General features: G+C 44.5%; 1 protein-coding gene across 5 annotated transcripts; it reads left to right on the top strand.

Moving 5' to 3' along the window:
* The first annotated feature begins 24346 nt into the window (after positions 1–24346).
* CPNE1 (copine 1) lies at positions 24347–117581 on the top strand. 5 transcript variants are annotated; one of them, XM_065414451.1, is made up of 17 exons: positions 24347–24455; positions 28077–28127; positions 70807–70935; positions 72369–72548; positions 85441–85515; positions 85781–85852; positions 99909–99992; positions 101504–101593; positions 105779–105877; positions 106564–106650; positions 106729–106788; positions 107272–107405; positions 109914–109968; positions 110051–110102; positions 111465–111598; positions 113576–113812; positions 116268–117581. In XM_065414451.1, exons 3-17 carry the CDS (start codon positions 70807–70809, stop codon positions 116382–116384), a joined length of 1605 nt encoding a protein of 534 aa, XP_065270523.1. In that variant the 5' UTR covers positions 24347–24455; positions 28077–28127; the 3' UTR covers positions 116385–117581. The 5 variants fall into 5 exon arrangements, with proteins under 5 accessions (XP_065270523.1, XP_065270522.1, XP_065270524.1 ...); XM_065414450.1 differs by having other exon boundaries at positions 28045–28127; XM_065414452.1 differs by lacking the exon at positions 28077–28127.
* The last annotated feature ends 5456 nt before the right edge of the window (positions 117582–123037 follow it).

Here is a 123037-nt window from a genome sequence, read left to right as displayed (position 1 = left end):
CAGGCTCATTCATATCTGCAGTTAAGAGCCCCTTTCCCAATTGAACAAAAGATTTTTGCCTCTTCCAGTTTGGTTTAGTTTGATTTTTGCAGTTCTACCTTCTTACATTTGTTTCTCTCCTGATCCTCATACAGGCCAATGTGTGTTAACCCAAAGCATTCTTCCACCTTTCCAGAATCTAGGATAGGATGATGCACTTCGCTGTTTGTATCAGTTGTTTCTTTCCATGCAGTCTATTTGCAAGTAAAGAAAGAAAAGTTGTATGTAATAGAATGTATTTCTGGGGGTGGGAGGGGGAAGAGGGAGCAGGATACATTGGCTTCAGTGGAAGTGGAAGCTGTTAGTTTGGCAGGAGTGGTGAGACAGAAAAGACACCAGCTCTAATGCATGGAAATGCTTTAAATACTGTTTGCTCTTTTCTTGGTGATGGAACCTTTCTCCACTACCCATCAAGAATATGACCATGGGCAATAGCATCCTAATTTCTTTATGGGGCCTGTTGCCTTCCCCGTAGTCTAGTCTGCCAAACCAGTTCTGTAGGTAGGAGGTAGGAATAGATGAGCTCTGAGGAGAGTTCTTAACACTCCAGGTTTACACCCTTTTTGTTACTAGAGATGGTCATGGGAACAGCATCCATTCTATTCAGACATTGGGGAAAATGTCCATTAAAATGGGTCTGGCTAAGTTGAATTAAATTTCAGTGTTTGGTTTCTTGCCTTCTTTTAAGTTGTTCAGATAGGGAATTTAACCCTACATGATAAAGTGCCTTTGTCTTACCCAGCTTTGTATGCAGACTACTCCTCAGAAGGTAGCTGGTTCACAGATGAATGCTGTGCTAGCCCCTGGATCCTAGGCATCCTACTGACAATGCATATCTCCTGTTGGGGGCAGCAGAGGGACATCTCCTGGCTACCTCGTGGATGAACCCAGACATGAAAGCGGTCTCCTGGAACCTAAATCTCACTTTGCAAGGTGGCGTGCCTTGCAGAGCCCTGCAAACTCTGATCAGGCAGGCTTGTGTTGTATCAGTTGCACCGAGGAGAATAGATTTGCCCTTTCATAATGAGTGCAGATACTCTTGGATCACTCTCTGTTTGAAGTGGTTGGTGGCTTTAGCAGTTTTAATATTGTTGGGATGGGAAGTTGTAATGACTTCAAAAAATTTTAAAGCCTTGATGTATAAGTGGCTTTCAAAAGAGTTGTAATATATACCTTGTGCATATAGGTCTGAGTAACCATGTAGTAACACTTCCCAGCATGTTATAAAAACATTTCTCTGAAATTGTTCTGCTTCCTGCATTGTAAATATAAATAAGATTTAAACTTGATTGTTTTCAGTTATACATTTGGAGGAAAACCAATATAAAATGGGGTGTTAATTATTCTATAGGCCTGTGTTTGGGATCCAAAATTTTGGATGAACAACTTAAAACCGAGTAAGCCTATTCTGAAAGGGATGTGCTCAGATTTCTCCTCTTGGAAACTCCCTGCAAGTCTCTGAATAATCTGTATTTGTTCCATGAAAGTCACTCTCTGGTGACGGGTGCCGCTCTGCATATGGTATAGACAATGGATATCTGCTGTACTTTGCCCTTAGATTTTGCAGTCAGAAACAGTACCACTCCCAATAAAATTACATACATAAAATAGCCCACATACAATATTGTGAACAGATTATGCAGGTTGAGGACTTATAAAGACACTTAAGTTAGTAAACCACCTCCTACTCTGCCATTAAGGATCTAGAATAATAAAACTCCCAAAGCTTAGTCAAAGGCTTTTGTGAGCTCTGTCTCCTTTCTAGATGTCTTAGAGTTTGATTAGACGTCAAACAGACTCCTCAAACTTAATATACCTGCTCTGATTTAATACCAGATGGTTTGGATCCTTGATCATTTGAAAAGAGCCCTGACGACTTGAACGTGAATAACATCTGAAGTAAGAAGATTGAGACTTTAGTACTGCACAAAATGGTTTGGGCAACAAGAGACCCTCCATTCACGGATGTATGTTTCAAAGTGTTAAATAATGATAATGTTTGCAGTGTTGTTGTAGCCATGTTGGTCCCAGGATATTAGTACTTTACCAATCTTGTCTCTCTATCTTTTATTGGACCAACTCCTGTTTGAGAGAGACAAGCTTTGGAACTTACACAGAGCTCTTCTTCAGGTCCTGAAGGTGGTCCACTAAAAGACAATACATCACCCACCTTGTTGCAAATAATGACAATGTATGAGTCCAGATGGGGAAAAAAAGAAATTATGGTGATCCTTCCAGTCACACAAGTGAAAGAAGGAAGAAAATAAAGTAGTGGAGGTGAGCCATTGGCTGCTCAACTGGGGTGAAGCTGAAAGTTTTGTGGAGCATGGGGCTACAGTCAGATTGGGGGGGGGGCGGGGGAGGTGAATGGTCTGTCCTGCATCTCACAGGTAGATGAGCTAACTTGCTCAGTTGGAGACTAGCTGCAGTAGCTAGGAAGGCATTAAACTAACAAGGGGGGGGGGAAAGGATGCTAAAAAGGTACATGCTCAAACTCCGTGTATTGTGAACAAATTGAACCAATGTGACAAAGTGAAAAAAGGAAAACTATCAATTGCTTATAGTGCTAAGGTGTCTGGGTGCCAAGCAAGAAGAATTAGAAATTCTTACTGGCAAGAAGAAATCTGGTATAATTGGCATTACTGAAATCTAGAGGGATGATTTGCATGTTTAGAATGCTAAAATCACTAGTTATAACCTGTTTAGGAAAAGTAGGGAGCATGGTACTCTACAGTAGACACCGTTACCTGTTTGAGTTATTGATAACTCAGAACCACAAACTCTTGAATGCATATGGATCAATGTACTAATTAACAAAGCCCAGATGGGGGGGTGCTGGCAGGGGTCTGTTACAGATCCCTGAATCAAACCAGAGAACAGGATCAGTTATTCCATAAGCACCTGTCTATAATGTGTGGACTTCAGTTTGGGAGACAAATGCTTAAAGCTCTCTTGCAGCCACTAGTAAATCATCATTAGGGTTTCTAAAAATTATAGATGGTAATTTACCTCACATCAGGAGCAATAATTTTGTTAATTGTTTTGGACATCATTATGACTGATAAAGATGAATTCATCACTGGACTGGAAGCTGATGGGTGCTTAGGGACCAGTGATCATGGCCAAATAAAATACACTCCTAGCAAGTTATGTACTTGGTGCTTCAAAAGGGTTAATTTCCCAACACTGATGAAATTTGAGTATAATTGGTTGGGAGGGAAACCTTAGAAATGTAAATGAAAGTGGGAACCCCTGAAGAAGAGAGTATGTGATGGCCAAAAAGCTACTATCCCAAAATCAAGGAAGAGGACAGGTTTGGTTAAAAGCCCGTCCTGCTTTTGTGGTGAAGTGAAGGCAGCAATTAGAAATAAATAAAAGCAATATACAAGTGAAAAAGGGGTAAGCATATAACTTCACATTTATATCGATTGCTATGAAATGCAGAAAATTTATAAGGGGAAAGAGTTGAAGAGCATGATCTGTTTAGCTTATCAAAGGGAAGATTGAGAGGTGACTATCAGTGTATAAGTATCTTCAGAACATACCAACTACTAAAGGGCTCTTCAGTCTAGCAGAGAAAGGCAGAACAAGAACCAAGGGCTAGAAGCTGAGGCCATACAAATTAAAATTAGAAATAAGGCACATGTGTGTTAACAGTGAGGGTGATCAGCCATTGGAACAAAACACCAAAGGAAGTGATGGGTTCTCCATAGCGCAGTGGGTCTCAAACAGGGGTTCACGAGGGTACCCCAGGAGGTCCTTGAGTCATGTCCGGGGCCACCAGGCCCGCTGATCAACTCCTTCCCCTCCCTCCTAGCACCTTCTGCATGCCACTCAACAACTGTTCCATGGCATGCAGGAGGCACTGGGAAGGAGAGGGAGGAGCGGGGATGGAGGTGGGGCCTTGGGGGAAGGGATAGAGTGAGGGCAGAGCCTGCGGCTGAGCAGGGGTTGAGCACACCCATGGAAAATTAGAAGACAGCTTGGGGGTCCATGAAAATTTTTAAATTAAAATGGGGGTCCTCGAGTTGCTAAAGTTTGAGAACTGCTGCCATAGTGTAATGTCTTCAGATCAAGATGGGGCATCTTTCTGGAAGTTATGCTTTAGCCAAACACAGGCTATTGGGCTCAATTCAGGGGTAATGGTAAAATGTAATCATCTGTGCTATACAGGACGTCATGCTAGGTGATGGAGTGGTCCCTGCTTGGATCATGCAAACAGGAGGAAGATGGCTTTTCAAGAACACACTGCTTGTAATTTTAACTTTGACACTTGTTACTGAAAGAATCAGCTACGAACAATCACCTCCCCACCCACACCAGCCAAATCTTTTGGTCCATGAGCAACTCAGTGTTTTTCTGTTAAGTTCTTCCTTCTCTCAGAACTGGCTGTCTTCTTTGTTTTACTGTAATTTGCCACCAGGTTCCACTGTAAAAATCCTATTTTATGCTTTTTAGCCATCTACCTATAGTTAGTCTTAGAAAATTCATTTGTCCTGAAAATTGCTGGATTTTCTATGAAGGCAAGGAAGAATTTTTCTGCAGTGTTTGAAGAAAATTGGTCAAACTTCTTGTTACAGGTTATTAAAAGTCATCATAGTTTTAAATTTCACTTGACATTTGTTTCATTCTAGTTGTAAAACTGCTTCAGAGTTAACAGTTGAATTTCATACAAAAATATTTGAAGAGAAAACTAAGCTGCAATTAAACAACATTAATAGTGTGTACACAGGAAGTTGACCCTCTGATAAGGGTTCTCTATTCATCTATATTTATTTATTCATTCTAGTGTAATAGTACTTTGGGGCTCCAGCCATGGATGCAAGTTCCATTGTGCTATACACACACATAACAGAGACAATCCTTGCCATTAGTTGCTTATAATCTTTGTATTACATGAGAGACAATAGGTTGAAGCAACAAATAGGCATGGGCTGGTACAAAGAAACCATGAGACAAAACTGGTCAGCAGGGTTAAGAATCGCTACTGTGTGTGTGTAACAGGGCTCCACTCACAAAGCTGGCAGCTCCTGCTGACTGCCTTGGGGATTAGCTCTGCAGCTCATTATGCCTTCTCCTGGTGGTGCCTTGCCCCATCACTTCTGCTCCCAGACCCACGTCACTCCTCTTCATAACCCAGCCCTCCGGCCATGTCACAATCTGTGCTTCCCCCAGCTGGGGTGAGTGCTGCAATCCAACTGTCGCCACTGGGGAAGTGGCAGGACTGCAGCCCCAGCACCCTCTTTACTCTTGCCTCAGCCTGCAAATCCCAGAAGCTAGGCAGGAGTTCTTTCTAGCTCCCTTGGTCCCTGCTAGTAGCACTGTTCTGTCCTGGGAGCTAGCTTTTTTTCTTCCTGCTCCTCCCCTTCCCCCGCATGGCCCTCCCTCCTGCCCTGACCGGACATTGGGCCGTGGTAAGAGCTACACAGGGAGCTCGGGCTGCTGTGAGGAGCCCTGGACCCTCCACCTGTCTGGATGGCACACCCTGTGGGGCAGGGACACGGACCGGGGGCTGCTCTTGAGCACCCCAGCACCTAACCCAGGGCAGGTGGAGGGTCTGGGGCTCCCCACAGCTCTTACTACAGTCTGGGGTGACCATACACCCTGTTTAGGCCAGGACAGTCCTCTTTTTAAGCCCTGCCCCAGACATCCTGACTTTTTTGGCAAAACTTGGCTTTTGTCCATCATCAGTTGGCAAGAGCAAATGGAACAAATGCCCAGTTTTGCCAAAAAGGAACTCACGATGGGGGCAGTTCCGTGCGGGAGGGGAGGCGGGGCAGGTGGAGGGGAGAGGGGCTCAGGGGGTCCCGAGAAAGGAAGGTCTGTTTACAAGTACAAGGAGCAAAGGAGCAGTGTGTATATATTTAAAAGAGGGGGAAAATTTGGCTGTCTAAAAGGCCCATTCAAATAGGGAAGGAAGGAATCTGAGTGAGAGGGGAGAAGATAAAAGCCTAGATAGCTTATAGATAATGTACTGGACTGGCTGGAAAAGTCTTTCTAAAAAAACAGCTCTGGGAGAAAACCAGCTATTTATTGAAGACAACAAAGGAACCGTGTACAGTTGCCAGGGCTGGCCTTACCATGAGGCGAACTGAGGCGGCTGTCTCAGGTGCCAGACGGGGGGGGGCACCACTAGGACCAGAGTAGAAAATTGTGTCTGCTGCTGGTGTATATGTATTCTCTCTGCTATAGATGCACAGAGATGGTGGAGTGCTGTGCTGGAGGAAGGAGGGCACAAGAGACATAGGCAGGCAGGAGAAAAGGTGAGAGGGAATAACAGAAAGCAGCAGGAGCTGCAGGGAGAGAGAGGAGGAGGAGCCTCTTATGTACCTCTCTAGCACCCCCAGGAGCCTGGACTGATTAACACCAGCTTCTCAGGGAGCTTCCTGTTTCCTGCTGCTTCCCTGAACCCACTTGAGGAGAACAGGCAGTCAACTGAAGTAGTAGGAGCCAGTTAGGACCTTAAGACACTGATATCTTCCCTCACTCAGGCCCTGCTACCAGCCTGCTTATTTGTCCACTTCAATTGAGTGTTGAGAGCCACTATAGCTGGCACAGAACAGCAGTCATGAGTGAAAAGAAAACGCCCCTCTGGGGCAGCATTCAGAAAAAGAAAGAACGCAAAGGAAGCTTTTCTATTTAAGCAGGAAGGAGCTCTCCTGAGATACATAGACACAAATGTTCACAGTGAGCCTTCCGGCCCCAGTGAGGATGTGAGTTGTGAGGAGATGCCTGATCTTCCAGTTAGTCAGAGTTCGGGTGACCTGGCAGCTACTGCAGCATCCATATCTCCATCTCAAATGGATGTAACCATGCACATTCCTGAAGAAAAGTGTAGATCAGAGAAGAGTGTGGTGGAGGCGCAAGAAAGCTGCTGCTGAGTTTAGTTCCTTAAGTCTACATGATCCAGGACTGTGGACCCACTTGAGCAGTAGCCTGAGGGACTTCCTTGTACTGCATGGGCCACAGCAAGTGAAAAACCTCATGTTCCCCAAAGACAATGAAAATAGAAGTTTCCATCCAACACATTACTGGCGTGAAATCCCCAATGGTGACAAAGTGGAGAGGCCATGGCTTATGTACTCAAAAACCCAGAATGCTGCATACTGTTTTTGTTGCAAACTCTTCCAGTCTAATGTTTCAGCCACACTGGGTTCTACAGGAACAAAGGACTGGAAAAATCTGGCTAGAAATCTGACATGCCATGAGAAGGCAGCAAATCACCAGAGAGCATTCCATAGGTGGAAAGAGCTTGAGATGAGACTAAGATTAAAGGCCACCATAGATGATCAGCATCAAGAGAAGATTGCATCAGAGTCTCTTTACTGGCAAAATGTTCTGAAAAGGCTCATTGCCACTGTGAGAATGCTTTCTACCCAAAACCTAGCACTGCATGGCACTTCAGATCAGCTGTATGTGCCAAACAATGGAAACTTCCTTAAAATTGTGGAGCGATGGCTGAGTTTGATGCTGTACTACAAGAGCATCTAAGAAGAGTCACCACCGAAGAAATGTACACACACCACTACCTTGGAAAAACAATTCAAAATGAGATCATACCGTTACTGGCAACAAAAGTCAAACAGAAGATTGTGGTAGATCTGAAGTCAGCAAGATATTACTCTGTTATTCCGAACTGCACACCTGACATCAGCCATACGGAACAAATGACTTTAATGGTACGTTTTGTAACAACAACAGAACCTAGTGAAAATGTTCCTGCAATGGTGACTGTTAGAGAGCATTTTCTAGAATTTATTGAGATTGATGATACTACAGGAGCTGGTCTGACAAATGTGCTTCTTAAAAAGCTGGAAGATACAGGAATTGTGATAGCTGACAGAGGTCAGGGCTACAATAATGGTGTCAACATGAGAGGAAAGAACAAAGGAGTGCAGACATGGATCCAAGAGTTAAACCCTCGAGCTTTTTTTGTCCCATGCAGTTCTCATTCATTGAACTTGGTGGTCAATGATGCAGCATCAGCTTCTAGTGAGGCTGCTGAATTTTTTAATGTCATTCAAAGCATCTATGTATTTTTCTCTGCATCAACTCATCGATGGCAAATTTTGAAGCAACATCTGGGAACATTCTCTCTGACACTGAAACCACTGAGTGCCACATGATGGGAAAGTCGAGTGGAGGCGATAAAGCCTATCAAACACCAAATTGGGAAGATAGATGATGCCATAGTTGCCATTATGGAGGACAATGCTATGACAGGAACTGTTTGTGGGAGAACAGTGGCAGAGGGAAATGGAATCACCAGAAACATACATAACTTCAAATTTCTGTGTGGCTTAGTGTTGTGGCATGTCATACTGTTTGAAATAAATGTTGTAAGCAAGAGACTCCAAGGTGTTGACTTTGATATATCTGGAGCAATGGACCAACTGGACAAAGCAAAGTCATACCTACAGTCTTACCGGTCAGATGAAGGATTTCAAAACGTTCTGAAGAATGCACAGAAGTTGGCAGAGGAACTTCACACTGAAGCTATTTTCCCACCCATTCAAGAATACAAGAGTCACCGAAGAAGAAGACATTTTGATAATGAGACACGGGATAATCCCATAAGAGACCCCAAACAACAATTCAAAGTTGAATTCTTTAGCCAGGTGCTAGATTATGCAATACAGTCAGTTGAAGAACGTTTCATGCAGCTCAAGGAACACAGCAGTATATTTGGGATGTTGTATGATGTGTCAACACTGTCTCTAGTGCCATGCATTGCTGGTGTTGGTCTTCTTCAGATATAGTGAGGAGTTTTGGAATATGATGACATGCGCAATATTGATACGAGTGATTAGGTGATGAACTGAAAGCCCTTTCAAGATACATTTCAGCAGGATCAACTCCAAAGGCTGTTCTGGAATATATGTGCACAAATAAGATGACCACCCTCTTTCCAAATGCTTTTGTTGCTCTGCACATACTTCTAACACTTCCTGTAACCGTTGCCAGTGGAGAACGTAGCTTCTCCAAGCTGAAGTTAATAAAAACACATCTATGCTCCACAATGACACAGGAGAGGCTGGTCGGCCTTGCAACCATCTCAATAGAGCATAGCTGGCCCAGACTGTGGACCTTCAGCAGGAAGCAGTTCAAATCTTTGCAACCAAGAAGGCAAGAAAAGCACCACTTTGATTATTCAAACAGATAAAAATGCCAGTGTTTACAATGCAGACAAGAAAAGTTACATTTGCTGTTCAGGCGTTTGAAAATTAAGTGTTATTTACAATTTTTGAACAAGGCATTTTAAGTTGTTAGTTCTCCTTTATTGGGGTAGGTAGCAGAGCAGTACCATGAAAGGAGTAGAACAGGAAGAAGGCAGAATTGAGACCTTTCAAAGGTTTGGCCCAAGCGAGGGGGCATGGGGGCGTAATTTGAGCTCCCTGCCTCAGGTGCCAAAATGTTGTGGGCCGGCCCTGACAGTTGCTGCACTTTATTTTACTGCCTTTATTATTTTAAGTGAGGTAGAACTGCCTATTTTATTGCAACTGGTTTAATAAAGAAAAACACGTAATAATTGAAGTATTTTAAATCATTCCTGTTTAACTGAGATACAAGATGTAAATTTTCCTTTTTAAGTGGTTTGAGAAGCTGAAGTAGACAGAGTATCTGAGCACAGGCTGTGGAGGCAGCAAAATGAGTTCTCTTCCTCGCTAGGTGATCTTTGCTTATTGCATAACTTTGCATTGTCTGAGTTTCCACCTCATAAAATGATGTTTACTTACTTACCTCCCAGCAGGGAGTGAGGATTAAATATTTAGCTTTTATAAAGCAGCTTGAACTTTAAAAACACTAAATATAAGCTACATATTTATTGGAAAAATACCAGATGGTAAGCTGCTCAGGGCAGGAACCTTGTCTCTTTACATGTCAAAGAATCAAACACATATAAAACAGGCAGCATAGAAATAAATGTGAATGAAAATAAATGGCTTGATGCACTAAACATGTGGCTATCTTAAAGTTGTCATCTTGTCGATAAATTGGTTTTGAATTAATAACCCTGCTGATACGTGACAGTAGTTTTGGAGTCTGAGTTTCAGGTGAGTGAGTGTGGACAGCTGCAGCTGTCTGTACACATAATTACAGCATTATGCCAGAGAACTCTGCCTAAGTGCCAAATATTGTAATAGCTGAGACATGAGGTTTGTATTAAAACAGTAGTGTCTATTGGTAAGTGTTGGAGATTGGCAGTCAGGACTCTCGAGTTCTCTAACTAGCAATGATACATGATTCACTTTGTGCTTGACTGTAGGCAATTCACTTAACCTCTGGGTGTTTCACTATACCCATGTGTAAAATGGGGGGCAGGAGAGAGGCTGGGGGGCAGCTCTGCTTGGAAGGGAGGGGGCAGGAGAGGGGCTGGGGGGCAGCTCCGCATGGGAGGGAGGGGGCAGAAGAGGGGCTGCAGGGGGCAGCTCTGAGTGGGAAGGAGGGGGCAGAAGAGGGGCTGCAGGGGGCAGCTTGGTGGGAGGGAGGGGGCAGGAGAGGGGCTGGGGGGCAGCTCTTGGTGGGAGGAAGGGGGCAGGAGTGGGCCTGGGTGCTAGGACAATTTTTATAGTTCGGGTGCTGAGAACCATTGAACCGAACTGTAAACCCGATATATAATGGAAACCACTTCAAGCCAGGGGGTGCGGCAGTACCCCCAGCACCCCTAGTTCCAGTACCTATGGGTGGGGGCTCTGCACGGGGGAATATCCTCAGTGCTCACCTACCTACAGCTCCTGCCAGGGGGCAGGGCCTCCGGGGATAGAGCGGAGGAGCACGGCTGCAGGCTGGGAGAGGAGGAGCGGGGCCTAGCTCCCAGCTGGCTAGGGTAACCAGGTGTCCGGTTTTCGACCAGAACACCCAGTCGAAACGGGATCCTGATGACTCCAGACAGCACCGCTGACCGGGCCGTTGACTGTCCGGTTGGTGGTGCTGTGCAGTGGGGCTGGCAGGCTCCCTGCTAGCCGCTGCACAACTCCCAGGAAGCCGCCGGCATGTCCCCCTTACGGCTCCTAATGTAGGGGCAGCCAGGGGTTCTGCATGCTGCACCGCCCAATGTAGTAAGATGAGGCCCTGAAACATAAGCCCTTATCAGAGGCCCGGTATGAGGCCTAAGGCCTGAACTAAAGTAATGGTCAAGACTTTGCTAACATAAAGCAAAGTTAAGCTGTGAGCCAGAGGCAGGCCCTGCTCACAGAAGCTGGCAAGGAAAGGGGTGATGTTGCAAAAATACACATACCTAAAAGGTACCAGAACACTCGAATACTTGCACATTCCACACAGATAACAAGGAACAGGCTGATCCATCCTAAAGATGGGCAAAAGGGTAATATGGATAGCGTTATTTTGTTCAAACCAACATGTACAAAGTGAGAGGCGGCACCTTACAGCGTAGAGGGGTTGTATCTTGCTACGTAGAGGGGTTGCACCTCAATATGTCAGGAGTGATGTGTAATTTGTTTGTACCTGTGTATAAGAATTCACCCGAGGAGTTGTCTTTGTCCGGCCTAGGGGGCAGTGGAGAGTCCCGCCACTGACTGAGCCGGTCCATTGTCAGGGGCACATATTCGTAGTACATCCTGTAGAGTCTGCTGAAAACTATTACTGTGCTTCCTTTGACAATAATCCTGGCCGGGTGCCTTCGTACCTTATCGGAGTCTGTGGTCATTGGGGGTTCTCTCGGGGTCTGCTGTGCCAGCAATCTTCACAGAGCCGGGGCAGCACATAGAGGGAACACACGCACGCAGCAGACTGTTATCAACAGTGAATAGAGCAGAGCACCACACCGGTGATGTCTGACAACACCCCCCATCCACAGGAGCAGCTCCCATTGGCTGGGGAAGGGCAGGGGACTAACAAGCGGCTAGCAAGCAGCTGTTGAGGGGTCGTGGCACGTGCCTCTCCCGCTGCTGCTGGCCCTCTTCTCGCGCTCTTCCTGTGGCTGGGCTCGAGCTGTGGCATGTGCCCTGTGGCGAACTGCGGTCTGTCGCCCCATCACAGGCACCCAGGAGTTGGAGGTATGTATCCCTGTCTCCGAGTGCTGGGAATGGGGCTGCACCCCTTCCCATTCCCCTCACTGCATCCCTCTCCCATCCCCACCTACCCATAATAATAATTAATGGAGATATCCTATCTCCTAGAACTGGAAGGGACCTTGAAAGGTCATTGAGTCCAGCCCTCTGCCTTCACTAGCAGGACCAAGTACTGATTTTGCCCCAGATCCCTAAGTGGCCCCCTCAAGGATTGAACTCATAACCCTGGGTTTAGCAGGCCAATGCTCAAACCACTGAGCTATCCCGACCCCTCCCATCCTAGCACCCCTTACAGTGCTCTCCCATCCATCCTCTCCGCCTCCCAGAGCCACCACCCCCATGTCCCTCACCCCCCACAGCCCTGCACCCCATTCATCTCCACACACTGCTGCACTCCCATTATGTCCCTATACACCCCTGTGACTGGCGTCCTAGTGGGACCAGCTATGGTCACTCAATTAGGGTGAACTGCAAAGAATGGGGCAGCCAAACCCACAAAAGCTGGTGGATATTCCAATACTTAGATTCACCAAGCCAGCATAAAACAGCTTCTTTATTACCTTACTGGTTACTCAGAAGTCCAAACAACACAGTTCCCTTAAAGTGATCCAGCCTCAGGCCTCCATCCAGGTAACAACGTCAAATATGATGAACATTTTTGTAAATCTTATTTCATCACATAAAAGAAAAGGCTCTACCAATCCCAAAGGATCGGACACATTACCTCCCAGGTTAACGAATGTTTCAGATCTTACCCAAATACACGCTACCACCAATTCTTAACTAACATCTAAAGGTTTATTTATGAAAAGAAAAGAAAGTGTTACCGAAATATCAGGTCCACCTAGCTGAGAGCCAATAACAGCCAGACAGGGATAAGGAAGAGTTGCTTTATTCTGCAGAAGAAAGGAGAGCTTTGCACCTTGGTACAAAAAACTCTGTCTTACACACATTTTACAGATCCGTTATACACATTCAGACAAAGGTCCTTGCCGTGTTAACACTTGATTGGTGGTTGTCAGACCCGTGCTTTTGCTATCTGGTCAGTGAAAACTGGCTTGGGACCAGCTCTAACTACCTTAAGGCCCTGAAAGGGAAGACAGTTGAAAAGTTCAGGCTACTGTGTATTTGAAGTGTCTGCTTCCCCCTAATGGCCACTGGTTGACATAAAGGCTGCTCTGTTAAGGGGGGTCACTGGTAACTTTCACAGTCCCCCCTTCGGGCCTGACAAATTAAAAAATTGTCAGGCCCGTTACGCAATTTGCGATCAAGCTGGAGGGACAGATACTGGGTTTTCTTATGGTCAGCAGAGCTTTTGATCATAGCATTACACAGGCATTTGGCACATTGTATCATTATCCAGATAACACATAGAAAGAAAAGAAAGAAAAAAAATCCATTTAACAATTGTTTGAAAGAGCCCCATAAACCATGACCCAAGGTCTGGAAGGAGGTCCTCAAAACTAAAGGTGTGATCAAGAGATACAGCATGGAAAACAACAGCAGCATTCTTAATGGCTTGTAAATCCTGCTCAATTAAGCCGGAATGATTAACATAGATACAACATTTTCCCCCGATGCGAGCACAAGTCCCCCCCTAACCGGTTCATAAGCTTGGAAGGAGCATTGAGAATGTTTGCACTTCCACCCAGAAAGTTTCCAAGTATGTCTCCATGGCCACAGATCAGATAGTACTCCTAATGTGTCTGTAAGGGCAGTGGGCCAAGCCTGAACATGCTAGATCCCACTGCAATGCCTTCCCAGCCTTAGTGATATTCAATACCATTTCTGTCAGCAACTTCTGGGTCATAGAACTAAGGGCGGAGATAACATTAACTCACCAATTCCAGCCTGTACCAGGGTTAGCTGTGCCCCAAAAATAAGGCTAGTGGCCTTTTCTAATTGCCCCAATTTCTCACCATATTCTTGGCTCTTAAAAATATTCCAAACTGCTGCTGCACTATTGGCCCCATCCCATAGGGATCCGGTCAAGTCACTTTTCTTTCTAGAGGAAATAACCCAAGCCCTCTGTTGTGCTAATCTAATGGCAGCCCCCTGTGAGCAATTTGGGTATGTAGAGGTGATCTGGAAACTGGATAAGGGTAATGAAAATTTAACAGTCCCTAGTGTAGTGTTAATTACAGTTCATTGATATCCTAATACATTTTTCTTTGGTGTAGTACTATACCACATTCCCAAGCATGGGTCCCACAAGTTTCTTCCTGCCAGTGTATAATTCTTTGTTTCTTCACCAGGGTCAGTTCTTAATGTCTCTTGTAGGCAGGAATCCCTGGACTTTGGTGGTTCCAATTAAGCAAGTGTTCCTTCTTCTCTTTTCCTGAAACAGTCATGGTTCAGCATTATACAGGGGAGAGGTTACTAGCACATCACCCTGTAATGGTTTTGCGTCTTCTAAAAAAAATTCAAAGGCACAGTAGGTCTGTCAGTGGACAAGGGAGAGGTTACTAGCACTTCACCTTGTCTTTTTTTCCTTTTTCCTGCTGTCCAGAAGGCACAGCAGAGTTAGAAGGAGAAATAGGCTTATCAGTCGGAGAGTCCTCCCGAGGTGGAGGGGTCTTTTTACAGTGAGAAGCATGGGTCCAGGTAGGCAGTCCTTGGCACTTCACAGCGGTGTTGGTGGTTAACAGGACTTGGAAAGGGCCTTTCCAGCATGGAGCCAAAGCAGTCTTTCGTTGGTGGATCTTTACATAGACTCAGTCTCCTTGTTTCAATGAATGGCAGGGCTGCGAGGGTCTTTGGGTAGCACTTCTTTTATCTGTGAGAAAAGAAACCTAACATATTTCATTAATGTCTGGCAGTGTTTTGCAGATCTCATAGTTGCTTGGGCACATTCAGGCCCCCCTTTTCTTGGCTGTTAGCCAAGTCTTAGCTGTGGGCAGTGTCCTTGGATGGGGCCAGCGTCTTACCTTTGGACTGAGCTTGCTAGCTATATTTTTTTTCCCAGTTAACTCGTTCTGTTCTTTTTCCTTCTCCTTCTTTTTGACTTCTTTTAACCTACAAAGGAAACTTTCACTCTTCACTCAATCACCTTTTCCCAACAATGAACACATACAAATTGCCATTATACAGTACATTAGTCTCATTACTCAATGTATGCCATGTACACCCTTCCAGTAAAATAACTTTATTACAGAGCTTTGGAGCAACAAACCAGGACAAGCACATCCACTTTTGAGGAGTTCACTCGGTACAACCTCTGGTGTCCAATAGCTTTCCTCTCTCCCCAGCCCTCTGGCTAGAAATCTGAGGTAGCCAGAAGGATCCCATGTGCAATATGGGGAGTGGGTTAACCTTCCATGTCCTTGCTTCCAAAGACTGTTGGTATGCAAATTTTAACAACAATTTTGGCCATAGAACACAAAAATAATTCCTATTGTGCCAGTAAATGCATGGTACGTTAAATGCTATTTAGCTGGCATCCGTTTTCTCTGATGATCTGAAAGACAAAAGAACAGAGGTCTACCCCTTCTGGGCAGTCAGTCATTGCTTAAAATATTTCCTTTATATACACATACTTTTGTTGATTTCAGGCAAAACAGAAGAATTACCCATATTTCCTTGTATTTGTTTCATAGGCAGCCCAGGTTTCAGTGGCTTCTACCTTATTAGTTAGAAAATTGCATTAATACAGATGCTTTCTGGCTTGCTTCCAGATCCAAAGTTATCCACAGCTTAAAGATTCTTACTTAAAAAGGGACACAATTAACTTTCCCAGACTTTTGATTGCCTTTTACTTCTAACTTCTGCTTTCAAACACACAGTGATCTGAAAGAGACAACACAACCTATTTTGGTAGGTTTGCATTTCTTTTACCTCTACTACAATATACACTGCACATGTTCTGGGGAAAATGCACATCCTCTTCACAATTCAATTTCCACAACACTAGCCACATCAATTTCTACACAAGGTGTAAGTATTTATTTTTTGAACACTGGGTAAAGGCCATTTACTTAACATATAATCCAAAGGGCTATCCTCAGAGGGTTTTACCAGAGACCCACCCATCTGCCTGCTGACACTCTAACAGAGAATTACACAGAGAACAGAGGGAATTATGGCCTAATAGGATCCTATTACAGGAATTTCTACTAATACTGACCGCTACAGGGGACGGGACAGAAGGATCCCAATTCGACCTCAGAGCTTCATCGCACGCGATGGCTTTTACTCTGAGGAATTACGAATGAGAGGCTCAGTTCCGTCCACACACCTAACGCCCAAATGTATAAGACAGAAATTCATTAACCGGTTAACCAAACCAAAACCAAACCAAACCAGAACCAGATAGTGTCTCCTTATCCTATTCGGACTCACCTTATCGGAGCACGAACCCCAGGGGCTGTGGTGAAGCAGAGAAAAATGGGCGAAACACCCCGTTGGCGCCGTTCCCAGTTCGCCGCAGCCGTCCGGAGTCCAATGTCCGAGCTAGGAGAGTCCCGGCGGAGTCGCCAGAAAGTGTTACCGAAATATCGGGTCCACCTAGCTGAGAGCCAATAACAGCCAGACAGGGATAAGGAAGAGTTGCTTTATTCTGCAGAAGAAAGGAGAGCTTTGCACCTTGGTACAAAAAACTCTGTCTTACACACATTTTACAGATCCTTTATACACATTCAGACAAAGGTCCTTGCCGTGTTAACACTTGATTGGTGGTTGTCAGACCCGTGCTTTTGCTATCTGGTCAGTGAAAACTGGCTTGGGACCAGCTCTAACTACCTTAAGGCCTTGAAAGGGAAGACAGTTGAAAAGTTCAGGCTACTGTGTACTTGAAGTGTCTGCTTCCCCCTAATGGCCCCTGGTTGACATAAAGGCTGCTCTGTTAAGGGGGGTCACTAGTAACTTTCACAAAAGAAAGAAAGGTGAGAGTTAAAATTAGTTAAAGGAATCAGTTACATACAGTAATGGCAAACTTATTGACTCAGGCTTGTAGCGGTGATGGAATAAACTGCTGGCTTAAGTCAAGTCTCTGGAGTACATCCACAGCTTGGATGGGTCATTCAGTCCATTGTTCAGAGCTTCAGTTTGTAGCAAAGTTCCTCCAGAGGTAAGAAGCAGGACTGAAGACAAAATGGAGAAGATGCAGCTGCCATTTATAGTCTTTTGCCATGTGGCCTGTGCTTCCTTTGTTTCAAACAAAAAGCTGCCCAGCACATGGGTTGGAGGCCTTAGAGTTCTGTCAATAGGCATGCCCCTGCATGCCTTGCTGAGTCATAAGGTAGAGGTATCTGCCTTCTCTCAATGGGTCAATTGTATAGCTGATGGTCCTTAATGGGCCATCAAGCAGGCTAGTAGAGCTGATGCCCAAACTGTCTGAGGATGACACCCAGAAGCATAGCAAAACTTCGAAATACAGACATACATACATAGCTATAACTCATCATACAAAGTTGATACAAACACATAAATGAGATTATCATATCTGGCAAGTTATAACATTTTTTCAGATACCTTATATGGCATATCTGGCATAACTCATTACAATTTTACAATATTAATATTCATAATGTCCTCATGTCCCCCAGATTCCATACAGCGTCACACCCCCACATCCTCATGCACCTGTAGCCTTCTGCCTCCTCATCCACCCCACATACCCCCCACGCCTCCTCCTCTCTCCTTCACTGCCCCCTCTCACCCCCACCCTGCTCTTGTCCTTGACCTTTTTCCCTCCCCATCCTCTCTCCTCCACGCCCCCTCCCATCTTTTTCCCTCCAACCCACCCTCCTCCCTTCCCGGCTGGGTGTGTCTGTGTTGGCAAGTGTGTGCATACATGCGTTGTATGTGTGTAAGAGACTGTATGTCTTTGTGTAGGGATGTGTGTGTATTGCTGCATGTGTATATACCTGTGTGAATATACTTTGTAGCCTAACTCTTTGACTTTAATTCCTTTTCGTGGCTTGCACACACAAAAATTGATGACATAAAATATGTGTATTCATTTCATAACAAGTTTTTAAAAGAGAAGGGAACTCTAAGAGAAATGTATTATTTCTTAAAAAGTGGTTGTTGTTGTTGACTAGTAATTGCAGAAGAGCCGACGTATCAGACATTTCTCCCCACCTTTGTCTAGCTACATTATAAACTCTTCCTTGCAGACTCTCTTTTTATGTGTATGTCCAGCACCTATCACCCTGTAGCTCTGATCTTGATTGGGGTCTCTAGGCATTAAACAACAATTGTATTTGGGTTATTGCTGGTTATGTACTCTATGTATCATCTGACTTTTAAAAACTAACTTTATATTTGTGGATAATCTAAGCACTATACCCAGATGTACAGACAGTCTTTCCCAACCTATGTCTTATATATATATATATATAACATTAACTTTAATAAAATTTTAAAATAAATAATATGGAAGTATGTGTGTCAGTGCATGCTAGATGTGTACACATGAATACATATGTGTAGCTGCATGTAGGTGTGGGAGTCAGTTTCTACAGATTTATTTATATAGGGATATGGACAGGTGTGCATTTCTGTGGTTGTGCTCTATGGATTTGTATTTGGACTTCAGGAGTGGGCCTTTAATGGAAAAAATCATGAAAACGTTTGTGAAATTTCATTTTTTTTAATTACCCTTTTTGACTCTTTAGCTGCCAGCTCTAGCATCCTGTAACAAATAAAACCTGAAATTAGCATAATACATCTGTCAAAACAATAAATATGCCTGTTTGGGCCTTGCAGTGAAAATGAGCATGAGAGCAAGGGTGGGGGAGAGCAAGCAACGGAGGGGAGGGGGATGGAGTGAGCGGGGGCCAGGCCTCAGGAAGGGGCGGGGCAGTGGGCAGGGCAAGGGTGTTCGGTTTTCTGGAATTAGAAAGTTGTCAACCCTACAATTGGCCAGGGCTCTTGGGCCCCTAGGATAATCCGTCCCTGCTGGCCCTCCCAGCTGATGTGGTACTAGGGATGTGAACTGAGAGCAAGGGGACTGTCTCCTCCTGTATGCTCAGTGCTTTCACCTGCTGGTATGTGGGCAGTGAAGAGAAGGATCAGGAGAAAGCAGTCTGATTCAAAGGCAGCGATGAAGAGCTGGGTCTTCTGGGGGGGTGACAAGTGTGGAGACTTGGCCAAGGGGAGGTAGCAAGGGGGAAGAGTAGAACAATACTTTGGAGTAGATGGGGGTGACTGAGACAAAGATAGACAGTAGGGCATAGGAGCAGAAAGGATCAGACTTGGGGGGAATGGGTAGAAGGGTCTGTAACCATTAGAGTACAGTTCCCTCAACACCTACAATAGAATCAGGATTCCTGAGTTTCAACATCTCTCTGCTGTCAGCAAATGGCTGTGAAACCCACTGGCAAAGTGAATACTTTCTCTCTCTCTAGTGGCTGATGCACAGAGGATGACAACCTACTACTGCTATCAGTTATTCTGTTAGACCAGTGGTTCCCAAACTTTAACAGCCCACGAACCCCTTTCACTAAATTGTGAAATCTCGTGAACCCTCTCCTAAAAATGAATATTTTCAGGGATTTAAGTTTAAATTTCCTCAGTGTGAAGGATGCCCCAACTGCCGGGCCCGGAATCTATGAACCTCTGAAAAATATTTTTAATTTAAACTTTTTTTAACAAACATAGAAAAAGCAGAAACCAAAAATGTTTCGTAAAATGTTTTTTTGGCTTTTGTTTTAAAAAAAAATGGTTTCGAATAAAAATAAATTCATTTTTGGTTTTCAAAAATCAGAAAATGTTTCATGAAAACAGTTTTTGAAAATGGACCATTTTTCCGTTTCAGTTTTTTGTAAATTTTTCTTGGGGAATTTTGAAAAATGTGAAAAAAATTCAAAACTGTCTGTGAAAAATGCTTGGTATTTTTCACCCACCTCTAGTTTCAGGTGAGGTTGTGGCTGGTGGTAACAAGGAGGGCTGTGGTTCTGGCTTTAGATGAGATTTGGCAAATTCCTGGGGCTCGGGCTGGGGTTTGGGCTGCCGGCTCCCCCGCTGACGGGGGCGGGGCTCGGGCTGTCAGCCCCTACTGCCCGGCCCCGCTCTCCCTGGGGCTCAGGCTGCCAGCCCTGCGCGGAGCGCTGTGGTTCGGGCTGCCGGCTCCCCCACTGACCGCCGGGACTCGGGCTGCCTGCCCCAACTGCCCGGCCCCGCTCTCCCTGGGGCTCGGGCTGCCGGCTCCCCCGCTGACAGGGGAGGGCTCGGGCTGCTGGATCAAACTGCCCGGCCCCGCTCTCCCTGGGGCTCGGGCTGCCGGCTCCCCCGCTGACAGGGGAGGGCTGGGGCTGCTGATTCAAACTGCCCGCTCTCCCCAAGGCTCGGGCTGCTGGCTCCCCCGCTGACAGGGGAGGGGCTCGGGCTGCCGGCTCAAACTGCCCGCTCTCCACGAGGCTTGGGCTGCCAGCTCCTTGGCTGACAGGGGAGGGCTCGGGCCAGGGCCGGCTCCAGGCACCAGCCCACCAAGCATGTGCTTGGGCGGCGCCTGGAGGGGGGCGGCGCGGCGGGGCGCTCCGGCCCGAGAGCGGGGCCGCGACTGGGCTCGCCGCCCTCCCCGCGGCGCTCTGGCCGCTGGGGAGAGCGGAGAGCCCCAGCCGGGCTCTCCGCCCTGCTCCCAGCACTCTGGCCGCCGGGGAGAGCGGAGAGCCCCGGCTGGGCTCGCCGCCCTCCCCCCGGCGCTCCGGCCGGTCGGGGATTGCGGGCCCGCGGCCGGGCTCGGCGCCCTCCCCTGCCGCGCTGCGGGGGGGGGGAAGAGGGCGGGTGGCTTTTTTGCCTAGGGCGGCAAAAAAGCCAGAGCCGGCCCTGGCTCGGGCTGCCGGCTCCCCCGCTGACAGGGGAGGGCTCAGGCTGCCTGCTCAAACTACCTGGCCCTGCTCTCCCTGGGGCTCGGGCTGTCTGCCCTGCAACTGGGTCCCAGCAGAGTCCTCTAGCCGCCATTAATGAAATTTTTTCTTTCGAACCCCCTGAAACGTTCTGCGAACCCCCAGGGGTTCGCAAACCCCACTTTGGGAACCACTGTGTTAGACCAAGAGGCAGAGTTCTGTGCTGTGGATCTAATGGTTCTACCCCGGTGCTGAACCATGTGGGGTTTAATATAGTTTCATTTGAGGGAATCTCTGCTTTCAGTGTGCTTTTTTAGAAACCTAGGAAATTACTTATGAAAATATATTAAAAGAAAGTTAAGGTGGCAAAGTTAAGCACTTAAAAGTTAAGAAATGCCAGAACTAACATTGCCTGTACAACCTAAATTCAGCCCCCTTGTACATATGTATTTTGATATAGTCTTTAATCACATGATCACATACTATTTTTTCCACAGGACCCCGCCTCACTCCGTATCCCACACAATTTTATATTATTCCTCTCCATATACTGTCACTGACCACTGCGATAGATATAAGTGTTGTGATGTAGCAGTTAGTTGCAGCAAGTTATCAGATCTTCCACCGCGATCGGAGGACAGGTGCAACTGCAGCTAGAGGGTGCTGGTCTGAGCAGATGATCCAAAGGGCCTGTCTTGGCTCTAAAATAGAGGAATGTTTGAATGAGTTGTAAAACCTACTGCAGAGTTTCAGGGCCATTAGAATATCTGCAACCGCCCTCTGTAGCAGCTGATACTCCACTAGGTATGTCAGGAAACGGGAACAGAAGAGTGCTCCCCTCCATTCTATGATTCTGACACTCTGCTGCACGCTGTCAGTGCCCTCCTGAACGCCACTTCTGCCCTGGCATTCACACAGTGCCATGCGGCCTCCCTGCTCTGTGTGTTGCACTGTTGCCCTGGAAAGTTCTAGCAGGCTGTTGGCATACACCACCATGCATCACAAGGCTCAGTCGGAGCCGCCAAAGGGGATGTCGTAGAGGGAATGAACAGGATAAGGATGAGCAGGCACTAACAGCTGCAAAGTCTGGAAAAGGTGACATAGTTAAGTGTATGTTAGGCTAAATAGCTTGTGTTTGCCAAGCTCGGGCTAATGTTGTCTTTTATTGTAATCAAGAGAAGGCCTAAGTTTATCTGGCACTCCTGTAGGAGCTGGGTTTTATAATGTACTATGATAATTAATGTATGGTTTGATTTCATCTTGTCAGCCACCCTTTTTGAATAGCAGAAAGGAATGACAGACCAGAACAATCCTTATGACTAATTATGGTCATCCTTTTGTTTTAGAATAAGTTATAAAGCTACTATGGTTTCCTATATGTATACAAATTAGGAAGTAAGAGACAGGATTCTCTATTGTATCTATGTTAAGAAGATTAGAGGAATGTTGAGAGCCTGAAGCCCCAATGTGAATTGTTTTAGTTATAAGATTTAGCAAGGCTTGATTTACAATGTATTCTGCTGAATATACAATACTGCTGTCTGTATACCTTTGAAGGTTTCTGTAAGAGATTGTTTGTGTGAATGAGGAATGCATGCATCAGGAAAAGATAAGGTGGGAAAGCCATCACAAATGTCCAGATGGTCAAGAAGAAGTGAGAGACTTGGAAAGACCAGGAGACAATCAGAAAACATCCATTGTATCCAATGTTAAACATGTTAGCAGCATTGACGACCTCAGAGGTGAGGCAGGCACCCCCGAAGGCGAGACAACAAATAGAAAATAACGATGGGAATCGGGACAATAACCATCAAATAATAACACCACTTAAGGACTAATGATTACAGGATGACATTGCAAAATGCATGGACTCAAATGAGAATTTACAACTATAAAGCTGGGGTGTTTTGCCATGGAACTCTGGGTTCAGTCCTGCAAAGCCTCGGATCGCGACTGACAGAACCCAGCTCCACACTCGTGCTCAATCTAACTGGCCATTAGATTGACTCGAGCTACAACAGACTGGTAACTATGAACATCACTGGCAGGACTACGTGTGTATGTGTGTCTAAAAAGCATATGCTAACTGTGGTATTCTCAATAAATGCTGTGTATTTACCTTCCTCTATAAAAATCCCGCGTGCTTTAACACTCCTGTGCACCTAACCCACTGCTCTGCACTTAGGGTTGCCAACTTTCTACTGGAACAAAACCGAACACCCTTGCCCTGCCCACTGCTCACTCCATCCCCTCCTCCCTTTGTCGCTCACTCTCCCCACCCTCACTCACTCATTTTCACCAGGCTGGCTCAGGGGGCTGGGGTGCAGGAGAGGGCTCTGGCCTGGGGGGTAGAACCGAGTTGTTCAGAGTATGGGAGAGCCCTCCAGGCTGAGGCAGGAGGTTGGGGTGTGGGAGGAGGTGCAGGCTCTGGGCTGCGGGTTCCGGGGTGGGGCCAGAAATGAGGTGGTCAGGGTGCAGGAGGGGGCTCTGGGCTGAGGCAGGGGGTTGGGGGGGTGTGAGAGCTCTGGCTGGGGGTGCAGACTCTGGGGTGGGGCTGAGGGGTTTGGGGTACAGGAGGATGTTTCAGGCTGGGACCAAGGGGTTCAGAGGCCAGGAGGGGGATCAGGGCTGGGGTAGGGGTAGGGGCATGGGGGGGCTCAGGTGTGCAGGCTCCAGGCAGCACTTACCTCAAGCAGCTCCTGGAAGCAGCAGCATGTCCCCCCCAGCTCCTACACAGAGGTACAGCCAGGCAGCTCTGCACACTGCCCCATCCACAGGTGCTGCCCCCACAGTTCCCATTGGCCGCAGTTCCCAGCCAATGGGAGCTGCAGGGTTGGCACTTGGGGCAGCATGTGGAGCCCCTGGCTACCCCTACACATAGAAGCCAGAGGGGGGACATGTCACTGCTTCCTGGGAGCTACACGGCACCGGCAACTGGTCAGTGGCCCAGTCAGCCGTGCTGACCAGAGCCGCCAGGGTCCCTTTTCCAGCAGGTAGTCTGGTTGAAAACTGGACACCTGGTCACACTATCTGCACCAGCCCGTGCTCTTCTCTCGCAGGGCTGCACAGCACAGCTGGCAGGTGGAGTTTTGGGGCGCCAGGCTCTGCGCTCCCTGACAGAGGGCTGCAGGGCGTTCCGCCAGGCGCGGCTGGCGGGGGGGGGCGGGAAGTCCAGGCCAGGCGGAAATGCCGGGAGGGGATATTCGCTACGACGCCCGAGCTGCAGGTACAGGGCAGAGGCAGCAGCAAGGCGCGCTACGAACAGCCGTGCCAGCGCCCCGCCCCGAGCGCTGCTGCAGGGCAGCAGGTTCCCTGAGGCCGAGGAGGAGTCGGCGGCGCCGCGCACAATATAGACCCGCCCACTCTACAGCAGGGCAGAGGCGGTGAGCGCGACAGGGCGTCACCAATGCTCCGCCCCTTCCCCTCTGCTAGGCCCCGCCCATCTCCTGAAGCCCCGCCCCTCCCTCGCGGCGGCGCCTCAGCTGCGGCGGCCATTTTGTGGCGCTGCTCGGTCGGTGGCGCTGGGCTCGCGCGGGGAGCGGGGCCCGGGCGGCGATTAGCTCCTTTCTAACCCTTTTTCCGTACAGATTCCTCGGTAAGAAACCGGCAGCGTCCGGGCCTGGCCCGGCTGTGGCCCGGCCCCGCCCCTCAGCGGTCCCCTCCCTGCGCGGCCGGGCCCTGTCTTGGGGGGCTGGGCCAGGCCCGGCACGGAGCGTGTCCTCCCAGCTGCACAAAGGGGGGAGGGACTGGTCTGAGGAGGCCCCGGGACTTGGGCGGCTCCTGCCCCGGGCCCCAGCGTACCCGTGTCTCCGCCCGCGTTCGCAGGGCTCCGTTGTCGCCTGGGGCCGTAGATGCGGGCGCCGCTCACGGCCCGGCTGCGGCCTGGAGCGCACTGCTGCGCCCGCTCCCCGGGGGCAGAGCCTGGCCCCTGCGCGGCTCGTGCGAGTTGCGCGGCCTCTGCGCGGAGTAGGCAGCGCGCTCGGGTGGGCGTGGAGTGCCCGTGGTCGCGGAGCCGTGTTTTCTTCTCGCAGACAGCCTGGCGGCTTCCGCCCCTTTGTGCTCTGCGCTGTTGAATGTGAGTCCCGGCGCGGGGTTTTGGCTCCAGGGGCCTCGGAGCGGAGGATGGGAAACAGGAGTGAGCGGGATACTGACTCGCCTTTAACGTGCCAGCGTCTCGGGGCGCTTTGCGGACATGAGTGATGGCTCCCTCGGTGCGTGCAACGAGTGTTCTGCTGCGACAGTGACAAATTAACGTCAAGCTTGTATGCCTTTGGGAGGGGGCAGAAATAAAAGCAATGGCACTATTAGGTTGTGATGTTGATGTTTGTACCCTCATAGGCCCGCTGGATACAAGGTGTAAGCACAACACTTCTTACTTGGTGAGCTGACTACAGCATTTGTGGCAATCAAATTCTCCTTTTGTGGTTCACATTGTTTCACCAGTCGGTGTGTGTCAGAGGATCCTGGCATGCCTTCCCTCTAATTCCTTCTGGTTTGACTAGACCCACTGCTCAATAATAGGAAATACAACTAATCATTACAGCCTCTCTTAGAGAGACAGTTGGGTTATCCACTGTTGATAGTGGACAGGAACAATTGTTGGCATCTTTCAGTGAGAGGGCCTGGAGGCCTCTTTGCTCTTAGCTTTACAAGAAGCCTTTTGCTCTTTTCCAAAGTGAATATGCGGCCATGATGAAAAAGGAAGCTGTGCCTGGAAAGCACGTAGGGAGGAGGAGTTGGCAAAAGTGAAGTTTAAATAGGATAAAATGCCCTTATCACTAACATAAGGAATGTAACTGTATGACAGATGTTATGTAAACTGGTGTTACTTTAATCATAACTGCAGATTGGTGATACGTTCAGTACTGTAGCTTTTTCTTAGGTGCTGTAGACTATAGGAAAATGTGCTTCAAAATGGGTCCTAAGAAGAATGCATCTAGATTCAGTGTTAATACAGGAGGTTGAACTAGATAATCTCAATGGTCCCTTCTGCTGTTGGAATCTGTGAAACATGAGTCTCTGAATTTTCCTCTTTCTTGGGAGGAGAAAATATCTTGGTTCTTGCTGTATTATCTTGTGTCCTTAGACTTGTGTATCGCTTCAAGCTTCCCTTCCCAACTCTCACTGCTGGGGTTAGGCAAGTAGATCAGTGCATCTTTTTCCACCTTTAGAGAACCTCATTGCTTATTTTCACTTGTGACCTAAATTGGGTCTCATCCTAGTCTCTAGTGGATATTTGTCTACAGTGCAAAACCAATGGGGAATGTGGCAGAATTGAATTTTTTTTCAAGAAAGGCATAAATCTAGAATTATGAGGGTGATTCAGATCACAATTGTCAGTTCTGTATGGAAAAGCAGTACCTGCTTCTTACTTCATTTGGCTGTGTATGTAGGTAACACCCTTGTGAGCACCAAATTCACATGAAAGAATGTCTCTATGTGACAGTGTAATGTGGTCTTTTAAATGTTCTGATTCAAGATCTAGAAAATAACTTAGATTTGTCTAAACAAATCATGATGTTGGCTAATGGTAAATGAATTATGCTGGATGGGTACAATGGAAAGTTCAAACATGGTAGACTATTTGAAGAACGCTATTGGGTTTTGCATACTATAATGTGGTTTTTTTGTAGGATAATGTATCTTTAGCACAGTATTACTTTAGCCAATTTTTATTAGTTTTAGGTTTCTAGATAAGTGTACACAACTGGAATGTTTTTTGGTCTGTATAGTGGAAACGTTCTGAATTATCTGGAATTTCTTGGTAAAATGTTGCTTCTGCATGAAAGATCTATTCCAAATCCATACTTAAATAGATAAACATTTGTGTGAAAGCTGTCCTTCAGGTTATGTTATATCTTTTTGAATTGGAAATTACTTTTTGAAACTGGCTACTCTTTGGAGCAAATAGCAGATTCCTAATTTGGGGTTGTCTGGTCTTGAATCCTCCTTTTTTAAATAAAAAAGCATGGCTCTGTTTTGGAGATGAGTATATTTGTCATTTTAATCAAAAGTCTAACTTGTGGGACTTCAGTTTACATATTTTTCTCACTTGTAATTTTGCTGTTGGTGTCCTGTTTCCTGAAAGGTTTTTGAATGTGACTGTTTATTTTAATCTTTTGATAGTGAATTCTTTTAGATTATATGCAGTACATTTAACTCCAGTTTGTGGATGCATGTCAATACTAAATGTTTACAGCAGATGCCCCCGGTGGTCCAACTTCATGAGAAAAGGGCAACTAATTCATACTTTTTCTAATGACATGTTTCTCAATTTTTTCTTAATATATTTTTCTATAGGTACCTTCCAGAGAGCCAAGAGTATAGTGTGAGGTGGTCTATTAGGTAATGGAATAGTTAATAAGTGATTTTTTTTTTTCAGATGTAGACTCAAGCATTCCCAGTAAAACCATATAGCTATTTTGCTCACTCTTGTGATCCCTTGAATAGAAATTTAATAATCTTGAGTACAAAGAATGACTGGGTTCTGACTCTTGTATTGCATGTTAGATTAGGGCTGTAGACTGCAAACAAAAAGGAATGGGTTCCCATAGTACAGTATGTGAAAGCGCGCGTTTTCCAAAGATGAGACTTTGACATGTGTCTTAGCTCAAAAGTTTTTGCTGGTTCTTGGAAGGATGTTGATATGTGTAGTTAAGTATTTCTCAGCAGCAGCATAAGGTACTATTTTGCTTAGGTGGGGATAGGAAGGTGCAGAATTAAAAAGCAATTGACTTAATAGTGTTAGTAACAAATGGTTTGGGAAAGGTTTTATTATTCAGTATCAGGATTTGATTCTGCATTGTGAGTTTTGGGGGTCAAGGGTGTGACCCTTGCCTTCTAAAGATACATTGACTAATTCGGGTGTCTGGAAAGCGGAAAAAAAAACCCAACAACCATTGGAGATGTTAAATACTGTGTAATGAGTGTCTTCTGGCTTTTAATTTGTATGTATTCTTATGAGTTAAAATTTGGTAACAAAGTATAATTAAGCAAGTGCAATTATCAAAATGTAAGAGATTAACAAGTTTAAATTTTTTGCACTTAGTCTTGTGGTTGCTATATGATGCAGTGCTTTGTGGTGGTCTCAGACCTGAACTTTCTTAATATACAGTTCATTGTGGACTGTTACTGCTGTTGTGTTGCCTGAATTGATTTTTGCCTCCATTTATTCTTTATTGCAGTCTAAAAGTTGGTTTTAATTGGTTGCCCACAGGATTGGCTTGGCTTCTGCTACTTATTAAGAAAAAAACATCAGTCTCTGCAGGTAAGAGATTTTTGACATGAAGATTTCTTTTTATGCTTATTGACTACATGTTAAGAAATATTCTTAACAATTATGTGGAAGATATGAATTGGTATCAAAATATTTTGGTCAGTAAAAATTGCGCGCGCACACACAGAGTTTGGCTTTTTAGCTCTGATTCCCATTGGTAATCATTTTTATGGCAATGTTGTCCTTGTAAATGACTTTTCTGCCAAATTCTGAAGTAGTGCTATTTTATCAGCATATGGTAGTTTTTAATACTCTCTCCAACAATTCTCCACTGTTTGTAAATGTAGGTATTTGCTGCAGGCAATAGTTCTGCATGTTCCTAAAAGCTATAGATATCAATGAGTAAAATATATACTATTTGGGTTCTTATAACTAGGATTTGCAGTATTTAGAGAGCTCGGATATATTTATTTCTGAGAAGGTCATTAGGCTTTCTTAATTTAACAGGTGAATGCTAGTCCTTGCAAAAAAGTCTGCCACCTGCCCAGTTCTAGCTATTATTAGTCCTGTAACACATCTCGGGCTAGATACCTTCAATCCTTCCTTCAGCATCAATGCTATTCTGCCTTCTAGACTCTGTCCAAGGATTGCCAAACATGTGCATGTGTTGGTGATGGTATTGTAGAATAACACTCAGCAGGGACTAGGTTGAGCCTTCCAAACTTGTGTTTATACCTGTGAACTATATGTAAATTCAGAGGTTAGTCCAGTACCTTCTCTGTTCAACACTTTTTACATATGGCCTTAAATTACTTATTATCTTCTGTCTACGTACCCAGTTTCTGTTAATCTTCCTGAAAGTTACACATTGTGAGTGTATAACACTGACAAATATTGTCCTCTTATGTATTGCACACTTATGATAATAGCAATTATTTTTGAATCTGGAAATACAAGTAATTGTCTATCAAGATAAACATAAGCTTTTAATTGAAATGATTTCTTAATTTTAATTTAAATTAGATTTTTATTTGCATGTGGATAGTTATTCACTTTCCATTTTTAGTCATAAATTGCTAAAGTGGATTTTATACTTTTTAAATCTAGTAGAATTTCAGATTTTACATAGATTCTTCATACTTAAAATGCCCATCTGTACTGCAAAAGTCAAGATGAGGGGCTGGGCTCATTGTCAGCCTTACAGTGAGAACAACATAACCCTGAACACAATTGATAAGCCCACACTATATTTGCAACCATCACCTTCCAGTATTGAACTGGAAAGTAGAAATGCTTTAACCAGGCCGTGCTGCTCCATCATGTTTTGTAGTTTGAATCAATGGGATTTATGTATCTAAATCACTTAGGTGCTTTTGAAAATCCCACTCGTAAGAGCGTAAGTATAGGCTCCTATTTTTTGTGAATTTGGGCCTGAGGGTGGTTTTAGGAGTTCATAATTTTGTTAGTGAAATTCTAAAATGTTTATATTAACGTTGAAGCCGTTTTGTTTTGAAATGACAGATGTTATGCAACTAATAAGCTTTTATCAAAAAATACAGTTTTAACCCCTGATGTTGCAAGCACTTATGGACATGCTTTACTTCAAGCACGAGTAGTCTCGTTGGGTCAAAGCATCTAGCCATTTAAGTAAAATTAGATCACCTGTTAAGTGTTTGTATGATCAGGACCTTAATTTTCAATATTTTAATTTTGTACCTGTAGCAGTTTTGTAAAATTCAAATAAGATATCCTACCAGGAGTGATTTAAAAAAAATTCTACTGCATTTATGATTGTTAATTTTAAATTACAGAAAGAGTTTATTCTCTGTAATACATAAGTCTTACTTTTCATCCTTAGGTTTCACAGCTGCCTAAGGGGTTGGAATACCTGAATCCCATTAAAATTAATGGGAACTGGGAATCTGAATCCCAGTCCCACTAAATAGGTGACTTTGAAAATATCAAGCTAAAGTAAAACTTGTTAAATTAACAGATTATTAGGCAATTAGACAAATTCTAGCCTGTGGGCCAGATTCAGGATACTAAATGTAATTGTCTGGCATCCATAAAACATTGGGTCTTCAGAATGGAAACCATAATTTAAAAAAAAAAAAAAAAGCTTCAGGCTTATAGTTGCAGTGATAAGCTTCCAAATGTGATACAGCACTGTCTTAACTTGAAATGACAGTTCTAAGAGGTCTGAACTCCTCAGTCATCTCAATGACATGCTATCTCTGAAACCTACCAATGATTACTTAAGGACCAGATTATAAACTAGGTATGCAAAAGTGGAGCATTTGAAACAAATTTTTAATTTTCTGATTCAGTTACTGCATTTGAACATGCAACTAGAGTAACTGCATGCACACATGAGAAAATAGAGACCCCTGCAAGTGTGATATATATTTTTTAATGATCTGATGTCAATTGTAGTTCTATGAATTACAGGTAGTTATAGCCATAATGATGTGGCCCCTGGTGTAATAAAAATGCTCTCTCCCAACAGAATGAGTTTGACACTCTTGTGCTCTTTTTTAAATATCTGGTGAGATATTTAGCTTGGATTCTAAATACATCCTTAAATCTCCTGCTGTTTTGGAGAAGTTAAAATATATATTGCACCAAAAATATGTAATTACTAACCACTTAAAGTTGTATAAGTAGAAAATCCATCCAAACCACCTCTTTTTGTAAACATCTTTATTTGTCAACAGTTAATGCTCTTATATGTTATTGTGACACTCCTGGTGTATGCTTGAGGAAGTCATTATGAAAAAGTCAATGTTTTTCATTTGACAAAAGATAAAATAAGTAGTGGAAAAACGTGTGATTTTTGAGGGTATATGTGTAAAAATAATACAAATATCTAAGTTTAATCTCTTTACGTAGCAGATAATGCTGAGGACTTATGTCTCTTAATATTTAACATTTAGAAGTTGGAGTTCCTGAATACCTTAGTTGGCTGTATTACATGATTTTCAAAACTAATCAGTGCTGTAACATGGACACTCTTGGGCCCCTAGCTTTTTAAAAATAGTTTCCTGTTAAATATTTGTAATTTTGGCACGTATTTAAGTATCAGGTCCCTCTAATATGAATATTATCCTGTGATGTGACACACAAATTCCCTGTTTTATAACAGTTCAGTAATGCTGCTTTCCTTAAATTTGTAAGGATTTTCATTATAAATCACTAGTTTTGGAGATTTGTAGCCTTATTTAAGGATTGGTCAAATTTATGTTTCCTTAAAATTATGTAAATAACACTTCTCTTTTTAAAACAGAACAAAAATGTTTTAAATGCTAACATACTATTGTAGAAATCATAGCAGTTTTGGAGTAATACAGGGTTTGACAAATGGTTTACTTCTATGATGTAAACACTTCTGCTGTTCAGAAGAAAATTACACCATTACATTTGAAAAATGGTTGAGAAAACAAATTTAATTTTCAGATTTTTTACTATAAACTTAAAAACATATATTGCAAGACTTCTAGAAAGTATTGAAATGAGACCAGAATGGCCAAACTAAACACATTCCAAAACTTTTTAAAATATATTTTACCAAAAGACTGGAAAGAGACATACTTTTAAAAAATACTCGAAAGATGCTGAATATACCTTCCTTTACAATTACACTTCGTATTTCTGTGGAAGAAAGTGTTCTCTTATTGGTAAAATACCAATATGTTTTCATGTATTCCACTTTATTTAGATCACATTTTCTGTTGCCTTAGCAGATTCAGTCCCTTCAATCTAGGAAATTCTGGTAGCAAAATGTAACCAAAGCTAGAGCAGCAGCACAGCAGATAGTGTTCCAGTATAGTAGCTAGGGCACTGTTTGTTGCAGGTAATTGATATCTCTGCTGTTGCCTTTAAGGAGACAGGAAGCAGAGGGGGCAGCCACACGTCTAATGCCTACTAGGAATGGGCCAAAGCCTACATAATGTTAAAACCCATTGTTGATGGTGATTAGGGGAGGAAAAGGGCAGACTGCAGAATGCTTCAAAGGGTAGAAATGTTCCTTTTCCAGTTAGAGTGAAACACAGACTGCTAGAGAGCATAAAGTTAGATGCCTTTGATCTGTTGGCCATAATGCATGGGACTGCTCATTTCCCCAAAAATGGTGGTAGCCGCCTGTTTTGCCTGAATATTTAGTTCAACCAGGTGTCAGTGTGGATAATCTTTGAATTTTCTGTAACCGTGCACAGCAATATTACTCAACAGTTCAGAACAGGAATTGGAGAATAAGGTCTTCATCAAAACTGCTGGGGGAACTTAGGGAAGCAAATGTAACTGAGTTTTGAATTTTACTTGTACACTGAGAAATAATGCTTTTAGTGTGGCAGAAAGTGCTGTGGGATCTTATGATCACAATTGGTCAGGACTTTAGTTTTACATCCAACTTTGGTAGCACATTGCCTCCTAATGATGCAGTAGCCCATCTGGTTTGTAATTAATTCCCTTGTGAATATCTAAAACCATTTACTGTGGCATATAGGAGTTTGCAGAGGTCTTCATTCAAGTATTGAACAGGCTTTCATTGCTTAATGAGGGAGGTAATGGGATTCTAGGGGAGGAGAGGATCAGGTGAAGGGTGATGCTGGTAACTACCCAGGACAAGAAACTGGCTTCTGAATCAGAATTGGACTAGGCTTGGCAAATCTAAAGCACTGAAACCTTATCCTCCTGCTAAGTGTGTGTTTAGGTTAGGAAAGAACCTGAGGAAAACTAAGGTGTTTGAGATTAGCTAATTCTGACCTAAACTTTTTCCTGGTGTATACACAGGTTAACTCCTTTTATCTAGAGTTAGCAGGCTGAGGTCAAACCTAAACTTCCTCTGTGGTTGACCTCAACTAGTTAAATTGAGGTTAGCATATTTTACTTATGGCCTTGGTCTGGAGATTTAAGGTAAAAATGTAAGCATGTCCTAGCTAATATGCTAACTATCATTCTAAGTCTAGTTTAGACAAGACACTCTGCCTTTTACACTTGCAAAACTGGGTAAAGACAAGGGAACCTAGCTATAATGCATGTTAACATCACACCTTTATATCCTAGGGCCTTTTGTCTATAGTAGCAAAATAGTTGGGGTTAACTAATAAGCATTAGCCAACTCCAGCCTAACCTTGATCTCTCTTCCTAATCAAGTTAAAAACCATAGCACAGGGTTACATTTCACTGTGTAGCTTGTACCACCCTCAGTGGGGAGGGAAGGGTGACCACTTCTAAGGAGTGATGACAGTTCAGACTGTCCCTCACTATTAGTATGGTTCACAACCTGCACTGTGGCCCCATCCTTCTCCAGCTGGTATATGAGTTATGGCCCACAGTGAGAGGTAGAACTCTGTTTTTCTTTGCCACTGTCACAGACCTTTAGCTCTAAGGTCCAGAATAGATTAGGAAAATGTTTTTAAAACATTCATACTGTTTTTAAATACCATTTATCTTGTGTAGGTTAGGAGGTGAACTTAGAGTTGATCTCAACCAGCCAACGCATATTTAAAGGTCTTAATTCCTGTCTACGCTAGATGCTTAGGCACTATTTTAAAATGCTGGTATTTCCCTAGTCTGGACGGGCCTAAAGGGAGAAGGAAGGATGGAAATGGCTATAGATTTAGGCCAAGTTTATTAACAAATGAGTTAGGCCTCTAAATCCAGAGTTAGGCACCTAATTAAATGGCCTAATTTTTAAAAAGTGGCGAGCACGCAATATTGCTATTGAAGTCATTGGAAACTATTGAAAACTTAGAAAATGTAAAGCCATTGAGTTAGTGGGTCTAACTTAGGCACTCATTTTTGAGAATCTTGGCCCTAAGGTTTACATAATTACAGTCACCTGGGATACCATATAGCTGTGCCCATGCCCTGGTTCTGATCCACAGATCATTAGGCCTTGCTCAGGCTTTGCCTTTAGGCAGCAAGTGAAAGTTGGGAAAATATTGTTTAGAACTAGTTTTAAATATTGGAGTTTGCAATTCTGGGGCATGTTCCATTAATAAAGTGTATCTGGAAGCATATTGTTCATACTGGGGTAATGCTCAAAGGTCCTGTTAGGATTGGGATCCTATTTTGGTAGGTACTGCATTAACACAGAGGAAGATAGTCCTTATCCCAAAGAACTTAACCTCCCCCTCCCCTCTTGTTTTTGGGTTAGGGGGCGGTAAATGTGCTGTAAAGAAACACAGTAAAAAGAAATTGAAAACTGTGATTAAAAATTTGACCAAGCTAAATTTAAGGCTATGATTAATTCCAACTAATTTCCTTTCCCCCTCTGTTTGTAAAGATTTTGTATTTAAGATCTGTGCAAAAGAGAAGGTCTTAAACTTTATGCAAAGTATTGCGCTTTTTCTGTTCAGTCAGAGCACGAGTCTTTTAAGTATACAAAAGTGTCTTATTGTTTCAGTTTTCTTCCAAGATTCAAGGTGTGCGGTATGTTTTTTGCATGTGACTACTGAAGTTCAATTGCTTAGCTGAAACATTAAGTTTTTTGTACATTCCACTAAATATTGAACCATCTGAAGTAATAGTTCTGATTTAACCTCACTCTTGGTTTTTGTATTGACACTTGTTTGGGTCTCAGGCTGAGTTTTCTTTAAAATCTTGATTTAACAGATTATTTTGGATTTTTTGGTGCAAACCTTGAGTTAATCTTGTGTTGTAAATGTTTAATATTTTATTTGAATAAAAGTCTAGAACTTAATATGCTTTAATTTTCAAGATGTCTTTAGGAGTGTGTAAACAATGTAGTAGATGGTGTCTGTAGGTAAATACGTGGTATCATAAACAGTAGTCTGACATAGCCGTTGCCTTTTCTCATCTGCAGGTGTGTGTTGTTTCAGCGCAGCATGGCTGTGGTCATCCGCTTGCAAGGTCTCCCGATTGTGGCGGGGACCATGGACATTCGCCACTTCTTCTCTGGATTGACCATTCCTGATGGGGGCGTGCATATTGTAGGGGGTGAACTGGGTGAGGCTTTCATCGTTTTTGCCACTGATGAAGATGCAAGGCTTGGTATGATGCGCACAGGTGGTACCATTAAAGGGTCAAAAGTAACGCTGTTGCTGAGCAGTAAAACTGAAATGCAAAACATGATAGAACTTAGTCGTAGGCGTTTTGAAACTGCCAATTTAGACATGCCACCAGCAAACGCTAGCAGGTCTGGACCACCGCCTAGTTCTGGAATGAGTGGTAGGGTAAATTTACCTACTACAGTACCTAATTTTAACAATCCTTCTCCTAGTGTAGTAACTGCAGCTACTTCTGTGCATGAAAGCAACAAAAACATACCCACGTTCTCAACCGCCAGTATGGGAACTGCACCTCCAAATCTTGGAGCTACCTTTGGTAGCCCAACGTTTAGCTCAACTATACCTAGCACAGCATCCCCTATGAACACAGTACCACCCCCACCAATTCCTCCTATCCCATCTATGCCATCTTTGCCACCAATGCCTTCTATTCCCCCCATACCTGTCCCGCCTCCTGTACCTACGCTGCCCCCTGTTCCCCCTGTACCACCAATACCCCCTGTTCCTCCTGTACCACCAATGACACCTATGCCTCCTATGTCAGGAATGCCTCCTATGAATCCTCCACCTATAGCACCTTTACCTACTGGAATGAATGGGTCTGGAACAGCAATGAGTATGAACAGTGGCTTGAATCCATTGTTTATGGGTCCTATGAATCCTGTAAATCCTATTCAGATGAATTCTCAAAGTGGTGTGAAACCCCATTCTATCAACCCAGATGACTTGTATGTCAGTGTTCATGGAATGCCCTTTTCTGCAACAGAATCTGATGTGAAAGACTTTTTCCATGGACTCCGTGTGGATGCAGTACATATGCTGAAGGATCACTTAGGCCGAAATAATGGAAATGGACTAGTTAAGTTTTTCTCTCCTCAAGATACTTTTGAAGCACTGAAGCGAAACAGAATGCTGATGATTCAGCGCTATGTTGAAGTTAGTCCTGCAACAGAGAGACAGTGGGTGTCTGCTGGAGGCCATATAACTTTCAAGCAAACCATGGGTCCTACTGGACAAACCCATCCTCCGCAGACGCTTTCTAGGTCCAAATCTCCTAGTGGACAGAAAAGGTCACGGTCAAGATCTCCTCATGAGCAGGGTTTCTGTGTTTATTTGAAAGGTCTTCCATTTGAATCAGAGAACAAACATGTGATAGATTTCTTTAAAAAGTTAGATATTGTTGAAGACAGTATTTATATAGCTTATGGACCCAATGGGAAAGCAATTGGTGAAGGCTTTGTTGAGTTCAGGAATGAAGCTGACTACAAGGCAGCTTTGTGTCATCATAAACAGTACATAGGGAACCGTTTTATTCAAGTTCATCCCATAACCAAAAAGGGTATGTTAGAAAAGATAGACATGATTCGGAAAAGATTGCAGAATTTCAGCTATGATCAGAGAGAGGTCATGATGAATACTGAGGGAGAAACAGGCCCGCCAAAGTTGTGTGCACATATATCAAATATTCCATACAATATTACAAAAATGGAAATCCTTCAGTTTCTAGAGGGACTGTCAGTGGAAGAAAACTCTGTACAAATTCTTGTTGATAACAACGGGCAAGGTTTAGGACAAGCACTGGTTCAGTTCAAAACAGAAGATGATGCTCGTAAGTCAGAGCGCCTCCACCGTAAAAAGCTGAATGGAAGAGATGTTATTTTACGTGTAATCACCCTAGAAGAAATGAGAGAAATTGAGAGAAATCCACCATCCCAAGGGAAAAAGTTGCTGAAAATGCCAATGCAAGGGAATGCGGCAATGCCAGGAGTGCAAAATGCTGGTGGGGATGAGCATTCCTTTATGGGTGGTAACTCAAAAGATGCAAATAATGGCCCTCCATTTAATTTTCCCAGTAATTTTAGTGGGTCTAACACATTTGGTCCCCCTCTTCCACCGCCAGGAATGGGTGGCTTTGGTGATTCTAGACCAGGAATGCCTTCAGTTGGAAGTAGTGGTTTACCTGGTGCTGGTATTGATGTCCCAGGTTTTGGGAGTGGTCCTAGTAATCTGAGTGGACCATCAGGTTTTGGAGGGGGACCTCAAAACTTTGGGAATGGGCCTGGTAATTTAGGTGGGCCTCCTAGCTTTGGTAGTGGCCCTCCTGGTATTGCAGGTGGTCTTGGACATTTAAGTGGACCTCCAGGGTTTGGACCTGGACCAGGAAACTTACATATTAGCGGACCCCCTGGTTTTGGAACAGGTTCTGGAAAGCCAGGCCCAACTGTCATTAAAGTGCAAAACATGCCTTTTACGGTATCAGTGGATGAAATTTTGGATTTCTTTTATGGTTACCAAGTGATCCCAGGTTCCGTGTGTTTAAAATACAATGAAAAGGGTATGCCCACAGGAGAAGCAATGGTTGCATTTGAGTCTCGTGATGAAGCAATGGCAGCTGTTGTTGATCTAAATGACAGACCTATAGGTTCGAGAAAAGTCAAACTTGTTTTAGGGTAGCCGTTCATATAAAATGTTTGTAGAATAGATATTCATAGTGCTGTGATTAATTCATCCAGATTGTTTTTATAGTATTTCCAGGGTAGAACCTGTGGATTGTTTAAATTGCAAACAAATTTTGTTTTGAGAAGGCAGAGCACTGGTTTAACCATTTACAGAAGAATCACTGCAAGGATAAGTGTGCAGTGAATTTCCCAGTACGGCTGTGTGGAGAAGAAAGACAGATTCTTATTCACCAATAGAAAAAGTTTGCTAAAGCTAAATTGGCCACATAATGCTTATCAAGGAATCTAGATTGGTTTTATGTAGTTTTGGATTAGGGAAGTAGTTATGTATTAAGATGAAGTCAGTGAGTGTGTGCTATTGCAAGCCACTGTAAAACAAGATAGCTATTCCTAGATTTGGTTAAAAGCTGGCTGAATTTGCTTTGTTACAGGTCAAAGCTTTGTTTAAAGTCCTAAATTTACTTTGCAACTGAATGAATTCTCAGTGTACACAGATTAACTGTTTTGTGTATGTACCATTATTGTTTTTCAAAGGTTCTTGCTGTATGTGAACAGTCAATTATGCACATTGCTGATGTGTCTACCAAACTAATTCCTATGCATATGAGCAGAACTGTTCTGTAAAATTCAAGCTGTTCTTTGTGGAATAACCTTTAGTTATTTTTATTGTTGCATTTAAAACTGTGCAGAATAAGACTTTTGCCACATAAGTGTAGGTATAACCTCAAATATATTGAGTTGACTGTTTACTTAAAATTGAATTATAAAGTTGATGCCATACAAGCAACAACTAGAAAACACTCATCATTGTTTAAGTAGCTTGATTTGTTAGGATTACATAAATCAGTTGGGATAGGATCGTCAGCACTAGTTTGGATATTTAATGTAGTTCTCACATCTTTGGAACTACTTACATGGAATGTCGCATTTAAGAGAACCAAAGGGATTAATATTACTAGAATATTGGAGTCCAGTTAAAGTTTTAAGAATAGTGTAAAACATATTAAAGACATTTTTGAAATTACCAGCGACTCTGAATATTGCTATGAGACACTTCAGAGACTAAATTTTATGTTCCCCAAAAAACTTGAATCTACTTTCATTGAGTTATTGCGTATTTTTTCAATAAAGTTATGTTTAATTCCAATTCTGTAAAGAATTGCCATTTTCTTTACTGTGCAGTAAAGCCTTTAATGGAGAATAGAGAATCAGAAAGCAATTTTACAAAAGAGTGAAAAGTAGAACTCGCAGTTTGTCTACACTTATAAAAAAATTCAGACTCTTCTCTTGGTCTGAAAATCCCACTATTCCCTGCAAATCATTGTACTTAAACACAGCAGTCTATAAACTATTCTGTTTGTTGGTTGAAGAAAAATGGTGCCTTTTAGTGTTGCATATCATGGAACACTGAAGTATGTAGCCTGGCATAATTTAGAGGTGCAAGTGGCAACAGTTTTATTCATGTGGTGTATAGGAGAGATTTGAAAGCCTGTGCAACACTACATCCTGAGAGGATTTCACAGTACAGGAATTTTTGGAAGGATTGTATAAAGGTGTACTACAATAAAGAGGCAGTTGCATTACACAGATGCTTTTGTAATTCATGAGTATAAATTTTTTTTGACAGATTACTAGGTGGTGCTCTGACTTTGGAAAAGTGATGTGATTGTATATACTGTTTAAAATTAAGCCTACTGTTAATAAAACTGTCTCTGAAAATTCATGTTATGCATTTTAACAGTCTTTGGGGATATTGTTTCAACAGCAGATTTTTTTTTCCTCTTTGAAAGGCTGAAAGTTCTGTTACTGATGTCAGAAAGATGGGATATTTGAATAGGAGACAAAATAAGTCTTTCAGTTTATTTTTTTAAAATTTTGCTCTGTTCTTAAAACAGTACATTTTTATTAAAATTTCATATTATATTGCAGTTATTATTTGGGTGCTGTTTCTTCATATTTCATACTAGAATAAAAATATTGAAAAGGAAAACCTGCCTTCATTGTTCACAGAATTAATTGAATTAAGAATTTATTAGTATGTGGCTTGCAGAAACTGGTGGTAACTGTATTTCAAGCTTGAATGAATCACAACAAAGCATTTCTTGTTGTGAAATGTAATTAAACTACCGCTATCTGGAATTTGATTCCTTGTGTATCTAAGATTTAATACAGTGCTGTGCATCTTGCTCCTCTTGGTATTCGGGTGTGGGATTTTTGGTATACCTTTCAAAATACTCTAGATATTGCTTTCACTGTGAAACATGCTTGTACACATGTTCCTTCAGACTTTCTAACAAGTTGCAGGTTTGTGTTGGAAATCTTTCATTTTCTGATTATTTTTAATTTTCTGTATGGTCTAAAAGATTTGTAAAGCTGTTTCATAAGTTGTGCATTTGTAAATGCTTTAATTCTGTTTTCAAAAATTTATGTAAATGTGCTGTATTTGGAAGAGGAACTTTCTAATGAAGGGTTTGAGTTTTCTTTTCTGCATCTTGCCAAACAGCTGATACACTCATTGTCCTTTAGTGTAATGGATTAGTAAATATATCTCTGTAAAATATATACTTGTAAGTATTTCTGTGGATTTCTCCATAAATATTAAGAAATCCTATTTGCCTAGAGAGTTTTGAGGTATATTTTGTAGAAACACTGTAGTTGTGCACTTTTACAATAGTTAAATATATTAATTTCTTAAAGCTAGTGTAAAGTATGCATTGTGCTTGAATTAGTTGAAAACATCAGTCATACACCAAGTTGCCACAGCAACTTTTTCATGTTAGACAAACTGTCCTAAACTGTTAAAATCAAAGTAATGAAAATTTAGGATACCATTTATCCATAACTTAAACTTCATACAGAAAAAATTCCGAGCTTACAGGTGTCGGGTAGCTAGCAACAGTAAGACGTTAATAGATGGTGGTGGCAGCCTAGCAGATGTTGGTTATTAAAAGTAGGTGCTGCTTGTCAGTTACCTTGGCTAATTTGAAATGGTAAAAACAGAAGTTATTAGTCTGAAGGGTCTAAATATCTGTGGCCCTTCAACTTGTAAAATTATCACTCAGAAAAATTTATCGTGTAAAAATATGGCAAATATGAATCTTGGGCTTATTAGTAAACAAGTTCAACAGTGTGTATAATTATATTTTTATTAACACCTTATTTAAAAAGAGGCTTATAATTGACAGGGAAGAATTGTTACTATCAGGTGCCACCATGATATTAAATCTAAGTATTTTTTCATGTTAAAAAAATAAAGCTGCTACTTTTAATACTCCAAGAAAGAATGTTTCCTTGCACAACAAATCATATTTTGGGAAAGCTAAGACTTTATTAATAAAGGAATACTGTCATTTTAAAAATCTAAATATTAGTGATTGGGGTTCTGTTGGTTTAGAAAATTGAAGGTTATGTCCTTTACAGTAAAATAAGAGCAAGAGTATCCTTTTCATAATAAGTTTACACACACAAATGTCCATCCTCAGAGTTTATTTGGAGCAGGAAGGGATATGGATAAACCAACAAGAGTTCATGGCAGATTACACTGAGCTCTTGAGAGAATTCCACAAATAGACCGAGTTTTGCTTGATTTTGGCTGCAGTTTAGAACTCACATGTGTTCTCCTAAGAACATGTGAAAAAAATAAATCTTGTCAATAGCTGTTATGTATATTTCTGTAGGATTTTTTTTGTAGAATAGGGAATGGAGTTCTTAACAAAGGACGAGCTCATCTCAGTTACCATAATAAACACTTTTATTAATTCCATATCAATTCTGATTCATTTGGTTTTAAGTTGTGTGTTGGAGTTTCCTCTCTGATTTCTTAAAGTAAATGATTGTAGCACATGTCAGATCCCAGAATCAAAGGACTTCACTTTTTTTATACAAATCTGGAATTTAGTGTAGGTGGAAGTCTGCAGTCTATATGTCCTCTGCAGTAAGATTGCTTGATTCTAGTTAATTATTTTTAGTGAGATTCAGTAGCTGGACTAACATCTGGGAAACATTTATATTTAAACTCAAAAGATGCTGTCAAACTGAGGATTTTTTTTTAAATTGACTTTTCTAAAGTATTTGCTTACCCTTTAGATAATATGTACATGATTTAAAAACGGGTTTTCTGCTCTCCTGCTTGTTTATTGGGGCAGAGCTTTCAGAAAGGGAAAGTGTGTAAGTCTGAGAACAAGGCCCTCTTTCTCCCCCACCCCCTTGCAGGCTCTTGCCTGCTGCCTCTTCAGTTTGTTTAGCTGCTACTGGAAAACACTCTTGCAGGGCCTTGAAGAGTAGTGATGGGGACCTCATGCACAGAGCAGTGCTTGATGTCACACTAGTGCATGAAAAGGGAGTACAACTAGCCATCAGCAAAACAGGGAAAGTGACTGTACGCTGGTGTCATGCACAAACTGAAACTTGAAAACTTTTTTCTAATTATTTCTAGTTATAAGACTTTTCCATTTTAGGTAGGCACAAAATTGTAAAATAGTTTTCAAGTTATTTTCCTTTAAAGATTTTGCCTCAAAATGAAAAATCTTTATCAGTTGCTAGTATTCTCTCCATAATTGAGTTTTGTAGCTCTTCTCCTGCACTGTTCCTGGTGTCTGCTCTTGTGAGTGTGCTGTAGCTCCTTTCCATAGAAATGATTTTCCTGACTCAGTAGGTCTCAAGGGTTTATTTTTTTCCCAAATGGAAAAGGGCCTGAAATTTCTATGTTCTGGGGAATACTTCCCACCCGCTGCGTCTGGATGTTCTTGGCTCAGGTCTTCCGTCATTTTGAGTCTGAATGTTGAATTGTCTGGTAATGATAGTTTTATAAGCTTGCCTCTCCTTTGTTTTAATGCACTTCTCTCTCTCACTGCTCCAGTGTGTCTCAACATATGGTTCATGTGCGTCAAAATGGATGGTTTAGCCTACACCCTTTATTTTCTACATTTGCAAATAAGTTGTCTGTGCAGGTTCCTGTATGTGGTAACCCTCAATTTTTTTTTTTAATGGGCACAGTCCCAGTGGGACAACGTTGTGTATGTTTTTTTTTCTTTTTTTCTTTTGCAGGAGGGAGGGGAATGAAACAAGGTAGCTGCTTCTAGGGACCTTACAGCATCATAGATCTGAACTTAAATTTGCTTGTTTTCTCTGCTTTCAAATTGTGGCATGTCCTCATGTTGTATATGAAATGGTCCTTAAGTGCAATTGTAGTTCCCAGATGTTTCCCAAATATACTAAAATAAGCTTTGGAGCCTGGTAAAGAAGATTGACTTGCACCAACTCAATTTTTATAACCCTCCAGTTGAATACCCACTTGAAAGTGAAAAGATGGTTTTATGTTTCCCCCTTTGGAAACTTATTTTCCTCATTTCTTATTACCTATAAACTACTGTGGCCTTTCCTCACTTCATCATTTGTATATTAGTTCACTACAGAGTTACTACAGCTCTGGGAATAGGGTTTAATGAGTGTTCTCCTGGCTGACTCCAAGGCTGTGCAGCACAGAACTGTGCAATGAAGACAATGGATGAAAAGTACAATTTCTTTGTAGTCTCTACAATGGGAGATGTGTAGGATCTGTCATATAATGCAGGAATCTTCTTCTACCAAAGTACTCTTGCTTTTCACACTTTGCCTTTTGGACCTATCACTATAGAATATATATAAATGGTGACTTGAAAACTTCATGAAACAGCTGTTCTCCACATCAGTAGAAACCCAATATTCAACCAAAATTGAAGGCAGGTTTGGGTGGAAACTGAAAGTACAATCTAAGTCTATACTAGTTGAAACAAAAACCAGACAAACAAAACTTCTTTGGCTAATTGAGTGAAATTTTGAACTGTTACTCTTTCCCTCTCCCCCCCCCCCCCCCCCCAAAAATCAAGAATTCATAGTTTTTTGTCTAGTTTTCAGGTACTTATAAGGCTCTCATTGCTATAATATCTGCTACTTGGTCTTTTAACTTTTAATCAGGACTGTTCCATAGTTGCTGAAATTTGCTCCAGAATTTAAGCTTTTATTTCAGAAATGTTTCTAGCTCTTGTGGATAGTTTAACTAAAGCAATGTTCCCTGCTTTGAAACAATACATATGAAGGGTGTGCAGTGCCCATATTCATTTCAGTGGGAGGTTTAACTGAAATACCTACACTCTCTTCATTATTTCACTGATTATTTTGGCAGAAACCTCCAGGTATTCTCATGATACCAGTGTGTTCCATTCTATACATTTGAGGTAGGCAAAAGCCACAACTGTGCCCCCTTCTGACAATTGCTACAGTGATATGCACTGGCAATTAAAAAAAATCTGCTGCTGTACAATGAAAGCTGAATGTCGTGATGGGACAGCATTCATGTTTTTTAAAAGCTGCTATTTAGTTTATTTTCATAACTAATTCAATAAAATCTCCATTTTAAAATATAAATAAAGCTGGCCTAGCATTTCCAGACTACCATTCCAGCAGAACTTAGGTTCAGTCTGCCATGGAATAAGCAGAGCCTTGCTCATAACACTGTACATTTACTTAGAGCTTTTCATTTGAGGCTCTTAATGTTTTACTGAGGTTGGGTAAGTACAGTAACTCCTCACTTAACGTCGTAGTGATGTTCCTGAAAAATGTGACTTTAAGCGAAACAATGTTAAGCGAATCCAATTTCCTCATAAGAATTAATGTAAATAGTGGGGGTTAGGTTCCAGAGAAAAAAGTTTCGCCAGACAAAAGACATATGCGGTTTGACTCACAGCTGTGACTAGGTAAGTGAATATTCTCTGGCCCCAGAGCTCTGGTGAGGGTGTGGGCCAACAACACCCCCGCTCTTAGGCCTGCAGAGTCCTCCCCATGCAAGCTCTGCGGGTTTGGGCTCAACATGAGAGCCAGGCAGAGCAGGCAAGCTGCAGCACATAGGAAATGACGCTGTGCTGCATCCTTCCCCAGCACCCGATGGGGATGTCTGCTAGCCTCTGAGCAGCAGATCACACAAATGCCTGCTCCAGTTAGTTACTGAACCACCCCCCTCCCCTCCCCGGGGTGCTGGGGAGACCAGTCGTCTCCTAAGGGAACCAATCTGCCAGGTTGCATGGTACGCTTGGGACACACAACGCAGAGGTACTGGGCCTCTAGATCCCTGCACAGCTGGAGACAACCATAGGCTTCTGGGGCCACAAGTGCTGACTTTTCAAACTGCCGGGGGGTGCTTGACCCCCGGCTCTGCCCCCGGCCTCACCCCACCCCTTCCCCCAAGGCTCTGCCCCCACCTCTTCTTGCTCAGTTCTGCCCCTGAGCATGCCACGTCCTTGCTCCTCACCCCTCCCTCCCAGCCTCCCTGCACGCCACGAAACAGCTGATTGCAGGAGGCGCGGAGGGGGAGAGGGGAGGCACTGATCTCTGGGGCTCGCTGGCAGGCGTTGGGAGTGGTGGTGGAGGGCGCAACTTTAAACTAGCATCTTCTCTAATAGAACAGCGACTTAATAATGAAACAACTTTAACCAGGACGACTTTAAGTGAGGAATTACTGTATTATGAGTCTGCTTCAAAAATAAACCCAGGTGGAGGAGGGCGTGACCTGAACTATTGACACTTTCTCAAGTCAGTGGCAGATTAGGGTATTGAATGCTTTTGTCTTCAAGTTGATGGCATTGGTTAAAGGGACACTGGTCAAGTTTAGTCCAACATTTAGGCTTTCTTCATATGAGCTTTAACAAGATTAGTAGAGATGTTAATATATTTTTGAAAAACAATGGAATTTTCTTTAAATGTAAACATAGCCCTGCAGTTTATACAATCTAAATATTGCAGCATTGAGCAAGTGAATGAGAACTAGAAAGCAAAACAAAAGTGAAAGGCAAGTTAAAATGGGTGCTATTTAACATAGTAATCCAAAATGTAAAAGGGTAAGTAAGCTCTGAAAATCCCATATGGTCTATTTTTCATGAGAGTTCATGGGCCTAAATCTGCTTCCATTAAGTAAAGGATAAAATATATTTACTTCAGGGGGAGCAGTTAAGTCAATGCTGAGCACTTATGAAAATCCTGCCCTAGATGTTGTTTGTTCTTAAAGATTAACACAATTTGATATATAATTTTTTTTTATAAAGAATAGTCAGCATCATTTCCTCCCCCTTCTATTTTGTCCCAGGTCAAACACAGTTTGGGTATAAAAAATATTTTAGGTCAGGGGTCGGCAACCTTTCAGAAGTGGTGTGCCGAGTCTTCATTTATTCACTCTAATTTAAGGTTTCGCGTGCCAGTAATACATTTTAACGTTTTTAGAAGGTCTCTTTCTATAAGTCTATAATATATAATTAAACTATTGTTGTATGTAAAGTAAATAAGGTTTTTAAAATGTTTAAGAAGCTTCATTTAAAATTAAATTAAAATGCAGAGCCCCCCGGACCGGTGGCCAGGACCCGGGCAGTGTGAGTGCCACTGAAAATCAGCTCGCATGCCACATTTGGCACGCGTGCCATAGGTTGCCTACCCCTGTTTTAGGTAAACTGGCCACATTGACTAGTATTATATTTAAATAAAAAGACTTTAAAGCATATACCTAAAAGTGTACCTTCAGGAGTTCGTAGAAATGTCCTATTTTTTTTTTTTTTTTTTAAGTTTAATACCTGAAATTTGGTCCTAATTCTCTTCTCTTTGCTGGAGAACATTGGCACGATCTCTGGCAGATTTGAATGTCACACAAATGTTTAAACTGAGGAGCAATTCTCTTTACTCACAACTGAGGCAGGTGGGCATACTCATTCTTAAGGAGGGAGAGAGACTTTGTGACATCACTCTTCGTTCCCCTAACAAAGAGGCTGGTTTTTGGAGACTGGGTACTTTTTTGTTAGCTGTCCTTTTTTTGCTCTAAGGCCAGAATTTTCATTTTAGAATAATTTAAGTCTGTAGTCCTTATGGCTGCAAAGACCACTTCAAACTGAACCGAGAGTAGAATTATGTCATTACTAGAAAAGTGCATCTGTTTAACTCGATTGAATTAAACTGATGCAGAAACTGACTTAAATTTATTTAACCTTTGTTTATACAAAGTCAGTAATGTACTGATTTGCAGGCAATGTGAGAGAGCTCCAAAAGATGTGAACTGCCCCATTTATCTCAGTGGGGTGATTAATTTTGAAAGTAAGGATAACTTAAGTTTCAACAGTAATTCTTTCCCTGGTGGTCAGAGTGCATGAAAGGAGTAGGGTGATTGTATCAGGAAGTCCTGCACAGACCACTGAGTGGTATCTCAGTTTAGTGTCCTGAAGGGGTGTAACTTGGGAGAGTATGACTTTGTCTCCCTCCTATTCGGTTCATGAAAGCGAAATGAGGACCGGATATTTCAAACAATAAAAAAATCTATTCCAAATCTTGATGCTCCTGTATAATGGAAGAATACAGATATGAGGGGCATACTGGTGGAGAAAAGGCATGGGCATAAGCAGTAATTGCTGTTAAAATACAGTACCTGCCCAGTGTTTTGGCCTGGCTTTATGACGTGGTGTGGCATCTCCTTCCCGGTACCAATAATTTTCATTAATGTCTAGTCCAATGGGTGTCTCTGATCCTTGTTAGTTGCTACTATAATACCAGTAATAAGCCAAATATTTTCTACTGTGCAACAAATATATCTTTTGTACCTTTATAAATATTAAACTTTACTCACCCAAACTTAGCTTGATTTTTCTTCCTCAGTGAACACCAAATGAAAAGAAATATGTTCACCGTCTTGGAGTTATCAGTCTAATGAATTAAACATTTTATATTGGGATATTTCACCTTATTCTGAGACTAGCTAGTATTACTCTAAGTAGATGCAGTGACACGTACTGTTTGTTAGGGCCAAAGGGAGCTAAGACCCATCAATAATGTCATAACTAAGTATTATGGTGGCTGTACTGCAGGGTGCAGTACCTGCCACTACTGGGGGACTCCTATCCCTGCAAAACACCTCCAGTTGAAGTGGAAGGAATTCATTTGAAAATACAGGTTTTCTGTGACAATATGCTGCGGAGTATTGGGGCTGTCTGCAGCCATATGCACCCCCTGGAGTCCTTGCAGCATGTGGGCAGTAAGTAGAGGAGGGAGTAGTTAGAGCAGGGAGCACAAGCCTTTGGGCTAGCCTGATTCTGAGACAGCAGGGGAGTGGGTTGTGGTGGCAGATTGTGTGTGTGTGTGTGTGGTGAATGAGGTGGTAGGTTTACTGGTGTATGGGGGGAGGAGAGGTAGACTGGTCAGGGAGAGATTGGGACTAGAAGAGAACAGCAAAGGGGGGACACAAAGGTAAATACTGTGTTCTCCCATCTTGCCCTTTACTATAAAGTGTCCCTTTTGTTCATTGTGAATGGGGGAAAAGGAAGAGACAACTTCCCGATAACCTTTTGTTCTCCATCAAAATTCTTCCCCGTGACCCTTTTCCCCTCCATAGTGTCAGCTTTTCACTTTGAAAATATGATCAACCTGCAAGGAGTATGTAGATGGCTATTAGTGAGACAACCTCACTAATTCCACGACTGGGCAGTCGTCAGAGAAGTCCAGAATATCTCAAAATATTCTAAAGGAATTGATTCTGGACCTCTAAAGTCGCCTATCTCAATCATTTTTAGTACAGTGCAGGACAAAAGAAGCATGTGGCCAGGATATCACATCACAGTTAGGGCTTAATAGCGTTATATCACTGATGTTATTGCTAAGCTTAATCCCGCAGTTGATCGTCTTAATTGGCATCACTACAAATCTTTTGCAGACTGGGTGCTGCTGATGGACCTCCTATGAAAGACTTTGTCTTGCGTAAGAAGTCACTAAAATGGTATTCATGCTGTTTATACAGCATACCCCACTATGAAACAGTTCCCATAAGTTCCTGCCCTGAAGTACGTACAGTATAAAGCCATGAATATGGACAATGCAGAACAAACACAGAATGATGTATGATCAACTGGAATGTTTCATTAAAAGGATGGCTTTTTTTTTTAAGGGTTTATTAAAGAGATGGGCTGTGTTTGGCATACATTTATTTGAGGCTGTTCCAGGCACAAAGGATGGCATGAAAAACCTGACTTTGGGAATTGTGGGCAGAGAGAATATGGTAAGGGGAGGGGGAGAATAGTAGGAGTAGAGTTCTTGAAGTGCTTTGTAAATGAAGTGAAGATTCAGTTCCATATGGAAGGAGGGGAAGCCAAACCAGATATTTTAGAAAAGTGGGGATGGGAATAGGGAAGATTTGTGTGCAAATAAAGGAAGAGCTGCATTTGGGAAGAGAGGAAGTTGCAGTGGGTAAGGCAGGAAATTGCCAGAGGAGGATTATTATGGCCAAAAAGACGAAGGAAGAACACTGGAAATGTAGAACCACCACCAATGGGATTTGTCATGGGTATGAATGTGATTGGAGAAAAATCAAGATTATGAACTTGGGTGACTGTAAGGTTGATATTAATAGAGAATGGGGAGAAGAAAGAATATCTGATTCCAACATTGAGCTTAAAGTGGCAGTGATGCTTTCCAGGAGAAGGTATTGGAGATGCACCTATAGGTGCAGGACTGCACAGAAGGTGAGCAGCTGTGATGGAACAGTGTATTTGTAGATAGCATCAAGGTAATAGTTGAACTCATGGCAGTAGATGAAATCACCTAGACTATAGAAGGAGAAGAAGACAGAACACACTATTCTCCTTTCCTGTTATGAGAGTATAAGAAAGGAAAATAGAGCCTTTGGAAAGAAAAGTGAGAGTAGTCAGAAATATGAGTGCCAAGATGCATTTTCTCAGAAGAGCATGGAGATGTGTAGAGGACGAGCCAGTAACCTTTGTTAAAGGCAGTAAATGATTCCAGAAGAATGAGGACAGAGAAGAGCTGTTAGACTTGACCAGGTGGAGGTCAGAAGTAACTTTAGCGACCGTGATTTCAGAAGAATGAATTGGGTGAAAGGCAGACTGCAGAGATGACTAGAGAGAGAAATGTGAAGAGTGGCCTCATTCCATGTTTGCTCAAGCTGTCATAATTAAACCACCCCCAACGAGCGGCGGTAGCTATATCGGCGGGAGAACGTCTCCTGCTGACATCGTGCTGTCCACACTGGCGCTTTTGTCGGTGAAACTCCTGTCGGTCAGTTGGTTTTTTTCCCCCCACACCCCTGACCAACAAAAGTTTTACCAACAGAAGTGCTAGTGTAGACATAGCCTAATTTTCTCGTCTGTGAAATGGGGATAATACTTCCTTTTCCTCCCCCTTTGTCTGTTTTGTCTATTTAGATTGCAACTCTTTGGGGAAGCGACTGTCCCTTACTACATGCCTAGAACAGTGGTGCTACTGTAATACAAATAATAAGGGCTAACCTTCTCTGGGTCTTTGTTCACTTAGCTGCAGAAAAATTAAATGTATAGGCTTAAAGCTGCCCTTGATCACATGGATGCCAGATTCCCCAGGTTACACCAATTACAATTCATGTGGTTTCAATGCTTTTACTCCTAGTTACTAAAAAGAATAGGTCCATTATGGCAACATGCAAACTACAGGTATTCAAAATACAGGGGATTCTGCTTGATAACCCAGATAACTTTTGGTTAATAAAAACATTTTGCATGGAACAGATACTGTCCAATTGACTATAATGTTAATTGATCTGGATATGAGCAACAGGCATGCTGGCTACTAACTTGTTTTATGGAAAGCCTGGGCTGCAGGTAGATTTGGGGGGTTGGGCTGAGCGTCAGCTGCAGCCTGGTTTGCGGGGCTGCAGACAGGGAAGCGCTGGGGGGGTGCATGGTACCTTTCCCTGCACTCTCCAGGCTGAGAGCCAGGGCTCAGCACATCCATCACTGCCTTTTCTGTCTAGTCCTGTAAACCTGCCTGTGGCTGTGGCTTTCTATGAGGAACAGGGCTGCTGGGACATGCAGAGCCTGGTGTCATGGTGTCAGAGTAGGATGCAACCCAGAGAGCACAGGGAGAGGTATGGTACAGCTCTGTATTCCCTCAGTCCCCCCCACCCCCCCGTGGAAAGCCCCAACATCTGGGTAGTGGCCCCCTCCCTGCCACTGCCCACAGCGTACCTTGGGGCCCAGTATGGGCACATCCTAGCACTTCCATCCCTGGCTGCAGTCTGGCAAACCTGCCTTTAGCTTATTGGCAACTGTCAGATAATGGCAACTTTTTTCTGTCCACCAAGAGGACTGTCTGGGAATTGGTCTTGCTCTGAGCAGGGGGTTGGACTAGATGACCTGCTGAGGTCCCTTCCAACCCTGATTCTATGAATCTACTGGACTATCAAAATTTAACTGCATGCACATATAAGCTTTTAACCATCAGGCCACTCTGACCATCAGGATCTATTACTGTAGGTGAAAATACTGTTGTGCAGGGCTGCGCTAATAAAATGAAGGTTTTCCACAATGAGCTTAGTCAAAGTAAGTCTGCTATATGCAGCAAATCATAAGCTAGGGCTTGCTATAGATACCAATGAATGGCCCAAGTGCAGATATTGCTCATCCTTAAAAAGCTATTCTCTGTTGGCTTGAAGGATTGGGTAATGACCAGGAACAAAACAGTTTACGGATACCCACTGCGACTGTATGTCTACACTGCTATTAGACAACTGCAAGTGACATGTGCCAGAATACTCTGGCTTGTGGGGCTTGGGCTAAGGGGCTGTGGTGTAGACATTCAGGCTGGGGCCTTTATTCTAGGAGCCTGCAAGGTCTGAGGGTCCCAGAGCTTGGGCTGCAGCCCAAGCTTGAACCTCTACACCAGGGGTTCTCAAACTGGGGGTTGGGACCCCTCAGTGGGTCACGAGGTTATTACATGGGGGGGGGGGGGTCGCGAGCTGTCAGCCTCCACTCCAAACCCCGCTTTGCCTCCAGCATTTATAATGGTGTTAAATATGTAAAAAAGTGTTTTTAATTTATAATGGGGGGTCACACACAGGCTTGCTATGTGAAAGGGGTCACCAGTACAAAAGTTTGAGAACCACTGCTCTACATCACAATTAAACAACCGCTTAGCCTGAGATCCATGAGCCAGTCAGCTGGCACGAGCCAGCCATGAGTGTCTTAATGCAGCGTAGAGATACCCAGTGAGTGCTCAATAGCAGACCGTGCTAGTGGAGGACTAGACTAGTGCTAATCTGCGTGATCAGATGTGGATTTCAAACCAGCTGGTCATTATCCATATTATTTAGGTATTAGAATCTTTACTTGAATTTGAAATTTTGCAGTTTTGTTTTGACTGATGGCAGAGACATTTTAATTTATATAAAAGCAAGGCCAAGACAAAACATATAAAATGAAGTGAGTCAGACACACACACTAAAAAATAAAAAGGCGAAACTCTGACAAAAATGGTCCAAAACCAGTCTTTAGACAGTCATAACAGGAACATCTTTAATTTAATTGAGATAATAAAACCGAATCCTGAAAATTGGGACAGCCATGTTTTAGAATAACCAAATTTTGGAGACTTTAGCTGCCTGTGAACAAGTAATTTCTAGCTGGTATGATTGTGAAAAGTACTTTCAAAACATGAAAGAAGTGTAACTGAACCAATGAAGTCCGCCTGAGTCAGAAGAGAACCTGAACCAATATCTGAGTTGCAAACTGCTCCATTCATTTCAATGGATGTTAACTCGGATGCGAATGATGAAACTTTAAATGTCAACATGTTACTTCTTAAATGAGCAGTAAAATAATTATCCTATATTGAAGGGCTACACCAGCCATTCTCAAACATTTGGGGTGTAATTACTGTGGGTGTCTAAAGGACTAGTGTGGGTGTTGCAGATGTATAAATTGAGTAGGCCTTTAACAACATATGGTGGCATTGGAGAAGGGTCAGAGGTAGCTATTAGTTTTCTTTTTCTGAAGTGGGACTCTTCTTTCATGAACTTGGGAAATGCTGGACTAAAAGAAAGGAAGAAGGAACAATTGAAGGCTTGCTAATGTTTTTACTGACTGAGATGAGTGGGACAGTTCAAATCTCTCAGAGCTCCAGGCTCTCTGCAGACACAGGCGGGCAACACTTGATTGGTTTACACTTTAAGACATCAAGTTTCTTTTCATAACTATAAGGGCTAGAAGAATATTTTTTTTAAAAATGAAAGCTAGGATTTGGTAGCAAGGAGCAGTTGCAGAATTATGAAATAGTGTGGGGCCCTGGATATATTATACAAATTAACTTCACCCATAAAATTGATTGAACTTAAGTTTCAGTATCAGAGTTGCAGTGGTATAAATGAAGTGTCCCTTTTATATCAAGGAGATCAATTTCTTTTGCATAGAAACCTCTACACAAATAGTGTTGAAGAATCCAGAATCTTCTGGAATGCTGTATCAAACTCAAAATGCATTAGACAACTCTTCAAAGCAGTGCGTAAGCAATGCATGTTCAAGGGTTGTTTCTCTGTACTTTTCCAAAAACATTTTGAGGGTTTGTTTTTTATAAAACTTGATTGCCAAGTCATCTCAATTGGAATGTTTCCAAGTTACTGGTTGTGGCAATCGTTTGGCATGCTTGAGTTGGCTTGGATCTATGAACTGAGACTAAGCTTGTGCACTGTAGCCCCACTCTTGGAATCGGATATCTTCCTTCCAAGGGAGGATGGCATCGGGGGAAATGATCACAGATAAATTAATGCATTCTTCGAGTGGTTGCACATGTGTATTCCACTCTTGGTGTCTGTGCACCCAGCATATAGCCGCCGGAAACATTTTCCCTCAGAGGTACCTGTTGGGCAGCTTGAGCTCTCCCTGCTTCCACATGCCACTGTATGCAGGTCTGAGCGCAGAGCTGTCCCTAGTCCCCCTCACTTCCTTCTTACTGTGACAGTTGTTGGAACTCTCTTCTATACAAGAACAGTTTGTTTCTCAGCCTTTGTGTGAACATAGTGTGTGTGTGTATATAGTTAGTCTAGTTCTTAGTCTTGTTAGGATAGTAAGTTTTAGTTCTGTTAATTTAAAAAAAAGTTTTTTTGGACGTTTCCCCATTTGGAGTTTTTTCTAGATACGGTACTGAGTTATGCCCTAGTCACTGAGTTTCAAGCTGTAGGCTTCTTGCTCCTGGCCTATGCCAGTGAGTAACCCACATAATAGCTGCTTGAAGTGCTTGGGAGAGACACATGTGAAGGACCAGTGCCCGATTTGCAGGGAATTCAAGCCTAGGACAAAGAAGGCTAGGCTGATGAAGGCAGTGCTCAGGCCACTGTCGGCGCTCTCTTGAGGCTCTCCCGATCTAACTTGGTGCTGAGTGCTGCAGCTTCAGTGTGCTCCCTCTGGAGTTAACAGAAGCCCAGCACTGTTCTCTCTTGCCTGTACCCAGGAAAAAATACAAACCTTCCAGAGAAGGTCTCCTCCAATTCTAAATTTGGGAAGAGGGTCAAGAAGCCATCAAGTGGAGTGCACTAGAAACCTGAGCACTCCTCCTCCAAATCTGTGCGTAAGTTGGCCCTGGTGCTGTAGGGGACTCTGAGCCTGGTGCCAGAAGTGGCAGGGTCAACTTCTTCTGCACCACAAGAGACTATCTTGGTGTGACTACCCCAGAGGCATTTGCAGCAGCAAGAAACCTGCTTTGCCTATCAGTGCACGGTGTCGCCATCCTTACAAGAGTCCAGTCCCCCCCACACCACTGCCAGAGATTCAATCTCCAGCACTGCCGTTGCCTGCTTCCCAGGGGAAGCCTGCCACAATGGCGTTACTCTGCGCATCACCTGGCTCCCAGCACTCATCCCCGGCACCAATGGGATCAGCTCCACCATAGTCAGAAGAATGGATATCCTCCTAGTTGGATTGGAGGTGGGGTCGTATGTATCTCAAACACAAAGCAGCACCTCCTGGTCTCTGCTTAGATCCTCTCTTCCTGCTGACCACTGTGATGCTTCAGTGGGAACTCCCATGGGAATGTGACCAGGATAGTGGGGCCCTGCTCTGTATCAGTGGCCCTTTTGTAACCCTGAGGGGTTTCCCCCACTTCCAGATCTTCTCCCACACCGTGTGTATCAGTGCCCTTGTCTAGAAGAGCGAGTCTATGTACTGAATGGCTCAAATCCCAGAGTGTGGTACTGGGCCTGGTACAGTATCAGGCGGAGGTGCCAGAGCAACAGGCAGTAGAGAAGGTTATACCACCTCCAGTCTTGGCTTCCTCTTTGCCCTCACCAGATGAAGCCATTTCATCTAGTACACTTCTCCTCCTCCTGATGATTTTAAAGTTTTAATCAGGAATTGCTCAAGAGAGTGGCTGCAGAATTAGGTTTACAGTTCAAAGAGGTCAGAGAGTCTTCACATCATCAGGTTGATATTTTATCAATGGTGGGTCCCTGCAGGGTAGCTCTGCCAATTAATGAGGCAATACGAGAGCCTATAAAGGCTCGGTAGCAGACTCCATCTTCACTGCCTCCCACCTTAAAAAGGGCAGAAAGAAAATATTATGTACCCTCCCAAGGTTTTGAATACCTCTATACTCACCCACCACCAGGCTCTTTAGTTGTGACCATGACTAATTAGAACAAGCATCAAGGGCACAAGACTGCCACTCTAAATCAAAGGATGCTAAAAGGCTGGACTTATTTGGCAGAAAGATTTATTTGGTGTATCACTAACCAACAGGCTTTGCTGGGGCAGTATGATTTTAATTTATGGGGCTCAATGGAAAAGTTCAGAGAGCTGCTTCCAGGTTCAGAGAAAAGTTCAGAGAACGCTAGACAAGAGTTCGGTTCCCTAGTCAATGAGGGTAGATTAGTCAGGAGAACACCACTGCAGACAGGGCTGGATGTAGCAGACTCAGCAACTTGAACCCTGGCTTCCGCAGTGGCCATGTGTAGATCATCCTGGTTGCAGTCTTCTGGTCTCCCCTGACATACCGAGCACTTCCAGGACTTGCCATTCAAGGGTCCTTCTTTATTCTCAGACCAAATGGACAGCAGGCTTCATGGACTTAAGGAGTCTAGAGCCACTCTAAAGTCCTTAGGTTGGTACATGCCTGCAGGAGACAGGAAGCACTGTCGTCCACAGTAGACACCCTGATTTTCCATTACTTTTCCTCAGCAGGACCTATCAAAAAAGAGGTTCAGGGGTTATAGGTGTAGGTCTCCTGCTATTTGGGCTCTGGGCCACTCAAGACACCTGGGAACTCCGAAGAGGCAGTTTTGATGGACCACTCAAGGTCAACATATCTCCAGACCCAACCCCCTGACCTTTGCAAACCATCTGTCTCATTTCCACAGTTCTTGATCTCAGATTACTTTTGGACCAGTGGGTCTTGAGTACTGTGTAAGTGGGATAGACTCTCCCGTTTGCTTTTACCCCTCCCTCCGTGCCCCTCTTTACAGACCACTCTCACAAGAAACTCCTTATCCCGGAAGTCAATTACTCTTTCACTTGGGAGCCATAGAGGAGGTTCCATGTGATTTCAGAGGGAAGGGGTTTTATTCCCAGTATTTCCCAATTCCAAAAGCAAAGGGGTAAGGGGATCTCGGATCAATTTTAGACCTGCATCAACACAACAGATTTTTAAAAAGGATAAAGTTTTGCATGGTCACGCTAGCTTCTGTCATCTGTTCCCTGGATCTTGGGGACCAGTACACTGACCTCAACTTGAAAGATGCCTACTTCCATGTGGCAATCAATCAAGCTCACAGGAAGTACCTCTGATTTCTGGTAAATCAAAATCATTACCAGTTCACTATACTACTTTTTGGCCTGTCAGCAGCTTCCAGGGTCTTTACAAAGGTCATGGCAGTAGTAGCTGCATTCTTCTGAAGATCAGGAGTGCAGGTTTACCCTTACCTAGACAACTGGCTTGTCAAGGGCCAGACCAAACAGCAAGTACAGAGCAGTGTTGCCATGATCCAGTCAATGTTCAATGCTCTGGGACTGATAATCAACACAGAAAAATCTGTCCTCACCCCAGTCCAGAGGATAGAATTTATTGGGGCTGTACTGGACTCCTTTCAAGCCAATGCCTTTCTTTCAGTGTCAGGTTTCAGGCAATTCAATTTTCATAGGTTTGAAGGCTTGCCCAGTCACAATAGCACAAAATTGTTTGAGGGTTCTGGGTCACCTATGTGGTTCAGTACGCCAGACTACAACTCAGAACTCTGCAGGACTGGCTGGCATCAGTTGGACTCTGTGGTAAGAGTGCCCTCACTTCCCTAGATCGGTCGACAGATCCAGCTGGTGTACGTTCAGGTGTTCTGTTTGTGGATTACTTATTATACCTGAAGCACCAAGGTTTGATGTGTAGTTCCATCAAAGTACATCTAGCTGCTATTTCAGTGTTCCATCCTAAAGTGAACAATCACTCTATTTTCTCCAATGACATGTCCATAAGGTTGTTTAAGGGCTTAGTCAAATTATAATCTCAAGTGCCAGACTCTGTTCCCCTATGGGAGCTAAACTTTGTATTGTCAAGACCTGTTTGCTGTTGCTTCGGTCAATGAAGGTGGCATTTCCGGTGGTCATTCCATTGGCCAGAAAGTAGGAGAGCTGCAGGCATTAATTTCAGAACCTCCATATATGATCCTTTTTTTAAGGACAAGGTTTGCCTGCACCCTCATCCAAAGTTCCTCCCTAAGATGGTTTCCTCTTTCACATCAACCAGGCAATTTATTTGCCTGTTTTCTGCCTGAGGCCATGTACAAAGAGAGGTCAGAAGAGCCTTGACATTTTACCTAGATAGAACCAGACACTTTTTTAATCTTCCCAGTTGTTCATAGTAGTGGCTGACAGAGTAAGAAGTCAATCAATCTCCACCCAAATAATTTTTTCCTGGATTGTGTCCTATATAAGCATGTTATGATTTGGCTAATGTTGCACCACCCAACAGTCACAGCTCGTTCAACAAGGTCACAATTGATTTCGGCCTTTCTGGCACAAATTCCAATTGTAGACATTTGTAGAGTGGCAACCTGGACCTCAGTTCACATTTGCCTCCCACTATGCTGTGCCTCAGGACTCCAGAGACGATGCTAGAGTGGATCAAGTTGTTCTATAATCTTTATTGAAATAGACTCTGATCCCACCTCCTGTTCTACAGCTAGTGAGTCACCAAGAACAGAATCCATATGTACAATCACTTGAAGAGAAAAACAGTTACTAACCTGTTCCATAACGGCTGTTCTTTGAGATTTGTTGCATGTGTCCATTCCATGACCCACCCTCCTACCCTTCTACATCAGAGTTCTGGTCAGAAAGGGGGGTTGGGGGCGGCTCTACCCTTTAAACCTGCATGCAGTAGCGCCAGCAGCAGGGGAGCTTGAGCCCTCAATGGGTACAACTGAGGGGAAAGGTTTCTGACGGCTGTGTGCTGAACACACAGACACCAGGAGTGGAATAGAAATGTGGTGAACAACAGTTATGGAACAGGTTAGTAACTTTTTTTAATTTTGGGGAGTGATCCAGCAATAATTCCAGTAGCGTACAACCTTTGTGGCACTATAAAAGCAGCATTGTAACTTATCAGAAGTCTGAGAGTTACATTTAGTTTGCATATATGTGCAATTTTTGAAGCACACTAATACTTTGAAGAGTTCAGGTGATTGAGGATCAGTGGGAATGTGGCCCTCCTTAACCAAAAGGTAACTTATTGATTACTTTATTTCTGAGATGGCCATGTACATTATGCTAATGAAATGTAGGCTTGAGTTTGCAAGGTGACTGAAGTGTCTTGGTTTGTTACTAAATAAATGTGTACTTTAAAAAGAAAAGAGGAAGGCTACACAAAAAATGGAAAGCCCCTTTTAGTTTAAGTATATAAGGCTTGATACTCATCCTAGGATCACCACATTCCTGCCTCTTCACCCGTGGCCTGGAAGTTCAGACTTCCCTTTGCATACGAATCATAGAGACTAAAGCCTTTATTTCGTAGTACCTGCCCTTTTTAAAGGGCATCCGAGTGAAACTAAGTAATCCTGCAATATTCTAGTGTTTGACTAGTGCTGATGGTGAAGCACTGTGGTCTTGGGAGTATTCTGTCTGACTCCTTTGTCAAAGGGCAGTTTTGGGGGAGCAGAAACAATGAAAACTGAAAGAGGGTTGTGTGGGACAACAGGAAGAGATGTGCAAAACCACCACATGTTTTTAAAAATGGGTGGATGTGTTAGATGAAAGCATAGTGACAAATAAAATGCTGATCCTTGAGGAACTGGAGGCCTTCAGGATTCCTTCACTGGCCTCTTAAGGATATTGAGAGAAAGCTTTATGGAAGAGAGAAAAAAGAACTGAAGGGATTGCTATATTGAGATATTCTATCAGTCCATTGCTTATCATGACAAAAGCTCAAGATACAAGTAATACAGTAACTAACTTATACTTTACTGTTTTACCAAGAAGAATGGGAGAGTAGATCCCAAAAACATATGGCTTAGGGAGGTAAAGCAAATGCTAAAGGAAACCACATTGCTCCCCCAAAATGAACCCTATTATTAAAACAAGTGAAGACTTAAGAATTCTAGGACTTATTGTGGGCTACTCTAGAATTCTGAATGAAGTAGCAAAAGAGCAAGTGGGGTATCTAGCAGAACTATATTTTATACGTCTGTTTGGAATGAATATACCTTTGTCAGACCTTGAGCCCTCGCCCTCTATTCACATACAGGCAGCAGAAGTATAAGCTTCCTCAAACTACTCCAGCCATGTGCTTCCAATCTGACCCATACGGCCCTCTATTCTCAATAGACCGTGCAACCTTTGGTCTTTCTGCTGGAACTGATAATTAGGTTGCAAGTTATGATGGTGATTTTCTGATAGACATGTTCAAGAATTCGACTGATATCATCTTACTTAATACAGTGCACTGAATAGCTATGAGATGTAGATGGATTTTGGTCACTGCCAAAATGAACGTAGCAGATGAGGAAACTAGCATGAGAGCTCTGGGGATTTAGTCTGGGCAGCAACAAATAAACACGTGTTGAGCCTCAAGGTTTGTCAATTTAGATAAGTGTGGATGTTTTTCTGAACCTATGAAGGGGTTACCCTTCCTCTAGTTGGTCCTCTTGTATGCTGCCTCCAGAGGCAATAAAATCTTTCCCCTTACTACTAAGATGACAGTTGTTTCAGAAAGAATACAGTCTTCAAGGGAAGGCTCCTCTCTACTTTCCTCAGGAGCAGCTGGACTCGGTATGAAGCCTTGCTGTCTCTCCACTAGGCCCTGTTTGCTTAACATTACATTTGGTAATCTCCTTTGATTAGACCCAGAAGATGATGTTCTTATGGGAAAAGCCACTTACTCTCTGAAAAGAGAGATCTCTTCTGCTTTGGAATTCCCAGATAAAAATGGTTCAATCTGAGATACTTTTCAAGGCAAATCTTCACACTGTAGCTAAAACTGAGCAACAGCTGGGCCCGGTGGAGACTTCGGGTGCTGCCACATCCTATTATGATAACATTTTTAAGTGCCCATCACTGTGGCATCTGAGCTCACATGGTTTAAATTAAGATATTGGTGATTTTAATGAGAGAAAGTAGGAAGGAAGATGAGGGATCATTTGGGAGGTAGGGCTGAGTTTTTCCCTTTTTTTCTTTAAAGATTCAAATAAGGCTTCATTTTGTGAGATGGGGCAGTTTAATATTTGCTTGTCCGCTTTTAATACAAATTTGAAATGTGCATTTATGTATTTGATTTGTACTGTGTGCAAACACAAATCAAGGAGTGATGACTGTCTTCCTGCAAAGGATGTCTGTTACTTGGAGATACTGAAGCCTAAACAGAGATGGTTCTGTTTGCTGAGCAGCCCCTCCTTCGACTTCCTTAGGCTCTATTTTGTCCTGTATCTCTGAGTGCACTAATGGGGCTGAAGGTGGAAATTACTCTTTTTCGGTATTTCCTTTTTTCTGTGCAATTTTTACAGCTGGCAATATGTAAAGTTTAAGAATCCTGGCTAAGAAGCCTGGGCTAACTGACCTTTTTACCCTTCTCTCTTTCCTAATGATAGACATTGTACAAAGTTGTACTGACGCTCTGGGGAATTGGAGCAAATATATTAGGGCTCCAAAGAACTACATAGACTTGAGATTAAATTTGTTCTATATTCTATGCTGGGCTGGGGAGGAACAGTATGTAGGTGGATTTGGAAAAAGGATCTTGAGTTCTGTTGTTAGCCTGACTTGAGAGAAACTGATTAGTTTGTCAGAGGTAATGGTAGACTTTTGAGGCTGTGTGCACAGCCCGTTTGTGGTTGAATGCTGCCAAAGAATGTGACACGGAAGGTCAATAGTACCAATATGGGATAGTAGCTTACTCACATGTGGGAATGGAACTAGGGTGTCTTGTCCACTTTTCCTAAAGCTTCACTACATTCTACTCTACATCAGTTTTTATACCCTCTCAGCACTGTAGGGTCTGAGTGCTGTACAGTACTGTATCAAGCAACGCGACTAATATCCGTCACATGTGGGTTAAATGATGTTCAGTCTTGAGTGATTGGCCAAATAACTGTATTAAATTATAAAACACACTTAAAAGGGAAATTAATTTTTTGTTAAAATCACTTGCTACAACAATGAGTTGAATAAGATGACTAATGATTAAATACCTGTGGCTTTATATGTGTACCGACTCAGTCCTCAGAAAGATTAAATAGACCCTCCCCAATTCTGATAATGCTAAATATATATACGAGCGAGAGTGTTTATCCTTTATATATACATGTATTGTTATAGCACTCATTGTAGTAACCTCATTTACAAATATTGTACTTTTGGTTTACTACAGTTTGCAATAACTTTTTGCAACCTGTTAAGAATATTTTTTATTAAATCTTAGTGAGATTTACAACGCTCAGTTGGGTTACTGGCGTGCATCTCTTTATAATTCTTCTGGGTACAGAACAGCAATGGCAAGAAGGACTATGTCACTTCCAAAACTGATCTCTGTCAGAGATACAGTGATCACCTGCCAACGGTTATTCATCCCCCAAAGGATTACAGACAGAAGTCATTCTTTCAGCATAATTCTAAGGCTTTTACTCTTCGCTGTGTGTCTCGGCACTGGTTCTGCCTCACCCTCCATATGATTGCTTGGATAGACAAGTTTAGGTATTCCATGTCTTTGGCCTGGTCCACACTACCCCCCCACTTCGGACTAAGGTACGCAAATTCAGCTACGTTAATAACGTAGCTGAATTCGAAGTACCTTAGTCCGAACTTACCGCGGGTCCAGACGCTGCAGGCAGGCTCCCCCGTCGATGCCGCGTACTCCTCTCGCCGAGCTGGAGTACCGGCGTCGACGGCGAGCACTTCCGGGATCGATCCGGGATCGATTTATCGCGTCTAAACCAGATGCGATAAATCGATCGCAGAAGATCGATCGCTTACATCCGGACCAGGAAGTAAGTATAGACGTACCCTTGGAGTGACAAGAGGTTAAAGATAGCTTTCAGCGATTTCCCTGTAAGCCTTATTTATCTCATGGCATGTAATAAGGTAGTCAGACACCTTTTGCTCTGCCTTGGAAGCATATATACAGACCAAATAGCATCAAAGGACTCTGAAGACAAACTGTTTGGCAGCTGTTTTGTCCGGGGGATTCCCCAAAGTAGCTGTGAAGCCCAAGAAATGTGTGCTATCCTCCATTCCTCATAGATGGGACTTTCATTCTTCCTTTTGCAACAGGACAGATTTCTAGACCAAGCCTCCTTGATACCAGCAGAGAGATTTCTACTGCAGAAGTAAGTGGAATAATTTAGAAGATGGAAGAAAATCACCTTAGACAAGTGGGTCTAAGAACAGTTCACAAGGAACACTTGTGTGAGCTGCTGAATATTAAAACAAATGTTCAAGCTTTGTCTACAGTGGGAAACTGAATCGTTGCTGACACTTTTCAGCAATGTTTCTCCCTGAAGTAGCAAGGACAACTGCTTAAGTGCTAGTGTAGACGTAACTCCTCTCTGTCTACTTAAAAGTTCCCTGAGAAGGATGGCCTTGAGATTAAAGGCCTGGAGTTGGAAGCAGTAGTGCCAAGTAAGATTCCTGGCTCTGCCACAGACTTCCTGTGTGAACTTGGGCAAGTCACCAACTTTTCTACTTCAGTTCCTCATCTGTAAAACAATGATAATACCTCACAGGAGTGTTGGACTTGTGTATTTTCTCATGCTCAGATAATGTAGTGATGAACACCACAGAAGAAGCTAAGAATAAATAAATTTAAATAGAAATACCACAAGAGTGGCACACCTTGGATATACAAAGGCACTGCAGGATATGTTTGACTCAAAGAAGCAATCAAATACTATTAGAGACCTGTCACCCAAGAAAGAAGGACAAGAAAGCTTGAAAATCTTCTGAGTTGGACCGGAGCACGCTGAAGTTCTAACTTCGCTAAGGGTTTATTGGCTAATCTGTGTGAGGATTAATCACATCACCGGCAGAAAGCTCTTATGCTTCTGATGATATAACCTACAAGGCAGCCATGTGGTGGTAGTGGTATTTGCAAGGAGTGTGCCACAACCTGCACTGCCTCAGTAATCTCTTAAAATCTGTCTACATTCAGCATCCTAGTGGCTCTTTTTATTATGTAATTATCCTCTCTCTTTTAGGTGCTTATTTCACATCCCTTCATAAATTTTGTTGGCTGTGAAGGGGCTCTAGAATGGAAAACTTCTTGCTTACCTGATCATTTTCTTTTTTGTATATTTCATACCCAGCAATCTGACCCACAATGGAGGATTAAGATTTTAACTAATTTCTTCAAATTGAAAGACGGTCAGGAAAGGGAGAAAACTGCTTAAAGTACCATGACGTATTTGTTGTGGTTAATATTTCAGAGGTCTACTCTAGCATTAAGCACTGTAGAGAACTCTGTATGGCCAAGCAGTTTCAGAACATGTATATTTAGTTTTCAGGCACAATCCTCAAATTTAGTGGGGGTTCAGCAGGAGGGATTTTCTATTCCCTTGGAGACAACTCTGCTAGTCTGAGCCTATTTTCTTATCTGTACTTGAGGGCTGAAGAAAGGAAATGAGAAAACTTCCCTCTCCCAAAACCAGCTTTGTAAGAAAACTTCATTTAAGATTTCACTTCAACTAGATTTTTCTGCAGTAGTTGACATCACAAGCACTTAAAGAGCTCTAGTAAATGCTTTGTTCATCCAGGGCTATATTTGTAAGGAGGACTGCATGGCTTCTGGACAACTCTGACACCATCAACACCATCCTCCCTAAATACCTGGGTTCCCAGAACACTCATTAGCTTAATTCGAGCCCTAGGATCAGTTTAGCCTCTGATTTGTCTTTGTCTCTGTCTGAGGGATTGGAAACACCTACAAGATCTCTATCAAGCGTTCTTAAAACTACACTACCTACTTGCTGAAGTGAAGAAACAGACTGACAGAGCCATAAGAATACCCAGAAGTCACCTACTCCAGGACAGGCCCAACAAAGAAAGTAACAGAACGCCACTAGCCGTCACCTTCAGCCCCCAACCAAAACCTCTCAAGTGCATCATCAAGGATCTACAACCTATCCTGAAGGACGATCCCTCACTCTCACAGATCTTGGGAGACAGGCCAGTCCTCACTTACAGACAGCCCCCCCAACCTGAAGCAAATACTCACCAGCAACCACACAACAAAAACACTAACCCAGGAACCTATCCTTGCAATAAAGCCCGTTGCCAACTCTGTCCACATATCTATTCAAGAGACACCATCAGAGGACCTAATCACATCAACCACACCCTCAGAGGCTCGTTCATCTGCACATCTACCAATGTGATATATGCCAGCATTGCCCCTCTGCCATGTACATTGGCCAAACCGGACAGTCGCCAGGCAAAAGAATAAATGGACACAAATCAGATGTCAAGAATTATAACATTCAAAAACCAGTCGGAGAACACTTCAACCTCCCTGGTCACTCAATTACAGACCTAAAAGTTGCAATACTCCAACAAAAAAACTTCAAAAACAGACTCCAACGAGAAACTGCAGAACTGGAATTAATTTGCAAACTGGACACCATTAAATTAGGCTTGAATAAAGACTGGGAATGGATAGGTCATTACACAAAGTAAAAACGATTTCCCCATGCTAAATTTTCCCCTACTGTTACTCACACCTTCTTGTCAACTGTTTGAAATGGGCCATCCTGATTATCACTAGGAAAGTTTTTTTTTTCTCCTGATAATAGCCCACCTTAATTGATTAGTCTCCTTAGAGTTGGTATGGCAACACCCATTTTTTCATGTTCTCTGTGTATATTTTCCTACTGTATTTTGCACTCCATGCATCTGATGAAGTGGGTTTTAGCCCACGAAAGCTTATGCCCAAATAAATGTGTTAGTCTCTAAGGTGCCACATGTAGTCCTCCCTCTTTTTCCTCCAACTAGTGTTTATCTAAGTCAAACTGGTCAGTCAGCTCACGGCATGCAGCGAACAAACAGGCGCAGCTCGCTCATTGTCACCAATGGAAGCTGCAACCTCAGCGTTTTCCCTGGCTTCTGCTCTCAGACCCCGCATAATCCTGCCACTGTTCCTCTTCGCTGTTACCGGGATCCCTGTCCCCTCTTCAGCCGCTACCCCGACTGCGCTTCCCAATAGCCTGCCCCTTCCCGTCGCTGTTGGGAGCTGCCCAAGGAGCTGGCAGTGCCCCTCGCCGGGGCTGGAGGAAGTTTCCTGCTGCAGGCAGAACAGACTCTGGAGTTCGTGGCCCCTCGCCGAGCAGCTGCTGGGGCGGAGAGAGCCCGGCGCTGGCGGCGATCCGGGCTGGGGCGCGTTCTCCTCCCGCCTCCTGGCGCAGCGTCCCCGCCCCGGGGAGGAGCTGGGAGATCAGGATGCCAGAGCCGCGCTGGCCCGCCCAGACCCCACACCTTGCCCGCTGCTGCGCTGGGTGCGGATCGCGCGGGAAGAGCAGAGGTGGGTCGGGCCGGGGTGCCCCACAGCCCGCGGGGTGTTGGGGTCTGACGGGCGGCGGGCTAGGTCTGCCTCCCCTGCTGCCCCGGCGAGAGCGGAGTGCGGGCTGGGGCCGGGGCCGCGGGCACTGCTCCCCGCTGCATGCCGGCAGGGCAAGGGACCCTTGCGCGGTGTCGGGCGGGGGCCGGCCTGCAGGGCCCTTCCCTCCCGGGGCTGGCCGCCATAGCTGCAGTTGGTTGTGGCTCCGTGTCGGTGCGCTAGGGCGCAGGAGGGGGTGAGAGCCACCCAGCCAGCCTCCCTTTCTGCTCCGCTCCTCTCCGCCTCCCGGAGCGCGGCGTTGGCTGGGCCTGAGCATCCCGCGAGCACAGGCCGCCTTATGTAACCTGGCTGTGTGCACGGCAGGCCCTGGGGGCTCCCGGAGCGCCGCGGTTCATTGTTTGCAGAAGTGGATCTCATCGAGCAGGATGTTTGCCTAGTAGAGGCTGGTGTTCTTGCGCTCAGATTCATAGTGGTGGTTAAATTTGTGCTAGTCTTCAGGTTGCACGGGATTTTCCATCAGCTTATTTGTACTTCAGACCTTTCGTGCACCAGGAGGGCTCAGCCTCTGCCAGCTGAAGCTTTGTTTTCCAGTGTCATAAAAGGAGTACTTGGCAGGCTGGACAGTTGGCATAGGTCACCCTCGGACTGAAACAACAAAATACTGCAGGGAGAGCAAACTAGGAATTAGATAACTGATTATATTCTACAAAGGGTTCTCTAGCTCCTAAAAGAGAGATCTGGAACCCTATAAAATGCAATATAAAACCGTACACACATAGTCAGGTTAGCCTGCAACCCTGTTTTTACATTATGGCTATCAGTTCAATATTCCAAATAGTTTCAAGCAAGAATAAGACCCCGAAGACTTGTTGCACAAGGACACAATCTCATTCACTGATTTGTAGAAACTTGAATCACACACACAAAATTTGATATATAAAGGGAAAATATTAGCTTTGACTAAATTAAACTTGTCCACACACACACATCTGAAAGCTCTTAGTAACAGAGCAACATCAGAAAAAATGTGAACTCTGGGGTGGAAAAAGATTCAGAAGCGTCCATACGTAGAGGATTGTCTTTCTCCTTTTTTTTTCTCAGGAGGAACGTGAATAAGCCTGGTACGTGAATTTAAAATAAATAATCTCAGACAAGGGGATATTTGCTTTTAAATTATATTTATTCCTTTACTTTAAACATTGTATTGTCTATAGATTTTCTTTATCAGTGACAGTATAAGAGATTTTAAAAAGATTGCTAGCAGAATTTTGGTTGTAAACTTTTAAGATTAGCTGTAGATCACTTTGTCTTTAGACTGTATTTACAAGACATGAAATTGTCAAATTTAAAAAAATCTGCCTGTGTTAATCCTAGCTAGCCATTGCATTCAATGTTTTTGTTTGTTTACAAAGTAATATTTTGTTGAATAAAATATTGAGACATTTCTATTTTAGTGCTTGTGGTGAAAATATATTTAGTAACCTGTAGTTTTACTGTGATACACCAAGTTTTTCTCTTGAAGATTTAGGTCTGATTGATAAAGTTGCTTTTATTTTCTTAGAGAATGCAGTGGTTGTCTGCAGGATCTGTTACTGGATCCAAACCGAGTTATCAATTAATACAAATTATATTTACTGTCATTTTTAAAGTAAGGAAACTCTTGTTCTGAAATTTGTATATTAAAATATTCTGTTGCAACGCCACTCCGTTGGTCCGTTCACTACCTTGTTAATTTTCATTCCTGCCAAATTAATAGATTAGAGAGACAAGGGGGGTGAGGTAATTTTTTTTTATTGGGCCATCTTCTGTTGGTGAAAGAGGCAAGCTTACATAGAGCTCTTTGGGTCTAGGAGAGGTACTACATGTGGGCATGTCTACACTACAGAATTAAGTTAGGTTGACATACAGCTACTGCAGTAATTAAATTGGCTCTTTGTGTCCACACTACGCTCTTTCTGTCAGTGGTGCGCATCCTCACCAGGAGTGCTTGTACCCATTGAAGTAGGACACTAGCAGCCGGAGCCCCTGAGCAGTGGGGCTCCGGGCGGTAACAAGCAATGTAAGTAACGCAGTGTCTACACACACCCTAACTACATCGACTTAAGCGCTACACTGCTCACAGAGGTGGAGTTATTAAGTCAGTATAGTGGGTGAGTTACGTCGGTGGAAGGGACGTTTTAGTGTAGATGCTTACACAGTTTGGTCGACGTAAGGCAGCTTACGTGTAGTGTAGACAAGGCCTCAGTGTCACATCTAAATACTAGGATGGAACAGAAAAGGAGTTAACACATGTTGCAAGAAATGATTCATGTGAAGTGTGCAATTAACATCTCTAGAGTCATAGGACAAAGGAGGGTTAGTGGGTTACAGGTAGTTGTACAGAGCCATAAATCCAATGTCTTAAGTTCATGGTTTTTGGTGTCTAGCTGAGTTATGAATACAAGTTCAGCTTTTGAAGGTGTTATGCAGGTTTCCTTTGAGGCTAAGGACTGAGAGGTCAGGTATGGAGTGATTGTTTTATGAAAAATGTTCACACTTGGGTGATAATGGTGTTTATGTCTCATCATTTTTCTGCGTGAATTCATTTGAGAGCATAGTGACTGTCTCATTTCACTCACATGGTGGTTGTTGGGGCATTTAGTGTACTGAAAGAGGTACGCCACTGACAAAATGGGAATTTTCTTAATGTTTTGAATGAATGTTGTGGTGCCTCAGTTTCCCTTGTGTGTTGCACAAGTATCTAGGTAGTGGGACAACGGTGTGTGATCATTGCAGAGACCCCTAGAGAGCAGGTGTGACTGCACTCTAACTGCCTGGGCCCAGACAATGACCAGACAGTCTGTGTCCTGGCAACTGATGGCCAGGGCTGATCCTCTGCAAGAAGCCAGCCGGCTGCAATGCATGGGAAAACAAAGAGAGAGGTGGAGGCCAGGTGACCAGTTTGCTGGGAAAGAGACAAAGGATGGAGGTGGGGCAACTGGGCATGACTGAGGCGCTGCTAGATGCTGATCAGTCTCCTGTTTGGGACTCGGGACGGGAGGAGCCTAGGGGTCTGGGTCTCCACAAGATGGACTTTGCTGAATCTTTCTGCGCTAACAAGATCTGTTCTGCGCTGTATTCCAGACAACTAATAAACCTTCTGGTTTACAACACTGGCTGAGAGTCACTGCTGACTGTGGAAGTTGAGGGTGCATGGCCTCTTTGGAGGCACGTAAGGCTTCCCCAGGTCTCCTGTTCAGGTGGGCTCACTGTGGGGAGCTCACAGCATCAGGTCAGACCCAGAAGGCGCTGAAGCCAAGGAGGCTTGCCCTAGTGAGAGTGTACCCTGAGGCGTCGTCTCATTACAAGAGGGTCCTGTCTGAACATCATTCAGAGTTAGGGTTGCCAGGTTTTCGACCAGAACGCCCGGTCAAAAAGAGAGCTTGACAGCTCCGGTCAGCACTGCTGACTGGGCCGTTAAAAGTCTGGTTGGCAGTACAGCAGGACTAAGGCAGGCTCCCTGCCTGCCCTGGCTCTGTGCACTCCCCGGAAGCGGCCGGCATGTGCGGTCCCTAGGCGCAAAAGCGATCAGGGAAGCTCCATGTAGCGCTGGCTCCACAGCTCCCATTGCTCAGGAACTGCAGCCAATTGGAGCTACGGGAGTGGCACCTGCAGGCATGGGTAGCACGCACTGTGCAGAGCCACCTGATCGCCCCTGTGTCTAGGAGTCGGACACGCTGGCCGCTTCCAGGAGCAGCCCGGAGCCAGGTCAGGCAGGGAGGCTGCCTTAGCCCCGCTACGCCACCCACCCGGAGCAGCCTGAGGTAAGTGCCACCCAGCCGCAGTCTGTACCCCAACCCCCCTGTCCTAGGTCGGAACCCCCTCCCGCACCTTAATTTCCTCCCAGACCCCACTCCCGCACCCCAGATCCCTACCCCAGCCCTGAGCCCCCTTCCAGAGCCCGCACCCTAATCCCCTTCGCCAACCCCCTCCTGCACCCCTACCCCAGTCTCCTCCCGCACCCAGATTCCCTCCCAGAGCCCTCACCCCCTCCCTCACTCCAACCCTGAGCCCCCTCCCCCACTCCAAACCCCTGGGTCCCAGCCCTGAGCCTCCTCCTGCACCCCAAACCCCTCATTGCCGGCCCCACCCCAGAACCCGCATTCCCATCTGGAGCCTGCACCCCCTCCCACACCTCAACCCTCTGCCCCAGCCCTGAGCCTGCTCCTGCACTCCAAACCCATTGGCCCCAGCCTGGAGCCCAATCCTGCACCCCAAATGCCTCATCCCCAGTTCCACCCCACAGCCTGCACCCCCAGCTGGAACCGTCACCCCCTGCCCCAGCCTGTAGCCCCCTCCCGCACCCTGAACCCCTCATTTCTGGCCCTACCCCGGAGTCCACACCCCCAATTGGAGCCCTCACTTGCTCCCGAACTTCTGCCTCAGCCCAGTGAAAGTGAGTGAGGGTGGGGGACAGCGAGCGACGGGGGGGTGGGGGGGGCTGGAGTGAGTGTGGGCGAGGCCTCAGAGAAGGGGCGGGGCAGGAGTGGGGCTTCAGGGCAGGGGGCGGGGCAAGTATGTTCGGTTTTGTGCAATTAGAAAGTTGGCAACACTATTCAGAGTGGTTTCAAAGCACTGAACCTGTGCACCCATGGCAGTGTTGTGATAGGCATGTGTAGGACCCAGGAATGTTGAAAGGTGTGTTGTGTGGGGTAATGATCATTGTAGCAGTGGAGATATGTCTGGAGGTTTTGTATCTGTTCTGGCAGGGTCTGGTGCCTCTTTGAGTTGGGGTGTCCTGCTCCATGGGGAGCTTGCTTCTGATGATGAGCTTGGTGAAGTTGGGGGTTTGTTTGAAGGCCAGAAGAGGGAGTTCAGGAAAGATTTCTATCAGGATGTGATCCCCATTGAGTATGAATTGTAACTGTTTAATGATCCCCTGTATGGGTTTCGCTGTGGGGTCGTAGATGAGAACTAGGGATGTGCAATGGAGGGAGTTCAGGCAGATTCTCTCGGGGTATTTGGGTGGTCTGTTCCATGATGCCATCTACTTCTCTGGTGGAGTGCCATTATTTGGTGAAGGAAGTTTTAAGTGTGTTAAAGTGTGTATTCCGGACTTCCTAAATTAATCTTTCTAAATGGCTGTGTATTTCAAGCCTTGTGTACAATTTTCAAGAATTAAATGGAATCCTTGTTTTACAAATACCCAGAATATAAACACTGGAATTGAGAATCAACTTGAGAGCTTTGTCCCCTTCTAAAATCCCAAGCATCCTCTAGCTGAGGTGTATTTATCCTACTTAGGTTCTGTTTGCTGTGCTGTGTGGCTTGCTATGTGTCACTGTTATGAATGTGAGGGACGTGGTTTTATTGATAAGTACTTTATCAACATTTGCATTTATTCCTTGTCTGAACTCTTTTCTGCAGATGGCTCAGTGTGTGACTAAGGTGGAATTGTCCATATCCTGTGAGAATCTCATTGACAAAGATGTTGGTTCAAAATCTGACCCTCTGTGTGTCTTACTTCAAAATGTGGGAGGTGATCAATGGGCAGAGGTAAAAAGTAGTCTATAATCTCCAGTTTTGCATTATCATACAGAAATATGTATTTTCAGAACATGACCTAACTGTAAATATTTGCACTTGTTATTCTTCCTAGTAATTGCGTAATTTGCTTAATTAAATGCTGCAAATATTTACAGATTAATATTTGGTCAAAAATTTTGTGACTTTTAAAGCTCATGTCTCTCAAGTGTGATAGAGTAAGAATCGTTTGCTTATTAACTTGGAGAAACAACAGGAATGTTTGTTTTTCTGTTAGGATGTGCCATGTGCTGCTGCTTTTCCCCTGTGAGGTGGGCAATCAGCACATAGTACAGCGTTTCTCAAATGCGGCCACCAGGGGCTTTTCTTGGGGCCACAGCCTCCTGGGCTGTGATGGGGGAGGGAAGAGGGAGCAGTGGCCCCTCCCCCTCGGTGCTCCTAGAAAGATGCACAGCCTTGGTGTTGGTTGCTGGGGCTTCCAGCAGGGGTTGGGCCCTGCCCCCCTCTGGAGACAGCTGGGGCACAATGCTGGAGGAACAGGCAGTCGGTGAGTTCCCCACCTTTCCAGGGGTGGTGGGGCTCAGGCTTTTAGCTTCAGCCCGGGGGGTGGCGGAGAGGCAGGATCTGGCTTCAGGCTCCGGCCACGTGGCTTTGGGTTCCGTCCCCCGCGGGGCTTCAGGCTCCAGCCCCCTGCTGCCAAACCACCATTCCCGTTGTCCCTAGCCCCTACTGCCTCCCGTAATCCCCCATCCAGGGCTTAATTTGTCCCCAGACTTGTGGGGCTGAGTAAGTCTGCTGTGAAAAGTGATACTTGTATGTTTGTTAATATCAATTTTCACAGCAGACTTAGCAGCTTGCAATAAATAAATTACAGTGATATGGATATGCATATTTATTTGTTTTCCTAAAGCTAATTAAATATTTTAGGAAAAAATGTGAGCAAGAATTGGTGGCTGCACTTTGAGGCCACCAAATAATTTGTCCATAGTATGTCAGTGGCTTTTTTCCTCAATTTCAGATTATCTCTAAGCCAAATTTAGTGGCCATTGATTATATAGGGAGAAAGAGTCCTGTGGCACCTTATAGACTAATAGACGTATTGGAGCATAAGCTTTTGTGGGTGAATACCCACTTCGTCAGATGTGTCATAAGGTCTATAAGATGCCACAGGACTGTTTGTCGCTTTTTACAGATCCAGACTAACATGGCTAGCCCTCTGATAATTGATTATATAGTTTCTTTATTAACATTCGGGGAGTACAAAGTTGCAGAGCTGTCAGCAGGCTCTGTGGCAGTGGCTAGATTTAGCAGCCTGGATCCTCAGGTATGGTGCATATAAAGGCCAGTGAAGAAGTGTTTGGGGGTGAGGGATATAAAGAGTTTTGTGGGAAGTGTGGTTAATATGTTTATATATAGTGATCATCTCCATCTCTTTCTTTGCATAGTTGGATCGAACTGAAAAGATAAAGAACTGCCAGAAGCCTGAATTCTCCAAGAAGCTGCTCGTTGATTATTACTTTGAGAAAGTGCAGAAGCTGAAGTTTGGTGTATATGATATCGATAACAAGTCCTATGACTTAAATGATGATGATTACCTTGGAGGGGTTGAGTGTACACTGGGACAGGTACTTGCAGAAATTTCATCTCTAATGTTCTGCAAAGTTGTGATATATGTAGGTTTAAATCTGAAAACAGGAAAAACTTAGGTGTCAGAAGCTTTGGCATACTTGAGGTGAAAGAATTTAATCCTTTCAACTGATCTTATATAGGCCATGTCTACATTATGGGTGCTATAGTGGCACGGCTACGGCACTGTAGCTATGCTGCTGTAGCACAGTAGTGTAGACGTTTCCGAAAGTAACAAAAGGGGGTTTTCTGTTGCTGTAGGTAATCCACCTAGCAGCAGTAGATAGATGACTACCGTCTGTCCACCTAGCTCCCTCTACACCAGGCCTTAGGTCAGCATAGCTAAGTCATTCCAGGGTGTGCATTTTTCAGCCGTAGCTATGTCAACTTAATTTAAAGTAGGGCAGGCCTTAGAAAAAGAGTGTGTGCCACTAGCTTAAGTCTGAAGTGGCTTGGAGTTCTCTCAGCCATTGTATTTTCAAAGAGTAACCTCTGAAATACAGTATTTCTTTCATTCCATTTAGAATGGTACTGAGTGGATCTCTGACTCCTAGGGCTGGTCTGTGCTTAAAAGTTAGGTTGACATAACTGTGTTGGTCAGGGCTGTGAACAAGCTATGCCAGCCTAACCTCCAGCGTAGATGCAGCTGTTTTGACAGGAATGCTCTCGTCAACGTAGCTGCTGTTGTTTGGGAAGGTGGTATTCCTACACTAGTCCCCTAAACCATCTTCCATCCATGTAGACTGCGTCTACACTACAGGTTTATGCTGGCATTGCTATGCTGACATAGCTATGTCAGTATAGTCTCCATAGTGTAGACATAGCTTTGGCATCCAAAGTACCTTTAGGATCTTTCACACTGTCTGCAGCAGAGTTCTTTCTATTGATGTAGGATCTTTTGGCAAGCAGAGTGGATAAAAAATTATTTTAAAAAGTCCATTTTAATTTAAATTACATACATTTTCTTTCTAAAAATAAGCCTAATTAAAATTAAATATGAAATTATAACAACCTATATTAAGGCCTGACTTCACTATAATGTGTTAAAATAATTTAAATTTAAAAATTAATGTTCAAGAAGAACATGTTTGCTGCTGAAATTTTAAAGAAATTCTAGCTGTCGATCTTCAGGAAGTCACTGGCTAAGCACCTGAAATGAGAGTTTGTTGAAGTATAAAACTAGCTTTTGACAGCAGCAGCCTCTTTTCAAACTCTTTAAAACTCTTCTTCATTTCAGTTTATTCAGCTAGTTCAGTTCATTCACACTTGAGTAACTGACTGGGAGTTGATAGAAAAGCTTGTTTCCCTCTTCCAATCTATGAATAAAAACAAGGTATGAGAGGATGAGATCTATTAGTTCTAAAACCTTGGAGGGCATGGTGACCAGAAATAATCAGTTCTTCTTTGAGTGCTTGCTCATGTCAATTCCAGTTAGGTATATGTGCACAGTCTTTGGAAGGTTTTTCCCTAGCAGCACCAGTCAGGTCGGCTGTGGAGCCCCCTGGAGTGGAGCTTTCATGGCAGTGAATATAGGTCCCTGCCGACCCGCTGCCTCTTCAGTTCCTTCTTATCGCCAGTGACGGTCGTTAGAACTGCAGTTGCTTGCTTTCACAAGTGCTTCCCCTAGTCTTCATAGTTTCACAGTTTTCATAGCCACTTCTGTAGTTATAGTTATAACTAGTTAGTGTAAGTAGGAGTGGGGGTTTCTCCCACTCCAAATCCTTCCTTTCTCCCTTTGGGCTTTGGGGCATGCCTCGATCCAAAGGATTTAAACCCTGCAGAACCTGCCACAAGCCTATGGCAATGGGCAACCCCCATGACTCTTGCCTCAAGTGTCTGGGGGAGGTGCACCAAACAGACCGGTGTAAGATTTGTAAAGGGTTCTGCCCAAGGATGAAGAAAGAACGGGACTTCAGGCTGAGGCAGATCCTGATGGAAGCAGACCATTGTCCCCAACCAGCCCCGGGCTGGCAGGATCAGGCACCGAGCACATCCTTGTGGAGTGCTCTGGCCTCTGTGTGTGTTACAGTGCTGAGGAAGTACTCTGGCCATAGAGACCCTCGGCACCGGCGCACCACTGCACCAAAGCCTGTAGAAGCAGCGCGGCACCACTCACAGTCCCCGGTGCCACATAAGCAGCATAAGAAAACCGACAGGGGGCTCTCGCCCGCACCAAGAGCTGCCAGGTTGGACAATACTGCTGGAGTGCATCTGCGCAGGAGCGCCCAGCACCATCAACACAGGCACCAGCACTGTTGACTTCGGATCCCGCAAGGGACTGTCGAGTCTGGTGCCAGTGGACTCTCCTGACCATGAGTGCCAGGTGAAGGAGCTATAACTCCCTTCCACCCCGGACACTTTCGAGGCCACAAGGGATTTGATTGCCATGATGGCTCCACAGTCCCCCGCCAGCTGGGATGGGCCTCCTGCGCCGCAGTGCATGGCACCATCTAGAGGCAAACCTGCTATTATGAGGCGTCCACCTTCCCCGAGGCATTGCTCTCCGCAGCACCGTTCCCTGACACTGGCCCAGCAGCACCATTCCCCAACTCCGACCACATGGCACCACTCTCCGGCACCATCCTGCTCGGCACCGCCGTGGTCTTCGCGTTCCAGGTCTCAGTCATCGGACTTGGAAGCGGAGTCCTACTATTCGAGAGACAGTCGGCACCGGTCAGATTGGCGCAGGCACAGGCAGGATGCCAGGATGGTGCTGTGCCAGGCGCAGGGGCAGGGACCTACACAGTGGCCATTTTGGACCCTGTGGGCCTACCACCAGGCCCAGGGCACAGTCCACAGGGGTTCCCAGTCTGTGGCCTCAGAAGGACGTGCACCTCCGCCAGTCAGGGACCACCCCACACCTTGGGGCTCCAAGACAGTGTCCGTTTGCGGTGCAGAGCCGGGTCCAGCTCCTGCACCCACTACTGGCACCGAGGCTGCGGTCGGCACAGAGAGTCATGGTGCCAAGTAGGACGACTCCAGGGAGCCGGAGGGCCATGAGGGCCTGGTGCTGCCTCTAGCTTCGTCGGCGTCGGCATCGCCAGACGAAACAGTGTCAGGGTCTTCCTCCTCCGGGCCGCCCCCTATTGCTAAGAGGACACAGTAGGACCCGCTGCGCAGTATTGCCCACAATATGGCGCTCCAGGCTGAGGAGGTGGTCGAGTCAGAGGACCCAATGGTAGACATTTTAAACCCTGAAGGGCCATCCAGGATAGCACTGCCCCTCATAAAGACCATTCAGCCACTACAAAATCTCTGTGGCAAACCCCTGCCTGTATCACCCCAACACCAAAGGGCGTGGAGAGGAACTATTTCGTACCCGCTAAAGGGTACGAGTACTTATTCTCTCACCCGCAGTCCTGCTCACTTGTTGTGGTGGCAGTAAACGAGAGAGAGAGAGACGGACAACAGGGCCCAACTCCCAAGTCGAAAGACTCCAAAAAGATGGACCTCTTTGGCTGGAAGGTCTACTTGACCAGAGGGATCCAGCTGAGGATTGCTCACCAGCAAGCAATCCTCATCAGATACAATTTTAATTCGTGGGAATCCATGATGAAATTCAAGGAGCTTGTGCCAGCAGATTCTAGAGCCGAGTTTGTGGCGATAGTGGATGAGGGCAAGGTGGTGGCACGGACCTCTTTACAGGCCTCACTGGATGCTGTGGACTTGGCCACGCGGACCATGTCCTCTGGTATAGCCATGAGAAGGAGCTCCAGGCGACCGGTCTTCCTCCTGAAGTCCAACAAACTATTCAGGACCTGCCCTTTGATAGCATGGGCCTATTTGTGAAGCAAACATACTCCAGGCTTCACAGCCTAAAAGATTTGCGGTTGACGCTGAAATCGTTGGGCATGCATACCCCTGCCACCCAGCGGAAACATTTTAAGTCACAGCCCCCACAGCGTTTCTAACCCTCCGGCCCAGGCAGGACTTCTCCAGGAAGCAGGACAGGAATGGCAGGTGCAAGCCTCCCCATCCTCTGCCGGGCCAGGGATTGACAAGGCCATCGTCAGGCTCTCAGCAAGCCTTTTGAACGCATGCCCGGGGGCGACACACCAGCCTGCACACTGGATCCTTCTCCCCGTTTTCTCAACCGTCTGTCCCACTTCTGTTGTGCTTGGGCACAGATTCAGATAGCTGGGTCCTTTGCATGGTGGAAATGAGATATTCTCTCCAATTCTGCCCTTCCCCTCTCTCCCAGTCCCCTTCCCCATCCCTCTTCAGGGACCCTTCTCACAAGCATCTCATGCAGGAGATCCAAACGCTCCTCGCCACGGGAGCAGTGGAGGAGGTTCCTCAGGAGCTAAGGGGCAAGGGATTCTGTTCCTATTATTTCCTAATCCCCAAAGCTAAGGGGGGTCTCAGACCCATCCTTCACCTGCGAGGCCCCAACAGTTTAATGAGAAAGTTGAGGTTCCGCATGGTCTCTCTAAGCATGATTATTCCCTTTCTGGATCCGAGAGACTGGTACACCACCCTCAACCTCAAGGACGCGTATTTCCACATCTCTATAATTCCTGCCCACAGATGGTTCCTCAGGTTTGTGGTCAATCACAGTCATTACCGATTTACAGTCCTCCCCTTTGGCCTGTGAACGGCCCCACGAGTGTTCACCAAGTGCATGTCAGTCATAACCACCTTCCTATACCGGAGGCAGGTGCAGGTTTACCCGTACCTCGACGACTGGCTGCTCAGGGGGCATTCCAGGGACGAAGTGGAGTGACAAGTCAGCTTCGTAAGTTCCACCTTCGACAGGTTGGGTTTGCTGCTCAACAAGCACAAATCAACCCTATACCCAATTGTAGCGAGGCGACGACTCACCGGTGCGGCGCCGCCTGCTGGCCATCCAGGGAATGTCCCTCCTGGACCCCTTGCCTTTGCCTTGGGGTGCTGCTGCCTGGCAGTGTCCCCACACTTTGGGTGTCCCCTCCCAGGGGAACCCCCAACTCTCTATACCCACCTTGCCTCAGTGGCTACTGCCAGTCACCACCTAACCTCCGCTCACTGGGGCAGACTACAGTCTGTAATCCCCTCATCATTGGCAAGGGGGGTTTGGACCTGCTGCCTTTGCCTACCCTGGTCTGCACCTCTGCAACCCCAGTACTCTTCCCGGCCTTTACCAAGGCCTGCAGCCCGGGGGTTTTCCAGCCTGGAGCTCCCCAGCTCCTCTGGCCTTTCCCCAGCCCTGCTCCACTCTAGGTACCCTGCTGTGCTCCCAAGCAGCCAGGCCCATCTCAATCCACAGCTAGAGAGAGAGACTGTGTGCAAGCTCCTGGCTCACAGCCCTTTTATAGGGCCAGCTGTGGCCTGATTGGGGCATGGCCTCAGCTGTGGCTGTTTCCCCAATCAGCCTAGCCATTCCTCCCTGCCCCGGCCCTCTCCAAGGGCTGGCTCTTAACCCCTTCTTAGCCGGAGCGGGGTGACCGCCCCGCTACACTGACACAGAGGATAGATTTTATCGGAGCAGTGTTGGACTCAGGCCAGGCTAGGGCATCCCTGCCAGAGGCTCGCTTTTGGTCAATGACAGACATCATACAAAGCCTCAGGCAGTACCCTACTACCACAACAAGGGGTTGCTTGAGGCTCCTTGGCCACATGGCAGCATGTACGTATGTGGTACAGCACGTGATACTCAGGTCTCTCCAAGCTTGGCTGGCGTCCACCTACCGTCCGGGGCGCAACAGCCTGGACAAGGTGGTCACCTGCCTGGTGCTGATTCTCGAATCTGTCCACTGGTGGCTCAACCCACAGGAGGTGTGCAAGGGAGTCCCCTTCAACAAACCCCAGCCCTTTCTGTTCCTCTTGACAGATGCAGCAGCGTTGGGATGGGACGCTCACCTGGGAGAATTCCAGACCCAAGGTCTCTGGTTGCAGGACGAGCTTTCACTCCACATCAATGTCAAGGAGTTGAGAGTGGTCCGACTGGCGTGTCAAGCCTTCCAGGCTCAATTGCAAGGGAAGTGTGTGGGGGTCATGACAGACAACACAACTGCTATGTTTTACGTAAATAAGCAGGGTGCTCGTTCTTCTCCCCTATGTCGGGAAGCCCACAAGCTGTGGGACTTCTGCATAGCCCACTCCATTCACCTGGAAGCATTTTACCTCCCAGTTTCTCAGAATGAGTTGGCGGACTACCTCAGCAGGTCCTTCCACAATCACGAGTGGTCTATCCGCCTGGATGTGGAGCACAACATTTTCCAAAGGTGGGGAGTTCTCCAAATCGACCTGCTCGCCACGAAGAGCAACAGAAAAGGCCCCTGATTCTGTTCCTTCTGAAATCACAGCCTGAGCTTTCTAGGGGATGCATTTCTCCTTCCTTGGACGGACCATCTGTTGTACATGTTCCCACCGGTTCCGCTCATCCCCAGTGTTCAGCGCAAGATCCGCAGGGACAAGGCAGTGGTCATACTGGTAGCACTGGGTTGGCCTAGCCAGCGCTTGTACACCACGCTCCCGGAGTTGTCAGTGGACACCCCAATCGCATTGCCCCTCGTCCCGGACCTGATCACCCAAGACCACAGTCGTCTTCATCATCCCAACCTCGAGTCTATGCACCTCACCGCTTGGAAGCTTCATGGCTAAACCCGATGGAGCTCATGTGCTCTGAGCCGGTTAGGGAGGTCCTACTAGGTAGCAGGAAACCCTCCAGCAGAGCTACCTACCTGGCCAATTGGAAAAGGTTTGCAATCTGGTGTTCTAAGGTCGCGCTCCTCCGATGCAGGCTCCCATACCGCTTATCCTAGACTACCTACTGCATTTAAAACAGCAGGGCCTCTCGGAATCATCTATGGCAGCCATCTTTGCCTTCTACCCAGGAGTGGCAAGCCGTTCTGTCTTCGCCAACACAATGGTCAGTCCTGAAAGATCTGGACAAGCTGTACCCGCAGATTAAACAACCTATCCCAGCGTGGGATCTCAACCTGGTCCTTTCCAGACTAATGGGGCCCCCATTTGAACCCCTGGCGACTTGTTCACTGCTCTACCTGTCATGGAAGATGACATTCCTAGTTGCCATTACGTCAGCAAGGAGAGTGTTGGAGTTTAAAGCCCTAACCTCTGACCCTCCTTACACTATTTTCTATAAGAACAAGGTGCAACGTAGGCCTCACCCAGCCTTTCTCCCAAAGGTTGTGTCCCAATTCCACGCCAATCAGGACATTTTTCTACCCATCTTTTACCCAAAGCCTCACATGGATAGTCGAGAAGAAAGGCCAGCGCTCGAACGTCCAGGGAGCGTAGCCTTTTACATTGAATGTACAAAGCCGTTCCATAAGTCAAACCAGCTGTTCGTGGCAGTTGCAGACTGGATGAAGGGCCTTCCGGTCTCATCACAGAGGATTTCATCGTGGATCATGTCTTGTATCCAGGCATGGTATGATCTGGCAAAAGTACCAGCTCCTGAACTAACGGCACATTACACAAGAGCGCAGGCCTCCTCGGCAGAATTCCTGGCCCAGGTCCCGATCCAGGAGATAAGCAGGGTGGCAACGTGGTCCTCGGCTCACACTTTCATCTCTCATTACGCTATTACCCAGAGACGATGCAGCATTTGGCAGAGCGGTGCTCCGGTCAGCAATTCCATGAACTCCGATCCCACCTTCTGGCAAGGGCTTGGGAGTCACCTAATTGGAATCGACATGAGCAAACACTCGAAGAAGAAAAAATGGTTACCTACCTTTCCTAACTGTTGTTCTTCGAGATGTGTTGCTCATGTCCATTACAAACCCACCCGTCTCCCCTCTGTCGGAGTATCCGGCAAAGGACTGAAGAGGCAGCAGATGGGCAGGGACCTAAATTCACCGCTATGAAGGCGCCACTCCAGGGGGCTCCACAGCTGACCTGACGGGTGCTACTAGGGGAAAAACCTTCCGATGACTGTGCATGTGGCACGCAAACACCTAATTGGAATGGACGTGAGCAACACATCTCGAAGAACACAGTTACGAGAAGGTGAGTAACTGTTTTTTCAATTTACTAAGTATATTTCGTTTGCTTCATAAATCAGTTAGTTTTAAGTGCAAAACGTGTTTTGATAAACTTCCTTTTTTTCTTATGTATCCAGCACATTTAAGGTAGTTTTATTTGACTAATAATTTCAAAATGCTGTTTTTTCACATTTTAATTGAATTCCAATTTCTGTCCAAATACAGCTTGACACAAAACGCAAGTAAAAAATTAATCCTCTACTAAATAAGAAATGTGTTGTTCACCAATTTCTAACCTGATATAAATATATTAAAATTAAGAATCTGAATAAATGTGTCTAGATATACTGTATGCCCCTGAGTAGCAAAAAGAATTACCATCAGATTTGGCGGAAAGGCTATGTGTAGTTCCGTATCAGCATGTTTTAATGGTACCAACCAATGAGAATCAGCCTTTTTTTTAGGAAAATAACCACAAAGCACAAACGCAAAACAAGATTAAAATTGATTATTTAAATCATGATTAGAATCCGTGATTTAAATCGCTTAGATTTTAATCAATCTACCCTGCCTGCAACATAGAGACACAGCAGTTCTGGTGTCTTTCTGACGCTCCCTCTACAACGTGACATTCTGGTTGGCCAACTCTCCCTAAAGCCAAGTGAAAGAGCTGTTCTGAAACATTAGTATTAGTTGTTTGTAACTTGCTCAGGTGTGTTCTTTGATATTGAAACTTCCCAGCCCAAAGCTGGTTTCTTTTAAAGAGTTTGAGCAAAATGTGTTCAGCTTTTCTTTACATTCAAACAAGAAATTATTATTTTTTGGCAGGGTTTGTGATAGCGTCTGTCTGTCTGAAACATGATAACTTTTGAACGCTGACTGTGATCTGTTCAAAATTTCAGGGAATGTTGTAGGTTTCAGTGGGCAGAACCTGATTGATTTTTGCGGGGGAAAAACAGAAGGGGGAAAATGGGGATCACATGGAGCCTCTGGCATCTGTTTAGCAGAGCCACACCTTCAACTGGTTCCACCTTCCAGCATAACAATACCTCTATCTCAGCTCTGTTCATCCTCCCAGTAGAGTACTGCATGTTGACGTCTTGAATGACTTTTCTTTCTGTCTACAAGATGAGAAGAAATAAGGCGGGGAAGGGGAGCCCACAGGGCATCTGGCAGAGAAGATCTTGGAATGGGGGTTTCACACATAGTCCTTGGTATGGGGAAAACATAGAGCCACTGCCAGTGGAGGGAAATGGGGAATGCACAGAGCCCTGGTGTGCAGGGAGGGGAGCAGTTACAGGGAGTCCCTGGATTAGAGGGCGGATGGGAGGGTGGCACACTAGGAGCCTGTGGGGAGAATGGAGGGATTTAAGAACTTCTAGGTGTGTGCAGTGAGCCCACCCTATAGAACTTGCAAAGTGTGCGACCCCCTCGTTTATATTTAAATAACTTGAATGGGCACAGTTTAAAAAATGAACTTTATTGTGAGGTTAGCCCTCAATGAAGAGTCTCTCTTTCTTAGGGCTGGTCTACACTGCAAAGTTATATTGGTATAGCTTCGTCTCTCAGGTGTGAAAAATAGACACTCCTGAGATAGTTAAGTCAACGTAATACCCAGAATAGACAGTGCTACTGCCTCTTGGGGAGGTGGATTTCCTACAGCGACAGAAGAACCCCTCTCATCACTGCAGTGTCTATATTGAAGCACTACAGTAGCGCAGCTAAGGTGTTTTAAGGGTAGACATAGCCTGAGATGTTTAGTTATGTATTTTCATATGTACAGTACATGAGTTTCAATGCACATTTTAATTGCGATAATGGTCTTCACTCTCTCTGCTGGCAGAGAAGATTTTACATTTAGTGTCTTGTTTAAAGATGACCAACCATGGAAGGGGGTACGTTGGAAGCTGGGCTTTTGCCTAAAGAAAGTTTTAAAGTTATTATAGTATAGTCTTCTGCATTTTTTTTAAATTAGAAATTCATGTTCTGTCTGACTGGAAAACTAGTGAAATGATTACATCTGAAGAGGAGATCAGATTTTAAGTCAGACTGTGAAAAACTATTTTAAATTTTTTTTAACACCTATTTAGCTTCAGTGATTAACACTTTGAAGAGAGGAGATCTTTAATTAAAAATCCAAACACTCCTGCTCTTTCCATTAAAGTGTGAGAGCTAACAGTGTACATGTTCTGTGACCCCCAACATGTCCTCTAGCAAAACCAGGGGAGAAGATACTCCTAATTTTTTCTTTGGTACAGAACAAGCAGAAAAAAAATCTTAAAACCCCAAACAAACAACTCCTTTCAGGCTTTCTTTATGTTATAATAAAGCAAAAATAAAGGTCACAAGTCCAATATTTTTAGTAGGGCTGTCAAACGATTAAAAAAATGAATCGCGATTAATTGCGCTGTTAAATAAATGGTATTCAATATTTTAAAAATATTTTGGATGTTTTTTACATTTTCAAATATATTGGTTTCAATTACAATACAGAATACAGTGTACAGTGCTCACTTTATATTTATTTTTTATTACAAATATTTGCACTGTAAAAAAACAAAAGGAATAGTATTTTTCAATTCACCTAACACAAGTACTGTAGTGCAATCTCTTTATCATGAAAGTTGAACTTACAAATGTAGAATTATATACAAAAAATAAAACAATGTAAAACTTTAGAGCCTACACGTCCACTCAGTCCTACTTCAGCCAATCACTACGACAAACAAGTTTGGTTACAATTTGCAGGAGATAATGCTGCCCGCTTCTTGTTTACAATGTCACCTGAAAGTGAGAACAGGCATTCCCATGGCACTGTTGTACCTGGCGTCACAAGATATTTACGTGCCAGGTGCGCTAAAGATTCATATGTCCCTTTATGCTTCAACCACCATTCCAGTGGACATGCATCCATGCTGATGATGGGTTCCACTCGGTAACGATCCAAAGCAGAGCGGACTGACGCATGTTCATTTTCATCATCTGAGTCAGATGACACCAGCAGTGGGTTGATTTTCTTTTTTTGGGTTCAGGTTCTGTAATTTCCACATCCGAGTGTTGCTCTTTTAAGACTTCTGAAAGCATGCTCCATACTCTGTCCCACTCAGATTTTGGACAGCGGTTCAGATTCTAAAAACTTGAGTCGAGTGCTGTAGCTGTTTTTAGAAATCTCACATCGGTACCTTCTTTGCGTTTCGTCAAATCTGCTGTGACAGTATTCTTAAAACAAACGTGTCCTGGGTCATCATCTGATACTGCTATAACATTAAAATATATGGCAGAATGCAGGTAAAACAGAGTAGGGGACATACAATTCTCTCCCAAGGAGTTCAGTCACAAATTTTAATTAACACATTTTTTTTAAAAGTGCAATCAGCATGGAAGCATGTCCTCTGGAATGGTGGCTGAAGCATGAAGAGGCATACGAATGTTTAGCATATCTGGCATGTAAATACCTTGCAACGCTGGCTCCAAATGTGCCATGCGAATGCCTGTTCTCACTTTCAGGGTGACATTGTAAATAAGAAGTAGGCAGCAGTATCTCCCGTAACTTGTTTGTCTTAGCGATTGGTTGAACAAGAAGTAAGACTGAGTGGACTTGTAGGCTCTAAAGTTTTACATTGTTTTGGTTTTGAGTGCAGTTATTTAACAAAAAAAAAATCTACATTTGTATGTTACACTTTCACGATAAAGAGATTGCACTACAGTACTTGTATGAGGTGAATTGAAAACTATAATTTATTTTATCATTTGTACAGTACAAATATTTGTAATAAAAATAATATAAAGTGAGCATTGTACACATATTCTGTCTTGTAATAGAAATCAATATATTTGAAAATGTAGAAAGACATGCAAAAATATTTAATAAATTTCAATTGGTATTCTATTGTTTAACAGTGCGATTAAAACTGAGATTAATCTTGATTGTTTTTTTGAGTTAATTGTGTGAGTTAGAATCATAGAATATCAGGGTTAGAAGGGACCTCAGGAGGTCATCTAGTCCAACCCCCTGCTTAAAGTAGGACCAATCCCCAACTCCCTAAATGGCCCCCTCAAGGATTGAACTCACAACCCTGGATTTAGCAGGCCAATGCTCAAACCACTGAGCTATCCCTCCCCCCCTGTGATTAATCAACAGCCCTAATTTTTAGATATCCTTTGCAGGCCCCTTTTAAATCAATGGGAGAAACAATGTTTTCCATCCTGATTAAATCATACATTTCTGATGATCGCACAAGAATGTGTCCTGGAAGACCGATATCTGGAACAAAAATTCTTAAAACTTCCAAGTTCAGAAAATAGAGATGGCTTATTATAAATTGCTCAAAATGGAGAGAGCATCAAACATCATGGAATATGATCTAACAGATGAGTATGGGGTAATTGGAGAACTCTAGCAGGGCTACTTCTGTGTTTAGTTTCCTTCGTGTGAAAAGGGAAGGTGATTGCAGCAGAGATTGAATGAGTATTGGAGACCCCCTCTACTGCTCCATTTCTGGAGCAGAGGGATGGATGTTCAACCCAGGGGTAGGAAAGTGGGGTTCAAATATATTAAAAAAGGACCTGGCTTGTTGAATGGCCTCTTTCTATGTCTAGAATTTCTTGGATCCTTATAGTAAAATATCATTGTCTCAAGGTGTCATTGGGAGGCAAAAATTAGAGGTGAAAGGAATGCAAGGATTAGATTTCATGGGATGTCAATGGATGTCAGAGCTGGAATACTGTAGCCTCAGAATGTATAGCTTTAGGATAAGTAAAATTTGCAAAAAAAATCCTTAGTGATTTAGGAGCATAAGTCCCATTGCCTTTCAGTGATGCATAGGCTCCTAAGGGTATAGGTTACTTTTGAAAGTGGAACTTAGGGACTTAGTCACTTAGGTGATTTGGGGAAATTTACTCTTGAAGAGTTACCATGTTTTCTGGGTCTAACTCCATAATTATGTATGCCTTCATTTGGCTTTAGATTGTTTCCAGTAAAACACTCACTCGGCCTTTGGAGTTGAAGAAAGGAAAGCCAGCAGGAAAAGGCACCATTACGGTAACTGTGCTTTGTGTATAACCCTAAAATAATGAATGAACTTGTCACTTTATGTAGAGTTAAATTTCGTTGGTTAAATTAATTAACTTTGGGTAATTTAATTTCAAAGTTTGTCTGCTTTTTGGCAGTGTTAAATTGTGTTACTTGACGTGTGTGTGCGCGCAAGAAAACATATTTACAACCAGAAGCAAAGTCCCTTTCATGTGCCTGAGTGTTAGCTAAGCGCCATTGGAAATTAATTTGTCTTTAAATTCTTGTGACACAGATTTCAGCAGAAGAGATTAAAGACACAAGAGTTGTCAGTCTAGAGATTGAAGCACAGAACTTGGACAAAAAGGTAATTGACTCTTACAGAGTTACACATGTTTTTGTAACTATAATCAGGACTTGCAATGAGATGGAATTCAGTTCTACTCGCTCTGTGTGTGTGTGTGTGTGTTGGTGTTCACTCTTTTTTTTTTTTTTTTTTTTAATCGGGAGAATAGTGTAGAAGAGGAAGTACTCACATTTAGAAATGCTTGAACAGGAAACATACTGTTTATGTTCTGAATGTGATGTCACATAGAAAGTAATCAAACCACACTTTTTGGGATTGGCCTTGCCTTTCATTCAAGCTGATTTCATTGAGATGTGTCTTTGATAGTGGGCAGTGTATCTGAAAAAACATCCTTGAGGTAGAATTGAAAGTTGATTTAGGCTAAATATTAAATGTATTGGATAACAACTGGAGAACTTCCAAAGGTTCAGAGTTTAGTTTTGAATCCTTATCTGCAGCTTCTCCCAATTATCCAGACTTTGGAGTCCTCCCCAGCATGCCCTACTGCCCATCATCATGCAAAAAAATGATTCATCTTCTTCCTTCTAATGTTTCCAGACTGCTTCTTTCATGCTGTGTTGGGGTAAGACTGATTGATCCTTTGGAAAGTTGGTGTACTTTTCTTCTGTGTTGTAGGACAGTCCTGGACTGTCCATGTCCCATCATTAACACTGGATGAGAAATAACACAATCTAAATATGGAAAATGCATGTTCAGTGTTAACAAAGACATATTGAAGACCACACAAGATATGGAAAGTTGTAAAGTAAATGTATTTTATTCCATTTATTATTGCAAGAAAATTATTGTGGAACCACCTGATTACAACATTATATATTTAGTTTTGCATTCTAAATAGAGCTGAAAATGGATCAAAATTTTTTGTTTTTCTCTAAAAGTGGTGGGCTATTGGTGTGAACTTCACAATATTAACTTTTATTTAGAGCGGTCAGAATGGCAGAATGCGGGAAAAACAGAACAGGAGACATACAATTCTCTCCCAAGGAGTTCAGTCACAAATTTAATTAACACATTTTTTTTTTAACGAGCATCATCACCATGGAAGCATGTCCTCCGGAATGGTGGCCGAAGCATGAAGAGGCATATGAATGTTTAGCACAGGTGTAGGCAACCTATGGCATGTGTGCCAAAGGCGGCAAGCGAGCTGATTTTCAGTGGCCCTCATACTGCCCGAGTCCTGGCCACTGGTCCAGGGGGCTTTGTATTTTAATTTAATTTTAAATGAAGCTTCTTAAACATTTTAAAAACCTTATTTACTTTACATACAACAACAGTTTAGTTATATATTATAGAAAGAGACCTTCTAAAAACATTAAAATGTATTACCGGCACGCAAAACCTTACATCAGAGTGAATAAATGAAGACTCGGCACACCACTTCTGAAAGGTTGCTGAACCCTGGTTTAGCATATCTGGCACGTAAATACCTTGCAACACCTGCTCCAAAAGTGCCATGCAAATGCCTGTTCTCACTTTCAGGTGACACTGTAAATAAGAAGCAGGCAGCAGTATCTCCTGTAAATGTAAACAAACTTGTTTGTCTTAGCAATTGGCTGAACAAGAAGTAGGACTGAGTGGACTTGTAGGCTCTAAAGTTTTATATTTTTTTGTTTTTGAGTGCAGTTATGTAACAAAAGAAATCTACATTTGTAAATTACACTTTCGCGATAAAGAGATTGCATTACAGTACTTGTATGAAGTGAATTGAAAGATACTATTTCTTTTGTTTATTATTTTTACAGTGGAAATACTTCTAGTCAAAAATAATATAAAGTGAGCACTGTACACTTTGTAATCTGTGTTGTAATAGTTGTTTCAATAATATTTGAAAATGTAGAAAAACATCCAAAAATATTTAATACATTTCAATTGGTATTCTATTGTTTAACAGTGCGATTAATCATGATTAATTTTTTAATCTTGATTAATTTTTTTGAGTTAATCATGTGAGTTAACTGCAATTAATCGACAGCCCTACTTTTATTCCCTTAGAATTTTCTGTGTCACTTTTTGGAGTTTTTTAATCCATTTTTATTAGGAAATCTCTTCAAATTGGGCTCTGGCTGAAATTTGTCCTTGACAGGGCAACCTTTTATTATAGACAGATATCTTTTAAATACATGGTATTTTCTCTCAAAATGTGGTATGTGGGTGTAAACTGAGTAGATCTGGTGCAATGTGTAGCTGCTTCTTTGAGTGATGTTCCCTATTGTATTCCACTGTGGGTTACACATGAGCACCATGCGCCCGGAGTTGGAAAATTTGAAAGTAGTGTCCATTGGTCCACGCATGCGCCCTGGCTTGCCACGGGGCGAACCGACCATTTCTCCAGTTCCTTCTTACTGACGCATGGTCCAGTTTGAAACTTTTAAGTGTCCTCATCTCTGACGCACCTTTAAACACATCATTGTACATAGTTTTATAGTAGTTTTATCAGTTGTACTGTAGTTTTTATCATAGTTTGTAGTATTTAGTATACACAGATCTCAGGTTTGTTTTTCTACCTCCCTTCCGTCCCTTCCCTGTATGGGTACCGGACTATGCCCAGGACCCTGGGCTTCAAACTCTGTGCCTCCTGCCCATGATCCTTCTTGGTAAGCAACGGCCACCAAAGCTGCCTCTACTGTTTGGGGGAAGTTCACGTCACGTCTAGGTGCAGTATCTGCCAATCCTTCCCCAGCTGTACCCGAGAAGGCCAGGCTCTCCGTCTCATGGAATTCGCCTCACTCGGACCCAGGTTGGAGGACCATCCCCCCTGTACATCAGCCTGAAATTGCAAGTTATGTGCCTCCTGCTACTGAATCCAGCTCCGGTGGTAACACCCCATGGACTCCATGCCGAGGCCTAGTAGGGAAGTAAGGAAGCAAACCCAAAAGCATGGGACTAAGTCTTCCTCAAAAGCGAAAAAAGTGAACGCTCCTTCCACGAGTTTGAGCCACAGAGATGTGTGCACACAGAACCCGATCGACATGACAAGAAGCCCCACAAGCAGGGGGATCCGGCGGTTCTGAGTGCTGGTCCATTGGTATCGACAGCCCTGGTGTGCCATAAGATGCGGGATCCAAGGCACTTAGTAAAGAGAGGGTACCTCTGACACCAGGGAGATCAGGAACTGTGTGATCCTCTTAACATATTTGCTTTAGCAGCACCGGGATCACCCCATTTTTCCAGGCCCTTCTACCTCTAAGGAGATTATTTCTCCCCCTTGTGATGCGCCTCCCACTGTGGGACCCCTCAGATGATCTACCCTCTTCCACTGGCTCCGATGGTACTTCCAATGGAACTGGATTCTGCCTTCTCATACTCCGACAAATTGAACACCGGAGAGGGATTATTGGCATTGTACCACCCGCACGTGCCATCCCGGTCTTGGCGCCCATGGAGCCACCAGTACCCTATGCCATGGGGACCACCTCAACATCCCCCGGATCCGACCTCCGGGCCGTACTGCGGACTCTGGTCCTGATGCCCTCCCTCAGAACTAGCCTGATCCACAAGGGAATTTTCACCTTCCTCCCCATTGAAGGCCCCTTCTAGCAGGCACTCGGATCTGTTTAGAGGAGGAGGTATCCCTTAGCCTAGCTCTGAGGGTGCCGCCGGAATCAGCAAGATATCCCTCCTCTTTTCCAGATGAGGCAGTGACTACAGCATCCGCTTCACCTCCAGATGACTTCAGACAGCTCAAGAGCTACTGTGCAAAGTCGCAGGGGAACTCTATATTCCCATGGAGGAAATCCAAGACACCCAGCATAAACTCCTGGATATCCTCCACTCCTCAGCACCAACTAGGGTTGCACTGCCTATTAATGACGGCATTCTTGAGCCTGCCAGAACATTATGGCACACCCCGGCTACCTGCATGCCTACCCTCAAAGGGGCAGAAAGAAGTTACTACATTCTGGCCAAGTTTCTCTCTTTGCACCTTCTTCCCCCCCCCACCCCCACCCCCCATGGTTGCGCAAGTAGCGACTGAACAAGCCAGCCAACAGCATCCTTGTTCTACAATATCTGACAATGAGGGCAAGTGTTTGGACCTTTTCCTCATCCAGTCTCCAGTTCCGGATTTTGAACTATCAGGCTTTACTAGCCAAATACAACTTCCTGAACTACAGCAAATTTGAGGAATTTGCTGATAGTCTCCCACAGCAGGACCAGGCTTGTTTTCAGGTGTTTGTTGAGGAAGGGGAGCTGGTGGCCAGAACAGCACTCCAATTGAGGCTGGACACAGCAGATAGCTCCTCCAGGGCTATGGCTAGGGCCATAATTATGCATAGGGAGTCTTGGCTCCACTCTTCTGGTTTTCCTAGGGAGGTATAAAACACTATCAAAGACCTTCCCTTTGATGAATCCCATCTCTTTAATCAAAAGACAGACAATTCCCCACATACCCTCAAGGACTCCAGAGCCACCTGTCGCTCCCTGGGCATCTACACTCCTGCCCCAAAGCTTAAATTACACCATGACCACCTACCCAATGCTACAGGTCCCCCCAATTCTGTCCTCAGAGACCTTATGAGCCACCAAGGAAGTGACAGAAAACCCAGAGATCATGCCTCTTGGGACCCCCTTTACAGGCTTCCACCTCACAGCTGCAACCTCCATCCAAGACATATTTCTGTTACCACCTAGAGAACGGCCAACTACCTTGCCTACCACCTCGCGACCCCTACCCACTTTGGGGTCATTTAGCACTCTTTTTCCAAACTTGGAGTGCAATAACAATGGACAAATGGGTGCTGAATGTCATCCACCATGGCTATATGATCAAATTCATCACACTACCTCATCTAGCCACCCCCCCTCCTCTTCAGGGACCACTCTCACAACAGCATTCTCACCCAAGAGGTGCATTCCTTATTACAACAGGAAGCAGTAGAACACGTCCCCCTGGAGTATCAAGGAACTGATACCCAAGAAAAAAGGCAGGTTTTGACCAATTCTTGATCTCCGTCATCTCAATCGCTTCATCCACAAACTCAAGTTTCGTATGGTCATATTGGCAGTGATTATCCCATCCCTAGAAAAAGTCATGTGGTTTATAGCTCTCTATGTGCAGGACACATATTTTCACATCGATATCTATCCAGCCCACAGATGCTTCCTGAGATTCGAAGTCGGCACTCACCATTTCCAGGTTACTCCCCTTCAGAAGAGCCACTGCTTCCAGGGTTTTCTCCGTTGTAGTGGTCTATATCAGACATTTCGGGATCTTAGTGTTTCCATATCTAGACAACTGGCTCCTACACATACAGTCCAGACACAAAGCCCAAGTTTCAGCCTCCATGTTACTCGACCTTCCTTCGTCCCGTGGAGTCAGCATCAATGTTGTGAAATCAATCCTACACCCCATACAATCCCTGGACTTTATAGGGGCCACCATCAATTCAGTCACAGAAAAGGCCTACCTACCGAGGAGCAGGTTCCAGGCAATGAGAGAAATCATAACTCACATTGTCAACAATCCTTATGTACCAGCCAGGACTTGCCTGTTCCTTCTTAGCCACATGGCTTTGTGCACATACATGACCACCTTTGCTTGACTCCACCTTCATTGCACCCAGATGTGGCTCCAAACCGTTTACTCGCCAAAACGTCATGCCGTGGACCTCATACTGACAGTGCCCAACTGGGTGCTCTCATCCCTTCAGTGGTGGACAGACCCATGTCATATATGCGTAGGTGTTACCTTCTTCCTCGGACAAGACAGTCATCACCGACACATTCTTCATAGGCCGGGGAGCGCACATGTACGATCACAGGAGACAGAGAACGTGGTCTCTTTGGGAATCCAAGATGCATATCAATATCCTGGAACTCTGAGATGTAAGGAAAGCATGCCAATCCTTTCACCCGTTCATCCGTTCCCGTCATGTCAGACAACACCACCACTGTTTTCTACATCATCAGACGGGGGAACACGAGATCGACTGCTGTATGTGCAGAAGCAGTCAATCTCTGCAACTAGCGTATCACTCACCAGATCCTCTTGTCCTCAGCCTATCTTTGATGGGCACAGAATGTGCTCACGAAGTCGCTCAGACATTTTGCAATTGACCATGAGTGGGAACTTCATGATTAGGTAGTTCATGACAGATTCACCTGATGGGGGATTCCAACCAGAGACCTCTTTGCTTTCCATATAAACAGCAAATGCACCATGTATTGCTCCAGGGAAGATCTCAGCCATCACTCTCAGGGCATTGCTCTCCAACACCCCAGTCAGACCAAATCAGCTACACCTTCCCTCCTCTACTGCTCCTATCTCAGGTACTCCACAAGATTTGATGAGACAGAGCAACAGTCATTTTGATCACCCTTTGCTGGTCCAGACAATTCTGGTTTCCCAAGCTCCTTTGCATGTCAACCCGTCCACCAGTTCCTATTCCCACCTTCCCCGCTCTGCTGACCCAGTGCAACGGCGAGATCAGACATCCCAAACCATAGGCACTCCACCTCAGAGCATGGTATTTGGATGGGCATCTGCTTTAGAATAGACCCATTCTTCAGCTGTGCAAGACATCCTCTCCAGCAGCAGGAAGGAATCCATTAGGCACTGTTACTGAGCAAAGTGGAAATGCTTCGCCTCCTGGGTTCAACAAAAGGACGTTTTACCAGAATCAGTGGGGATCCCTCTCCTCTTGGACTTTTTGTCTTTGAAGGCATTGGGTCTTGCCATCAACTCTCTGAAAATCCACATGGCTTCAATTAGCGCATTCCACTCTCCTGTGGAAGGTCACTCTATCTTTACACACCCATTAACAGGGGGGTTTTGGAGGGGCCTCATCAGACCCTTCCCACCCATTCAAACCCTTGCACCCCAATGGGACCTGAACCTAGTTCTGTCCTTGCTAATGAAACCACCCATTGAATCACTGACATCATGCTCTATGTCCCTCCTATACATAAGTCACCTTCCTTGTTGCTATCACTTCCGTGAGAGGGCTCGGTGAACTCAGAGCTATGATGGCGGACTCACCTTTCACAATTTTCCATAGTGCTAAAGTATCCCTGCGCCTACATTCCAAATTCTTACCAAAGGTAATCTCCTAGCTTCACATCAATCAATCAATCCAGTCATTTATCTGTTTTCTTCCCAAAGCCACGCAAATCTGCAGAGGAATGCCGACTCCGTTCCCTAGACGTCCAACGAGCTTTAGCCTTTGACCTTCAGACAATGAAACCCATCAGGGAGTCCCCCAGGCTGTTTGTTGCAGTAGCAGAAAGACTCAGGACAGGCCATCTCTACCCAGAGAATCTCTAAGTGGATTTTGGGTTGCATTAAACTCCGCTACCATCAGGCCTGCCTCCTCACTCCAGGTTGCGGACTCACTCCAAAGGAGTCCAGGCTTTGACCACAGCCTCCCTCCAAGACGTGCCACTCAGACGACATATGTAGAGCGGCCACATGGAGTTCTGTGCACACCTTTGCAACATTTGCAGGACTCGGCGGCTAACTCCTTCGGCACAGCAGTTCTCCACACAACCATTCCATCCTCAACCTTGCACCCTTGTCCGACTTAGGTACTGCTTGTTAATAGGGGCCATCATTCAAAGACGAAGGGGCCATCATTCAAAGACGAAGATGAGGTTACTTACCTGTAACTGGAGGGTCGTCAAGATGTGTGGTTCCCATCTGTATTCTACTTCCTGTCCTCCTTCCCCTCTGCTATGGATTTGTCTGATTCACGGTAGAGAAGGAACTGATCACATCTGATGGAAGCACAAGGCGAGCCAGGTTGCATTGTGGACCAACAGACATTACTTTCAGATTCTATGGCTCTGGGCGCATGGCGCACCTGCATAACCCTTAGTGGAGTACAGATAAGGACCACACATCTCGAAGAATCTCCAGCTACAGGTAAGTAATCTCCTTGTTTTAAGGGAAAGAAAACGTAATTTTGGTTCATTTTTAGCTGTGATTCATCTTAACTGAAAGAGTTTTTTTCAGTGGCTCCTGAAGTCTAAATTTTTTTACTTATGTAAATTACTTTTAGTCTTATTCGTCTTCCCAAACTCTGTGCTTTCATAGATTGTTTCTTTCATAGATTCCAAGGCCAGAAGGGACCATTGTGATCATCTAGTTTGATCTCCTGTGTAACACAGGCCAGAGAATGGCCCCAAAATAATTCCTAGAGCAGAACTTTTAGAAAACATCCCATCTTGATTGAATAATTGTCAGCGATCGAGAATCTATCAACACTGTTACCTTTATCAGCCAAACTTGTAATCTCATTGAAAAAAAAAATCATGTTAGTTTGAAAGGATGTATTTTCTGTTTTGATTGGCATTAACGATATAACCCTCCTTTAATTCTTTATTAATTGGGTCCTGTAACAGCCGTTCCATTATCTTGCCCGGGATCAATGTCAAACTGACAGACCTATAATTACACTGGTCTACAATTTTTGAGAAGTCGTCTGCTTCAGAGATAAAATGTGCTATTTATTATGTATTTTGATGTGCTGAATTCAAATATGACAATTAAAACAACTGATTGGCTACTGTTTCTAAGATATTTAAGTTTTTACATTTTATGTCTATGTATATTGTGTAGATAGTAGAGTTTTAATCATAAATTGTAAACCTAGGTCTTTTCATGTATTTATGGTTGCTTTACATGATAATATTTCACCTGTCCTTTTTATGTAACACTTTAAAAATCAGCAAAAGGGTGTTATAAATAAAATTTATTATGAAACAAAAGGCAAAAAACTATTATGTACATAGTTTAGTCCTATTCAGTGTCTACTCGGCGCTTCTTGGCTTGTCTCTTGTATTCATTAAATGGAGCATCTCTTGTCACTGTCCAGCAATAGTCTGCAAGCATTGATGGGCTCCATTTGCCCTGATAGCGTTTCTCCATTGTTGCAATGTCCTGGTGAAATCACTCGCCGTGCTCGTCGCTCACTGCTCCGTAGTTCGGTGGAAAAAAATCTAGATGAGAGTGCAAAAAATGTATCTTTAGTGACATGTTGCAACCAAGGCTTTTGTATGCCTTGAGGAGGTTTTCCACCAACAACCTGTAGTTGTCTGCCTTGTTGTTTGCGAGAAAATTTATTGCCACTAACTGGAAGGCTTTCCATGCCGTCTTTTCTTTGCCACGCAGTGCAAGGTCAAATGCATCATCTCGAAGAAGTTCACGAATCTGAGGACCAACAAAGACACCTTCCTTTATCTTAGTTTCACTTAACCTTGGAAATTTTCCACGGAGGTACTTGAAAGCTGCTTGTGTTTTGTCAATGGCCTTGACAAAATTCTTCATCAGACCCAGCTTGATGTGTAAGGGTGGTAACAAAATCTTCCTTGATTCAACAAGTGGTGGATGCTGAACACTTTTCCTCCCAGGCTCCAATGACTGTCGGAGTGGCCAATCTTTCTTGATGTAGTGGGAATCTCTTGCACGACTATCCCATTCGCAGAGAAAACAACAGTACTTTGTGTATCCAGTCTGCAGACCAAGCAAGAGAGCAACAACCTTCAAATCGCCACAAAGCTGCCACTGATGTTGGTCATAGTTTATGCACCTCAAAAGTTGTTTCATGTTGTCATAGGTTTCCTTTATATGGACTGCATGACCAACTGGAATTGATGGCAAAACATTGCCATTATGCAGTAAAACCGCTTTAAGACTCGTCTTCGATGAATCAATGAACAGTCTCCACTCATCTGGATCGTGAACGATGTTGAGGGCTGCCATCACACCATCGATGTTGTTGCAGGCTACAAGATCACCTTCCGTGAAGAAGAATGGGACAAGATCCTTTTGACGGTCACGGAACATGGAAACCCTAACATCACCTGCCAGGAGATTCCACTGCTGTAGTCTGGAGCCCAACAGCTCTGCCTTACTCTTGGGTAGTTCCAAATCCCTGTCAAGGTCATTCAGTTCACCTTGTGTTATGAGGTGTGGTTCAGAGGAGGAGGATGGGAGAAAATGTGGGTCCTGTGTCATTGATGGTTCAGGACCAGAAGTTTCATCCTCTTCCTCTTCCTCGCCTGACTCAAGTGAGAATGATTCTGGTGCATCAGGAACCGGCAGTCCTTCTCCGTGGGGTACTGGGCGTATAGCTGATGGAATGTTTGGATAATGCACGGTCCACTTTTTCTTCTTTGACACACCTTTCCCAACTGGAGGCACCATGCAGAAGTAACAATTGCTGGTATGATCTGTTGGCTCTCTCCAAATCATTGGCACTGCAAAAGGCATAGATTTCCTTTTCCTGTTCAACCACTGGCGAAGATTTGTTGCACAAGTGTTGCAGCATATGTGTGGGGCCCACCTCTTGTCCTGATCTCCAATTTTGCAGCCAAAATAAAGGTGATAGGCTTTCTTAACCATAGTGGTTATACTGCGCTTTTGTGATGCAAAAGTCACTTCACCACAAACATAGCAGAAGTTATCTGCACTGTTCACACAAGTACGAGGCATCTCTGCTCACTTTGGCTAAACAGAAATGTGTCCCTTTGCAAAATCAAACACTGACAAATAAGAGAGCACGACACTGTATGATTTCTAGAGCTGATATAGGGCAGTTTGTTCAGCAGAGTGATGTAAGCTTCGTTATGATTGCATCATCCATGAATTCTAGGAATAACATGATGCAATTCATATCATGTATGACGCAATATCAGCTTCAGATTGCATCATTCATTGTTTTGCCTAAAAAGCAAGTATTGTCCAAACCCAGTCATAGATTTATTCATAGATCCAGTCAAAGATGTATTTTAGTCATTTCTGGTTTAAATTGAGATCCCTTCCCTTTATAACTCACTTATCCTCCACCATTCCCAAGTCAAGGGTCGTATATACTGACCCAATAGCATATCTTGAAAACTAGAGCCAATCAACAATTTTAAGCATCATTTTCGTTCTCAGTGACCCAGAATTAGTAAAGTTTGACTACATTTATTTCAGAAGCATTTTGGCTGTAGAGCAGCGTTACCTGGGTCATCCCATTTATGCTTTCAAAATATTGGCAACACATTGGCTTTCTTCCAGTCTTCTGGAACTTCCCCAGTGTATCAAGACATAAGTTTGTAGTGTAGACTAGTTTTATGTCTTTATAACTTTGTCACTTTATAGCTATCTTCACTCCCCCTCTAAACCAGGTTGTATTTTTAAGCTATTCAGGCTTCTTCCTTGATTGTGAGGATTATTGCTTTTTTGGCATCTAGTAAGGTGTTCTTAAATGTTTCCCAATTATCATTCTTATTTTTCTGATTAAATTCTTCCTCCCAGCTGATTTGGCTAAGAATTGTTTTTGGCTTTGTGAAATTGGCCCTTTTGAAGCACCATATTTATATAATCACAGGTCTGGACTTATTCTGGGTGCACATTATAAATGTAATTAAGTCATGATCTCTTGTGCCTAAGTTACATTAACTTTTAGTTCTGTGATAAGTTCCTCTTTATCAGTCGAGACGAAGTCTAAGGTAGAATTGTCCTGTGTTGGATGCAACACTTTTTGAGTTAGGAAATTTTCATCTACAATATTTAAAAATTCCAAGGATGGTATAGGATTGGCAGCATGAGACCTCCAGCATATGTCACTCAGATTGAAGTCCCTCAAGATCACACAGATTTTCTTCCTATTAATTATAAATATGTACCAAGGAGGTAGTCATCGTGTGATTTCGGGTGTATAGCAGACACCAACTAATATCCTATCTTGTGTTTTATCTGTTAGGACATTGATTCATAAGCATCCATGATCATTTTCTTCTGAGTTATAAGTGACTCAGAAACCATTAATGCCATTTTTGACATAGAGTGCTACTTCCCCTACCCTTTTGCCTTCTTGATCTTTACTAAATAGGTTATGACAATTGACTTTTAACATTCTAATCATGCAAATCGTTTTACCAGGTTTCAGTAATACCAGCTAGAACAAATTTATGCTCATAAATGAGCAATTTCAATTCCTCTTGTTTGTTACCCAGGCTCCTCCTAGCATTGATGTACAGGGGATTCAGGAATTTCTTTTTTGTGTACTTTGGTTCCTTGGTTGATTTTGTTTTCAGCATGTCAATTTTGTGCTGAGCGCTCATATCTTTCCTCTTTTTACCCTCCCCTTTTGTTATTAGTTTAATGACCTCCTGGCTACTCTAGCCAGTCTGTCACTGAGGAGACTGGATGGCTACTACTTCAGTAGAAGAGGGACTGAACTATAGAGCCCTTTCTCCCCATAGAAAGTGGACCAATGTTCCACAAAACCACAACCCTCCACCTTACATTTCCTAGCCAGCAGTTCACTTCCAGAATCTTCTGCCTTCCTTTGCTGGTGGGACAGGATTAAGAAGGACTCAGAGAAGATTACTTGGACGTTCTTCTTCTTCCGCATATTTCTGAGTTCCTTGAAGTAATTTATTATCCACAGGATATTCTCAACGCAGTGTCATTAGCACTGATATGAACCGTCAGCAATTGATCCTTTCCTGTCAACTCTGAAAGTCTATCTAATCTTAGAATGACATTTTGTGTCGTGGCTCTGGGAAAGCAGCACACCAACATGTTGCCTGTCCCTTGCAGAATGTTCTTTTGATTCTTCTGAGTATTGAATCCCCAACAAGGATTGTCTGTCTTCCTTGGCTGGTAGGAAAATTCTTTTGTGGCAGGCTTTATTTTCTTACAGGTTGGGCTGAGCTGCCACCTGCAGGTGTGTCCCATACATCTCTCCATTCCTAGACCAGCTGGATCTTGAGAGGTCTCTTCCACTGTTTCCACACTGAGAACCTGGTATTGATTGGAAACTTCTAGCTGTGTAGACTTTCTTCCAGTCCTTTTCTCTCTGGCAGCCACAGCCTGCTTATCCTTGTCTCTCTCTAGCTGTGAAGAATGCCGCCATGACCTCTTGCCTGGTACAAACTACCAGGCCTCCTTTTGACTTTTCTCTCTGACTCCTTGGTGGCCTGCTTCTTTCCTCCTGGGACGTGGGGTACTGATGTTTCTTGAACCTGGCTGTCTAGGAACTCCTCAGCTTCTCTGATTCTCTACTTGTCCTTCCAATTCAAGAACTTTCTCCTCCAGGACAGCCACCAACCTACACTACATGCACAGGAAATCCCTTCAGGCTTCAGGCAGGAAAGAGAACATAGCACATCCATTGCAGGTCACCACTTCCATTCCATCTCTGGCCATCTTGAAATCACGCAAAGAGCTGTACCTGGAAGGAAAGCCTCTCTAACCCTCCAAAACTCTCTTGTAAGCTGTCTCTGATTGTGGCTCTCAAGTTTGCCTCACAAGTAGCTTTTTATACGATGTCTCCCTGCTTAGCCCTACTCCGCCTCTCACTACCAGAGAGTGATTAACAGACTTCAAACATCGGAGCTGATCAAACTTTCAAGAGTTAGAGGCTCACATCTTTTACCAAGGCACTGATCAAATCTCTCTCCCCACATTTCCCCACTCCTCTGTCCCCTAATATCCCCCCAGGCATTTACACGTCTAATTCCTTCCCCCCCAAAGACGTGGATTACATTCCCTCCAAAATACAACTCTCACATTGCAGCACCCTCCAGCCCCTCAGTGCAGAACTCCTTTTGTCGTAGGGGAGGGCTGTGATAACTATTTAATGGCAGCATGAGTTCACAGCCAAGAGGGCTCTGTTTCATCTAGTCATTAGTTTCTCAGTTTAACAGTACAAGGCAGCCAAAGGAAACTTGTTTTTTGGGGGGCTAAAAACAACTTGTAACCTGGAAACCCCTTGATCAAGTGATCCCATATGTGTATAACTAATGCTACCCCACACTCCCATGAGGAACACCAGATTTCAACAAATCTGCCTAAGCATGTCGATTTTAAAGGACTTAGGAAGGTTGACCCTTTAAACAGCTGTCACGATGCACCCATAGCTATAGTGATGCACCTGTGCCATTGGAATAAGTGCACTGCCACACAAACTTCTCCGTGCTTTCTGTCCCACTGGGGATGCCAGCCTTCCGTCATTCCCGTCCCCAAACGTGACATACTCCTACCCCAAATATCCACCGCTAAGTGGTTGGTATTTATTTGGGTAAAGCATGGGGGGTTGATTACTCTTATTTTTTATTTTTACAGGATTTTTTGGGCAAATCCGATCCGTTTTTGGAATTTTACAAGCCGAGTGACGGTGGAAAATGGCAGCTGGTCTACAGATCAGAGGTAGGGTTTCCACACCGACACAAACTGTTCTGGCCTTAGGTTCTGCTATCATTGCCTGAAAAGGGAGAACAGATTGTGCTGTGGGGAATAGGCTATAGCTGTGATTTCACAGAAACTAGTTTTAGTGTTTACTGAACTCTTGCGCCACTAATGCTAACTAGCGCTTCATTAAGTGTGTTTCATTTCAAAGGATTCCAAAGTATTTTCCAAGCTAACTCATAAGGGTAGACAGAATGTAGTTCTCCACACTGGGATTTTGCACAACATACTAGGGTTAGGACCTATGGCACTTTAACAAGAGTAGAGACTCCTTAATGACCATATGTTAAGACCTTTTTTAATGTTTAATCTGAAAAAAAAATGCCGTGTCCCTTAATGGTGTTGGCGCATTGGTTCAGTCCTGACTTAGAGGAAAGAGTGGCACCTACTGAGCTGTGAGCTCTTGCTTTTTGCATTACCTGTTTTACAGGATTTCTCCTCCAGGGTTTAATCAGGCCCAACCCTGAATATATTTAGTCTGCACTTAAATTTTAGGCCGCCCTAGCTACGTCGCTCAGGGCTGTGAAAAATCTCATGACCCGTGCAACGTAGTTAGGTTGACCTAATCCCCACTGTAGCTACTGCCTCTCAAGGGGGTAGATTTACTATAGTGATGGAAAAACCCCTTCTGTTGCTGTAGTAAGCATCTGCCTACAGCCTTGTAGCTGCAGCTGTGCCACTGTAGTGCGTTGTGTAGACATGTCCTTAGCATGCAAAATCAGAGAGGTTCGCAGCCTGAGGCTTGGTTTACACTACAGCGGGGGGTCGACCTAAGATACGCAACTTCAGCTACGTGAATAGCGTAGCTGAAGTTGCGTATTTTAGGTCGACTTACCTGGCTGTGAGGACGGCGGCAAGTCGACCGCTGCCGCGCCGCCGTCGACTCCGCTGCCGCCTCTTGCCGCGGTGGATTTCCGGAGTCGACGGCAGAGCGATCAGGGATCGATTTTTATCGCGTCTGGTTAGACGCGATAAGTCGATCCCCAATAGATCGATTGCTACCCGCCGATCCGGCGGGTAGTGAAGACGTGCCCTGAGATTTGATCTACACTTCTAATTGATATCAACATAGCTGTGTCAGTCAGGGGTGTGAAAACCCCCCACATCTCTGACCCACATAGCTATGCTGGCAAACCCCTCAGCGTAGATGCAGCTATGTCGACAGAACAGTGCTTCTGTCCACATAATTAATGTTGTTCAGGGAGGTGGTATTCCTATATGGAATAACTCCTTATGTCACTCCTTATGTCATTGTAAGCTGTGTCGACTGTAGGGGACTGTATGGACAAAGCACTGCCTGCATAGGCTCTGTAGAGTAGACGTAGTCTGAAACACTGTACCTCCAGCTCAAGAATTGCCTCCAGATCCTCAGCATGGTGCAGAACTCTTGATTTTGACAATGTTAAAGCTCTTAAAAATTTGCATGTGGCATCCCCCATGCAAGATTATTTATTGTATCTGTTATCTTGCAGGTGATTAAGAACAATTTAAATCCATGCTGGAGGAAGTTTAGTGTTCCCTTGCAAACGTTCTGTGGAGGGGACTTCAATAAACCAATCAAGGTAAGGTCTGTGGAAATGCTTAAGTGATTAGATTCTCTTTCTTATTCCGTTGCAATTGTAAGTCATCATCTCTGGGTTGACATTAACTAACTATGTGGTTATCAGGCTGTTCAATCTTTGCTTATCTAGAAAAGTTGTTTAAAAATTTAAATATTAGCAAATAGATCATTTTTACTAAATGCAAAATCTATTTTAATGCAATAGCACGTGTCAAATTTAAAATAGGTCAAGAAATGCAAAAGTGAAGTTTCCCACACTCTTCCCTAACAACTGATCCATACACAATTATCAGACTTTCAGTCATTGTCTGGAACGTAGCTGAGAGGCTCATTCAATGCTGAACCAGATTGATGGTGCTGAGGAAGGCGATGGTACAATGTAAACCTCAGTGCCATCTTTGGTCACATCCATTCATATTAGCAGGGACCCTTTCCCTATTGCCAGCTTGAGCAGAGGCTTTTCCTTGAAAAGGGTCTAGGTTCTAACTCCTTGAGCTCTTACATACAATAAATGACTCTGTCTGACTCAAGGTCATGAGTAGGTCTTCAGCATAATACTCCACGTTCATAAGACATTTTGCTGTATCTTAAAACACGCCATGTAGTTACCTAATCTTCTTAATTCACTGAAGTTTCTGATTAGAGGTGCAGTCTAAAAATATACCCTTTCCACAATAAATGAATTCAAAACCACATGCTGTTCTTCCTAAACCAGCCTTTTATCTGGTCAGTCAACCCAAAAAACGTTTCTTTCTAGGTTTTCCTGTCTCATTGTGCCTGTGAGGAAGCCTTGTGCTGGGAATCAGATCTTAAAGGTTTAGCAAAAGGCATGCATGCCAGTCAGTGTGTGTGTGTAGCATGGTAAATCCAAAGAATTACTGAGATTGTTAAATAGGAAAAAAGGTTTGAAGTATGACTTGGGGTGTTAAATATGGGGTAAAAGATTTCAGTGATAAGTTAATGTACTTCATAATTGGGGAAAAACCTGACCATGACCAAAGAAGAGGAATCCTCTTGGCCCAAAGACATTTGAGAAGTGAGAGAGACACTGACTAGGCCCACGTTGGTAATGTTTGTTGTCCCTCTTTGCCAGATTGATGCAAGATTAAAATCCTCGGTACTTTGCAAGCATGGCATAGAGTGGGGGCATTTCATTATGTAACGTTTTGTGTGCTAGGCTCTGAAAGCTGTGCTTTACAGTAGGAATCCATATTCGTCACTTCAGGGCAACTGTATGCTAATAATACACTTCCACATAGTGCCTTTCAGTCAAGGACCTCAAAGCATTCACAAACATTTAAACAAACTCCACAACACGCCTGTGAAGAAGGGATGTATTATCCTCTGATTACAGGTGGAAAGGTGAGTCAGAAAGGTGAGTTTGGGTTGAAGGACAACCGTGGTTTAATAGCACTGAAGAATACAATATCAAGTCAGAATTTGGTGAGGCACTGGGGGGAAATGTCATAGGATCTTTAACGATCTCAAGTGGTCAAGCCCCTGATTTTAATCTAATTACATCCTGGTGAGAGAGTGATTGGGCAAGACGTGTGCCCCCTTTTTTGACTCATTGCCATCATGTCCAGCTTTTGCTTCACAGAACCCTCAGTCAGTCTACTTTCGGGGCTTCCTAAGCTTCATGTAGAAACTGCTCGTAGCCATTATTATGACTACATGCTGCATAGCAATCACTGAATCAGGTCTCCACTCTGCGCTCCTGATACACTAGTATAACTGTTCAGATGATTTAAGATGCACACCAAAGTCTTATTTGTTTGATTTGGCTTCTGGACATCAGCTTTGCAAGTCTTTTGTGTGAGGATATTTTGGGTCAAGAGTATTTAACCAAAGTTCAAGATAAACAGGTGTGGTTTGATTTCCTCAAATTAGTGCTGACACCAATATTTCAGTAATTCTTTTGCACACTGCACCACTCCCCTGCTGCATTGTGATGCAGTGAGTGACCTTGACAGGATTTTCTTGCTTTTTTGTTTTTTAAAATAAGTAACTCGTTCAACTTGTGACAAAAATTGATGTCCTTGAGGGTCTTTTTTGATTTTTAAACGGATGCAATTCCTTTCCACCAAAGTAATCTTTGGAATTAGTTCTTCATGTAAACGTAAAACGAGATTTTAAAGAAGAAAATAGCTACCCATCAATCTGATGACATAAGGGGTAGAGCAGAAGCCACTGCCTTCTGTGAATGTTGGTGGTTTCATTTTTAGGAGGCCGAGCGTCCTTTATTCACTTTGAGGACCTCTTGGGCCCCACAAAATATTGGACAAAATGCAGGAATAAATATTTGCTGACATTTGGGTTATGACCTGTTCCCTACAATATTGCTAGCCGGCCACTGATGCAGTCACTGTTGACAGCCTGTGACTGCCCATTATAGCTCAAAAGAGCGTGTTTCGGAGATGTTTGTTTCCTTCCGAGCATCGTAACAGTCTAGCAATGGGAGCCCATGTCTATACGTACAGTGCTGCAGTGACTCAGCTGTACTGGTACACAAGGCGCTCTATGCCGATGGGAGAGAGCTCTCCCATCGGCATAAAAAAGATACCCCATCCTGTGAGCTGGTGTGAGTTTACTGGGAAAAGAGTAAGTGGATTCTGAGGACTCACTGGGCTCATTTCCCCACCCAGATCTAAGGGAGAATGGAGTAGCTCTTTAGGTGGAGAGGATGTAAGGTTCTGAGGTGAGAACTCCCTGTCCTGTTAGCTGATCAGGTTGGTATTTCTGCAGCCTCAATGCTTTAAATGTGAGCATTATCTGTTTAATTGCAAATGGTTTTAGCAGATGGGGTGATGAAAGGGATGGTAGAGAAGATCATGGTGGAAACTGAAAGTGGCTGCAGAGTGGGGAATGCAGAGGAAAGGAGGAAACAGAAGAAGGATGGAGGAAGGAAGAGAAGTAAAGGGAAGAAATAACAGTGGTCTTAAAAGTGAGCATGCTTTTCCACTGAGTGAGGTTGAATCTGACTATAAGATACTTGATTGAACTTTTAGTTATTATTTATTATGTAAAGGCACATTTCACCCTTGATTTTTGTGCAGATTTCCCAATGACCAGTGGGAAAAGCTGCTGTGGATCAAGGGGAGTTTGTGAGATCTGAATTTAACCCTGTAGGCTATAATTACACATGTAATTTGGGCCTCTCCAAAGAATGAGTTTGACACCCTTATATAGAGTGTTCACTGAGCAGTCCTGAGAGCAGAACACTGGGAGAAGCTGATTGTGAGGAGATGGCTTGTGCTGAGCTGTGTCTTGTGATGGTGGTAATTTTTTCTTTATAAAGCCAGACCCCCAAAAGTCAGTAAGTTTTGAAGTCTGTGGAACATATGGAGTTTGTTTTTGAACAGGTGGGGAAAGGCACCAGTTCATAAGCATTGGTTCTCGATTGCTTCCACTGGAGTACTTGCATTCTGCAATTTTTAATATGCGTTGTGTGTTTTGTGCATATTAAAACCTCATACATACCGCTTTCTAGTGGCTAATGTCATGTGGTGCTATAACTGATTTAGGTCTTAGCATGTTCTAAATGCCATGATCTCTTGCATTGGCATTAGCATTGGGGAATCAGGTCTCCAGGCTGATCTAAACGTGATTAATAATTCAAATATAGATAGTCTGCTTGATACTGTGCAAAATGCACAAGAAGATAGGCTAGGTTTCTGCTCTGTGGAACTGCCAATCTCCAGTACAGTCCATATTACTATTTTTATGTAAGCAAATCTGAAGACTTTGGAAGATGTTGGGTACAGCATTCTTACTGCTTCTTTCCCCATATTCCGATTGAGTACCTTCTGCAGAATAAAATCATGTTTATACTTCTGAACCTACATACAAGTAAACAATATTCAGTAGCAAAGCAGATCAATTTAGTTGGGGAGAGATCCTGAATGAAGCAAAATTTCTGCTGTGCATGTGAGTTGCATTTAATTGCCGGTTAGCTAAACAGATGAGTAGCGGTATTTCTCTGTCTCTAACCAGGATTCACTTTGAGTGTCTCTTTTACTGTCAGGTTTCAGTTAGTGATATGGATGACAGCACCAGTTCTGATTTAATAGGGGAGTTCACTTGCATCACTGCAAAGCTGCTGGAAGCGAGAGATCATGTGGTGAGCAGCTATAATTCTCCCTGATACAATACCCTTGTCCATTGTCTGCTGTTTCTTTCCTTTCAGGTACATTGTTCAGATTATGATAGTGATGGGTCACATGACTTGATAGGCAGTTTTGAAACTAACCTATCTCAGCTGCAGAAAGCAGGTGGCAGCTCTCCGGTGAGCTTTTTCTTTTTCTTCCCCATTTTTTCAGCTGAGGGGGCCATAACTCACTGCAAAGGGTTTGCAAGAGATTGTTGGATAGTCCTAGTTAGAGCTCTGCTCCACATTCAAAAGTAATTTTATTTGTGCTGTAATGTCATAAACATACATCCCAGAAAAGTAAATACATTTTGCACCCCGAGCACCCCAATCTGTAACTCCTGGGTGCTGTTGCATCTCCTCCTCCTGAAGATATTTTGGTGTCCTTTGTTTAGTTCCTGTGCCATGCTTTCATCATCTCCATTTTCCTTTGTCTCTGGAGAATCAGGCAAAAGCAGAGTAGCTTCCCCCCCTTGTTCACTCCAGCATAGCAGACTCCAGGAGACATACCAGGAGTGTTCTCGCTGCATAGCTGACTTATCCCTACCATCAGGAGGCCAGTTTTCTAGAGCAATAGACTTTTTTTTGAAAGTCTGACTATTTTTAAAATATGGTTGTTGAAACAGAGAATGTGGCAGAGTGGTTAAAATCTATGTCTATTTACTGTGTGTGTGTTTAAAAATCCCATTACATTCACTATTTTTGGAGGGGAGGGCTGGATTGAATCACATCCTTTGCACTGCTCTGGTTTAAACTCCTGAAACTCTGCTTTCTTCAGGTGAGTATGTCAGTAATCTGGCTCTTATGTGCATTGCGTCCTGTAGGTGGAGTTTGAATGCATTCACCCTGGGAAGAAACAAAAGAAAAAGAGCTACAAAAACTCTGGAATTGTTAGGATAAAATCCTGCAAGGTAAGCTTATGTTCCAAACTGCCAGCTTTTCTGTCCCTGCGGGAGAGGAGGTGTAACCCTGAGTATTTGTTCCTTTAGATTGAAACTCAATACTCTTTCCTGGATTACGTCATGGGAGGCTGCCAGATTAACTTCACAGTGAGTTGCTCACCTGCTTTATGTCTTTGTGACTGACAACATAATAATTCAGAGGTTTTATATAATAGACATTTTCCTCTCTAATATCTCTCAAAGTAATTTCTTTGGTTGATTGTCATTAGCATTGCTTTGCATCTCACAGTAACTCTAATAGGCAGGGAGCTTCTTAAACTCCTCTCAGGTAATTTATTTTTAGACTAGCAGTAAACAAGCTGGTGTCTGTCCATTCCCTAGGACTAGGGTGCCAATACCTACTTGTGCCCTGGGGGTATGTCACAGGTGCCAGTGCCTGCCTACGACTTTCAGGGAGTGGAGGGGTCCCAGAGCAGTACTGTTCATTGTTGCTGGGGAGATTTGGTGCCAGTCTGCATGTGCACAAGTGTTGGGCTAGGGGTGAGCTTCAGTTTCTGGATATAAGTGTTTTCTTTCTCTTGCTTACCTGGTGACACTTCAGTGGCCTGCTGTTCTTATCTTCTTAATCAGGTGGGTATAGACTTCACTGGTTCCAATGGAGATCCAAAGTCACCAGATTCTCTTCACTACATCAGTCCAAATGGGATAAATGAATACCTGACTGCCATCTGGAGTGTGGGGAATGTGGTCCAGGATTACGACACGTATGTAAGAGGTTCTTTAACTCGGGTTCTCAAATTTTTGTACTGGTGACCCCTGTCACATAGCAAGCCTCTGAGTGTGACCCCCCCCTTATCAATTAAAAACACTTTTTAATGTATTTAAAACCATTATAAATGCTGGAGGCAAAGCGGGGTTTAGGGTGGAGGCTGACAGCTCGCGACTCCCCCATGTAATAGCCTCGCGACCCCCTGAGGGGTCCCGACCCCCAGTTTGAGAACCCCTGCTTTAACTGATTCATCCACAGGCTTCTGAAAAATGTGCAATTCTAAGTGTTGGCAGTCAAGGGCTATAGGTTAATGTATAATGCTGCTGTCAAGTGTTAATCTTTTGTTGCGAGTGACACATTTCATGCCTGAATGTCGTGCTTGTTCAAATCTTAATTCAGTGGGAAACATGTGCTAGCCAGCTCTCTAGTTTTGATGAGCTCTGTCTGGCTTTAGTCCTCTCTTAACCTGAAATATCATTATTTTTTTCAGTGGGACAGTATGTGTCCTGAGAGAGATACTGGAATTCTCAACCATCTTTCTGCAGTCCCTGTAGCCCCTTCCTTGTTGTGACCATCCCTCTGGTTAAGTAGGGTCAGACAGAGGCCATTCTCTGACCAGGATTGAGTTTGATCTCTAATGATCCTTCCACAGTTCCGGAGTAGATGAGATCACTGGGCTACTAGATCATCTAATTATGTGTGCCACAATTCTGCACCACAGCATGGGCCAGGAAATGCACCCCTTGCCACAGAAGTGTGACCTTTCATTACTGAATTAGAGATGGTAGGTAGGGTGGGGATAGGCTGTGTAAGGCCTTGAAAGTGCAGACAGCTAGCTTGTGTTTGATACAGTAGAAAAGAGGGAAGCAGTGGAAGGATGCAAACAGAGAGGTTACATAGTCAGAGCAACGGGCTAGGACAATGGACTTTGCAGCAGCATTCTGAGTGGATATCAGTGGGACAAGACTGCATTTGTCCAGGCCAGAGAGAAGGATGTGGCATTAATTGAGCTGTGGAGAGCCTGGAAAAGAGTTTTAGCTGCACAGATGGATAGGAGAGGCTGTATCTTAGTGATATTATGCAGAAGAAATTAGCAGGATGTAGACAGCCAGGATGTGAGGACCTAGAGAGAGGTTTGAGTTGAAGATGGCATCCCAGTTATGGGCCTGAGTGACAAGAAGATGACAGTGGTATCCACAGTTATTGAGAAAGGAGGTAGCAGGGAGGGCTTGGGGGGGAAGATCAAGAGCTCTATTTTAGCCATGTTGAGCTTGAGCTGATGGCTAGACATCCACAAGGATGTGGATATTTGTCCAGTTCTGTTGTCCACCCTTCAAAAGGGAGGTTGGAAAATTAGGGTGGGTTCAGAGAAGAGGCACAAGAGCCAGGGCCGGCTCCAGGGTTTTGGCTGCCCCAAGCAGCCAAAAAAAAAAAAAAGCCGCGATCGCGATCTGCAGCAGCAATTCGGCGGAAGGTCCTTTGCTCCGAGCGGGAGTGAGGGACCGTCCGCCGAATTGCCGCCGAATAGCTGGACCTGCCGCCCCTCTCCGGAGTGGCCGCCCCAAGCACCTGCTTGCCAAGCTGGTGCCTGGAGCCGGCCCTGACAAGAATGATGCAAGGACTGAAAAACCCACCTTACACTGAGAGACTAAAGGAGCCCAATTTATCAGGGAGAAGGTTAAGAGATGACCTGATCAATCTAAGTACCTACATGTGGAGAACTTTAATTTCTGCCAAATTAAAGCTAGACAAATTGAAACTAGAGATAAGGTGCAAATGTTTAGCAGTGAGGGTAATTAATCATTACCAAGGAATGTGATGGATTCTCCATCTCTTGAAGTCTGTAAACCAAGCTGGGATGTCTTCATGAAAGAGGTGCTTTGCTCTAGTTCAACCAGAAGTGGTTGGGCTTGATGCAGGAATTGCTGAGTGATATTTTCTGGCTTGTGTTATGCGGACGTCAGACTAGATGATCCCATGTGCCTGTGCTGATCTGCCTGTACTGGCTGGTTTTGCTGCATACTTGTATTCCTTTATACTGTGCAACTCAACTGCACTTTGGAAATGGCATGGGGATGCAGCTCTCTCTCTGTCTTTCAAAACTGGGAGTTGTTTTGGGGCTCATGAAGATGAGGAACGAATATCTCTGGATAAGTGTCCACACTTAGCTCTGTCCCTGAATGCCAGTCCTGTCCTGCAGCATCCCTGCTGTTAAGTTGTAGGCAGGCATTATGTGAGCAGAAACTGCTGATGAGGGGTTTGGTGTTCTCCTGAACGGGGTTTTGAGCTCCTATTTTCAGTGACCCAAAGCAAGCTTTGCAGCACTGAACCCCAGCAGTATGCTTTCACAGGACCTGCACCACCTCCTGCTGATTTCACTGGGAACAGGATTAGGTCCTATGCAGCATTCACCTTCCATCAATTGAAGCAGCAATAAGGGGAGGCAATGGGGGGTGGATATCCCAATTTTTCAGGCTTCTTATTGTTTCCCTTTCTCCTGCAGAGATAAGCTGTTTCCTGCGTTTGGGTTTGGAGCTCAGGTTCCTCCAAACTGGCAGGTAGGTTTCTCAGAATTCTGCCAGCACTTCTTGTGTGCGTGTCAGTGTTTCACTAAATGGATGTAAATGTTCTCTCTTCCAGGTGTCTCATGAGTTTGCCTTGAACTTTAACCCCAACAACCCCTATTGTCAGGGTAAGCACACCTTTGACTTTGTTAATGTTTCTTGAATAGGAGAACTGCTGGTTTTAATTGTTCAGTTTTTTATCCCCACAGAAATTGGAAATGGAACAATCGTTCGCTCTTTTTGGCAGCAGAGGTCTTAGTTTGTGGATGATTCATTCCAAATACTCTGGATTCATATGTATCATTTCTTCACCCAAATGTTCACTAAATATTCATCCTTTTGCAAATGTGGCTTTTAAAAGTATTGAAGTTTATTTCTTTTGTTCTCAAAAGCTGTGTTGTTAAACAGTAGCTTGTCTACGATCCTCTTTTTAATTGTTGTTCTTTCATTTGAGTTGGTTTATAAAGGCCTTGGAGCTAGGACTGTCTCATTCCCTCTTTATTCAGTACCTAGCACATGCTCATTAAGTTTAAGAAACTTTAGTTTTTCTATCTTGTCTGGGGCCAGCAGAAAATTGCAAATCTGCGAGTTTCCCTGTGTGAATCCAAGTATTCGTTCCCAGAGTGAATATGGTTGCCCACTGCATGGCTAGGATCTCTTTCCTTGCTACCTCAAGGTTGTCCCTTTAAGCCAGCCTTGTAGAAAGCCTTGGTCCTGCAGTTCTGCAATTAAAACCAGTGTGACAGGCAGTGTGAGTGTAGCATAAATTGCAAAATGAAGCGAAATCAATAAACCAGTTTAAGTGTCCACACAAAAGTTTGTAACAGTTTCACTAAATCAATTTTTACAATTTGGTTTTAGTTAAACCAGTGCAAGTGTCATGCATAGACAAGGTCTTCAATAGTATTTCTAGCCTAGTAATGGCTGAGGACCCTAAATGGGGACATGGTTCCACTGAACTAGGCACTATACAAGCAAAGAACGCACAGTCTTTGCCCCAGAGACTTCACAATTTAGTATTTAGACAATATGCAGTAGTTGCGTAAGCAGGAAAATGCGGGAGGGAGATAGCAGAAATAAATATGTTTGCACAAATTGGTAGTCACAGCTGGTCACCAGCCTAAGCACACACCAGCCCATCAGCCGCAAACCCTCCTTTTGTAGAGGAAACTCTCACATCAGCTGCATTATGTTAGTAGCACTAACCAGTGTCATTTCTTGGAAAATCATTTGGCAAGTACAAGATGGGAGGAGTCTGCCGTATACCCCGCCACTTCTCTGCAGGTTCCCACTGGCCATGCTGACTACCACCTTGGGCATGCACTGCCACCTTGCTGCTGCTGTGTAATCGGTCCAGTATGATTTTCTGTATGCACCTTAAATGTGACCGGTTATTGTAACATGCCAGAAGGATAATGCTCATAAAACAATTAGCAAGATAGGTAAAATGTTAAGTCTTTTCTGGTAATTCAGACCTTTTTGTTGTGTAGGAATCCAAGGAATCGTGGATGCTTATCGCCAGGCACTGCCTCAGGTCCGACTCTATGGGCCAACAAATTTCTCTCCTATTATAAACCACGTGGCAAGGTTTGCGGCTCAGTCAGCACAGCAAGGAACGGCTGCTGTAAGTCCATATTTATCGGTACAGACCTGCATTCTCGATCTTTCCACTTTCCCTGGATGTGATCGAATGGAATCGCAAAGAGATTTCTCCTTCCCTGCTTGGACTCCTCTAATTTGGTTCCCCCAACTTGCTCAGATCTCTGGTATTTCACTCAGCCTGTAGTGGCCAGGTGACCTTTACTCCACCTTGTAATGTCTTGGTGAAACACTGGCTCTGTGCTTACTGCTGAATAGGGTGGGGTGCAATGGTTGGCGCTTGACGGAGGTGACATCTAGTTGTTAGAGGGTGGTAGGGGAGCCCAGGCCCTCCCGCTCCACTGAGCTCTGGCCCAGGCCTTGTGTGGGTAGCCAAGGTCAGGTACCCAGGAGCACCTTAACACAGTCCTACCTGGGCCACTTCCTACCCCTTCACTCTATAGTTCAAGCTTTTTCAGTCTGTAACCAAGGTAAGGTAGAACAAACAGTGCCTTTAGTCAGTCTGGGGTCTAGTGGATCGGTTCCTCTCTTTGCAGAGGAGCAACTTCCATGTTCTTCCTCAGTAGCTCCAGGAGCAGGTTCTTCTCCCTGCTCCCTTCTGAGCTATCTGGGTGCCTTTTAGGCCCCACTTCCACCTGTCGCATGCTCTGTAGGTGAGGCTGGGTGGGGTGTCAGGGTCCAGAGTTGTTCCTTAACCCTACTCCTACTACTGGGTTTATACACCCTGTCACAAGGGGTCAGTGTGAACTACCTCCCTTCTTGGTGCAGTTCCAGTGAATTGAAGTAATTGAGTAACCTTCCCTGGAGGGGATGCAGGTCGGCATGGGATGCACAAAATGAGACAGTAAGGAGTCCTTTAAAAGTTTTCAACCCCTTCTAGTGCACTGGAAGATTAGGGTTGGAAGAGACCTCAGGAGGTCATCTAGTGCAACCCCCTGCTCAAAGCAGGACCAACCCCAATTAAATCATCCCAGCCAGGGCTTTGTCAGGCCGGGCCTTAAAAACCTCTAAGGATGGAGATTCCACCACCTCCCTAGGTAATCCATTCCACTGCTTCACCACCCTCCTAGTGAAATAGTTTTTCCTAATATCCAACCTAGACCTCTCCCACTGCAACTTGAGACCATTGCTCCTATACTTTCCCAAACAGAGAAGAGACTGATGTAACCACCAAAGGCATGTCCAAGTGTCCTTCCATGATGATGAGCAGAGTTGCTCGATTAGCATGATTGTGTGCACCAATTTGTAATTGTGCATGTCAGTGGCTAATTACATCACTGTATATGTGAATCCGGCTCACAGTTGCACGCACGCTGCATTTGTATGCCTAGCTTGTTTAAAAATCAGGCCATTAACTTGTACAATTTCATTTATTCAGTTTGAAAACTAAGTCTCACCAACACAAAAGCCTTTTGTTGCCTGATAAAATTACTTGCTCTTCTTAGAGTGTTTGCTCGTGTCCATTATTCCATTGTAGGTGTGTGTGCTCGCCACCTGCACCGGGGCTGGAAGTTTTTCCCTCAGTGGTATCCATAGGGGACCGGCTCGGGCACCCTCTGGTATCCTCTTGGGTGTAAAGTCACTTTCAAGTTAATTTCTTTATCCTTTGTAACAATGCCACCAGCAAGGAAAACAGCATCAAATAGCAGGTTCTGCAGCCAATGTGCTTGCTTCAATGGTACTTTGTTGTTCCCTAGTACTTACTGTCCAAGGATCTTAACATTTTTTATAAACTTAATTGAACTAAGCCTCTCAATCCCCCCTTCCCCTTTAAAACTAGGTCCAGATGATGAAAATCTGAGTTGCAGAGGGAGAAGTGACTAGCCCGGGGTCACACATATATATTGTGTGACAAAACTGGGAATAGAATTTCATTCAATCCTGTGCCTTATCCACAACACCAGCTGCTTTCACTTCCTCGAAGATGCGATAGCTAAGGCAGGCTTCTTTTGCACGTGGTTTGATGTTAAACTCGCTGATTGCCTGATTTAATGTTTTGCAGCAATACTATGTACTACTGATCATCACAGATGGTGAGATCACTGATCTGGATCAAACCAGGCAAGCTATTGTTAATGCCTCCAAACTGCCTATGTCTGTTATTATCGTTGGAGTTGGCAATGCTGATTTCAAAGCCATGGAATTCCTGGATGGGGATGACGGCGTATTAAAGTCCTTGACAGGGGAGCCGGCTGCACGAGACATTGTACAGTTTGTGCCTTTCAGACAGTTCCTCAATGTAAGTTATCTTTTATTTGACACAATTGTCACAGATTTGATCTGAGAGAGGAGTGTTTCTGTAGAGAATCTGTTAACTATTTAATTAATGTATGAAGCCAGTGAGCTGTCTGCGAGGAAGTGTCACCCAAAATTGCTCTGGAGACTGTTCCTCAGAGAACTGAGAGATGTTTCCTGCCCATCAGAAGCTGAGCACTCCCAGCTTGTTGGGTTGAGGAGCAAGAGACTAAGTGGAGGTACTTCCATTCAACCAGGGGCGTAGCATGTTGCCTCTGCTATGTTCTCAGCCTCCAGGAGATCAGAAGACTGAGCGCAGTATCTCCTGTGGAATGTGAGTTAAGTTGCTGCCACCTCACTAGGCCTGTCCTCTTTGCCTCCATAATCTCGGTGGCACAGGAGTGAGGCATCCAGCAGGGCGGAGCATGTTACCACCTCAGCCCTGCCTGCCTGGCACCCTCCACCTCTGGATTAGCCCGTCAATTACTGGGAAGGCTGGCTCCTCTTGGGCCATGCCCCCACAGGGATTTTTACCAGTTGTACCCATGTAGTTCTATTGGTATGACACCCTTTTGGACTCTCCTGTTGTGGTGTAAGAGTGGCTGCTGCTTTTTGTGACTGATTTCTTACTGATTTTCAAAAAGACGCAATTAAAAGTACAAAAAGGTAAACAACTTACAGCTTGTGTGGGTCCAAATACCTCCTGTTTTATAGGGTCTGCAATAGAATTTTGCAGTTTTACAACTTGTCAAAGGTGCAAAACCAGACAATACCACATAGGTATAACATGTTAGGGTGAGGGATAAAATAAACATACATGACTATTGCAAAGGAGGGAAGGAGGCACCAGGGGGGGGAAGTGGAGGGGTTAGGTGGAATGGAGGGAGGTCTGCTATTCTTACAGCATCTCAATATTTTTTATCTAAATGTATCTAGAAACGGGGTCCAAATTTCTTCAGATTCATAGAATTGCTGTCATCTGCAATAAGCTATTCTTTCTTTGGCTGCACGGTAGGGAATATGAGGTTCTCCATATAATTTAGTTTAAAAACCTAGACTGGCTCTTTTCAGGTTAGCTTCTGTTGCCTGGGAAAAGGTTTATGCTAAACTGAAAAGGGCACTCTTCTACTGAATAAGAGTGGCCACATTTGGGGGGAAGTGGGGACTCTACTGGTACAATGGTATTCAGTTAATTCACAACTTAGGTTATACTGAAAAACTTTCTTGTATAGAAGAGGCCTTAATGTCAAGGCTGGGATGTAGGAGGCTGGGTCTAGCGGTTGGAGCAGGAGTTGGAGTTGGGAGTCAAGCCAAGGGTCAGAGCCGGAGGCAGAATCAGGAGTCAAGCCAAGGGTTGGACTGGAGTTGGAGACCAGGGGGCAAGGATCAGGAACAAGGCAAGGAAGCAGGGGTCAGGAATCAGATAAGTCTGCAGGGGTCAGTGTAGTAGCCAGGTAAAGCCCAGTTGTGTGGACAACTTCCTGTGTCTCTCTTTAGATTTAAATAGGATGCCCTACCCTGATCAATTAGAATTCCTGGTATTCTTCCAGTCAGAGCCCAAGGAAGCCCTTCCTGATGTTGCTTCAGGTTTCTTGGTTTCTATTTTCTGTTGATTAGTAGCAAGCTGCAGGGTGGGAACAAGGAGATGACAGTCAATAGGAATTAGGGGTAGCAGGTATTGATTCCTGATTGTGATTTGATTCAAGGCTTGGTAATCCACACAGAACCGGAGGCTGCCATCTTTCTTCTTAATTAAGAGAACTGGTGCTCCAGCCGGTGTTGGTGATTTATGAATGAACCCGTTAGATTTTGTTGGAGATAATCTCATAAAACTGCGAGTTTGGGCTCCAACCTAGTGTAGATTCGCCGAAATGGAAACTGCACTTCTGGTTGCAGATCTGTTGGGCAGTCTCAGGGTTCAGGCAGGGGAGGATATTTGTGTTTTTCTTTTCAAACACATCAGCAAACTCTCAGTATTTACAGGGAAGTTCTGCCATGGGTTCTGAGAGCATACCCACCTGTGCAGTCACACTTACCTGAGGTTTAGTGGGTCGGAGCTTGGATCAATGTCGATTTCAAGGGCCACTTCACCTTGAAATATGCATTAACTATTTGTGCTAAGCAATCTGTTCCACCTTGTATTTAGCTGTGGCACTCTGAGCACGTTTCCCAGAGCTGAGGAAGAGCTCCATGTAAGCTCAAAGCTTCTCTCTCACCAACAGAAGTTGGTCCAATAAAAGATATTACCTCACCCACCTGGTCTCTCTACTATGTTCTAATGTGTTTCAGTGAGAGTGCTGTACTAATTGTCCAGAATTCCCTATAATCCCTATTGCACGAGAGCTGAAGCTGTAGAGACATCGTTTTGGGTCTTTCCTTGTTTGAGGGGAATTGATGGATAACGTGGCCCTTTATTATGTGCTGTCGCGTTCGTTTGCTCACACTGGTGTCTCCTGCAGGCTCCTCGGGAGGCTCTTTCCCAGACAGTCCTGGCTGAAGTTCCTAAGCAGCTGGTGTCCTATTACAAGATGCAGGGCTGGGCTCCTGTGAAGCTACCTGGAGCAAAGCAAGAGTAGAGGCGAGGGTACCTGCCGTGCACATCTCCAAAGAAACAGGAAGAGCATCTCTGCTTATGTATCAATCGTATTCAAATTCTGTCGCACGTCATTTATTGCTCAGCACCTCTGAAATGGATCACTCTCGGTTCCCTGATTTACACACCATGTATCTTTGGTTTCTGCTGAATGTTAGAAATGAAACATTCTTTACAGAGATGCTACACAGAAAAAATGTAGCTACTGGCAGTTCTTATGTGGAAGAATTGGAGTTAATGATGTAATTATAAGTAGAGGCAATAAAAACAGCAAACCTGGCCTCCCAAATTCTGAGAATTTATACGTATGAATCAGTTATTTCAGTACTTACTACAATCCTGACTTATGACTAGATTTCAAAGCCCACATGGTGCATGGAACTGCAGAAAGCTGACAACCAAGTAACATTTTTTCCATGCTGAGTTTATTGGAATACGAGTTAATTGCTATCATGTTTGCCAATGTATGTCTTTGATCACGCATTGCTAGACAGAGGGTTTCTATTCTCTTCCCAAGCCAACTTGATAGAAACCCTTGTTTATTGATTTGCATCAAAGTCCCCCTGCTGCCTAAATGGCTCTGGTAATTTTTGTTGTACCTTTGTAGAGTGCCATGTGATTTTTCTATTACATTTTCTTCATAAAGCAAATATATTTTTTAAACTTCAGTTACCAGATTTTGCTAAAGTAATGTTATAAGATTATCTATTTACAACAATTGCTTCTATGATGCCTTCACTCAAAGCTTGTGTTGTGGGGACTGGACTAGATGACCTCTCGAGGTCCCTTCCAGTTCTATGATCCTATATATAGGGCTCAGTCAGTCCTCTTTCCCTCCAGTGAGAGCTTCCACAACTACCAGCAGAGAAAGCGGGTGAGTGTAGAGAACAGATGTGCCCAGGAGGGTGGGATTTCCTAGGTCACTTGTCTCCTAGAGGATGGCACTGTAACTCTGACAGTCCTGTGTGCCTGTCACAGAAGGGAAGGAGACTGAATTTCCAGGGGGTAATGTTCCTGCTTTTTCTGCTGTTACAAGATGGGGATAATCCCATGGGTATGTTTGGAGATAACAGAGTTGAGAGTTTATTTCAAAAGGGCAATAAAATAACTTTGCCTTGTTGGTGCTCAGCAAACGTTCACCACTTTGTTTTCCAAATAAAGAATCTGCTTTTATTTATAACTGTGGTGGCTCTTATTTCCTGTTCCTTTCTGTGCTGCTTCTCCTTCTGCCGGTGCCTTTTCAGTTACCTTTAGTGGGAAAGTGTTACATCTCCTCTGCAGAGTTAGCCCTTGTGATCTACAGCCAAGTAAGCCTACGTGGGCATGAGCAGCCACATGACAGAACTCAGAGGTACTGTGTCTTCACTAGTGCTTTGCATGACGAGGACTTCAGGGGGCATATCCCATGGTTCTTTGCGCTGTAGTAGGATGAGCTGCTCTGATTCCTCCCCAGCAAACTGTGGGAGAACTCGTCTGTCCTCTGCACACAAGGGGAATTGTGGGAAGGCATTGGAGGACTACAGCTCTGGAGTGAGTTAGTCTGTGTCGTCACCGCAAAAGCGGGTGGGTTACCAGCCCAAGTGAAAGTGGCTCCCAGGCTCTTACCCATACCACCAGCTAGCCCAGGTTGAAAGCACCACCAAACTTGCGTGTGAGGGTTTTGTGTGTGAATGGAGGTGGGGTAGGAGTAACAGCTGGTTATGAAACCAATTTTAACGCTTTGCAGTGAAGACAAACCCTCAGTTAATCCTTCGCCCATTCAGGCAAAGCATTAGTCATGACTGGAAAGTCTGTCAGCCTCTGCTCTAAAGGGCCTGTTAATCTGCTCAAGTTTCATGAGCGGAGGGAGGAGCTTTTTGGAATGTTTTTGTTCCACCAGCTGATCTGTACCGCCCAACTTTCCTGCACTGTAGGAGTTCATGGAAGGAAACTGGCAAGCCCTGCTCAATCAATTGGTTGATCACACTGGAAATTGATAACCTCAATTTGCTCAAAGTAACTTCCATACACTTCTCTCAGCAGCAGTAGTTAGAATTTTCTGGTTCGTGGTACTTAAGGCAAATACCAAGAATCTCACACAGCCAAAAGGATTTTACAGTTTAAAAAGTCTTGTGTTCCCAGAGGGCTTTACACAGCCAGCTGGGATCTAAATGAACAAAATCATTCAAATTGCCTAGTGCCTTCACTCTGCCGAATGTGCCGGCCAATCTTCTCCTTAGTGCACAAATATCATGAGGGCTCCATAAATGCTGCTCTTGGCTATTGACTTTGTTAACAGCAACTGACAGCCAGAAAACTTCAGCTCACCTTGCCCACCCCAAACGAACGGGCTAGGAAAAGCATTGGCTGGAACACAGTTACATGGAATTTATGCCAAACTGCAGCTCACGCTTCTACCTGCAGTCTGAAGAACAAGTGAGATGAGCTCATACTGACAAGCCAGGGATGGACTGTGGTGCCCCAAAATTAGGAAGTCCAGGCGACAGCTTACAGAATTCAGTCATGCCAAGAGTCAACATAATGTTTGCTTGAGCTGAGAACTTCAGGACTGTGGGGAAGCATGTTTGACTCCAGAGAAACTCTACTGAATTAACTCTCCAAGAGTTGTGTGTAAAAAAACACTGTCTACGTTAAACACAAGGCTGCCTGGATACAGCAGTCAGGTGGCACAGTGCTAACTGGCCACAGTACGCATCCTGCATGTTTTACAGTGTAGTCTTTAGTAAGTTGAGCTACACACTGAACAAGGAAAACAGGACTAGAAAATACTACAAATACTATTGCCAAAATTGCAATAAGTTGGGACATGCAAATATTTCAGCTTTTAGTGTAAAACCTTTATCCTGTTACTTTTATTTGCATTTACTTTCTGATGAAGGAAAACAGGCTATTCAGAAAGCAGGCATGAAACCGGGGATTCTCTGAACACACCTGCAAGCTTTAACAGATGGGCGTATGTGTAGGGCGTAACTCCCAAAGCCATTTACTGAGCATCCTCAGTAGGTTGCTTTGAAATGTTCTCAGCAGTTAACTGAAAGGTAGTTTATTCAAGCTTAGGAAAGCGCACATTCCTCACTGAAGGCTGGCTACATGCCAGCTTGCAAAGTTCAGCCACTTTTGCTGTAAACAGGTTAAAGGAGTTAGAATGTTTTTACAGTTGGATGAATGTGCCTCCTTTCCCATAACTCAGGAGGGTGGATGGATCCCTTCTTTTTCCTTGAGACTTCCCCAAAATAATTAATCTTTGGGCAGAGATCAGCCACAGAAAGTTTCACTCTAAAAGGTGAATGTTTGGAAAGTTCTGAGTGCCTGAAACATGAGGGGCTAGGGAAGCGATGCAAGGAAATGGTTAATTATAATGCTTGCTACTGGCAAAGGTACCAAAGGAAGGAATGCAATATTGCTATACTATTTTGCACTTCTATATGGACTTGGACAGTGATTGAGGATCCCAGTGAGCTTTAGAATGTTGAGGTAATTAATTATATGGATCTCAAAGCTCTCCAGTGGCTTCAAAGGTCTAGCAAACAGTATGTCAGAGTTCCAAGGTGGAGTATTCTACTCTGGTTAAATAACTTGGTAATTATACATGGAAAGGGTCTCCTGCCTGGGTGTGCAAAACACAAACATACACACACACACTCCCTCCCTCCCTTTCACTGAATTAAGACCTAAAGGTTGTGTTGCCTGTCTACATCTCCCACTGATAGCTAAACTACTGCTGTAACTATTTAACAATTGGAGCGGGCTTTCCTGCTCTGGAAAGGAGACAGGCCCAGCCATGCCAGACGTTGAGGAAGGGAGATGAGAAGGAATCCAGAGGAGAATCTACTTGTCCAGCTGGGGAGCAAAGCGTGAAAGCTGCAAACACAAGTGAGCGAAGGGAAAGGTGACTGAGTGTGGATAGCTGCCTTTCCCTGAGGCCAGACTCCCAATGGACGGCGAGTAGGGTGTGACCATATTTTCCCAAAAGGAAAATGGGACACCCCCAGGCTGCTCCCCCCCCCCCCCCCACACACACATGGCTGGCCCGAGTCCTCCCTACCCAGCCTGAGGTCCCCCCTCCCCACTGGTGACCAGGGCTGGCCCGAGCCACCCTGCCGCCTGCCTGTGACACCCATCTCCCATCTGAGCCCCCTGCCCACAACCCCCCACAGCCCTCTTCCCCCCCAGGCATGGGGCTGGTCCGAGCTGCCCCTGCACGCAGGGCTGGTCCTCCAAGCCCTGCTGCATGCCTGCCTGCGGGGCTGGTGGTCTGATCCCCCTCCCAGCCGCATACCCGCGTGCGGGGCTGCCCAGGGCCCCATGTCCCCCTGTTCACAGGGCGGGCCGGCCAGCCCGAGCTGCTCTCCCTAGCCCTTCCTCCAGCGCAGGGCTGGCATTGCCACTCCCCCCCCATGTTACTCCGTGCCTCACTGGGGTCCCACATGCAGGGGGGAGGGTTGGCAGTGAGGTGAAATGAGGGAGTGAGCAGGGACCCCCTTCCCTGCAGGCTGTCCCAGGCGCTGGGCCGGGGGCACAGGAGGTGCAAGGGGGGGACACGCCCTGCCCTGGCTTTCTCACCCAAGCAAGGCAGGAGATGACAACGGCTTGGCGGGAGTGCTGCCCGGGAGGCGTGGGATGGTGGGGCAGGAGCAGGAGCTGGGGGTGGCAGAGCCCGGGCTGCTCCTGGGCACGCTCTCACTGCCCATCCCCGGCGATGCTGCTGCTGCTGGAGGAGGCAGCAAGGGAGATTCTGGCTTGGGCAGGCACTGGGGAGAGCAAAGGGGGGCGGGGCATGGCCGCTTACTGCCCCCCACTGCTGGCTCTGTGCTGCGATCCCAGAAAATATGGAACAATTTGCCCGTATATAACAGCAAGTCGGGACACCTGGAAGAAGGCTTAAATACGGGACTGTCCTGTTAAAAACGGGGCGTCTGGTCACCCTAACGGCGAGTGAAGGACAAGACGGCGTTCGTGTGAGCCAAGACAGGGTTTTCAGGCAGGCTGGTTTATCTGCTCTTGCCAGCCGGGCCTTGCACAGCATGTTCTAGTTTCTCTCATTTAAGGATTGAATTCTGCTCCCCAGATAGCCCTGTCCTGTGACACTGGCCTCACGTTCTTTGACTCAGGAAATAGCTAAAATGCAGCTAGTTGTGCTATGAACTCTTGTTCGGAGGAGATGATGCATTTGGCCGCCTCCTGTGTGCCCCGCAGCTGACCCTGGGAGTGGCTGGAATGCAGCGGCACAGCATGTTTCTAGCTTGCAGTGGGACTGAGCTGAGCCTCTGTCTCAGAAAGCACCTGCTGTTCTCCGGTCCCGACAGCCTGGAGCCCCACGTTTGGAACCCCGGCACAGCTGTGGCCACTGGGGGCACCTGAATGCTCCTGCTCAGCAAAGCGATGCAGCCGGACCCTTCCCACCCTGGTTCCTCTTGGCCACTGTGCAGCAAGATCTCTAACCCTCAGGCCTGGTCCACACTACAGAGTGAGGTCGACCTACCTGTGTAAGTGTCTACACTACAATGTTCCTCCCATTGATGCAAGTCACCCGCTACACCGACCTAATAACTCCACCTCAGCGAGAGGCATAGCGCTTAGTTCAATGTAGTTAGGTCGACACAGTGGCAGTGTAGACACTGTTACTTATGTCGACTTCAGTGGCCTCCAGGAGGTGTCCCACAATGCTTCACTGTGACCCCTCTGGTCACCGTTTTGAACTCTGCTGCCCGGCGACCAGGTACGCAGGAACATGTCTCTCCCCTCCCCCACCCCCTTTTAAAGCCCCACGCATTATTGAAATTCCATTTCCTGTTTGGTTGCCATGGAGAGCTCACATAGCAACTGCCCAGCTGACCATGCTGGCTCCATGCAGTAAACATGCTCCTCCCCGGAATACACAGGAGGTGGTGGATCTCCTGGGTCTGTGAGGAGAGGAGGCTGTGCAGGCACAGCTCCCATCCAGCCATAGGAACTTCGATCTCTATGGCCAGATCGCTTGGGGCATGGGGGAGAAGGGTTACAACAGGGACACGTAGCAGTGCCATGTGAAAATCAAGGAGCTGTGACAGGCGTACCAGAAGGGAAGGGAGCCAAACAGTCGCTCTGGTGTGGAGCCGCTGACCTGCCACTTCAAGGAGCTGCATGCCATCCTCGGCAGTGACCCCACCCCCACTGACCTTGGGGATACTTTGGGGGAGCTGGAGTCACAGGCCACCGAAGTGAACCCTGAGGAGGAGGAGTATGGGGGACAGGCGACCGGAGGGTGTCCAGTGGAGCAGCAAGCCAGGACCTCTTTTTGGGTATGTCTACACTACGAGGGTATTTTGATTTCACTTAAATCGAATATGTGGAATCGATATTGCAAAGTCGAACGTGTGTGTCCACACTAAGGACAGTAATTCGACTTTGTGAGTCCACACTAACGGGGAAAGCGTCGACATTGGAAGCGGTGCACTGTGGGCAGCTATCCCACAGTTCCCGCAGTCCCCGCTGCCCATTGGAATTCTGGGTCGAGCCGCCAATGCCTTCTGGGTAAAAAAAAAGGGTCGAGGGTGCTTTTGGGTAATTGTCGTCATCCGTCTGTCACTACCGCCCTCCCTCCCTCCCTGAAAGCGCCGGCGGGAAATCAGTTCGCGCACTTTTCTGGTCAGTGAC

Source organism: Emys orbicularis, chromosome 12, assembly GCF_028017835.1.
Source record: "Emys orbicularis isolate rEmyOrb1 chromosome 12, rEmyOrb1.hap1, whole genome shotgun sequence".
Taxonomy (NCBI): Eukaryota; Metazoa; Chordata; order Testudines; family Emydidae; genus Emys; species Emys orbicularis.
The sequence above is the reverse complement of the archived record's forward strand: the minus strand, read 5'-3'. Positions and strand labels throughout refer to the sequence as shown.

What these genes read in the sequence shown, in the direction of transcription:
- CPNE1 (XM_065414452.1), top strand. Translation starts at nt 70,807, where the DNA reads ATGGCTCAGTGTGTGACTAAGGTGGAATTGTCCATATCCTGTGAGAAT. An exon ending in CACAGAACTTGGACAAAAAG is followed by an intron (nt 85,853 to 99,908) that starts GTAATTGACTCT and finishes TTATTTTTACAG; the next exon opens with GATTTTTTGGGCAAATCCGA. An exon ending in GTGGTCCAGGATTACGACAC is followed by an intron (nt 107,406 to 109,913) that starts GTATGTAAGAGG and finishes TTTCTCCTGCAG; the next exon opens with AGATAAGCTGTTTCCTGCGT.